Source organism: Hypomesus nipponensis, chromosome 16 (assembly GCF_054491055.1).
Source record: "Hypomesus nipponensis isolate SF chromosome 16, ASM5449105v1, whole genome shotgun sequence".
Taxonomy (NCBI): Eukaryota; Metazoa; Chordata; class Actinopteri; order Osmeriformes; family Osmeridae; genus Hypomesus; species Hypomesus nipponensis.
In genome coordinates, this window is record NC_140376.1 from 7665001 (window position 1) to 7775000 (window position 110000).

General features: G+C 49.8%; 8 protein-coding genes and 3 long non-coding RNA genes across 21 annotated transcripts in view; 4 read left to right on the forward strand and 7 right to left on the reverse strand.

Annotated features, from left to right (window-relative positions):
- LOC146254650 (disintegrin and metalloproteinase domain-containing protein 10) overlaps positions 1 to 8473 on the forward strand; it is a 27479-nt gene extending 19006 nt beyond the window's left edge. Inside the window, exons 9-15 of the mRNA XM_084675494.1 lie at positions 730 to 893; positions 3091 to 3262; positions 3440 to 3584; positions 3898 to 4081; positions 4770 to 4869; positions 5291 to 5511; positions 6441 to 8473. Of these exons, the coding sequence (XP_084531620.1) occupies positions 730 to 893; positions 3091 to 3262; positions 3440 to 3584; positions 3898 to 4081; positions 4770 to 4869; positions 5291 to 5511; positions 6441 to 6542 (1088 nt within the window). The 3' untranslated portion in view covers positions 6543 to 8473. The remainder of the gene's footprint in view (positions 1 to 729; positions 894 to 3090; positions 3263 to 3439; positions 3585 to 3897; positions 4082 to 4769; positions 4870 to 5290; positions 5512 to 6440) is intronic.
- Positions 8474 to 9747: 1274 nt separating this feature from the next.
- On the reverse strand, positions 9748 to 14563 carry lpl2a (lipoprotein lipase 2 a). The gene is made up of 10 exons (XM_084675495.1): positions 14325 to 14563; positions 13163 to 13359; positions 12595 to 12774; positions 12309 to 12420; positions 11769 to 12002; positions 11168 to 11410; positions 10805 to 10925; positions 10327 to 10542; positions 10055 to 10162; positions 9748 to 9952 (listed from the first exon to the last, which is right to left on the reverse strand). Exons 1-10 carry the CDS (start codon positions 14422 to 14424, stop codon positions 9931 to 9933), a joined length of 1533 nt encoding a protein of 510 aa, XP_084531621.1. The 5' UTR covers positions 14425 to 14563; the 3' UTR covers positions 9748 to 9930.
- A 3034-nt stretch (positions 14564 to 17597) lies between these two features.
- Positions 17598 to 25311, reverse strand: lpla (lipoprotein lipase a). Its single transcript, XM_084675506.1, has 10 exons — positions 25038 to 25311; positions 23756 to 23958; positions 23118 to 23297; positions 22375 to 22486; positions 21622 to 21855; positions 20952 to 21194; positions 19780 to 19900; positions 19377 to 19559; positions 19162 to 19269; positions 17598 to 19066 (listed from the first exon to the last, which is right to left on the reverse strand). The coding sequence occupies exons 1-10, from the start codon at positions 25129 to 25131 to the stop codon at positions 19015 to 19017; spliced, it is 1530 nt and encodes a 509-aa protein (XP_084531632.1). The 5' UTR covers positions 25132 to 25311; the 3' UTR covers positions 17598 to 19014.
- An 8017-nt stretch (positions 25312 to 33328) lies between these two features.
- safb (scaffold attachment factor B) lies at positions 33329 to 42820 on the reverse strand. 8 transcript variants are annotated; one of them, XM_084675922.1, is made up of 23 exons: positions 42535 to 42820; positions 42017 to 42107; positions 41812 to 41876; positions 41364 to 41615; positions 41159 to 41230; positions 40977 to 41022; positions 39665 to 40112; positions 39224 to 39270; positions 38992 to 39086; positions 38666 to 38815; positions 38411 to 38508; positions 38212 to 38264; positions 37999 to 38078; positions 37744 to 37889; positions 37140 to 37239; positions 36377 to 36573; positions 36142 to 36279; positions 35931 to 35973; positions 35103 to 35188; positions 34953 to 35011; positions 34788 to 34842; positions 34420 to 34568; positions 33329 to 34211 (listed from the first exon to the last, which is right to left on the reverse strand). In XM_084675922.1, exons 1-22 carry the CDS (start codon positions 42700 to 42702, stop codon positions 34451 to 34453), a joined length of 2607 nt encoding a protein of 868 aa, XP_084532048.1. In that variant the 5' UTR covers positions 42703 to 42820; the 3' UTR covers positions 33329 to 34211; positions 34420 to 34450. The 8 variants fall into 8 exon arrangements, 6 of the variants coding, with proteins under 6 accessions (XP_084532048.1, XP_084532045.1, XP_084532046.1 ...); XM_084675919.1 differs by having other exon boundaries at positions 34420 to 34619; positions 34788 to 34849; positions 34951 to 35011; XM_084675920.1 differs by having other exon boundaries at positions 34788 to 34849; positions 34951 to 35011; positions 36142 to 36297.
- Positions 42821 to 43012: 192 nt separating this feature from the next.
- Positions 43013 to 51231, reverse strand: malt2 (MALT paracaspase 2). Its single transcript, XM_084675923.1, has 16 exons — positions 51090 to 51231; positions 50620 to 50786; positions 49846 to 49976; positions 49475 to 49625; positions 48317 to 48510; positions 47950 to 48046; positions 47619 to 47669; positions 47492 to 47530; positions 47051 to 47254; positions 46694 to 46871; positions 46488 to 46562; positions 46161 to 46288; positions 45546 to 45695; positions 45134 to 45291; positions 44573 to 44710; positions 43013 to 43995 (listed from the first exon to the last, which is right to left on the reverse strand). The coding sequence occupies exons 1-16, from the start codon at positions 51224 to 51226 to the stop codon at positions 43540 to 43542; spliced, it is 2454 nt and encodes an 817-aa protein (XP_084532049.1). The 5' UTR covers positions 51227 to 51231; the 3' UTR covers positions 43013 to 43539.
- Positions 51232 to 52075: 844 nt separating this feature from the next.
- On the reverse strand, positions 52076 to 53852 carry mrpl54 (mitochondrial ribosomal protein L54). The gene is made up of 3 exons (XM_084676311.1): positions 53644 to 53852; positions 52790 to 52946; positions 52076 to 52488 (listed from the first exon to the last, which is right to left on the reverse strand). The coding sequence occupies exons 1-3, from the start codon at positions 53762 to 53764 to the stop codon at positions 52356 to 52358; spliced, it is 411 nt and encodes a 136-aa protein (XP_084532437.1). The 5' UTR covers positions 53765 to 53852; the 3' UTR covers positions 52076 to 52355.
- A 140-nt stretch (positions 53853 to 53992) lies between these two features.
- On the forward strand, positions 53993 to 55423 carry fam32a (family with sequence similarity 32 member A). Its single transcript, XM_084676312.1, has 4 exons — positions 53993 to 54147; positions 54467 to 54608; positions 54842 to 54895; positions 55096 to 55423. The coding sequence occupies exons 1-4, from the start codon at positions 54074 to 54076 to the stop codon at positions 55162 to 55164; spliced, it is 339 nt and encodes a 112-aa protein (XP_084532438.1). The 5' UTR covers positions 53993 to 54073; the 3' UTR covers positions 55165 to 55423.
- Positions 55424 to 56593: 1170 nt separating this feature from the next.
- On the reverse strand, positions 56594 to 58923 carry LOC146254657 (uncharacterized). The gene is made up of 3 exons (XR_014731479.1): positions 58433 to 58923; positions 56875 to 56932; positions 56594 to 56730 (listed from the first exon to the last, which is right to left on the reverse strand). It is a non-coding gene; the product is annotated as an uncharacterized LOC146254657 (long non-coding RNA).
- Positions 58053 to 75013, forward strand: LOC146254658 (AP-1 complex subunit mu-1). 2 transcript variants are annotated; one of them, XM_084675927.1, is made up of 12 exons: positions 58053 to 58260; positions 58896 to 59052; positions 59567 to 59634; positions 59942 to 60072; positions 60210 to 60357; positions 60687 to 60813; positions 61120 to 61262; positions 61381 to 61452; positions 61705 to 61863; positions 62748 to 62873; positions 69065 to 69140; positions 74856 to 75013. In XM_084675927.1, the coding sequence occupies exons 1-12, from the start codon at positions 58219 to 58221 to the stop codon at positions 74876 to 74878; spliced, it is 1272 nt and encodes a 423-aa protein (XP_084532053.1). In that variant the 5' UTR covers positions 58053 to 58218; the 3' UTR covers positions 74879 to 75013. The 2 variants fall into 2 exon arrangements, with proteins under 2 accessions (XP_084532053.1, XP_084532054.1); XM_084675928.1 differs by lacking the exon at positions 69065 to 69140 and having other exon boundaries at positions 74856 to 75006.
- Positions 75014 to 84751: 9738 nt separating this feature from the next.
- LOC146254659 (uncharacterized) lies at positions 84752 to 90097 on the forward strand. Of its 3 annotated transcripts, XR_014731477.1 has the most exons (4): positions 84752 to 84943; positions 85076 to 85217; positions 87986 to 88193; positions 89740 to 90097. It is a non-coding gene; the product is annotated as an uncharacterized LOC146254659 (long non-coding RNA). The 3 variants fall into 3 exon arrangements; XR_014731476.1 differs by having other exon boundaries at positions 84752 to 85217; positions 89740 to 90095; XR_014731478.1 differs by lacking the exon at positions 89740 to 90097 and adding an exon at positions 88320 to 89294 and having other exon boundaries at positions 84752 to 85217.
- Positions 90098 to 105446: 15349 nt separating this feature from the next.
- Positions 105447 to 106388, reverse strand: LOC146254660 (uncharacterized). The gene is made up of 2 exons (XR_014731520.1): positions 105983 to 106388; positions 105447 to 105648 (listed from the first exon to the last, which is right to left on the reverse strand). It is a non-coding gene; the product is annotated as an uncharacterized LOC146254660 (long non-coding RNA).
- Between the last annotated feature and the right edge of the window lie 3612 nt (positions 106389 to 110000).

Genomic DNA, 110000 nt, shown 5'->3' on the forward strand with positions numbered 1-110000 from the left:
CTAGTCTTCTAAACAGATTCTACCAAGACTGTGTGGGTAAGCCAGACTCATCACTGACTGACAGATCCACTGATAGGCCCCTATCATACATGACCCCTGACCCAACGTCAGCACTACCAATCTAGTTGTCTGGTAATCCACCATTCATCCTCACAGTGGGACCAATGGGATGGCCCCCTTCTGGTTCCGGCCTCTCCCAGCCAGGGCCGTATATCACTTGGGTTCTTCAAACGGGTCGACTGTGGGGGTGTAGGAGGTGGGAGGGGCTTACGTAACCCAGCAAGCTGCAGGAGGCCAGCTGAAGGCTTAATGGGGTGTACCAAAGACAGTCCTGTGGTGACTTGTCAGTCTGTCTGTCTGTCTGTCTATCTGTTTGTCTGTCTGGCCTATGCTTGTCTGTCTGTGTTCCTGCCTACCTGTCTGTCCCGCTGCATGTCATACCTGCATGCATGCCAGTGTGTAAACCTATTCTGTATGGGCCCAAGGGTGTCAATACAGACCCTTGAAAACAGTATGTGGCCTAAATGCGGGGAGGCGGGCAAAATCTGTTATGTAACCCAGAGTAAAAAGAGGTTAGCCAAATATTTACAAGGTGCTGTTGGACTTGGTCATTAGGTCTGATCTCTCTGCTCTGTAGAGGACTGTATTCAACGGCCTGGGTCCAGTGATGTGCACATGACAGTGATTAACCATGAAGAGTCTTACCTCCATCTGCTCCCCCTCCCTCAGGGAACTGGGGCGGGATTTGTTCCCAACACACCACCATGCGAGACGGACTGAACAGCAGCCTGAACACGGGGCTGATCACGTTGCAGAACTACGGCTACCACCTGCCCTCCGGGCACGTCCAGCTCACCTTGGCTCACGAGCTGGGTCACAGTATGGGAGCTCCGGTTAGTACAGTACCACCTCTCTACCCACTAACCCTACCCACAACCCTCTCTACCCACTAACCCTACCCACTACCCTCCCACCCACTAACCCTACCCACTACCCTCCTACCCACTAACCCTACCCACTATCCTCCTACCCCCTAACCCTACCCTCCTGTCCATTACCCTCCCACCTACTAACCCTACCTTACTACCCACAACCTTCCTTCCCACTCCTAGCCTCCTACTCACGAACCCCAGCCTCTTATCCATCCCTACCCCTTCGTACTTGTAACTTCGATGGTTCAAATGTATTGTCCAATAAATGTACTCGTTCACCCTAACACATTTCGACAGTTTTCATGGCAGAACTGTGAATCACGATTGACCTGGATACCTAGTCTACTGACAATGACTGAGCACCCTGACAGATCGGCTTTGGTATACATTCCTGGTTGCAGAACACACAAATGCACACATATGTTGCATTTATCCAGAACAAATTGTGAACGATTTCCTCAGCACGCCTCCCACAGGGCTGGTTCATATTGAGCATGGACTGCAGACAGAGCGTTTTGTTCCGATCTCACAGACTGTTTTGATGAGCTGCCATAAAAGGAGACTGATGTCTCCACACTACAGATGTTGTCTGTCCATCTTCTATAGGTTTATGCAACCAGCTTCCATCACGCACGCACACACACACACACACACACACACGGTCACACACACACATTGAAGTACACACGCACACACATAAACTTTCCCCTACAGAACCACCACCAGGACCACCTGTGACCTTTCTCCCACTGACTTAAATGCCAACAACCCCCCCACCACCCCCACATCCCCCCCCCACCCCGCCCGCCCATGCCTCACCCCTACCCCAAAGAGGCCTCACGAGCATGGGTATTAACACCTCCATGGGTTGAGGGGCGGGGGGGGGGCTCCCTCGGCGTTCCTGGCAACATGAGTTCTGCTGCTGGATGTCAGCCTGTGGCCCTCCACCGTAGACGCAACGGCACATTGGCAAGGGGCTGCGGCGGAGCTGCTCGGCCCCCTCTGAGCGGTCCGGGGAGGGGCAGGGCGTGATGGGGAGAGAGGAGGAGAGGGAAACGGGGCCATCCAGAGCAGCCGACGGCTCCACCTGTGATTTAAGAGTCCGGGGTGGGGGTGGGGGGTGGGTGGTGGTGATGTGGGGCGGGGGTGGTAGGGCTGTTAGGGATAGAGTTGCTCTGCCCTTTGGCCTACTTCTCATCGGATGCCGCGGACAGACTGAAGCCATGCCGTGCTCAGTGACTCTCCGTTCCTCACAGGGCGTGCTGAGGGAGAGAGAGACCGCAGAGAAAGATACAAGACGGGAGAGGGAGACGTCAGGCTTATCATCCCCCTCCCCGCCTCCCCTCCCTCGCTTCAAAGCGGTCCACCTCCTTCCCTCGGACCTTGTTCCTTTCAATTGATTCGACGGAATCGAAACAAACTCCCCGGTGTCTCTCTCCTGCAGATGAGTCCAATCGTCTTTAGTTTGTGATGAGCAGAGACGTGCTTCCGTGTGGGCCGGGAGATGGCTTTAAGGTTGGGCCTGTTATCTGCTCCATGGCCTTGCAGCCAGTTCCGTGTTGTGAGAACATGGTGGCTCTCCCTTCAGATCCTCCGGTGTAGGCGACTCAGTATTCATCCTTGGCCTGTCCCTGACCCTGATTAAGTGAACCAAACGCTATCTGAATCCAACAGAAAAGTAAACGCACTTGTGGTTACCAGGGGAAATAAACTCTTTGATACAGCAGAACTTACTACAAGTGGATGACCTATGGACTCAAATCCAGTGAATGCCAGTTCTTTGTATAAAGTGCATCAATTGATTGCTTTATTTGAGGCCGGTTATAGATTGTTTCATGGGCAATATTGATGTTGGCCACGACATTGGGCTAGTTGGGCAAATGTGATTTCTTACTGTGTCAGCAATACACTAAGGGGAGTCCCTTGCTGCCCCAGAAGCTGCAAAGCATTATGGTAGCTGAACATTTGTTGACTTTTGCCAACAACCTTGTGAAATAAGATGTCCTCTTTCAACAGATTTTTTTTTTTTTTTAAGAAACAAAGAAACAACGTTTGTTTGTGCGTCATTTTATCTCATATTCAGCATGTCAAAGTGTTCTTCTGTGCTGCGATGTCGTGTTGCGTATTCAGATGTTCTGTATCCGTGTCTGTTCCCCAGCACGACGAGGGTTCTAACTGTGGGAACCTGGGTTCAACAGGAGGGAAAGGCCGGTTCCTCATGTTCCCTCAAGCCACCAACGAGGTGTTGGAGAACAGTAACAAGTTATCTCCCTGCAGCATCAAACACATCAGCAAGATTCTCCAACTCAAGAAGGACAATTGCTTTGTGGGTTAGTCTGTCTGTCTGTCTGTTTCTGTCTGTCTGTCTGTCTGTCTGTCTGTCCATTAGATCTGTCTGTCTGTCTGTCCATTAGATCTGTCGGTCGGTCTGTCTGTCGAACTGTCCGTATCTCAAAAAGCAACCTAGAGGTGAAACCTGTGTGTGTGTGAATGTGTTCCTTCGACAGTCAGCGACAATGCCATCTGTGGGAACCATCTCGTGCAGGAGGGGGAGGAGTGCGATGTGGGCCACAATGACACAGAACCCTGCTGCTACAGCAACCTGGAGGCGGCCGGGGTGCAGTGTCGTCTCAAACCCAACAAAGTGTGCAGGTAACTGAACTGTCATATGCAGAGAACACATCATGGGTCCATGCAAGGACCTGAGGCCTCAAAGTGCTCCTCTTCATGCCTGGAAGAAGGTCTGATAGTAGGTAGAACCGTGGGGGTGATGGTAGGACCATGGAGGGCCTGTAGGGAGGACCATGGTAGTGGTGTTAGCAAGATCGCATTTCCACATCGAAATTCGAAAACATTTCTGTGGTTGGGATTGAGGAGCCAGTCACCCCCTGTATTGGTGTTCAATTCAAAACAACATTCCAGAGGCACATTCTAGAATTGTTATTTGAGTTTGTGTGTGTGTCAGTCCCAGCCAAGGCCCGTGCTGTGCTGCAGAGTGTGTGTTCAGGCCCCCTGGGCAGAGCTGCGAGGAGGAATCAGACTGCGAGGAGAGGAGCGTGTGTTCCGGTGTCTCTGCCATGTGCCCCAAGCCCAAGGCCAGGCCTGACATGGCCCTCTGCAGCCTGGGCACACGAGTCTGCTTGAACGGGGTGAGTGCTGAGGGTGGAGCTGGCGTTTGGGGCATGGAGGCTGGGGCTTTGGGGGCTGGGGTTGGGGTTGGGGTTGAGGTCTGAGACTTGAGAAGAGGCTGGGGGTGAGGGTCAGACTTCAACTTTCCTAAACCCCTGCTCTTTGAGCTCCAGTCAGAAGGACCTGTATCTTCTTTCAACTGCACCCATATCTTCCAAGACCATGACTGAATTTCTCCAGTTGTGTTTATGATGATGAATGACTCTCCGATAGGGAATTCAGTCCGACAAAAACAACTGGAACACATTTGCACTGTACAGCCTGAATCTATGTCTCTCCTGGGGGCATGCTAGGGGTCCTAGGGTTTGCCTGAAATGCAAGAACTGGGCCAAAAATCTGTGCTCCCACCATAGCCCCACAGAACATATGAAGGAACACAAAACAGTGTTTTCTAAGAACGAGTTAGGATCTGGCAGAAGTTAGTTGGATGTCTCAGTCCTGCTGTTTGACTTCATTTCACTTCACACCATGAATAACCGTGTTGCTACTTGTCCCGGCCTGATCTCTCTCTCTCCTCTCTCCTCTTCTCTTCACCCCTCTCTCATCCATCCCTCACACACGCTCTCCCTCTCTCACTCCGTCTCTGTGTGTCTCTTCCTCGCCAACTCTCCCAATGTTTCGACGCTCCCCTCTTCTTCTGCTCCCCAGACGTGCGCGGCGTCTCTGTGTCTGAAACATGGCCTGGAGCAGTGCGACTGTCCGGGAGACTCCATGAAAGAGAAATGCCACATGTGCTGCCAGCAACCCGGTAACAGTCCCCCCCCACACACACACACACACACACACACATCCCAACCCCTGTCACCCATTCCTCAATCCTTCCATCCCTTCCTCCATCCCTCTGTCCCACTGTGGAATGAGTTTATGATAGATGACAAGCAGTCTGTGTCAATTTGCGTTCAGGTTCACCTCGTGCTTTAAATAGTCTGTGCAAAAAAAAAACTAGACCGTTTCCCCAGTGACAAAGATCTGGCCTATAGTGTCGAAACTTCAGCGTCCCCCACACTCACAAACCCAGGTGCCGTTGTTGGAAGCGCCACGTTTTCAACATGAAAACATTGTCGCTCATTAAATCTGAAGGAGGATCGACAACATGTACACCTTTGTCAGATACATATGCATAAGATGGAAAAGTCTGAATACAAGAAGATATTCTTTTCCTTCCTCAGAAAAGCCAAACACCTGTGCCAGCACCACCTCCTCTGTCCTGTCTCGTCAGTTCCAGGGCAAGAGGGTGGCTCTGGTTGCCGGGGCGCCGTGCTCATCCAATCAGGGCTTCTGTGACATGTTCCAGCTGTGTCGCCTGCTGGATGCCGATGGTCCTATCGCCCGTCTGAAGAACTCCTTCCTCCACCTGAACGACTACGAGGACTTGGCGGACTGGATGAAGGTCAGTTTGGGGGGGGGGGGCCACATGATCGACAACCGATCTATCGGTCAAGAGATCAAAACAAATATACGGTCGAAGGGGTCTGAAAGGTCTGGAGGTCTAGAGATCAATGGTCTGACAATTTCAATTCCCATGACTCCAAAAGTTTGAGAGTGTAGTGTCTGGGGCTGAAACAAGTGCCTGGGATTTGATCTTTGGTCTCGGGAATGAGTCGAGGCTTTAGAGTTAGCATTCTAGATGTTGGCACGGAATAAGCCTTGAGGGCCTCATTCCATAAGGGTGTTGACTGCTTTCCCGCCACACATTAGCATAGCAACACGTGTCTCAGGGCTGCATGCACAGCGTCCTGCATGAGGGGCTCATCCCTCTGGTGCCCCCGATCACTTTGCTCTGAGGTGCGGTTCGGCAGGAGAGCGTGGAGAATCGGGAATTCCCACTGGGGTGAGGAGGTGCCCTGTGGGTCGTGCTCCAGCCAGAGTTACGTAGATCTCCGCCCCGATCAGATGTCTGTTTGTCCCTCGGACGCGACCTGACCTACACAGCTCCGTCAATCTTTCTACTTATGATTTATTGATGTACCTCTGCTTGCAAGCCAAATACTTGGTTAATAAGACGGAAATGTGTTCAAATGGGGCACCTATTAGGAGCATGTCCTTATACAAGGATTGTTGAGAGTCATTGCGGTAAAGGCTAGCCAAGGGGATGAGGTCAACAGGCTATGATATGTCAACAACGATCAGGGTAAGCCCTCTCAGTTTCAGGGACTACTGTAACACACTATTGACCTTCTGCCATATTGAATCGTTTGATTGAACTTCTTTTGGGAAAGGTCCGCCGTTTTCGTGTTTAAATATATGTATCGGGAGCACCGTAAGTCTGTGTTGTGTTTGGGTGATTGTGCTTGACCGAAGGCTTTGGTTGTGTTGCAGGCATACTGGTGGGCCATCCTCTTGGTCATCCTGGTGGTGTCAGGGGTGATGGGCATCATCATCTGTGTGTTTGGACGTGCCCTGGACATGGGTGACCCCTGACCCCTCACCCCTCACCCCTGACCTGACCTCCCTATTTGATGAGGTCATGGGAGCACTTGCAGGACAAGACTGATGGCTTCACAGCACCACCGATGGTTGGGATTCAACCAAAGAAAATTGTACAAGATGCCATCAGTTAGTGCGCTGTCACACTTCATATCTGGTCAACGTTGGTGTCCTGATAGACAACAATAGGATTCATTGTGCAGGAGAAGTTGGAAAGTGAACAACCCCATAATGTGAATATTGGCTGGATTGATTTTTAAGACTGTGCTGATCTGTAGTAGGTTCAGAAACTCCTGGGACATTCTCCTGACACCTGTCCGAAGACTGACACATCCAGGTGCCTCTGATAGGCTAAATGCATTTACGATAACACAAGCCTCTTACAGTCTCAATTGTCGGTCCATACATCAACACTCAGGAACCCTCTAAGCCCTGCTCCCCTTCCCTCTGAACCACACACGTAGACACACACACATATACACGTAGACACACACAGACACACACACACACAGAAACCCCATGCACGTGTTTTGCTAAATGCACTGGGGTTGCCACGTGCGTTTTTTTGACCCTCCTGTGGGTTGAGCCTGTTCTCATTTAGAGGCAGCTGTCCACTGAAAGCTTGTTGGGTTAGGGTTAGGGTTAGCCTAACCCTGCCTAACCCTAGGGTTAGCCTAACCCTAACCCTCTCCCCTCCATCTCTCCTGCATCCAGCCCACGGAGATCCGCTAAAGTGTCCTGCATAGGTATTTGAACTTGAGGGCTAATTTCAGTTTTGACTATGGTCCAGGTTTCCACTTCAGAGGGAAATGGTTGTCTGGAGACCCCGGAGGAGAAGCGTCCAGTCCAGACTCAGGCTCTTAGGCTCATTTTGGTTGATTCATGATTCTACAGTGTTCGGTGCACTGGAAGAACCGTATGAATGTGGGTTTTGGTGTAGCCCGACTAGCTTAGCGACATGTAGACTGTGGATATGGAGTAGAGGCTATGAGATGTGGGTATTCTCAGCCTGGCCTGAGACAGCTCAAGCAAGGCTGTTCATGTTACCGTTTTTTTCCAATTGCTTTGACACAACTTTTTTTTGTAAATAACCCACCGTTAAACCTGACCCTCAAGGAGCCAAACAGCAGCCCAGATCTGGACAACTATGAGCACGTTCTCAGCCTCACACCATTTGCAAAATACTACACACAGTGTTTTGCTAATCACAAAACACACTTTTCTGCATTAGACACAGAAATAAAAGACGATGTCACTTACAGTAAGCAATCGGAAAAACTGTGATGATTTGATGCAGATATGACCATGAGAACACCCACTTCCTGTCACATGACAAAGGGACCACTTCCTGTCACATGACAAAGGGACCAATCTAGGTTTGTTTGGATGTGCGGCACACTGAAGCCCTTTTTTTATAAACTTCGCAAGAGTTCTTCTTCTTGGTTAGGAAACATGACATGGTAGCCTTTTTACTGTGAATACATTTTAAAATATATAAAAATAGACTCATCGTTTTGGACAGAACCCCTCACGAAAAAAAAAATACAAAACGATCTTCAGCAAGTGGTTGAAACTATGTGAGTGGCCTGACTGAACTAGCTTTCTGCAACACAAACAATAGACGTGCCCACGTGTAGCACTCATCAAAACACAGTCAATCAACCTAAAAATATTTCTCATTTTTATTTTGGTATACTGAAATATATTTACATTTAAGTGTATATACAGAAATATGTACTTTTCATCATAAGGTAAAAACATACAATATTTTTCTGTTCTACCAATGAATGAATAGCCGGAGTGATATGTACACAATACGGACCTCCAGGTAAGCAACTGGTTAAGTAACCCTTTCCTCTGTTTTCAGTGCAAAAACATTACATTTCCACTTCATTAAAAGTCTGAATAAAATTCATACAAATGAATGAGTCACAATGATTGCAGTACCAATCTCTATATCATTTGTTCAGTATTAAACCCACCAAGTGCTTTCATCAATCGAATCTGCAATGAATAACAAAACAACTATCCATTCTACTGTCAGTGATAAACTGTCTGCCATAGTTCACAGTGCAGAGTCTGTTGATATTCGCTGTCATATTGTACTTCTTTCAATGGCATTAGGTGCCCTCCCACAAACCACAATAAAACCAAAACCTCCTTCTCGACACCAAATGAAACATATTTGGTTTACATACAGCAGTACCTATTGATAGGTAGAAAATATACTGTACCAGGAAAATACTTAGTATTAATAACAGCTTTGTAGTAACCCATAGTAGATCTTAGTTAACTGACTGATATCAGTTATTACCGCAAATGCCACAACTACATTTGTTACTATTTAAAAAAACAGTATAAAAACTCCTTGCATTGCTGCTCAAGTGCTTGAATATGTCACAGTTATTGGAATAATGTGCAACTCAGATCTTACTGATACCAATGGTGTCATGTTCCATGTCCGAAACATGTACTTAAACACTACAACGATCAACATCAAACAAACAAAATAACATAAAAAGCCACATTGGTTTAGACACAACATTCATTTGCAACAGCAAGCATGTGTTGTTGCATGGCGACCATCTTTAAGGCACACATAGTCTGATCCTACAGTCACGCACGGTACTGAGGACGACATGGTGAATGCTCAGTCTGGAGAGGGAAGACAACCGAGGGGCCTTTCAGGGCCCCATGGTGCCCCACTGCCCCCAAACACCACCGCTACCACCACTGCTTCTAGAGGTGTTCACCTCCAGGAGTAACGGACCAAGTGGTCTTCATCCGCTTTGGGGGAAAGTAGGGTTTGAACTGGTCAAGCCCTCAAACCCCCAAGGCTTGGCGGACCACGTACTGTGTCGAATCAACATTAACCTTCACCTGTGCATGTTTTCTTTCTACAATTTCTGTTTGGACACTAAGCTCAGCTAAAAAAAACACACCAAAAAAAAACAATCCCCTTGATGTGGAAGTGTTTCGAAACGTTCCGAACGGAATCACTGAAGAAAGAGATGCGAGGGTTGCATCTTCCCCCCACCTCTCCCAGGTGTTTGACAAGTCAGGGCTGGATGTTTGCAGAGGGGGGGGCTCAAGCAGGACGCTCTGCCTGGCTTCAGTAGGATCTGTGGGCTTCTGTCCACCGCCGGCTCCACGCCTCATACAGTTGCCACCACTCAGTTACAGTGACGTGACACAAATGCAGTGTTTATGAAAATAATATTATTCACATAGCATTCTTTTAAATAACAGACTTTTCCTGTACACTGTGTGCAATGGAGTACTGTCTTTGGATCGTCTAAAAGACCGAACAAATTTGAGCTTCTTTTTTCTTTTTTCTTTTTTGTAAGTGCAGTGAAGAAGGCGTTCTTTGGCGGCTCCAGCGTTAGGGCTTCTTCATGGTTATCCTGTCAAAATAAAACTCAAGGTCAGTTCTCTCCAAAGACTGCACCATCCAACTAGTAATGACACTTCTAGACAAGAAGGTCAGAGCTGACCAGGTGACTCACCGTCTGGAAGGGCTGTTGCCGGACGACCTCCACTCGTCCTTGCATTTTACAAAGGTCACTTCCTGTTCCAAGATGTGAGCCTGAGAGTCTTTCACACAGAACACCATCCTTGCCGAACAAAACACAGAAATGCATGGAAAGTTACCAAACCAAGTTTCACTACTACTGCTAACCAGTGCCTCAAATCTGTCTGTTCTCAAAACAACAAAGGATCAAACTGCATGAGCCACTGCCTGTCTAAGTGGTTAATGGACTGCTCAATCAAGACTCACTTTTTCTGCGTCTCCCCCACTCTGATGCGGATCTTGTGGACCCCCATGCTGGAGCCCGAGTCACCTGACCACCAAGAAGACACCAATTTGAGCACGGAGGAGGCCGACCAGCTGGCAGACTCCTCCCACTTAAATTTGAGCATCATGAGGTCCCCAACGTCCTTCTCTGTCACCAGCAGGAACGAGTGGGTCTTATTGGTTGCAATTTTCTCTTTTCTGTACCAATGACAGGGGAGCAAAATAAAGGGGTTGCCATTAAGACACAACAATGAGCAATATGCAATTACAAATCCCTCAGACATCAACTCAGGTTACAAATATAAACAATGTGGTGACTAATATCATGAAACAGATATTGTTCATTCAAAATAAAAGACCACCTTCCTGGAGGTGTGCATTTTGCCCTCAAAAATGACTAAGATCACCATGGGGTTCCACAGATATAGATATATCACAAAGGTGTCCAGCAGTTACTCACAGTGCGAGTTCCAGGTTCTCTGCCTCTCCATTGGTCCCGAAGAGAGAGACAGTGAGGGAGGGCTCCATTTCAGACCGGTTCACCTGGCTGGAGAAATGGATCTTCAATTGGTAGTGGTAGACTGCAAAGGGGCAGAACAGCGGACCTTAGCAACAACACTGACATGACAACAAGCAAAACACCCTGGTCCTGAAATACATGCAAGAATGAAATAGAGGATTTCACGACCCAGCTAATTGCTATGATACAAAGTCTAAAGGCTATATCCGTATTGATATCAGTATTGACTACATCCGTTTTTAATCTCCTTCGACTCCCACTCTCGACCTTCAACCCTCCTGACCTCTGACCCCCGCTACTGACCTCTGAAGGGCATGGAGGCGCGCGTCTTGGTGTACATCTGCACGTCGCGTGCCCGCCGCACCCTGCCGATGTCGTATCCCACCGTGTTGCAGTGGCCCCTCCTGCAGCTGAGGCACACGCCGCGGTCGAACATGTCGTTGCTGCCGCAGCGGTACGCCTGGGCCGCCTGGTGTTCGTGGAGCAGCGAGTCGATGAACAGGTGAATGGAGCGTTCGTGCTCGCACTTGACTGCGTCGCTGATGGCTGTGGAGAGAGAGGGAGGGGGGGTTTGTTACAAAGACTGCCCGCTAAAGACTCAATTGCCAAACAGACATAGCTCCAATACTATTAGCTTAATATTACAGCTAAAACAAGGTTTAAACAGAAATGTGATTCCAGGTGAGGAAATTGAGATGTTTTTACTGGCTGCCCTCTGTCTCGGCAAGGGCACTATGCTTTTCCAGTGTCACTGACCAATTATTCTCTGTTCACAACTATAAACCCTACATTCTTCATTCAGACACGCTGCACCTCTACAGCACTGTGGGATGTCTATGGGATTAACATTTGTGAAAAACACGTGAAGCAGAGGGTTTGAAAACGAGCCTGAACACATTCTCACCAAACAATCCCAAATTGGCGATCCTCTCCAGGGCCCCCCGCAGGTTGCAGCCCGGCTGGAAGCCCCCTCCGTTGGGGTAGATGTCCACGTGTCCCACGGGCTGCTGGATCCCAATGCTGAGCCCCAGGGAGCCCCGGGTGAAGGTGTGGAGCACGTCCACAAAGTGAGCGTCGTCTGGGGACAGACGTCTGTGGGCGTGCTCCCCCTCAAAGTCTGGCCCCGCGGGATCTAGGCCTGCACGGAAAGACAGAGGAGAGAGAGAGACAGAGAGAGACAGAGAGAGAGAGAGAGAGAGAGAGAGAGAGAGAGAGAGAGAGAGAGAGAGAGAGAGAGAGAGACAGAGAAAGAGAGAGAGACAGAGAAAGAGAGAGAGAGAGAGAGAGAGAGAGAGAGAGAGAGAGAGGGAGACAAACAGACAGAGAGGGAGAGAGGGAGAGAAAGAGGTCATTTACAAAAGTGGTTAAAAGAAAATATGCCAATAAAAAGACAGCTGTAATTAGTTAAAAACAGAGTCAGTGAAGGCCCCAACCAGCTGTTTACCTGTTATTCTTCCCACTTTATTGGAGGCGTGGCTTCCAGCAAACCCTGCCACATGAGCTCCAAGGCTGTAGCCAATCAGGTGCAGGTTCTCCAGAGGGATGTTGGTGGTCTCCTGAAAGTAGTCAAAAATGCAAGTTAAGTTCATGCTGTCACAAATACTGTAAGTAAAGGAATGGATGGATGGATAAATGGACAGATGGATGAAAGATAGATGAAGTTTGAGATGGAGCCATCAGATCATATGCCATTGGGTATTCTGATGAAGGCAATCATTAGATGGACCCACCTCCATCCAGTCGATGAAGCGAGCGATCTCCTGGCCCACCATCTTGGTGTTCTGGGCGGCCACCACATAGTGGTTCTGGGCAGTGGTGAGCCAGTCCACCACAATGACGTTAGCATCTCGTTCCCTCTCGTACAGGGCCGACACCAGCTTGGCCACCCAACTCTCAAACATGCCACTCACCTGACAAGGGGAAGGGAGGGAAGGAGAAAGAGAGAGAGATGTGGGTTGTCACCAACAGGGATATCCAAACACAAATATAAATGTACTTCTCTACTTCTCCAAGCCTATCCAGGCCTGTCCTGGTGCATACTTCTAAGACAAGCTTTTGTTAACCGTCAAAAGAGTCTTGAGGAATTTGGGAGGATATCCAGTAGAAATAAAGGGTTATCTATAACTGTGAGACTAAGGATTGAAGTGCTGGACCAGTGATTGAGCAACACACTGAAGCAGGTTAGGCATGCTTGGACCGGCTAGAAGAACCAAACGGGGTCAAATCCAAAGGTTAGCGGTTGCCAGGTTAGGTCACAGCTAACGAAACCTAATGAAGAATAAAGGGAGAAAAACGTACTGTCCAACCGTGAATGACCAGGAAGGTCTTGGTGGTGCTGTTGAAGGAGCAGGCAGCGAGGGTCTCTGGCTTCCCTGGGACAATGTAGCAGAGGTCGTCGTCGGGCTGCGAGGGTTTCCGAAGGGAGAACCTGGCGTTGGCTCCATGGCTCTCATCCGGATGGTCGAACAGGTCCTTCAGAGGGTCCAGGAGGTTACCTGAATGGGGAAAGAGGATGGATGAAGGTTTATGTGCAAATAGAGACCATGTAGTCTTACAGAGTCAGTATTCCGGGCTTCCAAAACAGAATTGAGTGGACTATAATGTATTTCCAACGGTAGAATGGAATATTCCATTTCTATTCCATTCATTATTTAACTAGGATATTACATTCTATTGGAAAATAAGTTCATCTTAAACTAAAGAAAAAAAAGTGTGGTTGCATTCTTTAGTTCCTTAGCGATCAGTATTGCGATCAAGGTAAATCCTTGCTGTTTCCCTAAGCTGAGGGCTGAAGGTCTGGAGGGCTGGCTGGTGACGCCTGACTGCCCAGCATCTGAAGGCCCCTTAGTGGCTGAGCCTGGGAGAGGATCAGGGAGGTTACTGGGGTTCAGGCTTCTAGACGGGCCCCTTAGAACAACAAGGTTTCCCAGCTTTGTTCCCTAGCTAGCTGGTTCAAAGAATAGCTCAGTAACAGGCATCAGCCACCCTGCAGTCCAGCTCAGCTGACTGGGTGGGTGGGGGGGGGGGATTACTGAAATGATCTGACTATAGTTGGTTGGACTTAAATGCGAAATTGATAAATTAACAGGATACAGTTCATTTTTTTCTTCAATTTGGGGATAATAAAATGTACAGCCATACGTTTGTATGTACTGTCTATTAACCTGAACACACAATATTTTCAAACTGTCTACACTACCTAAAATACTTTTAAATTTACTCATAAAAGTTGGTGGGCGTATAAAGTGTTCTATGGTCGCTATAAAGACGTTGGCAACGTCATCTCATAAAGACTCATGCACAAGGGGGCATGCAGTCGCTCTCTACAGAAATCGACACCTGTTTCTCACCGATCAAATCGGTTAGCGAACTTCAAAGAGCATGCTACATCTTTGACTGTCACTGGGCAAATGTCAAAATAATGTATTTCTGTAAACCAGAAAGTGAACTTGCAACTCACCAAATATAGAATCAGCAAGCTCTTCTTCCAAGGAGGTCACATGAAGAAAAGTTGCGTTTAACACAAGAAAGAAAAGACATTGGACTTGCCAGCCCTTCATCTCTTTGTCACCGGATGTTTTGGGGGACACGTTTTCAAGATGCCAAACTTGTCTTAATTATTAACTGTAGTCCTAAAGGTTGTTCTCCTGTGCTTAATAATTCCCGTGCGCTCACTCGCTCGTAGAGGGTTGATATCTGAGCCACCTTGAACAGCTCAGTTCTTAAATAGCACCTCACCCTCTTGCAAACTCATTGGTTGCTCTCTCCCGGGCGGGGATGCGCCGTGAGTAGAAAGTAAATAATTCGTGGATTTTATTGCATCTGATGTCCCTCGTCCATACTTTTTTAAAGGAAAATATCTCTATGCTGATTTTAATATGAGACATCTGGTCAAACGTATTATTTGTTTGGCTTTGGAAAAACTGAAATTGTCCAAATGTCATACGATGTAAAAAAGTCCGATCTATCCCTCGTTTTGACTTGTAGCGAGGTCATACTGCCATTTAAAGCAACATGGGGTATAAGCTAAAGTTTAATAGTGAGGGAGTCTGATTTAATGGTAACTCATTGTTTTTCCATCTTCTCCACTGAGATTTTTACGTGTAGCACTTCAGTGTTGCAGCTCATCCACTGCATGTTTTACACATCAGGCTACATTCTGTTTCCCCCAGGCTACATCGGGTAACAGAAAATCACCCTGGATCTCAAGCCCTGACATTTTTAGCCGTCTACCAGAGCAGTCTAACAAGCCCATTGAGCGCAGGAGGCCCAGTGATAAGGGGCCAGGGTTAAGGTCAGCTAGTTACTACATAGGCCCCCCAGCCTTCGCAAAGGTTGGCTTCAACCTTGGCCCCTGCCTTCAAACATGGCCCATGCCTGCCCACCCCGGTATACAGTGAGAAGTCCCTCCGTCCAAGCCTGGAGGCCAGCACTGCTGAGAAATTGAACTTTCCCACAAACACACTATTATAATGTAGGCGATAGGCATCTTCCTACAAATCTGATGTCACTTCTGATTCGCTGGTCATAAGGAACCCGATAGGTACTGATCATAGCACCTCATCTACGCTCCTAAAGGATGCAGGCTGCAGGTCTGTTTTGGTTATTGGGATTTGAATCCTGGTGACCCTTGCAGCTAATACGCTTCATAGGGTGATCTAACTTTGTACCACAGTGACCATTGTCACATCTTGCTGGATCACTATTGTTCTGTCATTCATTGTTACCAAACGACAGAGGAGTCAAGTGGGTGAATGGGGAGTGCTGGGGTGTAACTGGCACGAGGCTACTGCAGTGTAACCTGACGCGGGCGAGCTTTCCACGAGGCGCCTGAAGTGTTTACACACCATACACACACACACACACACACACGCTGAGTCACTCTGATAACATTATCACCCGCCAAGCCCACGTGTGTTGCGTTCCTTCAAGTATTTAACAATGCAAGTGTGCCCAGTCTCAGTCAAGTGGATTGTTACTCGAGCGTGACTCTCCACCGATGACAGACACACACAGGCCTATGCTGTCCCCGACTGAAAACATCGCAGACTTTGGCTCTGATGGCGGAATCTCTCACCATTGACAGGTGTTCGCACGCACACACCACACCACACACACCCACACACATACTACTGGCTTCGATCTCATCCCGGCAGAAGTGGTCGTTCCTCCTGATGCTCTCCAGTTGGCTCAGGCATGTTGGTCTTCTAGGAACGGGTCCACGAGTTTCCTTGTAAAGCGGGAACAGCAGCGTAACAAAAACAGACGCAGCCGCTTTTCCCCGAGCCGCCCGTCTATCGTGTCCGGGGGTGGGAGAGAAGGAGCTGGGGGCGCCTGGGACGCCGATGATGTCGTTTGTTTTGATGGGAGCGGATCGAGGTCCAGTTGAACAGCAGATTCAGTTCAGGGGTAGGAAAGGGCTGGTCGAGGAGAACAAAACAACATGTTTGGGGAGTTTGGGAGAAGTAAACAGAGCCCCCACGAGGCCCCCTGCTTGGGTTTGGTATTGCTTTATGAGGATTTACTTACAACTGTCCTATCATGGATTGTTCCACAAACAGGACGTCTTCCCACAGTCAAGGGGTGGGGTTGGAGCTCTTATGGTCAGAGTAAAGTGGAGGTGTTACTGTGAGTCATTTGTGTCACAAAAATGTTTGGTGATGCACACGCTAATGGGAGGCGTGTGTGACCTATGGAGGTAGACAAAAAGACGACGCTATCTACCTCTCCCCAAAGTCTGACACAAATCAAATACATCATTCAAATACTTTAAAGTCAGGTGAAAAGAACAGGGGCTTTCATCATTCCATTAGTGTGTGTGGTTCGGGGGGGGGGGGGGGATTCCTGAGTGTTGATATATGGACCGACAAGTGTCATTATAAAGCTTTTTTTGAATGATTGACATCTTTCAGAGTGCATTCGATCCAACATGGGCCTTAAATCTCCTCACGATCCACAATAGAGTTCTCACATTATAACACTATCCTATCTCATGGCAGAAACTAGGGTTGGATTTAGAACATTTCAATGGACTCCAAGGATTACCCAATGAAATGACGCAATTAGATGGAAAGCTTCCACGAAATTAATCCAAATTTAAGGGAATGGGGAGTACAGGGAATGCACAAGTTGCTTGTGTGATGGCGTGCTCCGTATTACACAACTTGTTTTGCATGAGGAGACAGAGTTTGGAGGTCACCAAGCGGGCTGGTGGTGGAGTCTTAGCCGCAGCTCGCGGTGCGCGGCAGGTCTCAGCTGAGCCACAATGACGGCTCTGTGTGGGAGCCATCGGAGTAATAACACGGTTATGAGTTATGTCAGGAATCCAGCGGAGAGAAGCGAAACAGGAGCTGGCTTTCATGACCCATCATAATGACGGGGTAGTCAGCTGTCTCCTGTGGTGCCTTACTGTTTTTCCAATGTGGTTTAGAATCTTCCTTGCCTTTGATGTGGTCACGCCAGGTATGTCGTTCGGCGCTTTTGTATCGGCTGAATGATTTCATTAAGTGATTTGTTTACAAAAATCCTGGCATACTACTGTATGTCACTACGTTCACTGGGCGTTTTCCAGTGATCTTTTTCTCTCTAAATACATACCTTTAAGCTTAACTGAAGCAAACTGTCGCTTCTCCACCCTATGCAGTATACTCAAGGACTGGAAATCCCCATTGTCAAGGACTTGCAGGGTCCGCATATACTAAATTATGGAATAATGACCGCCAGAATACCCGAGTGTGGATTGGATTCACTTTATTTAAGTATGGTGTTGTTGTTTATACAGTGCACTGCATTGCAGTTCATAAAGTAAACCGGCCATGGAGTCTGATTTGATCAGCTACACAGAAAGCCAAGCGTGCAAAAAACAAAATCACAATGCTTCTTCTAAAAAAACACAGATTGACAGCATTGGAAACATGGCCAAATATATTACAGCTTAATATACAAATATATACATGTACAGGTACATTCAATAAATAGAATGAGATATTCCCTGGATGTAATATGGTTATTATGTAGGGTTGTTCACAGATTACAATGCAGTGACTGCAAAAGGCTTTACATTTACACATTAGATTTATTTAGTTCCAGATAACAGATTGACCCATCAAAAACAGGGGCATTTTAGTGAACTTCACACATTACATCATTGACCCATTTAGGAGGACATATAGGTACTTTAGGGAATCAGAATTTAGCACATAACCTCAGATCTATGTGGGTAAAAAAATATTTCCAAAACAATGTTATTCTTGACCTTCAAGAATGTTCCACTGGGATTGCGGGGAACAGAGAGCCCTTAAAGTGACCCGTGCCAGACACAATAACCAGGCAAGAACAAGCATGCATTCACTCATCGATAAACACATTTTTTACCCATATTTATATAATACTGATTGAGAAAAGCTATTTACACAAAAAAGAGCTAAATATCTTTGGGCCGCATTGTGATATAGCAAATGTAGCGTTAGTGGTTGCGGCACAATAAACATAAGCGACGTTAGCCATGATTATTTTAGCATGAATGCCTGGTAAGCAATGCCTATCACTTTCCACCTGTTTAACAATCGATCAAGCTCACACGGGCAAATACTACCTAGATGTAGAGACATCCATAGTTCAAACAAGGCAGACATAAACAGCAAGAATGAAGGACTTAAAAAATGATATGTTGCCGAAGGGAAGTTAGTCATTGTTCTTAAAGACAAATATATTGGCATGTGGTCGAGGCAATTGTAACATTTGCCATGAATATTGGTCATAAACGGATGGATGGGTGGTTGGACTGTTGCGTGAAACGATGAATGAAAGACAAAAACCCAAAGCAGACTCCAAACGGGACAAGGTGGTTCAGGCTGTGCTTGGGAGCATGGAGAAGGCAGAGAAAAGGGAGGAGGAGGAGGAAGAGTAGAAGGTGGAGGACAAGAAGGAAGAGAATGAAGAGGGGGAGGAGGAGCGGAAGGAGGAGAAGGCGGGATGACATCGGACAGAAGGGAAGCAGAGGCGCGCGGCGAAGGGGATATGCAAAGTCTCGTATCCTCTCTGTAACTGTGCCGGAAAGTTCTCCCACTCGTCCTGCTCGGCTTTGGTTGGGGTGGACGGACATGGTGGGGGCGAGGGTGGTGGGGGGGTCGATCTAGTCAAGGGCTGCTTCAAGCATCGTTCTCTTCGAAAAGGCTTCCCTCGGTTTTCAGCCTGTGCATTCTGGATGGACAGAGAGAGAGAAAGGGGGTCAACAACTAAGAACAAACTAAAAGGACTTTCAGGACGCGGGTGTCCGCTGTTGATATGGGCCTTACCTCCTCTCCTTGCGACTCAGGGTTGCCTCCTTGGACTTGACGAAGACGGCGTCCTCGCCCCCACGGCTGAGGTACGCAAACTCTCCCTCCTTGGACCTGAAGATCACCCTGAACGTCCACAGACAAGGAAGTCAGGCACCGCGCGTCTCACGCTCAGAGAGCCCTCTTTAAAACGACAACAACGCGAAGGAGTTGAATCGAACCGAACGACTCACTTGGACTGAGTCTCGCCGGCCTTGACGCGAAGCTTCCGGATGTGGAACTTGTTGCTCCCCCACCAGTCCGACCAGCTGAGCAGCGCGTCTTTCTCCCAGCGCAGCTTGACGATCATCAGCTCGCCGATGTCCGTGTCGGTGGTCAGCAGGAAGGAGAAGGTGCTGTTACCGTTCAGGAAGGGCCTGGGGCGTCAGGGGTCGAGGAAAGGTCAGGGGGTCAGTACACTATACATAGAGAGCGGCCAGTGTTTTTTTTTGTGTGGGAGGGCGTTGGCTATTTTGCTCTCTTGAAACTATAAATAAACAAAGTTTGTCATGCAGGATTTGTTTGATGTGAGGGTGTGTGCGTGGGATGGTAGCCAGGTGTGGTGTGTGCGGGTGTGACTCTGGTGCCGGTACGTACATGGTGAGGGGGATGTCCTCCTTCTCTGCTTTGGTGCCGTACAGAGACACTCGCAGAGGCTGCTCGCTGAAGCTCATTTCGTTCTTGCTGAAGAAATGCACCTTCACCTGGTAATGGAAAACTGTTGGGGGGGGGGGAAGGGAGGGGGGAGGGGCAGATAGAGAGAGAGGGAGAGACGGAGAGAGAAAGAAGGAGGGGTGAGCGTTTCTGGCGCGCAGGCCCGTACGCTGACACGCACCTGTGGCCTGTGCAGTTCCGACACAACCCTCTCGCTGGGCTCGTCGTTCCGGTGACTCGTGGTCATTATCCCGTCCTGCCTGCCTAGTCTTCAGCCTGCTCTCCCACATAATCTCCCTCTGTACCTCTTACGTCACCTCCTCATCACCCTCCAGCCGGCTCAGATCAGGCCCATAGTTAGTCTCTGGGAGAGGGAAGGTCCTCTTACACCTCTCACCAAGCTGTGCCAGGCTTCCCGGCGAGTTTGTGAATCATTTACATACTGTGCGCCAAGTGAACATGGAGTGCCGGTGCCAAAATAGTGTAGGAAAGAGCCAGCTGTGCAGAGTATCCTGTAAATCAGTAACCTACCCTCACCCCGACACGGAAATACCCCCAGCGGGCCCCGGGGTCATGTGACAAGGCCGTGGCGAGCTAGCCTTCTCCTCGTGGTTCCACACTGACGTGCGGCATGTGCGGACGTGGGTGTGTGCGTGTGTGTGTGGCGATTGCGCGTTTGTGTGTAAATTTGTGTGTCTGTGTATGCGAGACATGCTGTGCTTATGTAACAAGCACAGGCTGTTTAAGACTCCAAAAGGCTCTAAAAGTTGGATTAGGCTTTCTCAGCTTTAGGCACAATAACTACATTCAGCAGCAGAATAACAAATCAAAATAACCTGAAGACAGCAGCTACTACCCGCAAATCAAATATTGTTTACTCGTTGTTATGAACACGTTTGAATTTGAGAATGAAAAACTCAAAAAGAAGCTGTCTAAATTTCCGTCCTGAAATCTCCCTCTCCCCATCTCTGTATCTCTCTGCATCTCTCCCTCCCCTACCAGCCCTCCTCCCACTCAGCTTTGAAATCCACGGTCGTTCCCCCCCCCCTCCTCTCCCACCCCCTCCTCCTGCCTCCCCCCATCCCCCCCACCCCGTCCCTCCTCCGCCAGCTCACCTTTGTAAGGCATGGCCTCGCGCGTCTTCAGGTACATCTTGGCGGTGCGCGGCGTGCGCACCTTGGTGACGCTGTAGCCCATCTTGTTGCAGCGGTTCTTGCGGCAGCTGAGGCACAGGCCCTGGTTGAAGGCCTCCTTGGTGCTGCAGCGGTAGGCCATGCTCTGGAGCTGCGCGTTCACCAGGGAGTCGATGAACAGGTGGATGGAGCGCTCGTGGGAACACTTGACAATCTGGTCCATGTCTGGGGATGGTAGGAGGGGCGGGGAAAACAGGCGTGAAACTAGGCCGGTGATAGGCACTGTCTGGGTCTGGACCCCTGTCCTGTCTCTTGACATGCCAAGTATAAGAGCGACAGGCCAGATGGCGGGATCTGTGTGTTTAGTCTATGATGTCACAGACTTGGACTGTAGACACTGACGCTTCTTATGAGGGTTAGAAAGCCTCTTGAGGCTGTCTGTAATGCAAAGCTACCCCCCTCTTGAAAATGTACAGCTGTGTAGTAAAGGTGTAAAAGCAACATTTTAGTTTCTTTGGTGTCGAGAAGAAACACTTGGTGACATCGGAAGTAAGAATACTGGTGCTAGAGTACAGTACAGTACATTGGAGTAGACTAGACAGTAGAGTAGAACAGAGTACAAGAGTATGGCAGAATCAAGTGAAGTGCGTACTCTGGAAGCCGGAGGAGGCGATCATCAGCATGGTGTTCTGGAGATCGCAGCCCGGCTGGAAGGTGCCTCCGTTGGGGTAGATGTCGATGTGGCCCACGGGCCTCTGGATGCCAATGCTGCGGTCGGGGGAGCCCCGGGTGTTGGTGTGGATCACATCCACAAACTCTGCGTCGTCTGGGGACAGCGTGCTCTGCGAGTCGGCGTACTCAAAGCTGGGTCCTGCCGGGTCCAAACCTGGGAGGGAGGGAGGGAGGGAGGGAGGGAGGGAGGGAGGGAGGGAGGGAGGGAGGGAGGGAGGGAGGGAGGGAGGGAGGGAGGGAGGGAGGGAGGGAGGGAGGGAGGGAGGGAGGGAGGGAGGGAGGGAGGGAGGGAGGGAGGGAGGGAGGGAGGGAGGGAGGGAGGGAGGGAGGGAGGGAAGGAAGGAGGGAAGGAGGGAAGGAGGGAAGGAGGGAAGGAGGGAAGGAGGGAAGGAGGGAAGAGGATAAAGATAAGAGATCAATCCTGATCCTGGGGCAACCCCAGAGTTACATGGAGAGGTGGAGGCTGTACGAGAGAGACAGGTATCTGGTGGTGACAGACAGGTCTAGGGGTGGTGTAGGAAGAGAGACAGGTATCTGGTGGTGACAGACAGGTCTAGGGGTGGTGTAGGAAGAGAGACAGGTATCTGGTGGTGACAGACAGGTCTAGGGGTGGTGTAGGAAGAGAGACAGAAAGAGGAGGTGAAAGGAGAGGCAGATTGTTTGGCGTGTGTACCTGTGATCCTGGAGACCTTGTTCTCGGTTAGGGCTCCAGCTATGCCTGCCACATGGGCCCCCAGGCTGTAACCCAACAGATGCAACTTCTCCCAGGGGTACTGGAGCTCCTTCTGCAGGGGGAGGGGGGTGGAGGAGATGAGAAGAGATGAACCAGATCCAGATGAACCAAACTCTGGTCAGACTCCAACATTCAAGATGGAGGATATGAAGGATTATAGTCGAGGATTACACTCAATCAAAGTCCAGGAAACCAGATCTGTATTGTATCTCGAGCAGCCGTTTCATCATCTCAGATCCATGGCCTATTCTAAGCTCCACATGCAGTTCTTGTTAGCAGTGAGCCTTGTAATGACTGGCTATTGCTGGGTGAACACGGCCGTTAAAAAACACGGTTAGGTTATGTATCACGTCATAACCAAGAGAGGAGATTGACCTCCTCCACTGCAGTTCAGAGATGACTTCATCAGCTACACATTCGACAACAACATGACTTCTGAGGAGGCTGAAATGTACCTCAGACACGATAACTAGACTACTGTTTCTCCGACACTCTCCCTACGTTTTCCAACTAAACCAGTCCCTCCTGGTTTTCCCAATCCAATAGGGAACATTTGTATCATGTTTGGGTTTTAGATATTACATGTGTTGATAGAAAATTCCAAATTCCACTTGTATTTTTTCACAAAATCTCCTTGTTTTTTAATATTTACAACTAGTATTTGTTCAGAAGGAGGCGCCTACCTGTATCCAATTGACAAACTTGGCCACGTCCCGGCCCACTAGCTTGGTGTAGGCGGCGGAGGTGGTGTAGTGTTGCTGGGCGCGGGTCAGCCAGTCCACCACGATGACGTTGGCACTGGGCTCCCGCTTGTACAGGGCAGACACCAGCTTGGGCACCCAGCTCTCAAAGAGCCCGGTGATCTGCAAACGCATATGCACAGACACACACACACAGACACACACACAGACAGACACACACACACACACACACAGACACAGACAACCAAGATCAGGTCATCCTCTGACCCGATATGCTCAAGTCCTTTCACCTCATTGTCTAGTCAGTGCTCTGATTGGATGCTGGCCAGGCTTCGGCAGGGTCACGGCTAGCATGATTGGTTATGATGACTTTATTGTTAGGCATTGGGCTTGCTACTCATTATGAGGCTGTTTAATTGCTGAACTTGTTTTGGGGTAAAGGGGAGAAGGGAGAGGTAATGATAGTATTACAGAGCCAGTTTTTCAGAGGATCTAGGTGGACTTTGCCCCAAACTTAGCATAAAATGAGCATTAATGGCTCCAGAAAAAAAGGATGTTTAAATAAGTACGCAAAGCATGGCTATATGTAATGTCGACAACTCTTAGCTAGCTCCACTTACCGTCCAGCCATGGATGATGACGAAGGTCTGTGTATCGGGGTTGAACTCGCACTCTGCGATGGTCTTCGGTTGGCCGGGGACGAGGTAGCATAAGTCGTCATCGGGGGTGTCAGCTGTGCGGAGAGAGAACTTGGACACGATGTCAGTGTAGTCCAAGAGCCAATCCGGAGTGGTGGAGAGCGTTTGGCTCTTCGTGGTGTTACCTGGACAACAGAGACACATTAGGTGCATAATGATGATGTCAGACTTTTGGGTTATTTCAAATTGGGTTATGTCATAGACTTTTGGGTTATGTTGATTATGCAAAAAAGTGAGTATTGAGATCTTGAGTAATGAGTATTAAGTACAAACGACAAATATTTAGCCTATTACAAGTATTTTCCATAAGTCTACCAAATAGATCTGGTCTTAATTCAGTAAACTTGGACATGTAGATCTAAAACATCCAGTCATCAAATATGTTATCATCATTTAAAATACATTTCCAGCATTTATGGGTTATATACAGGGGCCTGTTCCATAAAGCGAGTTTACCGAATATGGAACAGGCCCCTGGTGTAACATATTTTAAACTACAACAATATAGTTTTCCCAATTTTAGCAGATCATTGTGAAAATATGTTTTTATTGGATAAGTTCACAGATACATCTATTAAAGAAAGGTGACAATAAAACTAAATCCAGAATCCGTTTGTTATGTATTTCAACTTGATAGGCTATTTCTATTATGAGGTAGGATATCGCCCCCTTTTGTCTCACATGCATTAACCAGCTTGAATCTTAGTTACTTGAATCAAGTTTTCGCAATTAAATTGTAGTATAATAATAAATAAATATATATAATAGTATAAAGTGCTGAAATTTTACATCTGAATGTGTGTAAAAAACGAAATATTAAATAGATTTAAAGTGCAAATGGACCTACATTTCTTCCATTTGTAAATAAAATGGAATATAAACGTCTTTAAAATCGTACAAAGTCTGAAAAAACAGACCTTAAATAAATTAAAGTGATTATAAACTATTTCAAGAATGTTGCGCCCCGGCTGAGCAACTGGGAAAGTTTGGAGTCCCTCATCAAAGCCCGGATCGCTGCGTGGGTTACTCTCGGTCACTCGCAGCGGACTGAATTAATTATGCCCCTCCCGTAAACACTGGTGTTTATTTTATGACTGCAATTCAACATTGCAAGTCATTGTTTTTGCAGCTAGTCTTGTATTTTTGCAACCAAGCTTTTTAATGTTGATTGCAGGAACACTTTAGAATAACCAAAAATGCTTACCTAGAAAAGTTGGGTCATTGGTAAAAGAAAGGATTGCACAGATTTTTGACAAAGTTATCCAAAAGGTGAGCAAATAAACATTTTCCATTCCCATATTATTGTTGGACTTGGTTTGTTCCCCTGACAGGTCCCGAATAAAAAGTTCCTTGAATTTTGTTTTAACAGTGGTATATCCAATTACACGGGTCACTTTTAGACAGACTCCGGCCAAAGAGTGGGTTCTAAGTTGCGGTGAAGGCTAAAGGTTCTATGAAGTCTGCCACAATTGCGCTCTAACTTATCTTTATGAGGCGCTCATTTGAATAAACATTCACCATTGGTCTGGAATAAGTGGGCTGGGCTTGAACCCTTTCCAAACTTGCTATTAGCTCTGAAATCATTCACAACTCCCCCTGCGCCAGCACGAACGACCCCATGCTTGGGGGAGGAGGCCAAACATGTGTTAGTTGTAATTTGCATGGGTTATTATGCGATGATATTCTTGTTATGACAATGTGATAAATACCTTATATAGCATATATACATAATCTTGCACAACATGTGATTACATCTTAATTAAATAGTCAATAAAAAGTAGGTAGCCTAATAAAAGTTATATTCTTTTTTCAGCGTCATCCAATGATTTCCCATTTCAAAAACACTCGCATTTTGTGAGATCATGTTAAATAGGACAACATTTAAACTGGCTATGATTTGTCCGACACTAGCCAATATGGCAGAGAATAATAAACAAAAATAAATAGAAAATTGAATTAAAGAAATTGAATTAGACTTTAATTCCAGAACATTATCAGAAAATTGTTATGGATTTTTCTATACATTTTTATAGTAGATTTATATCAACAAAGATTGAAGAGTTTGGGTTTATGGAATGGCGAGTTTTGACATGCAAATTATTATTTGGAACCGATTGAGGGGCCACAGTGCTTTCGCGTCAAAGATCTGGCCAGGACTGAAGATGTCTTTACTTTCTTGTGCTCGGAGGGTCTGGGTGTGTTGAGAAGCCCGCTTGCTCATTGGTTGGTCTTGTAGAACGGTTACTTGCAAAGGGATTTGGAAACAATAGCAAAGCTCGGTGGACTAACAATGATGCCACGAGTCTAAGAAGTCCGAGAGTGTGCGCGACGAATGTCCTTTGTTCTGAGATGTAGACAGAACTACTTGGTAGGCTAAATGCGTTCCATTGCGACAGTGAAACACAGATGTTAAAAACACAATTTCCATTTCATGCTGGCAACAAAACAGTTTTAGAGTTTCGTTTACTTGCATGCACCTCTTTTGCACGTAAATGTGAAATTAAAAAATGATACTGATGAGAGACGCGTGGGTGTGAAAAAATTGGTGAGAGAAAGACCGGTTTTATGAACAATTGCAGTTTACGAGAAAGTTAAGCGTGACACACCTTAAATCTAGCCCAATTAGACATGCCGTTCTTATTTATGTCTGGAAAGTCTAGCGGAGGAAAAACTAAAAACAGGTTACCCCAAATTATTATTATATCACTTAATCTCTTTAGACAAAAACATCTCATGTTTGCTTGTTCAGGGTATAGTATCCACTGTTTTTCTACATGATCCATGAAACCCCTGCTGGACTTACGCCAGACACTATCCCCTCCTCTGATGCATGCCCCCCTCTTTGCTTATCTGTAGTCATATTGTTACATTCAATGTAAACATCTGCAAAAGCAAACCTTTCCATGTATGAAACCTGCATCGTGTCAGTGGTTACATGTGGAGGGTTTTAGTGTGGAAACCCCAGACCTCCAAATGACCCAGAGTAACCCCCAATCCATGGGCTGACCCGAAGCAAGGGTGGATCAAAAAAACTGGTGTCCTTGATGGACCCCAAACATCCCTGCAATGTACAAATACCATAATAAATACCATATGAAGATTCAAGGTATTCTCCTGTTTATCCACGTCTCCTTGTAAGATATCTTGTGGACTCCATTCCATTCTTTTGACACACATTTTCTACAAACCATCACATGGAGCCATCACATTCCCAGTGTTGGGATTAATCAGCTCCTCTTTACCATTACTGTAAACTAAACATAGACAGCTTATTCTTGTAATTTGGCCCAATGACAATGTTGGGTCTGACACACCACAAGGAAGTGATGTTTAGGCTTCCCGTTCCGGGCACAACCCAGTGGTTATAACAGCCAGAGCAACGCCTAGCCTCCTGATCTTCCTCTGAGCCCTGCTCCTCCCAGCCCTGCTGTGATAGGAGATAAGATAGAACACGCCAGTAGCTCAACGGAACCCAACCAAAGTAAAGATGAGGATGATAATCACGACGTGATTTTTACGCTTTAAAATTCATTTAAATTTAGCACATGATCTGAATCACACACACCCATACACGCACACACGCACACACACACACACGCACATACTCTCACTCTACACAGAAAGCCAGTCAGTCACTTAGCCAGTCAGTCATGTGGACAGACAGACAGACAGACAGACAGACAGACAGACAGACAGACAGACAGACAGACAGACAGACAGACAGAGGTGCTTTATCTGGTACACAGCATGTTTGCTGATTCAGTTTAGTCTCACGCAGTGCTGGGATCACCCTGATTACCATGGCGATGGCAACACTGGAAGTGAGGAAATGAAAGACTAACGGTGAGTTCCCTACAGCTGCAGGATGAAAAGGGATCAATTTCCTGTCGGGAAAGAATGCCCTTACCCCTCAACCCCTTGTTGAGTTTTGTCCCAAGACCCTGGGTCAGCCGCGACGCTTCAGGTTCAGAGAGTTTGTTTCAATTTGCTCCAATTCTTTTCTTGGCGTGATGGAGAACCAACCTGCTGGCTTTTTTCACAAACATCCCTCCCTAGACATGAGTTAGGCCTGCTTGACCTGGCAGACGCCCCCTGGGAGTCCGGGAAACAGCTGAACTGTCGAGGCAGCCTCTTGATGGGTCAACAAACAGTGTCATCATTAATTACAAACCTTTACGTGAGAGATAAATACAGCCCCATCTGGGTCACATGCCACCACAGGCATGCCTGACATGCACCCGGACGCATGTCTGCACACACACACACACACACCCAGACGGCCATGCATGCATGCAAGCACTCACATACACACCCGCAAACACAGAAAGACACATTCACACACAGCATAACACAGCTGGGACTGTGGGCCCCTATGTTTACAACACTCATGCTACTTCAAAGGACCCCATCCATCCTAGAAAGCAGAAAGGCACACAGACACTCTCCCTCTCTCTCTCTCTCTCTCTCTCTCTCTCTCTCTCTCACTCTCTCTCTCTCCCTCTCTGTCTCTCTCTCTCCCTCTCTGTCTCTCTCTCTCCCTCTCTCTCTCCCTCTCTCTCTCCCTCTCTCTCTCTCCCTCTCTCCCTCTCTGTCTCTCTCTCTCCCTCTCTCTGTCCTTCTCTCCCTCTCTCTCTCTCCCTCTCTCTCTCTCCCTCTCTCTCTCCCTCTCTCTCTCCCTCTCTCTCTCTCTCCCTCTCTGTCTCTCTCTCTCCCTCTCTCTCTCCCTCTCTCTGTCCCTCTCTCCCTCTCTGTCTCTCTGTCTCTCTCTCTCTCATCAAACTGTGAGTCTGGAGATGGATCCCTTTGCCAAACCCACATGTGTTTACTCACAAAGGGGGACCAGGCAAGGGAAGGGTCTGGTTTCACCACAGGATGGAGCAGGCCTCTTAAAGGAAACCAGCAGGGAGCTTGTGTGTACCACGCACAATGGCAAGCTCTCGCTGTGGAGAAGCCTGCACTCTCAAAGACTCTACGGAGCTGCTGTTGCGGGGGATACGTCCAGGCGAGGCTTCCCTAACAGTCTGCTCGACTCTGGAGGCCTGGGTCCTTCCAGTCCCTTCTGCTCACCTCCTTCACTCACCTTCCTTTCCTCCTCCTTCCTCCGCTCATTCTCCTCCTTTTCCCCTCTTCCTGCCCTCGTCCCTCTTATTTCTCCTCCCCATCTCCTACACTCGAACGTAAAAAACGATTTAAGTGTCACCGTCCGCCAACCCCCCCCCCCCGCCCCAGCCTATTTCTGTCAGGTCTTTTGAATGCCAAAGAAAGCTGGCTAATTAGCGAGCGCGCGCTACAGATGTTCTCCGTGATTGAAACCCCCCTATATAAGAGTCTATTACAAGAGGCCCGGGGGCAAGTGGGCGGGGCTGAGTGTGAGGTGGCTTTTACGACCTCCAAAGCGGTCGTGAAGAGCGGGAGTAGGACACGGAAAACGTCGCTCCTTTTTCATCCCTCCTTTGTGAGGTGACAGAGGGGGAAAGAGAGGAGCTCTCGGGCAGAGGGAAGTGGAGCGCGTGTTTCGGTGTGTGTGCCTGGGCGTGTGAGTTTCTGTGCTCATCGGTATTCATCCTTCAAGAGTTCTTGGCGTTCTCGGTGTACGCTTAACACGGGAAAATGCAGTTTTCCAGGGGGCCGGGGTATGTTCTGTATGTACGTGTGTGTGTGTGTGTGGGGGGGGGGGGGTTGGAACAGTGTGAGGAGGACTAATATAAACCAGACACTGCCGAGGTCCCCCCAACCCTCCAGTCCAGAGTGGAGGGCTACCCCCAGACCCCTCCAGCCGTAACTTGAGGGAGGACAGTGTCAGGTCCACTGGGGAAGGGTTATGACTGCCAAGTCTGTCTATTGCAGCTGCACCACACACGCACACACACACACGCTTCCACACTGCAGATTTGTGCTGTGTCAGTGGGCAGCTCTACATGCGTGTATGCACACACACACACACGTGCCCCGTTGAGCAAACCCAAGAATGCACACACACACACACACACATCCCGAGCACAGGCACACGCAACACATCTGTATTTAGGCGCGCGTACACACACACACACACACACAGCTCATGTGTGCACACACATGTACCCACACACTCTTTTGCAGACGGATCTGAAAAGGGAAATGTACGTGCTGGTGAATGCTACATGTGTTCTGGCTCATGTGCAGCCTGTGCGAAAAACATGCCGCCCTACTGGCGTTTAACAAAGAAAGACTTCATGTAGGAACAGGGCACACACACACACACACATTGGAGTGTCTTGTCTGTAGAAAGCAGCTCATTCCAGCTGATCTCAGGTCATGGTTATTTCAGAGCCTGAGCACTTGCAATCACTGTTGCACACTTCACACATAATGTGTCTGAGAAGCTTCTGGCACGCGTTTCAGGGCTGGAATGCTGATGTCTAAATACCACAGAATTTGGGAGTATGTGTGCAAGTTTTTTAGTGTGTTTGCTATTTGCAAGCACAGGTACACAGGAATTCTTGTTAAAGCTCTCAATAATCGCCTGCCAACTTCTCAATTCCGGTCTAAGTCCTTTGTTGTGGATTTAAATATTAATGACTAAATAAATATATCAGAATCCTATCAGGGCATTCCTGCACGTGTGTGTGTATGTTTAGGGCATGAGTTCTGTAGTGTAAAGAGCAGCTGAACCATATTTATAGGTACCTCCTTCACTACGCACGCCATGCAGACTGTATGTTAATATTCCACCCAGCGCTGTGTACTTACAGCACGGCCAAACACGTTTGTAATGCAAACAGTGTGTAATGTATTCTCAATATTTGTTAAGATGTGAAGCTGTATGAGTGTCTCCAATTTTTGTCTCTCTCCCTCTCCCTCTCCCTCTCTCTATCTCTCTCTATCTCTCTCTCTGAAGGTCAGAACTGAGTCTTCTCTGGGAATTTGAAAGCCACAATCATATTGAGATACAAACCTACCCTGGACCCACTCTACACACTGCCTCACCTCCTAAATGACACACACACACACACACATTGCCATGTAAGTCCAGTGTCACGTTCCATGACATGGCACTAGGCCTTGGCTAACAGCTAACAGGCAGCGCACCATTCATCACTGCCTGCTGAACGCGTGAGGTCCCCCTTGTGCTGCCTTCGGGTCACATGACCCAAAGGTTCATAACGAACCATCGAAGCATCGTTTTCCCAACGGGTAAAAGGAAATGCTTCACTTTGTTTTTGTATGCGGTGAAGTCGTCGCAATACGACGGTGGGTCACAATGACTGATGGGTCAGAATGACCCGAAGAGAACACAAGGGTTAATTTTCTCCTCTTGCTGGTGATCATTGATACGCTGTGATTCAAAGTGAAAATATGAATTCCTGGGGTGTGTTTGTGGTGTGCTTATTGTGAGGAAGGACTAGGTATTAGGTATTGGGGTTACAGCCTGTGTGAATTCCAATAGTGGATTTAAAAACGCCATCTCCTCTAGTGTTTTCATGTTGACCGTGAAAGGTCTTCATTAAACAAGCAGGGGCCAACCGGGGTTTAGGTGGTGGTGGTGGGTGAGGGACGGAGGAGGTGGTAGGAATGTGCTGAATAGAATCTGAATGGAATCTGAATAGAATCTGAACAGAATCTGAACAGAATCTGAACAGAATCTGAACAGAATCCCGATATCAAACAGCGGCGGAGGTCTAGATTCTTAAAATGTTCTGATTCTGGAATACGGACACCTGACGCTACTCCGACAGAAGCTCTTCTGGAGTCCTAGCACATAAAAGTCCAACCAAATGAAAAAGGGTTCCATCAGAGTAGACACGTGATGCCTGTATCGTTGCTCAACTGGCCCATATTCTCTGTTTCGGGATGTCTTGGACCCAGAACAGTGAAAAGTAAGAGGCCTATCTTATCACTGCCTCTAAGCAAACAGATATCATATCTCTCTCAATAGTGAATTCCCTTGAAAGTGGGAAGGTTGAAACCGTGTCGATGGCCGTGAGCCCCCAGACAACAGAGGCCGCTCGCTCCTCTTTGATGTGGATTCGTCTCTCCGTGGTCAGATCTCTATCTCACAGGTGCCTTCTCGAGCTCCTCATGTTCCAACCATGGAGACTCGGCTAAGAGTGCATTGAACTGTTGGCTCACGTCGCCCTCTGCAGGGCGTTCTGGGAACGCTGTAATCTATGAGGGCACCAAGACCAAATACAGGAGGCAACGTCAGTCGACAACACTCGTCCTTGGACATCTATCTGTGCAAACGGGGCGAAGTCCTAACAAAAGGGTCCATTCAAGGGCTTCTTTCACGCCTTATCAATCCTTCCTTCCTCCTTACAAAGTTTGTCTTTGGATGTTGTCAGAAGATACTGTACTTTGAGAGGTCGATGATGCCTGTCGCCGGAAGGGGATAACGCACCGGCAGGGTCTCTGGCCTCACAGCCAGGGTGGGTGCGCGAGGGCTGTGTTCCGTTTGACTCATTTTCGATGTGTAAATGGCTGAGCGTGCAGAAATGACACGAGGAGCTAATTCCTCGAGGTGTCCATGGCTGTCATGCTCATCGGGGTTGTACTTGAGTACAGACGAGCGTATGGCCCTCTCTCTCTAGGAGACATATTCCATCCTGAGGTACTAATGGTCACACTGATTCATCAATGGGCGGAGGGAAACTTCAGTTCCTGAAAAAGTCGGGGGAAGTAAAAAGGAGAAGAGGTACACATAATCATATCTGGCTAATTATGGGAGATAGAAAGTATGCAAGAGGAAGATAACTCTATTTTTATGAATTCATGACAAGGCAAATATTGAGTCAAGGCTTGAGCAACTGGACCCCCCCCCCTCCCCCACACACACACACCCCTCCTTCCTCCCCAGTTGGCTTCTCACCTTCTTTCCTCACGTCGGTCGAGTTCAGTAAACTGTACTCTGTGCAACACAGTCCAACCAAGCCTACTGGGAGATCTGTTCGGTTGGGTAAGAGTCTTTGTCTCATCTAAGACGGGCAACGTGATCCCAGGCAACCATCCTAGACTCCAACCAGATGTGGCAACAGAGCAGTATTCTCACAGGGCAGTCGTATTCAGCCCACCATAGACTGATGTTCTGACACGTTCAATTTTCCAGCCAATAGTTTCGCAACCAATAATGAATATATATTGGGTTTGATTTGATAACAGAATCTTCAGTATTTGCTGACATTTTATTACATCTGTCGACATGAAACTGCTGGGTGAGTTCGGGTGATGTGGGACACCTAGACTCTAGTGTTCATTTTTCTTGCTCCAACAAAAACTAAAATTAGTTAACAACACTTTTACTCTAGGTTTAGCATGGATGTCATGTAACTGAAATCACATGATTATTTCAGGAAGGCCTAATGAGAGGTGATGTTACATATTGGATATAGCCACAGAACACCAAATGCTGCCATGAACCTAGCAATTGTTACTGCAGCCATAGTAAAACATTGCTCTTTGCTTTCAGCCAGAACCTTCTGAAGAATGACACCAATGCCAGTTTTAGGCAGTGACACTGCAAAAAGAAAATCCCAAAACCTTTATTCAGACATTTCAACTCCCTCAGTTTATTGAGCCAACATATGACCTCTAGTGAGGGAACAAGGGAACAGCAACACAAGCTGGCCAGTTGCCTTGTTCGGGTACGTTTAGCGTTCCAAGTGACCACCTTACAGCATGTCCATACAAAGTCTGAAAAAGGGTTTTATTTACAAAAAACTACGATGAAAACACATGTGATGGTTACAGAAAACAGGAGTCGGAAATACAACTAGCCACGAAGGTTCCTTGGTCATTCGCCACAGGTTTCAGCGGAGGGGGTTCAAACAATAAAGGACCAAACCCATTCCTGAGCATTCCTTACCACGCGCACAAAATCACTTAAAAATAGAATGAAAAACTAACTTCATGGGAAAAGCACAATTGCTGCACATGGCGTTGAAACGAAACAATCGAGGGGCGATCGTAAAACAAACAAAAAAAAAAGCAATTTCTCTTTTCGTTTCTCTACGTTTAAAAAGGCATTCTTCTCTCACTACCGTCCTTCAGAGGATGAGAGGGGGTGGGGGGAGGGGGGGGTAGGTTTGAAAGGTGGTCTGTAGGAGGGTGACTGAAGCCATGGCTGGAGCAGTATGTACAAGCTGCAGGACACGGAGTCACTAGACGCAGGTGGATGTCAGACACGCAGGGAAGGCCCCGGGGAGGAGACGAGGCCCTCAGGCTTCCACACAGCGACCCAGTGTGTGGACCACACCTGGAGGTCTGCGCTGGAGCACACACACTGTCTGTGTGTGTGTGTGAGTGAGAGATGGGGAACCCTGCGGGACTCTACAGTGTCACGTGGCGAGGTGCAAACGCACCTGAAGGTCACAGACGGGGGTCAAATACGGGAACACAAACACTCCTGAAACGAAAAGAAAAAGGGATTCGTCCTCTCGATTCAGAGGAATTTCAGTGACATCAAACACACTTGAAATACGCCATTTTGCACAAAAAAAAAACAAAAAAACCAACAAAAAAAACGAAAAGAGAATATTTGGATAGAATTTCCGAGGTGAATTTGACCCGGGTCTCGACTGACTGAAGGACACGGAGATAAACACACGGTTAACCTCTTGATGCAGACAGACGGACAGCGTCGGGTCAATAGCGCCGTCCGAAGGCCGCGCCCTGCATGCTGCTCCCCTGCATCATCTGGTTCTGTCTGTTGAGCGCTCCGGACAGGGACTGGGACGTGCCCGTTGCCATGTAGCCTCCGCGACTGCAGGGGGCAGCAGAGGAGGTTAGTGGCACACCAGGACATCCTTTCGAACTATGGAGACAAGGGCAGCCGTTCCTGAACGACTGGTACCAAGAGACCGGGGAACAAATCGCTCTACAAAACGTTCCTGGGGAACGTCCCAACTCAGATTTTGAACAGTCGATCGTGGCTTTGCGTGTATAAATCCAACCCGTGCCCGGGTCAGGTGGCGGTGCTTACCTTGCCATCCCTCCCCGCGCCATGTGACTCTGCCCGGGGATGCCTCCGTCTCGACCTGGCACACCAACACACACACACACACACACACAGGTAAGACACAGACCCAATGAGCAGAGCCAGAGCGACTCTCACAGCACTGGAGTCTAAACAGGTAGCGCCTCTTACTCTGCCAGGGTCGGTCTGTGTCCAACTTGCGACCAGAGTCCCAGTCACGGCCCCCGTCCCTGTAAGGCCACACGCATGCTGTCAGACACTGGACTGGGAGGTGTGTGTGTGTGCGTGTGTGTGTGGAACGAAGAGAGTGGGGGCCCTGACCTGGGTGTGATGTTGCGCTTGTCATAGCCTCCAGACCAGGAGTCTCTGGAGTCCCTGCTGTGTCGGTCAGCACGGTCTGAGAAGTGCTGCTCAGGAGGAGGGGGTGGAAAGAGACAGAGAGAGAGACAGAGAGAGAGGGAGAGAGAGAAAGAGAGACAGAGAGAGAGAGAGAGAAAGAGAGACAGAGAGAGAGAGAGAGAGAAAGAGAGACAGAGAGAGAGAGAGAGAGAGAGACAGAGAGAGAGAGAGACAGAGAGAGAGACAGAGACAGAGAGAGAGACAGAGAGAGACAGAGAGACAGAGAGAGAGGGAGAGACAGAGAGAGAGGGAGAGAGAGGGAGAGAGAGACAGAGAGAGGGAGAGAGAGACAGAGAGACAGAGAGAGAGACAGAGAGAGAGGGAGACAGTGAGAGAGACAGAGAGAGAGACAGAGAGAGAGAGAGACAGAGAGAGAGACAGAGAGAGAGACAGAGAGAGAGACAGAGAGAGAGACAGAGAGAGAGACAGAGAGAGAGACAGAGACAGAGAGAGAGACAGAGAGAAAGGGAGAGAGAGAGAGAGAGAGAGAGAGGGAGAGAGAGACAGAGAGAGAGGGAGAGAGAGACAGAGAGAGAGGGAGAGAGAGAGGGAGACAGTGAGAGAGAGGGAGAGAGAGGGAGAGAGAGAGACAGAGAGAGAGACACAGAGGAGTAATCAGACTAAGACATGAAACCAAAGTGGTTGTGTGAAGAGTGGCGCTCCACTCCTCTCTCCCCCTGGTTGTCATGCGTGGACGTGGGTGCGGTGTGAAGGGCCCCGTCTCTGGGACCAGGAGGCCGGCTGCCATACCTGGCTGTCTCTGTCTCCCACCACGTTCCTGGAGGTGTCTCTCCTGAGAAAGAGAGAGAGAGAGAGAGCACACATCAGACACACCGACACCCAGCTCCCCAGGGCTCCAAACACACGGCGTTCCTCCCGGGTCACGCTTCAACATCAACAAAGCCCGACCACTCATCGTCCGACGGCGCTCCGTCGACGTTCCGACGGGCGCCTAACCCACCTGTCCATCATGCCGTCGTCCTGGTAGCGGCCGCGGTCCCGGTGGTCGACGTCCTGGTAGCGGTCCTGGCGGCTGAAGTCGGAGCGGCCGCCGTAGCGGTCGTCCAGGGCCAGCCTCTTGTCCTGCCAGTCGTCCTTCCTGTAGGAGAAGGACGACCTTGGGGGGCTCAGTGGTGGTAACGTGTCCTCGTGACGCTCTGACGGAGGCTGGGGGGAGGGGGGGGATCGAGGGTTACCTGCCGTCCATGTCGTAGGGCCTCTTGGTGGGCCGGCGGTCCTGCTCGAAACGCAGCTGCTCCTGCTGCCGCCGCAGCTCCTCGCGCTCGCGGTGGATGCGCTCCTGCTCGCGCCGGCGCTCGTACACCACGCGCAGCCGCTCGCGCTCCAGGAACTCGCACTCCATCCGGTCGGCGTCCAGGCCCTGCTTCTCCACCTGCGGGGAGGGAGGGAGGACGGCGGTCAGGGGGGGCTTTGGGGGAGCAGCACCAACACCACCAGCTGTAAAGATTTCGGGTTTGTTTCCCCCTAGCGCCCCCCCCCCCCCCGTGCCGGGGCCACATACATGTGCAGAAATGTGAAACGGCGGCGTCTATGGCGACCGCCCACCACGTGGACTATAGCCCCTTCCCCAACCCAAGTATGTTTAGGAATCAGGCAAACTAATGTCGGGGGCAGGTAGGAGAGAGAGCTCCAGTCGACAGTAGCCTACCGTCGGGCCCCTGAACAAGGCACCGAGCCCTGCACTGCTGGGGGGTGCTGCAGCGCGGCTGCCCCCGCGCTCCGCTGTGTATGTGTCTGGGGGGGCGGTTGGGGGGGGGGGGTGGTTTTAAGAGCAGAGCACAAACGGAAAAAAAAAGAGAGAACATGTTTCCACTGTAACTACGGCAGGCGGCGCTAAAACAGTCATCCAATCACCCCCAACGTCTCGTTATTTTATCCATCCGTCTCCCAATCTTTTGTCCTCCGCCCTCCCATTGGTCCGGGCCCGCCGTCACTCACCTCCAGCCAGTTCCGCTTCCTCATGAGGCGCTCGCGCTCCTCCTTCTCCCGGAAGAGGCGGATGCGCTCGCGCTCCGAGCGGCTGTCGCGGTCGCGCTCCCTGCGGGGGGGGGGGGAGGAGGGCGGGGACAGAGTGGAACACAGCCAATCACTTCTTTTGTTTTCGTGGACAAGCGGGGTGGTTCAATAGGAAGCGCCGACGAGAACGAGTTCTATTCAACGCTTCCCCCGTTCGGAGCAGACTAAACGTTCTATGGAAAGTGGCGATCTTGTACAATGTCGCGGCCATTTCAAATCGAAGGCGTATTCCATTATGTAATTACTATACGAGTGGCTTATCGCACGTTCATAAAGTAATAAAGCTGGTCGGCTACTACTTGAAAATGGCAAAGAATCCTCTCAATAACACATTTCGATTTTGGAGAAATTAAAAGCTAAAAACTGTTCACTGCATCAAAAGGGAGTTAATGGTGATTGTGTGTCTCAGTGAGCAGGCTATAACCAGTCTCCTCCTCTTCACCCTCCTCCTCCTCCACACCCTCCCCCTCCTCCTCTTCACCCTCGCCCTCCTCCCCCTCCTCCTCCTCCTCTTCACCCTCCTCACCCAGAGTGTCGGCGTCGCTCCACCTCCCTGATCTCCCTCTCCCGCTGCCTCTGCCTCTCGCGCTCCCTCTGCTCCTTGATCTGGTCGAACGACAGGATGTCCTTCTTCTCCTTGCTAGGCGACTTCCTGTCGCGGCTTTTTGTGCTCTGTGGGGGGGGTGAGGTGAGGGAACAGCGTGAGAGAGGGGAGGGTTGTCGACCAAACCCAGCCTGACTGGGGCCATCGGGAGGGAGGGACACGGGCGTGGTCACTCACTCGCTCCTTGCTCTTGGTTTTGACGCTGATGACGGGCTCCCCCTTCGACTTGTCCATCACCACCGTCCTCTCGTTGCGGCCTGGAGGGGGCGGGACGGGAGAAACCGTTAACGTGACCGCGTCGCGCCGACCCGGCGGGAGGTCTGGAACTTCCCCCCCGGGGCCCTTTCAAACTAGCCCACCCGCCGCAAGGACCCCGGCGGACGGACTCACCTTTCCCGTCCTTGGCCTCGCCGCCTTCAGACTTCTCGTCCTTGACGTCCGACCTGGAGGGAAGACGACACGCGTGAGGACGGGGAACCCTGAGGCTGAGGCAGGGACCTACGTGTTCTGACACCACGTTCAGGGCCTTCTTCCGGGTCTGTGGCGTGTTGGTGACAAGGGGGCGGGGGGCGTGGAGATAAGATCTTACTTCTCAGACTTGGAGTCTGACGAGTGTCTCCGCTCGGCGCCGGGCTTCTTGGGGTCGGCCTTCTCCGCCGGCTTCTTCCCCGCCGGCTCGTTCTTGGCCTGGAGGAGAACGGGGGACGCGTCGATTATTCACCTGGCCGACCGATGGCCTGTCCGGACGGTCCGAGCGAGCGAGCGTGCAATCCTATACAGTGTGTGTGCGTGTGACTGTGTGTGTGTGACTGTGTGTGTGTGTGTGGGGGGGTAGTGGGCGCACCCTCTCCACGGAGATCATGCGTCCGTGGAGCTCGGTGCGGTGGAGGTGGCTGATGCACTTGGTGGCCTCCTCGGTGGAGGACATGGTGACGAAGCCGTAGCATCGGGCGCCGGGGCTGCGGGCGTTGGTCACCACTTTGGCACCGACCACCTGGAGGAGGAGGAGGGAGGGAGAGGGGAAAAGGAGGGGCGTTCAGAGGCAAAACGCTCCTTCGTTGTTCCTTGCTGCGAAGGCGAGGAACCTGACTGAAAGCGGAGAAGGTCGAGAGGGCCCCCCCGTGGGTGACGGGGGGAAGCGAGGGGGAAGCGTCGGCGTGGGATACGGACCTTGCCGTACTTGCTGAACAGCGTCTTCAGGTCGGTAGCCCTGGTGGTGGACGACAGGCCGCTGACCCACAGGTTCTTGCTGATGCCCGGAGCGCCTGCTCCACACACACACACACACACACACACACACACACACACACACACACACAGTCAGCACCAGTCTTTGCGACACGTGTGCCAGGGGGCGCATTGGGCCCGGCGGGTTTGAAAGGGGCGATGGTGCGGCACGTACCCTTGTCGTCTTTAGAGTCGGGCTTGCCACCCTTCTCCTCGTCGGCGCTAGAGAAAAGAGAAGGCAGAGTCAGAGGGCACCAGGGAGACGGCGTGCCACCTCCTCGTCTGGCCGGCGAGACATACTTACCGCGACAGCGACCATTGACAGACATACCAAACCCTTTACGTGGCCGTGACGGGACAGTTATAGGATGTCATTAGGATGCCTAAGGTGGCCAAAGACACTCCTGATAGATACTTAATGGTTAAGAGTTGGGATGGGATAGAGGGGGGGAAGGGGGGGAATCATGGCAATAGTGAAAACTTGAGACAAAATGCGCAGACCATGTTTTTTTGTTTGTTTTTTTTTACCTCCAAAAGAGCATCCAAACTTGCTAACAAAAGGAGCCAATGCAACAGAGACAGCCATGTTTGTTCTAGTAGACAGAAAACAACAAACCTCTTTTTCTGATCGCCCTCAACAGAAGAGGACTCTTTCACTGCCGAGGCGGAATCAGCGGCTTGCTCTTCAGTCTTCGTCTCTTCGTCTTCCTCGCCCTCGGCCTTAAATACCATTTCGGTATCAACAGCGCATTCGCTCTCGCCCGCGTTATCGCTATCGGCCTTAACAGTATCGCCCTTGCCCTCAGTGTCAACTGTCACTTGTTCCGGAAGCTTACTGGCGTCCTCCGCGTCTTCCTGTTCGGCATCGCCGGTTAGCTTAGCGTCAACGTCCTTGTCCGCGTCGCTAGCCGACGCCGGTTCGCTCTTCACATTGGCGGACTCGCCGCTGTCGCACACATTATCTTCCCCGGGGCCGTCGGCGGCTTGCTCTTCTTCTGTGGTGTCCTCCAGGTGGTCTTCATTAAGTGGCTCAGACAAACAAGACCCGGCTACTTTTTCATTTTCTACGGATTTAACAGGAATAGAATGGCACAGAGTTTAATCACTTCTGAACACACAGCAAAGGTTAACGTGGAACTGGCGAGGCCTGGTTTAGGACGGGGCTCTCCCACCTCTCTGGCACTGAGACACGTATAACAGATGCACACCCTAGCGTAGCCTAGCCTAGCCTAGCGAGAGACTGGAAATCGCCAAGGGGCCTAAGACAGGAACCAAGCGACTCACTCAGGCTAAACCCTCAACGTGAAGCGGAACCACTCCAGTTCACCTGATCCCAAAGCAGAAAAGAGTGGAGTTAGCTGAAGAAAAGCCACAAGACCAGCTGAGGCTCCAGTAAAAGGTCCATGTTGTCACGCAGCCTCTGACTTGACGTGTGTCCATAACACGGAAAGTGATTTAGAAATTGGGGGGAGTGGGGGGAGAGGGTTTGTATACAAGTCCATTAGTCTCGTGTCCAATGAGTTTATCTTTCAGTCCTAAAAAGGCATTTTGGAATCTCCGGTCTTCTTCTTTATTTTTTTTATTATCTTCGTCTTCGTGTGGCAACCTAAAAACATCACCTGCAACAACTGAACGCTCGCTGACCTGCGAAATCATTGCTGGCCGGGAGCTGGAAGATGGTACCCTTTGAGGAAACGTGGTGGGGAGGGAGCGCCAAAGATGGCCGCCGCGTCCCTTTCTCTAATCACTCAGGGAAGCCTTCCAACTCTCAGCCAGCAAGCTACCTTTGGCTTTCCAGTCTCTCTGTGAGGACGCTTTAAACTGAACGATTTGCATTCCGAAGGTTTTAAAACACTGACGGGAAGAAAAGTGCGCTGGAAAGGAACATTTGATTTTTTTTTTTCTCATTTTTTTTTTCTCAACAGTACCTATTCCTTCTTTTGAGTCTTCTGCCTCCACTTCCTCCTTCTCTTCCTGTTGAAGGACAAAAGAAAATGGTTCCCATTCAGTGACGCAGCTATAATGAGTCATCACGAGTCACAACACAGGGTTCAGGTAACCTCGCAGAACTTATATCCTGCTCGTGAGCGAAATGCTAGAGAGCCTGTACCTCCGTGGGCGACGGACATATCACATCTTCATCTTTCTCCTCGGCGTCGCCAACTTCCTGGTCGACGCACGCCTGCGCGGACACAAACACAAAAGAGGAGAGTATTTGAGTGTTCTGGTGCATTCCGTTTCAACAAGGCGTCGAACGCTTGCTAGAAAACACCACACACACACAAACACACACCGAAGGCACGACCCGCCCTCACCTCTTCGGCCTCGTCCAACATCTCCACATCTCCGTTGCCCAGCTCCTCCCCCTGGTCCTCCTCCTCCCCCCCCTCGTTCGCCGCGGGGCTGAAGGGGTGACCCTTCTCCTCGGGGTCCTCGTTCAGGATCTCGTCGTCGTCGTACTCCTCCGCGGGGATCCCCTCGTCGTTCTCGGCGTCGTCCAGCACGCTCATGTCCATGATGTCCATCTCCTGGAGGTTGTCCATGCTGTTGTCGTCGTGGTGATCGTCCTGCAGTCAGGGGGACGGGCAGAAGGGGGGGGGGGGGGGTTCCGTTTCATTTGATACTCGTGCGGTACAGCGGTCTACGGGCCTATTTTATTGACTTGCATAAGTCCATTGACTGGTGTTTGCATCTTCTGCGCACACCGAATATCCATAGGCACTCAACAACATCCTTGGTGATCAGTGGTGTGGGACAGCTCACCTGACCGTCACCCGAATCTTCTTCAATAGTACAATCCCCCTGTTCGTCATTGTCCTGTTTTTTCCCTGCAGGTCAAAAAACACACGCATGCATATCATCAGCTGTGAGTCTCCCTCTCGTTAATTAACGTTAGTCCTTTGCACAATGCATCCGCTCAACCTGACTTTCAATTCAGTAACTCCCTAAGGTGGAAAACGTTGCATACCTTTAGAGATCCGTCTGACTGGGGTTTTCTTTCCGGCTGTATCCAAAGTAACAGCAATCTCATTCGGATTTCCGCCCTCTTCCTCGATGGCCTGTGACGACAAATAGTGAATACAATTAGAAAATAATTAAATTGATGAGATACAATGTATCGCTAACGTCGGTAGTCAAGAAGAAGAAAAAAAGACTCGCTCGTGTAAGCCTTGGTCTTCGCCAACATATGAAGAGCAGTGCGTAATTGGGTGGCAAATTTTAACCAACGTGAGCTAACTGGCCAAGTAAGCGTAAGGCCATGCCATGGTCGGGGCCTAATCTGGCAAACAAGCTAGCCTACCTAGATTACTTCGCTTACTTGCTTCACTCAATAAAATAAATGATGCTATGTTTATGCACCTGCAAATGTAATAGTGTAGCTCTCGTTGAGTGTTTCATCAGTTGGTATCTATTAGCTTTCAGTATTTCAGTAGACCTAAATAAACACAGCTAGTAGCGATAGCCAGCTAGCTAGCACTACAGTACCTTTTTCAGCCTCTCTGACAGCAGGCTCTTGTTGCCGGTGGCGTCCAAATTCCTTTTCTTCAATTCAGCTTTCAGGTCGATGACCCTCAATTCTGACAGTTTTCGAAACCCTACAGTCTCTTGTATCTCAACGGCCCCTGCCTCCACTGCCGAAGAGTTATCAGACATGATTCAACTTCTTTAAATTTACGTATTTGGTTTGCAAGCACTTGTGTGCAACCCTGGCTCGCTTGTCGTGCACGATTACAGGCGCTCGCTGACTGAAACAGAAACAAAATGGAGTCACCACTTACATATACGAGACTACTGCGCATCTGTAGCTCGATCTTCTTTTTTGAATTTGAGTGGCGGATTGTATCCAACATGAGTTTCATACACTGCCACCTACTGTTAGAGGAGTAGTTTCCTTTTTCCCAAATTACACAATATAATATACTTTACTGATACTAATTTGCATGTTTATATTATCCTGTATTGATAGTGCTCTTTTCCATTTCATCCAACCTCTCATTTCCCCTCACCCCTACATACCCTGGATCCCAAAGAATGTTTACGACTGAGAAAAGATCAAGGTTTAATTGGCAATCCCAAACCCCAAAATATTACATTCACAGTTGAAGCTAAGAACCATACGGTTGTAGTCTTTAGTTTGGACCACCTGCAGGGGCAGCCTGGAAATATAACATTCAGCCTTTTCCACCTGCTCCCCAGCCAGGGATAACCTAATGAACTCAACATTGTCAAAATAAATAAACATGCTTTTTTTGTTGTGTCTCATTCCATTTCCAGTGCTTTTACAAACACATTTATAAAGGCACAAATCAGTCTATACACAAACACTTGTTCAGCAAAGTTCACAGAATATGTTCGGTGTACGTTGCACAGTAAGTTAATGCCTTCAGGGTGAAAAAGTAAAGGTGTGTACCACTGAAAATGGAGAACATTAAGTTCACGACTTCAGTCACAGAAGCAAATAGAACTCATGGAAATGATGTATTTCACCAATCAACAGGAATGGAAGTTGCGCATGTCGCTGAACTGGTATGTATCGTCAACATGGCCATGAGGCAAGCTCTTGCTAGTGGTGAGAGACTGGGGGACATTACTGTCCAACATGTCAGGACTGTCTGTCTCTTCTGGTTGGTTAACTCTATTGGTGGATGGCGAGAGAAAATCTCCTGATTGGGGGAAGTACGACCAGGAAGTCGAGGCCGAACCAACGGACGAGGTCTCAGAGCCGGGGTAGCTGGGCCTAAAGCCTTCTGGGAAGGAGGAGGACTCGGGCAAGCTGCCGGACGAAAGCAGGTCTGAGGAGGCGGAGTGGAGCCGCTGGAGGCGCGGCTCGTAGAGGTTGAGCTTGGAGACGAGGGGCTTGCCCACGCCGATCTCCTGCCGCTCCTCCACCTCCTCGTCCAAGTTGGAGTACTGGTACTGGAGACACACCGTGAAGGTCAGCTCCATCTGCGGAGGGGGAAGAAGACCACCTGGCGTTTTCCACACAGATTCCACACTCAGGGTTCGAATTACAGGGGGGGGGGGGCTTGGTGGGGGTTTGACCTCCCTAATTAAGACTTGGACCCCCCCAAAATAAGTAAAAACAAGAGGTTGGGGGGGTTGGTACACGCCCTGGAGAAGAAGTTTACCCCCCCGATTGTCATAGTATAATTAGCACTCTGTCCACACTGTCCACGGAGATACATTTACATTTAGCTAAGACGCTCTTATCCAGAGCGACTTACAGGCACATTCTCCCCGAGGCTAGTAGGGGGAAGTGCCTTGCTCAAGGACACAACGTCATTTTGCACAGCCGGAAATCTAACCGGCAACCTTCTGATTAACATCCCGATTCCCTAACCTCTCAGCCAACTGACTCCCAGATATAACTGGGATCTAACTCTGAAGGTGTTATGTAGACATCCTAACATTTTCACTACTTTTTCCACCATGGTGCCCTTCCTGACATGATCAAAAACCTATTTGGTCCAGCGGGTGAGATGTTTGGGTTCCGAGGCAGAGGGTGAGTGTTGGGGAAGCTGACCTTCAGTCTCTGCAGGTCCTTGATGCGGGTGTAGAGGCTGGGCAGCTCTGGGCTCAGCAGGGGGTCCATGGTCAGCAGCAAGCTGCCTGCTTCCTGCAGGCTCACATGGTTACTCCTCTTCACGTCAATGTCCAAAACCTGACATAGGACACAATAAGACACTGTGAAACAACAACACAAAGCGACGCAGTAACACAGTTGAACCATGAATATAGCACTACCAATGTCTTTTGTGCATTCGAGCTACAGTTGTCCTTTTAGTTCAATTCTTGATTTTTATTTAGGCTTTACCTGTGAAACCTATGTTTGGTATCAACACGCCATTTCTTTTTTTTACCCCGTAAATACATATACAGTATAGATGATGGAATGCACTTTTTAGTTATTTAATTTTTTTGTAAGTCCATGTCGCAGAGTACAAATACTTTAGGACTTGGATGATTAATAAGTCACACAGAAAAAACAAGGAGCCCTATGGCTGAATCAATGATCTCACTGCATTAAAGGGAACCCCAGGTCTCCTTCATAACACAGCTGCATTTTGAGAAGCGACCAACAGACCTCTGGTAAGTCAGTGACGTGAGCAGAGCAGTAAGAGATGTCCTTAGGCCTCTCTAATATCCTGGTGTAGATGATCATGATGTTGGAGAACTCCGCAGCGAAGCCCAGCTGCACCTTCACGCCACAGTCAAACTGCAAGTTACGGCTCTCTGGAAGCACTGGACAGACAAACGAGATATGAACAACTGGCAAATATACAAGTACAAGTTGTAGTGTACTAAGTACTAATAAACCACCTGGAAAAGTCATTTCATAAAGAACAATCTGTGGAATGAGGATTAGATAACCTCAACGTTCAAGTATTTGACCTACAGGTCGACTGAAATGAGACAAGTCTAGCAATCCAGTTTGTAAAAGTGCCCGTCATTCACAAGAGCGACTACCGATGTGAGCATGTGCGGTGATGTCTGACCGTGTGCGATGGCCCAGTGCATGTTGCGAGCAGACGCGGCGGCAGGGCAGCTGGAGCCCTGGATGAGGTCCGTGAGGGCCCTCCTCTCTGATAGGTTGCTGCGGAGCTCCAGAGCCTGCCTCCCGCGCGTGATGGCGCAGCGCCCCATGTCTGGGGACGAACACGTTGACATTTAGTCAGTTAGCAGACGCTCTTATCCAGAGCGACTTACAGTAAGTTCATGACATTCCCCCCAAGGCAAGTAGGGTGAAGTGCCTTGCCCAAGGACACAACGTCATTTCGAATGCCGGGAATCGAACCGGCAACCTTCTGATTACTAGTCCGATTCCCTAACCGCTCAGCCCCATGTCTGGGGACGGACACAGTGTGTGTGACGGGGACGCGTGGGACTGATGGGATATGGCGACAGGCGAGGGTTTTGGCCAAGGGTTGGGTATGGTGGAAAGGATGATTGTGTAACTTGATGATGTGCTAATGAAGTTGTGGTTATAGTGGCACTAGTGACTTCTTAGTGAAGAATGATTGAGATTGTATGTTGGTGAGTGAGGGAGTGAATGAATGGAGAGGTGGATGGAAGGATGAATGAATGAAATAGGGAAGAGCTCGGACTCTTACCCTCGGCCACTCTGTCAAGCATCACAGTGACCTTCTCATCTTCACATAGACGCTGTTTGAGGTAGCTGATGAAGATGCCATTGGAAAGGTCATCTTTGTTCACTTCAAAGGCCTCAGCATCCACACACCTGTACTCAAACACAAACCTGGTCAAACACATGCAAAAGAGGGCCGCTTTTTGGCTTTGGAAACTAGACGGATACTGGGAGACTGCGTGCCTTCTGCCATTACATCTTGGCATATCTCAGCTATGGGGTATGCTTAGACGGGCAGTCATGGAAACAGGCGGAGAGGCAGGGAGACAGATGTTCCGGGAGGGCGACTCACGTGGCGTAACCAAACACTATGTTCGCCGTCACTTTCAGCGGGCCCGGTTGTTGAATGACGTCATCGTTCAGGTTCCTCAGGACAACACAGATAAGAGATGCTATGACACTTATGGAACACGTACGGAAAATTGCTATCCTTATTGTGCACACATGGACTTTGATCCCAGAAGTGGGCGAGGGCGAGGGTGGGGGGGGGGGGGTTACCTCTTGCGGCACATGTCCAGGAGAAAGACGTTGAGGCCGGTCTCTTTCTCCTGCATTTTCTGGAGGATGTCCTGGACCCACAGGCAGTGCTCCGATGTGTAGGAGGCCGGTGCGTCGATGGGCACCATGAAGCTGTTCCCGTAGTTCTCATAGCCGTGGCCTGCGAAGTACAGCAAGCCTGGGGTGCCAGGAGGGGTGGGGGGGGGGCAGTACAGAGGGTAAGACCTGTGCCCTGAAATCCTCTCACTTCAAAACCGGCTGGCCACCCCTCACAAACAGCCACAAACAAAAAAGCTAGCAGGCTAGCTGTGTTTACGCCGAGTTGAACCCCCCGTCCACTTGGTTACGCAAACTGACCGTAGACCCCTTTGTCCAGCAACAGGAGGAACTCCATGACGGCGCTGTGCATCTCCTGCCAGCTCAGGTCCAGCAGGGACACGACCTTGAAGTCCAGCTGGCGCAGCTGGTTGGTCAGCTGGTGCACGTCCGCCATGGGCGCCCGCAGTTGGCGGTGGTGCTGGTAGTTCATGTTGCCCATCAGAAGCGCCACCTTGTCGGTGGCTGGGGGGAGAAGAGGGGAGGGGGTGAGGAGAGAGTTATTAGCTTGGGGGGAGAGGGAGGGTCAGTTAATGAGGAGAGCGGAGAGGATAGGGCCAGTGGCTGGAGGTAGAGGAGAGAAGGAGAGGAGTGGGTCATTGTATTGTTATTTGACGGTATGGGCCTCTTAGTAGTGCAGTAGTGCCGGTTTGTCCCATTGTCAAAATGTCACTTCTCCCAAAAATACAATGATGCACTCACCATAAAAAGTGCTTCTCTGTCTGTCAGGGCCGGGAGTGGCTGCAGTGAGAAATACAGATTTTGATTGGCTCACAGAGAAAGCAGAGCAACAGGTACGGAGTAGAGGAATGGAATTATTCGGCCATACCTGAGCTGTGACCCACTTCTGCCCAGGAGGCCTCTGACGCAAAACTGGGGCCTGAAAACCACAAACCAGTTATTCTCTTCAGCTTCCTTCGACCAAAAACATGTTCCAGAACCTTCTCCAGCCTCAGCAAGTTGTTCCAGTTTTCGGATGGTTAAATATGAGACCATCAAAACGATTGTTTTGAAATTTGAATCCACTGGCTTTGAGGGTGAAAAGCTTAGTTGGGTAAATATAGTGTAGTCATAGTGATACCGTGGCTGCATGTTATTTATGAGAATAAGCGTTGACAAAGTAGGATTGGCTGATTGATTGATTGACAGACTCAACTGACCAATGTTGACGTGGACCTGGTCGCTCCACATCTCGTGGTAAAGGTTAAACACCTTGCAGCTGTACTGGCCTCGATCTGCAGTGGTCACACATGGGATCTGAAGGACACGCGCACACAGACACACACACATCAACTTCTATCAAATCCGCAGAGTCCAAATGAACAGAATAAAAGCTATTATCTGGATCTAGCAGTTGCTCTGGATAAGATGACTTCTAAAGGACTTCATGTATTATATTTCTAATATTTTACATCCATAACTAAACATTACAACAACAACAAAAAAACATCTCCAACACTAAATATACTGTGATGTCCAAACCCAACGACCACCGTCAAGGCCTAGGGTGATGCTGAGTGTACTGACCCTGAGTGAGCATGTCTGGGCCTGGGGCTGAGGCAGGGCCTTCTTGTTGTGGTACCACTGGTACTGGGCCGGAGGGTTGGCCTCGGCCAGGCACTCCAGACCCAGAGCCTCCCCCTCGGACAGCGCCTGGGCCCGGGGCTGCTGCACGATCTGCAGGCCGCTGGTCGCCGACAGGAAGAAACTGCTGTTGCCACCTGGGAAGACATAGTCCCCCCCGGGAAGGGAGAGTCACAGCAGTTAGGACACAGCTTGGCTCCTCACATATTTGAAAGAGATTCGTGTTGCTTTCAGGCATTTGTCGACCCAGAGAAAACACAACTAGCCGGTGGGTTCCTCAACTTTAAAAAGGTTACGAAAAGCTTAACCGTCCTGATGTGTGGGAAACTTTGTATTTGTATTTATTTCGTTTATTTTTACAGGGACAGTGCACATTAATCAACGTTTTAAGTTAAAGTGCCCGTTTTAGCCAGCCGGCTCATTTTGAACCGCAGTCCCTGGGCAAATTATTAAAACAGTTACAGTTAGCATACAGATAGAACAACATAGAACAATAGGCAACAAGACAAAATCCGTAAAGGCAACAAAGCGTTTCCACACCTTACAAGCCACAAACATGGAAAGCGACAATACACAGCTAGGGATTATGTTTACAAATCGGGTTGACCTTTAACCATGTCTTCGTGCTTTTGGTAAAAGTGTGATAGGTGGTGCAGTTATGTGTGTCTGATGGCAGGGCATTCTCTCATTTGAAGCTCTCACAGAGGAAGCGGATGAACACAGAGAAGCCATTTGTGACATTCTTGTCAGAAGGGCAGCACAAATAAAGTTTGATTTGAAAGAATTCTATTTGAATCGGATTACACGGCAACAGTAATGATCTGGGGTCAGGGCCCATGCCTATTCATTTACGAGCGATCTCTACGTGTAGTTTCCAAAACGGCCATGTCAGATCGTTTCATGTTTCAGATCGGCCCAGTCAGAAAGTAAAAGGAGACACGCAGACGCAACAGAGCTCTGTTAATCCCTCCTGTCTCGTCAAACAAAACATGATGACACAAGCCAAGGCCCTGCAGCCCTGGGAAAAAAGAGGTCAATGTCAGAGTCAATGGGCGATGACAGACGTGACACTGTTTTCCTAGATCATGTTGGGTGGCGTACCTGAGCTGGTGCCGGCGGGCCGGGCCAGGTGGACTCGGGCCCACTGAGAGAACACGCAGCTGTCTCCGTGGTTGACCCTGCAGATGTAGTAGCCCTGGTGGGCAGAAGTCAGAGGGCTCAGGACCAGCTCCGGACCCCACCCACCAATGATCTGGGAAAACAAGAACGAGAGGGTCTAATCATTTCCCAATAGTCGATATCGATATCATTCTCACTTTTAATTTCATTCCTTTGTTATTCTTTCCAATGTTATGAAAGATCCCGAAATGGGTTTTCTGATGAATGTGGGGGGGGGGAGCTCCAGATTCTATTGTCGTCCGACTTCCTCTTTTAGTAGGGCTGAGTTAGGAATGTGCTGTCTGCTCTCTGACCTCATCCTTCCCTCTGAACCAGCGGTAGGCTAGTCCCGCAGGGCCGCTGGCCCGGCACGCCAGCACCACCCTGGCTCCCTCGGCGGCGTGCTGGGACTGAGGCTGCAGCGTCACTCGGATCTGCTCCGTCACTACAGAACATACACACACGCGCCCACAAATAAACACACACACACACACATGTAGGAAGTCAGGTGGCTGAATGGTTAGGGAATCGGGCATGTCATCAGAAGGTTGTTGGCTCGATTCCCCGCCGTGACCAAAAAATAATGTTGTGTCCTTGGGCAAGGCATTTCCCCCTACTTGCCTCGGGGAGAATGCCCCTTAACTTACTGTAAATCGCTCCGTATAAGGGCGTCTGCTAAATGACTAAATGTTAATGTAAACGCAGACAAGTAAATTCACTTTCTCTTCTGTCTTCCTCTCCAATTAATTACAGTGACTGAAACTGAATATAAGTAATGCTTTTAAGCATACAACTGTTCTTAGACGACGGACCTTTGAAAGTTACACTTTTTCTATGGTATAGTCCTCCACTAAAAGTATTTCCTTTGATCATGATGAACTCGGCAAACTCAAAATTGGTCCATCCGAAACCTCAGTTTCACATGTCCTGCTCAGTTCCCTATCAATTCATATTGGGAAGTTTATCACATTATAAACTTCTAATACTACTAATAATGTGACACGTTTGTCACATTATTAGTGTTTCTGTCCCACATTACAGTCACGGCTGTGGGCCAGGGCCCCAAGAAAAACATCTCATCGGTGTACCTGTGGTAGTGAGGTACTGGACAGCGTCCTGGTGGTCCATCTTCTTCAGGCAGTGCAACAGGAAGCCCAGGGGGCAGGAGCGGTCCACCAGCATGGCCAGGAGGAAGCGTCCGGGGCTGCCTGTGGGGCTCAGCACCTGGAGCGAGCAGCTCGTCATCTCCTTCTCACTGCACAGAACCAGTTCAGACAAACTCCCTTTCATCCTGGCCAACTCAGACACTGGCTTTGTCAGGGTTCGTTTCATGACGTTAGCAGCATTCATGATGCAGCATACAGACTGGAGTGTATGGAATACTTGTATATTGAGTATACTCAGTGTTTCCCCCCATGGACACCAGTAGCTATAGCATACCCTTCTTAACCATCACTTTTGTAAATTGGTTACAATTAAGCAAATTTGCTGTCGGAGTATATGCCCTGCTTTAGTAGCCATTTCACTAACTATTGAGTAAAGAGACAATCTTTCTCACCTGCAGCGATACCGAGGCTGCTCAGTGACCATACTGGCCAGCTGTCTCCATCCACAGTCTGAGTTGTCTAGCAGATGTGCTAATCTGCTGAGAGCTTCTTCACTCATGGTCCCAATGTTTATATTCCAGTCACCCATCTCTCTGTCCGCTTCAAACACGAAACATACTATAAAGCGATACACTCATAGGTTTATGTAGGTTTATGTATTTCAACCAAATGCTCAAAAACACGGACGTCAAGTTGGCTGGTCTATTGTAGTCAATGAATAATTGTCTAGATGCAGTATTGCTTTGGTACTAGTCACGCCCTATAGGCTAAATTGATCACAGAAGATTCATTGTTGCAACCATCACTGACTGTGTAGGCAACAATTGAGCATGACGAATAGGTTATGTAAAAAATTATAGAATTCTAAAGTAAACGAAAACTTTCGGAGGCAGTTCTGAAGAAATAAACTGAACGAGGAAAAGGAATGACCGCTTGAATCGCAATCCATGCATTTTACAGTTGACTAAATTGAGTGAATGTGAGATTACCTGTATTCAACTGCTTCCGGAATGTAAACCGAAACGTGAATTAATTTTCTCGACTTCAAAACGTTAGAGGCAACTTCTATTGCAGGACCAGTTTCCGTTCAGACGAAGTTTCCGATGAATGATACAGAAAAGGTTAGATGCAAAAGGAAGAGGTTGGAACAGCACATGTAAAATAACCACAATAACCTCTAAAAAATGTTATAAAAATTGTCTCCAGTTTGTGCCAGTCTACAGCGACTCGAAGTATAATCTGCATTCAGCTTGCATCATTTTTGTTCCTCTTCTCTGTATTTGCATGAACTACTGTTTCCCCTGTTGCCCAACTTTACTTTCACCTTCCACTGCGCCAATGGGAGTATAGTATAGCAAAGCGACACAAACGCACCGAAACCTTAAGTTATCTGACACTGTTTTCGTCTTTTTTATGGAAAACAAGCATGAGGTCAAACTCATTAAAAAATTCATTTATTTCTGTTGGTTTAACATCACACTTAATGACGGCTTTCAACCGGTCTTATTTTACCACATGAAAATGTGTGTAGACTATAGTCGTTATATTATCTCAGCTGAGAAGAAATGGCACACTTTGTCAACATCAACATCTTCGAGCAAGACACTCAAACCGAACATTAACTGTACAAAAACATTCATTTTTACCAGTTGACAATTTGAAACCAGGCAAAATAAATTGTGAATATGAGAATCATGTCCGTCCGTTCCTGGCAAGCCCTACAGCCTCTTGCCCTTGTTCAGTCTATTGAAACGCCACATGTGCTCCTTGCGAAGAACCTTGATGTACTCCCAGCTGTCTGGCTCCAAGTCCACCAGCTTTTTAGGGGGACCCAGATCCAACTGGAACAGCCTGGGGAAAGGGCAGTGGAAAATCACAGTCAGGACACAAAATGATTTGAAGTTACACACTGGACATCACTCATCCATCTTCCCCCACATTCTTCCATGGATTTCCGTCCAAGTCTGGCGTAGTAGATTTAAATTCAAATGCTTTAAGTAAATCAAAATGATTATACTTCGTCCATACAGAGGGATGGGGATATCAACATATTCCGTACTGAGCTCAAACTTGAATGAGGCACACAAGCAGCTTGTTTCCAGTTGCCTAAAACGTGTGTACAATGTAGTAGGTTTGAATTTGTATGCCGTACCACTCCGGGTAATCTTGTGGAGGTCGAAGTTGAGGGTCGTCTCCAGTCTTGAAGATGTTGACCCCCATAGCATGGGAGGTGAGCTTCACAGGGTCCTTGCACACCTCCGGACCCTTCACAGCCTCCTTCAACTGGCCTTTCCCCTTTCCTTTGCCCGCTGGGATAGAGATGGCGACAATGGATCAATGGAACACTGAACATGGATGATGCTATGATTGAAACCACATGATTCCACCTCATTGTATCATTGCGTAATCCTGGAAATCTGACGCTGGGATGTCTAATCACATAAATAGGAAGAGAGAAATAGGGCCAAGACAGGCGTGACTTGAGCATGCCCTTTAAATCTTTTGAATGCAAGAAAAAAATACCTGTCAAAAAACAAAGATTTGGGTTATGACTACAACAACATTGCTGCGGTAGAATGAGAGATCTAATTGAACTTCAACGCATCACAGAGGATGTTTAAAGGGGAACCAAGTCACTGAAATTGATATTTTGCATGCACGCAGAGAAAGGGGGGCTTCTCCTGGTTGCTTTATTTGATTCAATTCATCAAGGACAGCAAATAGTGTTGGCTATTATGAACACACTGATACAGCGTAAAATAATAGTCGAGTATAAAACAGACCTATGGTTTTCAATCTGTGGTGAAATTGTTCCCTAGATGACTGAAATGTGCGCTTGATTTGCTCATTGTGTGTGTGTGTTCTAAATTGTGGATGTCTGATTTGAGTCGAGGGCGGAAACCTGACTTGAATCTACGTTCATATTGTTATAGTAAAACATCCTTAATTGAAGGTCAATAATCATTGTAGTGACACTATAATATTGACCCGAAGATTGGAGCTTACCAACTTTCTTGGCGTATCCACAAGTCGGAATTCTATACAAAAGGTTGTTTATACAAAGCTGTGAGTTTCTTGTCAAACATTTTAGTCGCGTTGCAGAGCAGATTAGATGAAGCCCTGACATCTTTGGGTTGAAGTCAGCTAACAAAACACACAGCCATGCGTGTTTGGTTTGACATTCGTTGTCTTCCTTTCCGGGTAGTTTCTTCTATCCACTAAAATGCAACGCCTATGGTAAACGAAGCACGTTACTGCCCCCATCAGGAAATACATAGTATCCTAAAACATTGGTTGTCTGTAGCTTGAAATTACAAAGTTGTAATGCCTCCCCACAAAGAAGGGTGGCAGCAGTTCTGTGTCGTGTGGCAATGACTATAATCAGGCAGTCGATAGACAATAACAACGAGAAGAAGATATTCCACATCGTAACAAGATGTCGGAGTACGCGACGGTCCAGAAAGGCGCTTTGAATTTGAAAGGACTGGGCTCCCTTTCAGCGGGGAAAAAGTAGGTGTTTCGCTATTTAATTTAATTAAAATTATTTTGTTGATCAAGGTCCCTGTTGGATCAGACGAATGTGGGTGTTCAGGACTTCTCAAATGTTTAGCCTAGTATGACGGCTGTAGGCTGTCTTGCTAGCTAGCTAGCTAGCTGATCTCGACATTTTTAAAGCTGATGTGTAAAAATTGATTATCTCTCATCTAGAGTTGTTTGTTACACACAAATAGAGAAACAGACATTAACGGCAAGAGACACAGTATGTATGTCTGTTGTCTTTCTGCTGAAAATTGCGTCATCTAACTATGTATCTCATTTGCTTCCAAAGGAAGAAGAAGAAGGATAAGGAGAGGAAGGAGCGTTTGGAGCAGGCCATTGCTAACCAGAATGAAGAGGAAGAAGCCAAGAAGGGATATGTTGACAAGCGAACACCAGCCCAAATGGCCTTTGATAAGATGGGTGAAAAAAGGGTGAGTTGTGTGAATCGCCCTAAGACATGTTGCTTCTATTTGTGATTGGTAAGTCTTGATATGGCATATAGATAATGTACCCAGATATTTTCTCCCAATTAGTTAGGTTTACATAATTGACAGGCAGTTATTTAGGCCTAGTTAGTTCTATTATTGTGTGTTTTAGTAGGCATACTTGCAGCTATTGAAATATACATGTTTTATGTTCTAATTGTAACCTCTTTGTCTTTTAGCAAATGGAAAGGATTTTGAACAAGGCATCCAAAACACACAAACGCAGAGTTGAGGTAAGATTTGTATGGTAATGGTTGGAACGTTTTTAAATGTGTTTCTTCTCGCTGACCAAAGGACAATGCTTGACTTGGCATGTGGTCTGAAGTTGGGGTACTTTGACTGGGAGAAAAAAACCTCTGTCCCTGTTTTTTAATGCTCAGACTTTTAGTCCTCCATTTAGTTTGAACATCGGTTTGTGTTTCCCTTTCCCCAGGATTTTAACAGACACCTGGACAAACTGACAGAACATTACGACATCCCAAAGGTCAGCTGGACCAAGTGAGAAGCAGCGCTGGACTTTTCCCGATGTCTCCAATTTACTTTCAATTTTTATGGTTTTGCCTTTGGAGACTATCATAAGTAATACATTGTACATTTATAGAATTGAGCGTTAGTGTTCTTGTAATTTGACAAGCAATTTGTGCAAATAGTACACTGACAAATTGTCTTTCAGTTTGAGATTTACAATTGGATATGGATAGCCAATATACCTTATATCCCCATTTTGATGACGTATGTAATAAAACTTTCATTTTAAGGTTGCTGGTGGTGCATCAGTCTCACTATTTACTGGTCACAGGCACACATATGTAAACTAACACGCTAGTTACACCCACAGGCCATTAAGGGATAATGCTCGATGAGGTGTACAATATGCTAGATTAATATCTCCTAGGAATTTCCAGAAGATGCTTCTCTCACGTCTGCTATGGTGAAGATAAATATGCCAAAAGTCAGTCAAACATATTATGCTCGTCATATTTGATGTGTTCTGTATCTAAGTACAGAATCTTCACCAAAGTTAAGTCATTTCCCCTAATGTGCATTCTTTTAAATTCTTTAACAATTAATTTTTCTTCCCCCAAACACATAAAAACGTCAAGTAAAATGTTATTTTTATTTGAACCCTTTTTACAAGCAATGTCACAGAGGGCTTAACAGATGCCCATCACCTTTTGAATTTCAAAGAGACTGAGTCTCAGAAATATTTTCCAGAAACACAAAATATGAATCCACAGCAAACTGGCTGTGGACAGTAAACATTGTTCGCAAACCTTTTTGTCAGGGTTTTAAGTATCCCTAACGGAAAACTCCCCGGGAGCTTTCTTTTTTGACATGTTCATATCATTATAAGCAACTAGGGGAATTAACAATGTTTTTACTTCAGTGATTAAGGTTACATTATGACTAATAAACCATAAAGTCATGTTATGCTGGTGGTTATACCTTTTCAGTATTCATTCAATATATGTATTATCCATTGCACAAAATAATTTTCTCACCGCACAGCACTAATGGAGCTGTTGATGGAGACCAGTTGCAGTATTCTGTCTGATAGAGCATCAGTGATGTCATTGTGACTCAGGCTAAAATCCAGAGAGAGAGAGGGGGGGTGATGATATGATATTTAAAAACCAACAGTCTTTTCTCAATATGCGACGTGCAGAACAAGGGGTGAAAATTCTGTGCGGCAAAGGGGGATGGGTGGTCACCTACAACAACATCACCTCTGCGTCATATTAAATTGTTTGTTAAAACTATTAGAGGCAGAACAATGCATATGAGTACAATACATTGTATTATCTACCTTGATGTTTCCATCAAGGCATTTGAGAGGTAGGCTACATAGGTTTACACGTGGCACACACTTAAGATAAAATAAGACAAGACAATTTTAGGAATTAATAAACCCAACATTTTATAAACACTGTTTATGACGATTTGGCCAGCAAGGCTACATTTTTCAGACTGAGCAGAACATATCAGGTTAACAGATAACTAAAGGATGCATCCATCAGGTTGAGGTGTTAGGTGCTGAGACTCAAGCCATCAAACTTGATTTCTTTTCCTAGGGGGGAACATTAAAAAGAAACAATGAAACCGGGGTTTGATTTGCACTTCAGGGCCATCGTAGAAACCTCTAACCATGACATCTATCCAGATAACCATTTATCTGAGATATGTTATTAATGTCTTAGAGAGGGAATCGTACACTTGCTCAGCACCCCATTCAACACCTGCTGGAGCTCCGTGGCAGAGATAGCCTGGTCCTGAAGACAGAAAACATCGGAATAATGTTTGTATCATATCACCACTAGGTGGCGCCCAACCCCTTTGATGTACAGGATTTGTCTGAAATTTGTCCTGCTGAAAAGTCCTCCATGATCCCTTCCACTGCATACTTCTATTATATATTATTTTTAAGAATTATTCATAAGTATGCAGTGGAATAGCGAAATCTCTGACGTTGATAACAAACCAAACCGTTTCAAAAATCGGTTGAAAATTGAGCAAGTTATGGTCATTTAAAAAGTAGGCCTATTGCATGCCGCACTATCTGAATAACCTGAGTTCTCTCTACAGTCAGAGCTCGCGCAAAACGGTGGTGAGGGAGAGACCCGTTCCGAAAATTGTAAGGGCGTAATAATTTGTGAAAGACTCAGAGAAACACAAATATCTGACGAGGCAAAATGCCGTACAATTTTGGAATCCCTGCCGGACGCATGTTTTAGGTCTCTAAACGTCTGGTCACCCTATGTATATAATTTCCTGACTTTGGCGCACGGTTAATTACGGTTAAGGTCACTACCTATAGATTAGGCCTATTAGATCTCATAGTGAGGTGGGTGCTGCAAGTGATCTCAAAGGAGGTGATGACAGTAGGCATATGCTTAGAAGGTATAACGAATTTGTCGAAAGTGAAATTGAAAGGCTCAAGATTGCTTGCTCAAAAATGGGCTAGTCGAGTCACATCATAATAGGTGCGTTCGACTTCATGCAGCGCCGGTGTCGCCTGCAGCCGCCTGCAGCCCGGCTGACTTGAAGCAGCCAATGGCATTCTCAGCTTCAAGGCAGCCGACTGCAGCCGACTGTCGGCGCCGTCCCAATTGGTTCCCAATTTAACTGGTTCCCCAGCTGTGCGTGCACCTATCAGTCTGCCTCTATCACCAGATTCGTCACAAATTCACAAACATATTACTGGCGATTTTCAAGTCGGATCTCATATTTGCTGCGGCAAATATGAAAGTAGGCCTATAGGCTACGTGCGCACTACATTAGGCTACCATTCACGACAAAATAAATGGAGACAAAATAAAACATTTGCATACAGACCGGAAATATTTATGAGGAGCGTTGAGGAAGTTGACTGAAACCGGAAAACACGCGTGTTTTTCCGTTTTGTGACGTGTACACAAACCCGGTTCGATGGCAGTGAGGAACATCTAGTTAGGTAGCATCTGTGGATGCTACGTTACGGCTTTAACTGTACCTAGCAAGATATTATTATCAGTTATATATAATTTAAAAAAATTACTGTCACATACGTAAGCCGAAGATGTCAGCAAGTGCGGTTTATGTGTTGGACCTCAAAGGCAAGGTAGGAGAGAGCAGACCCAGACTCATATCATCCTGTTAGCATTATAATTATGTATAGTGTAATGCTAGCGTGCTATGATAAGTATGATCAATCAACTTCATTTATATAGCACATTTAAAAAACCACAGGGGAATAGCCAAAGTATGATAACATGATAGTACTTGTTACGCACCGTGGATGATTGTCTTTCATTCAGAGAGTTCATTAAACGTCAATGTTAGACAGCTGTTGCACCTTCCAGCTGTTGTTGGTTCGGTGCTGTTGTTGAAAAGGTTTTTAAGCCCTTTCTGTGTGTGGTTGCTTGGATCACTGAAACTGAATGAATGAATCTGCATCAGTCGTATTCAGCTGTCGATTCACATGTTCCAGCCAGGGCAATTCGTCTTGTCTGACATGACGATGACGACGTTCGATTAAGTAGCCTACCTCAAGATATTTCTTCCCTGTGCCGCAGACTATTAAGAATGCTGTCGAAAGTTTCGAGTTGATAATGACCCCTGGGTTTTAAGATAAAAGATCAAGATAATAGGAGATGAAAGAGGGAGAAATGGATCAAAACAGAAAGTTGCACCCCATAAGACAGGTTTCATGGAACAGACCAGAAGATCCTATTCCTCTTGTCTGATGTCCTGCAGGTGCTGATCTGCCGTAACTACCGCGGGGACGTGGACATGTCCGAGATCGAGCACTTCATGCCCATCCTCATGGACAAGGAGGAGGAGGGCAACCTGTCACCCATCCTGGCTCACGGAGGGGTGCGCTTCCTGTGGATCAAACACAACAACCTCTACCGTATCCCTCCGCCTATCTGGGACTAGTTGATGCCCCTCTGTGCAGCACAAGCTGTAGTTGCATAGTCATGGATGTTGTCCTTCTGCTTGTAGAAGGAAACACTGACGGGTGTGTCAGTCGTTATGATGTAAGACTTTGCTTTGCAAAGGCCAGGCTGACAATCGAAAGGGTCTAACGACATTCTGGCAGGTACTGTGCGCGCCTCAACGGTCGAGGACGTTGTACGTCTGCTGGTAGAAGAAAATAATGTCACTTACTATTTGTCAAAGATTCCGTTGCGTGTACTCGGTGTCAGTAGCTATGTTGTAAGACTTTGCTTTGCAAAGAAATAGGCCAGGTTACGACATTCTCGCAAGTGCTGCAAGTGCCTCTACTACAGGGCAAGGGAGGGGAGTTATACCAACCCCTGAGGCCTAACTGCGCCCGCAGGCCAATTTTAGCATCTCTTCTGAGGTCGACTGACGCCTGCCCAGTTGTCCGTGCGTTCCAGCCGCCTTAACTCCGATTCCGTCAGTCGTAGCGACGTCGAAGAAGAACGCCTGCGTCTCCCTGGTCTTCTCCTTCCTCTACAAGATCATCCAGGTGGGCTCTCGTCCCTTTTCTTTCCTTCCTCTCGTGCTTTTCTCTCTCTCTCTCTCTCTGTCTCTCTGTCTCTCTCTGTCTCTCTCTTGCTCTGTCTCTCTCTTTCTCTGTCTCTCTCTTTCTCTCTCTCTCTCTGCCTCTCTCTCTCTGCCTCTCTCTCTCTGCCTCTCTCTCTCTCTCTCTCTCTCTTTCTCTCTCTCTCTCGGGCCTTTTGACCGCACATTCCAAGTCGTTGCATTCCTTTTTAAAGTGGCAACAGCTTGAGATCACGCGGGCCGAAAACGGGAGACGTGTCTTGTCTCCGCAGGTGTTCTCCGAGTACTTTAAGGAGCTGGAGGAGGAGAGCATCCGAGATAACTTTGTTATCATCTACGAGCTGATGGACGAGCTGATGGACTTTGGCTACCCCCAGACCACCGACAGCAAGATCCTACAAGAGTAAACACTCCTCCTCAATCCGTTAGCCTAGCTTGGTGCCATACTTATTTTAAGATGTCACACAATTGAAGTTGTAAGTGAATCCGGGCGGCTTTTTGCGAGCCCCTGAGGTGAACTGTGACGTGTGGGTTGCTCAGGTACATCACCCAGGAGGGACACAAGCTGGACACGGGCGCCCCACGCCCGCCCGCCACCGTCACCAACGCCGTGTCCTGGAGGTCTGAGGGGATCAAGTACAGGAAGAACGAGGTGTTCCTCGACGTCATCGAGTCTGTCAACCTGCTGGTGAGGCAGCGCCCCGTGCATCGTTTTCAACCTTTCTCTTTCCGTCCGTCCGTCTGTCCTTCCTTCCTTTTTTCCTTCCTTCCTTTTTTCATTCCTTCCTTCCTTGTTTTTCTTTGCTTCTTTTTTTCATCCATCCATCCTTCAACTTGTCCGCCTTTTATTCTAATCTGATCTGATGTGGTGCCCTAGCATGGGTTTGAAAACAAATCTGGGCTGTCTGAAAGGGAGGAAGACATGGAGAGATAGCCCCTGTGTCAGCACTGCCTGGTGGGCCAACAAACGTTCAGTTCCTCCTCTCCCCCATTCCTCCCCTCCCTCCCCCCCCCCAGGTCAGTGCCAACGGGAACGTGCTGTGCAGTGAGATCGTGGGTTCCATCAAGATGCGAGTGTTCCTCTCCGGCATGCCCGAGCTGCGCCTGGGCCTCAACGACAAGGTTCTGTTTGACAACACAGGAAGTGAGTTTCCGTCCGCTCGCTCCGTCCGCTCTGTCCTCTGTCCTCTCTCGCCCCCCTCTCAGGCGTTTATGTGGAAGTGTCGACGCAAACCTTTTTTCTCTTTCGTCTCTGGGAAGACGCAAAGGCATCGTAAAGAGAGAGATACAGAGGGGGGAAATTAATCTCTCTCTCTCTCTCTCTCTCTCTCTCTCTCTCTCTCTCTCTCTCTGTCTCTGTCTCTGTCTCTGTCTCTGTCTCTCTCTCTCTCTCTCTCTTTCGTCACGCTCCCTCTCCTCTCCCTGCTCCCCCCCCCCCCCCCGCTTCCAGGAGGGAAGAGCAAGTCCGTGGAGCTGGAGGACGTGAAGTTCCACCAGTGCGTGCGTCTGTCCCGCTTCGAGAACGACCGCACCATCTCCTTCATCCCCCCCGACGGGGAGTTTGAGCTCATGTCCTACCGCCTCAACACGCACGTACGGGGACACGCCGCTTGGCCGCTTTTGCGCCCTCTCCCTCCGGCACCGTAGACACGTGTTGAACTCCCTGCATGTCTCCCTCTCTCCCTCTCCCTCTCTCCTTCTCTCGCTCCAGGTGAAGCCTCTAATCTGGATAGAGTCGGTGATAGAGAAGCACTCTCACAGCCGGATCGAGTACATGATCAAGGTGAACTGCTGCCGATGCCACTGCTGTTGATGCTAATACTGTCGATTGGACTATTTGACAGCTGCACCTGCTAGTGTCATTACTGTTAGCACTGCTGCTGCTCATGATAATGCGGCCTGTACTACTTCTTGCATAAGGTCGATTTCGATTGGTCCTCGTTGCCTGTCTTCCTGTTATCTCTTTTTCTTTCCATGTTGGTCTCTCCTGTTCACGTCTCAATGTCCCTCCCTCTCCCCCCCCCCCCCCCTCCAGGCTAAGAGTCAGTTCAAGAGGAGGTCGACGGCAAACAACGTGGAGATCCACATTCCAGTCCCCACGGACGCCGACTCCCCCAAGTTCAAGACCACCGTGGGCAGTGTCAAGTGGATCCCGGAGAACAGCGAGGTTGTCTGGTCCATCAAGTCATTCCCGGTGAGCTCACACACACTCCCACACACACACACACACACACACACACGTAGAAACACATACTGTAGTAAGTATCCTAAAGTCTGAGACCACGTTGAACATTGAATGTGGGTCGTAAGGTTTGCACACACTTGTGGAGTCCATGCATGCTGTCAGTAAAGCAATAAAGGAGGCACGTGCCAAATATAAAGACATTCAAAAATCTATGTACCGTATTTCTTCGAATAAACACCGCCCTCGAATAAACGCTGCACCCCAAAAAATCTGAAAATGGTTATTTAATTGGTTAAATTCAACCCCAGTATTTATTACACATGTACATAACTTTCTGCACCATAAACAGTTTGAAAGCTAACGTGTATGAACGTTTAGGCATGCTGCTTCCGATTTCTTCACAATGTAGAACACTTGTATTTGAGACAGCTGTACTACCAACGCACACCTAATTGATAGCCAATGAGAACGGGAGTTGCCGCACTCATGGACAAACAAAGAATAGACAAGGAAGTCAGTGGTGGTAAATGAAACCTGTGTTTTTAGCTGCATGATTCATTTGTCACAAAGCCAGCAACGAAGTTGTCTACGCCGCACCAAAAATGAACGTTATTTAATAAACGCTGCAGCGTTTATTAGAAGAAATACAGTATATATTTTATATATATATATATATATATATTGAAGATTCAACTCTTCACTCAAATAGTTCAGCTGACACTTCAATTTGCTTTCAATTATACTAAAAAAAAAAAAAACAAGTTCAACAACAAATTCAACAAATTCAAAATATAAGTATTTGACTCTCTTTGGGAATTTACTATATATATACAACCAGTTGAAAAAACCCACCCGTGGCATCCTAACCCTTCCTGTTTCGGGGTGTCTCCCAGGGCGGTAAGGAGTACCTGATGCGAGCCCACTTCGGCCTGCCCAGCGTGGAGGCGGAGGACAAGGAGGGCAAGCCGCCCATCAGCGTCAAGTTCGAGATCCCCTACTTCACCACCTCGGGCATCCAGGTGAGCCTCCCGCGCCCTCAGTACCTCCTCCGGCCTGCAGGGGTCCCCGCAGGGCCGCCGTCGCTCACTCGGAGCGGCTCGTGCCGCCACAGGGCGGCGCTGTTGCAGCGCAGATGGGGTGGAGGGGGGACGGGGACAGAGTCAGAGCGGCCTCGAGCTCTCCCTGGTCCCTGGTTGGACGGCGGGCCTCGGAGGCCAAGTGGATCGGGAAAAAAACCAGTATCCAAAGTATTTCCGAAAGAGCTGCGTCCTCTCTGACAGTACGAACACAGTGGGAGCTGTTTGCAGGGACTTTTGATGGATATATATATATATATATATGATATATATGTATGAATTATACATAAGGGACTTACTTCTATTAAAGGTATATATGTACCTTTTATTCCTCCGGACTAGTCAGGTATGGAAAAATGTGCTCTGAACAGATTTAATGTGAAGTATGTCCTGGTAGTAGGAAGGACATGCTGCCTCTCCAGATTACAGGATCAGCTGGAGAGGACTTCTCGAAGCAGGAGAGCATATACTTCTTATCAGATTGCGTTGTGGTCGTGGGGGCCGAGTCCACCTCCCTGCTTCCTCCAGCGCCCCAGGAAACCCCTCCGACCCCCCGGGGCCGTCCAATCGTCTCGCAGGCCCGCCTCCAGGGGGAAACGACATCATCGGCCAGAGAATCAGAGGAAAGCCTTCTTATTGGCTGGAGGAGGAGGGGGGCAGAGTGGAGGGGGGGGGGGGGAGTCACTCACTTCACCTCTTTGTTTCCCAATTTCCTGGTGAGGGAGAAAGGGGCAGTCGAACCTCTCTCCCAGGCTCCCTCCGGCGAAACCACCGCGGGGAACCCATCCATCACAATTTCCCCCCACCGAATATAAACAGACGAAGTGCGCTTGATTTATGTCACCAGAACGTCCACCCGCGGGAGCCGTCCCGCTGTTTCACGCTGGGGGTGGACGGGGTGGACTAAATCAAGCTCACGTCCGCTCCTCCGGCAGTGCGCCGTCGAGGCGCCTTCTGCTCCAGGTGCGCGAGAGGATTCGGGCGCCGCGAGACGCAACGTTACACCGCCGGGCCGCGAGCAGGACGTGCTGAGCTCAGCAGTCCAGAGCGTGAGGAGTGCTGAGGGAGTCTTCTGGCTGAGGGGTTAGGGTTAGCCTGGGGTACACATTCACTGGAGGCTGTGTAGGGACCGCCGGGGCTTGAGGAAGTCAATAAAACAGGAGAGAGAGAGAGGGCGAGAGAGCGGGCGAGAGAGCGGGCGAGAGAGCGGGCGAGAGAGAGGGCGAGAGAGAGGGCGAGAGAGCGGGTGAGAGAGCGGGTGAGAGAGCGGGCGAGAGAGCGGGCGAGAGAGAGGGTGAGAGAGAGGGGGCGAGAGAGAGAGAGAGGGTGAGAGAGAGGGTGAGAGAGGGTGAGAAGGTGAGAGAGAGAGGGTGAGAGAGAGAGGGGGCGAGAGAGAGGGCGAGAGAGAGGGCGAGAGAGAGGGCGAGAGAGAGGGCGAGAGAGAGGGCGAGAGAGGACAAGACTTCATCTGCGTTGTGTCGGGCTCCGCCTGCTGAAGATAGGACAGTACGGTGGGGCTCGACTGTGGCGATATCCGTTCACGTCTTTGTGTGTGCGTGTGTGTGTGTGAGCAAGCGGGCCTGCATTCGCCGCGGCCGTATCCGCGTGGCCCGTCACCGCCCCGAGGTCTTGCCTGGTTCTGAACGTCCGCCGAGGGCAACAGCCACCAAGAACCCCAGCGTTACACACGGGCTGCGAGCGACTGTCGCACAACCCCCCTCACCCGCTCTCCCCCTCGCCCCTTTCATCATCGCTACACTTTCATTCGACCTTAATTCGACCAGGCAGGAACCATTTGAGGTTCAACCCCCCATACCCGCCTAACCCCGGGCCCCCAGCCCCCCCTCTCCTGCCACGCTCCCCGCCCTCAGCCCTCAGCCCCCCCGCCCCGCCCTGGCACCTGAAAGAGCGTGTCGCGAAGCCACAGCTCCCCCAGAATAGCTTCCCCCGGGGGGAGATCAATGCAGGCCCCATCAGAGGGATGCTACTATTAGCCCGTGGAAGCTACTATTTAGGGGGGTCCAGATGAGGAGCGGCGCTGCGGGCCAGGCCTAACCCCAAGGACGCTTTGCTGGTGTTCTGCCCCTCTGGAACAGAGCAGAGGAGACCACATGGGAGCCCCCCCCCCCCAGTACCACACACACACACATACGTACGTGCACGTACACACACCACACGCCACAACACCACAGAGGAGCTCTGGTAGCACTGAGGGAACATTTAGCCATCCTGGAGTTATTACAGGGAGCGCGCCATTTAGCTTCGGCTAAGTGTGTGTGTGTGTGTGTGTGTGTGTGTGTGTGGGTCTCTGCCTGTCTTTGAGTGAACGTGTGCCAGCGTGTCAGGCTCAGTGTGGGGACTCTTCCTTCCTTCTTTCTGTCTCTCTCTCTCTCTCTCTCTCTCTCTCTCTCTCTCTCTCTCTCTCTCTCTCTCTCTCTCTCTCTCTCTCTCTCTCTCTCTCTCTCTCTCTGTCTCTCTCTCCGTCTCTCTCTCTGGTCTGTGTCTCTTCCCCGTGACAGGGCAGCACATACGGGAAGACGTCCTTAACCACATCATCAGCTTGTAAATGACACAGTGTGGTGTATGAGAGGCCTCCACGGAGCCACCACCACCAACCCCCCCCCCCTCCCTCCTCCCCCCCAGTGCCAGCTCACCCAGGCACACATGCCTTAACCCCCCTGGACCCCCCCCCCCCCCCCACACACACACACACACACATCCTAGGCAGAAAGGGAAGTTTACCATCAGGTCGTTTTCAGGCCGTGTTTGTGTGCGTGTGTTCTGCCTGGGTTTTTATAGCCTGCTGATGGTAGAGGGAGAAGCCACATCAGGACTCATCCCCCCCCCCACCCCACCCCCCCACCAGGGGATAATTACACCCAGGTCGCCCCCCCCCCCCTTCCCAGACCATCTCAGACAGAGTGGCGTGTCCCATTGCAGGGGTCTAGATGTGCTGAGCACTGGCAACCACCGGCAGAGACGAACCCTCGGCCAACTGACACGAGCCATAACTCCACTGCGCTCTGACAGTGGCTAGGCAGGCTCCAGGCAGGCACCGACCGTGTCAGTTCCGTCAATCAGTTTCCCGTCGCATAGGGTAAAACCAATTAAGAACGAGTCCTTCTAAGCCTTGTGTTATCTTCGAGTCATTGTGACCCCCCCCCCCCCCCCCCCGCACACACATGTTGCAACAACTTTACCTCATAAATAACGTGAAGCGTTTTTTTTTTCAAAGTTTTTGAAAGTTTTTGGTATTGGGTAAAGTCGTAGCAGCACAACGATGGGTCGTTGTGAACCTTCGCGTCATTGTGACCCGAGGGAAGCACAAGGGTCAACAACATTAGAATGATGGTAAGTCTCACCCTAGAATGTTCTGTGTTCTCACTCCAGAACATTCTACGGTTCTACTGGCTCTCATTTGGATTTATCTCGTATGATTGGGAGCTTATCGTAGAAGTTTCGTGGTTATTTTGTTCATCTGTTTGATCCAAAGGCTCTGTAAAGGACAACTTGTCTAAGATTGAGAGATAACGAAAATACATGGATGCACTTTGGTCCTTGATTCTGACAAATGGCCTTTACTTATCCATTTTCAAAGCGGCAGATCATTTTAATCGGCCTTGGCAAATATCTTGTTGTCTCTGGGGTATTGAAAGAGCTTTGACTTGGCGGTTGGTGACATGTAGATTATGGCAGGTCAGCTACCTCCCTAACCTGGGTTACAAAGAGAATGACGAAATACCTCGATCCAAATCAACTGGACGGGATTCATGTGTGTCTGGCCGGCTGCGTTCTGTCCCAGTTCTCAGGATCTGTCAGCTGGCCTGTGGGCTCTCCGAGGTTCTCCGCGCACGCGCCAGAGAGATTTATCGATCGGAAAACGAGCGAGAGGGGAAGAAGAAAAGAGAATCGCAGATGAGACATGTCGCGTTTGGCCGAGCCGATAAGGTCACACACATTCGGTTGCTTGAAGTCGGAACCAAATTTGAGGACTTCTCCCTTCCCACGACCCCCCCCCCCCACTCCCTTCTCTGCCCCCCCCCCCCCCTCCGCTGTCTAGACTCCCCATTCCGAGGTCGGAAACACCCCCCCGCGCAAGCAACTCAGCCCACGTAAATATACTGCGCGCATCGAGAAAACGAAGGACGGCATCTCGCCTCCCATCGATCGCGCCGACCTGATGAACCCTAAATCACAGCTCCCCCCGACCCCCCCCCCCCCCCCGCCCGTGCACTCCTCCCCCTGTGCTGGCTGAGGTAACTGCCCCTGCGTGTCCGGTCCCGAGCACAGCACCGCACCGACGCCCGGCGACCCACCTGACAGACGATCCGACCCCCCCCCCCCCCCCCCGGAGAAGGGATGAACCTCGCTCATCCCTCCGGTTGGCCTGCTTTTCCTTTTGCTGGCGCCAGCCCCCTTTTGGATTGGTGGAGATTTCCCCCCTCCCCCGAGGCCTGGCCCCCCCCCGGTTAGCGATATCGTCGCGTGAACCGACGCCTGGCCGTCTGCGCTCGGCGGCTGTGGGTTTCTCGACGGACGTCTGATCTAGCCGACACCGGGGCTAACACCTGACGAGGTCGGAAGTCTTCGTCAGCGGGGGACGGACGGAAGCGGCGTTGCGCTTCGGTCGTTTTTTTTTTGGGGGGGGGGGGTGAATATTTGAGTCGTATCACCGGGTTCTTTTGAACACGCTTTTGCGCGGCTCCGGACGCAGTCCATCGCGGCCTATTTTCGCGGCCCGGGTTCCGTCGCGTCCGGTCCGATCGCAGCCCATGTTTCTTCATTCTAAACTGGAGGAGATGGATGTCTCCCTGATGCGCCCCCCAGCCCTCCTCCCCCGGACCTGGAGACCACCTTCCCCATGTGGCTCTGATCAGGACTCCATATTTCTGTGCTGATATCTGGGGGCTGTGAGCTCACGGGCCCGGTCACACCACGTCAGGCGTCCAAGCCCTCTGGAACCTTCTCCCTTGCTTATTACAAAACGGTCTTATCTCGATCTAAGATTTAGGGCATGTCTCTCTCTCTCTCTCTGCTTTGCACTCATCTTCTCTGTCTCTTTCTCTCATTGTCTTTCTCTCTTCCCCCCCCCCCCCGGCTTCATCTCCCTCCCTCCCTCCCCCCAACCTCAAGGTGTTTCTCATTTAAAGTCAGCAAGTCAGTCCAATAACCGCTGCCTGTCAGTTTGCTTTATGAGAAGGAATATGAAGCTGAAATCTCCGGATAAGATCTGCAAAGAAACACACACACACACACGTTTTTCCAGAGTGATTGACTGTCTTTGGTTGTAATTGACGACGTTTTAATGATGTTTGGAATCGGAGCGGGGGAGGTCAGTGTGGTTAACTTTATTTGTTTTCTGCTTTCTCTCTCTCTCTCTCTCTCTCTCTCTCTCTCTCTCTCTCTCTCTCTCTCTCTCTCTCTCTCTCTCTCTCTCTCTCTCTCTCTCTCTCTCTCTCTCTCTCTCTCTCTCTCTCTCTCTCTCTCTCTCTCTCTCTCTCTCTCTCTCTCTCTCTCTCTCTCTCTCTCTCTCTCTCTCTCTCTCTCTCTCTCTCTCTCTCTCTCTCTCTCTCTCTCTCTCTCTCTCTCTCTCTCTCTCTCTCTCTCTCTCTCTCTCTCTCTCTCTCTCTCTCTCTCTCTCTCTCTCTCTCTCTCTCTCTCTCTCTCTCTCTCTCTCTCTCTCTCTCTCTCTCTCTCTCTCTCTCTCTCTCTCTCTCTCTCTCTTGCGTCAAACGCGAGAGAAATGATGCAACGTGCGTCCAGGCCCGTGGGCCACACCCGTGCCCTCGGCGGAGTGAGACGGAGTGTCGCTCGCCGTCATGTCCCAACTGCCCCGCGCGGGCACAGTTCCTCTATCAGGAGTATTCACACCAGTAGCCCCGGAGAAGAAAAACAAACGACTTCTACCGTCTCCCTGTCCCGAGCGTGGGAAACGTGATGGCCGCGTTGCGCAAGGACACTGTCGTCCTCGCCATGCCGTTTGTCTCGGTGGCCTAGCCGTCCGCAGAGGGAGACCCGGTGCGGGAGTGTTGCCCAATCCCTTGTTTTCGCGAGCTGTGCCGCGAGGGTGGGATTCGCGGTGTTTGTTTCGCACGACCACGACAAGTAAACGACGCTCTTCTCTTCCTCCCCAGGTGCGTTACCTGAAGATCATCGAGAAGAGTGGCTACCAAGCCCTGCCCTGGGTCAGGTATATCACACAGAACGGAGGTAAGGGGACCCGCGCGCCCCCACGCACGGTCACACGCACACACAGTCCCACGCAGACACACGCACGCACAGAAAGGGAGGTTCTGGAAGTCTTTGTCCGCCCTTTTTCTGCAGTCTCTCTCTCTCTTTCACTCTCTGTCTGTCTATCCCTCTCTCTCTTTATTTTCCTTTCTCTTGCTCAGTTATTGCTTGATCTCCCTAGCCTGTTCCCCTCACGTTTTGCCCAGCCATCGTCAGATCTGTGACTTTTAACAGGGAGGGAGGTTGCCAGGTTCTCCTGGTCCTCTTGAACAGAGGAAGAGAGGGTTGCCAAGTTCTGCAGGTCCTCAACAGAGGAAGAGAGGGTTGCCAGGTTCTCCTGGTCCTCTTGAACAAAGGAAGACAGGGCTGCCAGGTTCTGCAGGTCCTCTTGAACAGAGGAAGAGAGGGTTGCCAGGTTCTCCAGGTCCTCATGAACACGCTATCTCCACAGCTGGCCCAGACAGGCCCCTCCTCCATCTGATTGGCAGGAAGGAAGCTGTCAATTGCGCTGTTCTTGGCCGCCGCCAACGGCTAGCCATCGCGCACTCACATGAGTTCAGAGACGTACATGTGCGCACACACACACACACACACACCCTGTCCTGTGTTTGCAGAGTCAGAACCTGCTAACATATTAATGGTTGTCCGTATCAGCAGGAGGAAACCCTCCATTTCCCCTGCTTGCCTCGTGACGCGCTTTTTGGTACGGTGATGCGTAGAGGAAGGGGGCTGGGGCTGCAGTACAGTGCGTGCGTGTGTCTTGGCCAAGTCTGGAAGACCCAGGCGCCTTTGTTTCTGTGACGGGCTCGATGCTGCAGACGGCAGCATCAAGACACGACTCAACAGAAGCCCTTAGGATCACCGCCGTCATGATGAAGCCCCTATCCGGGGCTTTCGTTCGTCACATGCGGAGCTGACTACAGCACTGCCGGCCCCTGGTCCCAATGTCAGGGCTCTATTTTGAGCGGAAAGTAACGTTTTTCGTGACAGCCGGAATCCCCAGTGTTGGACGTCTTCATCTTGGCTGTAGCGTGGACGTGTGTGCGCGCGTGTGTGTGTCTGTGTGCGAGCGTGCGAGCGCCCGCGAGGTTCCACAGAGCAGGTCCACCCGGCGGGGCCGCCGGAGGCTCCGCGTGACGCAGGCCGGATGAGTTAGGACCCCCCCCCCCCCTGCAGCCCCGACACCCCCCACTGGCTCCAACACCAGACCTCCCCCCCCCCCCCAGAACACATCTGAGGAACCAGAACCAAACAACAGAGAAGGGAAGAGAGGGGAGAGGAGGGAAGAGAGGGGAGAGGAGGGAAGAGAGGGGAGAGGAGGGAAGAGAGGGAGAGGAGGGAAGAGAGGGGAGAGGAGGGAAGAGAGGGAGAGGAGGGAAGAGAGGGAGAGAGGGGAGAGGAGGGAAGAGAGGGGAGAGGAGGGAAGAGAGGGAGAGGAGGGAAGAGAGGGGAGAGGAGGGAAGAGAGGGAGAGGAGGGGAGAGAGGGGAGAGAGGGAGAGGAGGGAGAGGGGAGAGGAGGGAAGAGAGGAGAAGAGAGGGAGGGAGGGAAGAGAGGAGGGAAGAGAGGGCCCGTCGCTCTCAGGGGACGGAGGGAGGGAGGGGAGAGAACATGAGAGGAGGGGAGGGGAAGGCTGCCGAGGGAGGGAGGGAGGGACTAGAGAGAGGAGAGGGGGAGGGGAGAGAGAGGGAGGGGGAGAGAGAGGGGGAGAGAGAGAGGGGGAGAGAGGAGGAGAGAGATGAGAAGACAAGGGAGGGAGGAGGATAGAGATGAGATAAGAGAGGGGGAAAGAAAGAGAGGGGAGAAGAGAAGGCGAGAGATGAGGAGAGAGAGGAGGAGAGGGAGGCGTTTGCTTCTTGCCAGAGAGCGTGACCCCTCCTGTATGAGGGGTCGGGGGGGATGACGAATGTAAGCGGCCCGCTGGGATCCCACGTGCGCGGCCCGTGCACGCGCCTGCTCTTAAATGTTTATGTTACCTTGTGCCTCTGGGGCGGCTGCCAGAGAGCTCGGCCCAGGAATGATTTAGGAATGTGGAGTAGGGGAATTCTGGGCCTGTCGAAAAAACACAAACGCGCACCTCTTCCTTTTTTTTTCTTTCTCCCGGCAGTCTCTCTTTCCCTCCGTTCATCTCCCTCCCTCTCTCTCTTTTACGACTTGATCTCTCTATTCTTTTTCGAGAACTGTCACTCGACTCTCCTTTTCCCTCCCTCCCTCTCTTCCCCCCCCTCCTCTTGTTTGCTCTCTACCTCTCTCTCCCCCCCCCCCCCCCTCTCTCTCTCTCTCTCTCTACCTCTCTCTCTCCCCCTCTCTCTCTCTCTAAACTGTGCTGATAAGATGTAATGAAACAAACATGAGCTTGTCTGCTGGACAATTTATGTTCAGTGCATTTCATATGGAACACACCAGGCTTGTAACAGCAGGTTTATCTCTGTGTACATTACAACAGTCATATCCATCACTCGATGCATCGCAGCAGATACGTATCCTATATATATGACGACCACGTTAAAGATGATTATGGCTCAGTTCATCATCTGCCGACATTCACCTTTGCATCTCGCCTACGCAAATCTGTTCACCCTGCCGTCCTGTTCGATCCCATAACTCAGAAGCTGCTTGTTTTCGGAGTTGCGCTTGTTTGTGCCCTGCGAACCCGCGCGGCGTCTGCGTGCGCGCAGCATCGCCAGTGTCGAGGAAGGCAGCGTCCGAGCCCCAGAATGCCCCGTCTTCCCGTCGAGCCGAGGGGTCAGCTGGAGCAGGGTGGGACGTGTTAGCCTCGGCCGTCACTCGGCGCCCGCCGTCAGACGGAAGGTTGCGGAAACACCGGCAGCCTTCCAGCGTTGAAAGTACCGGCCTGCTGGAACGAGCTGTAAAGTGATGACTCCCCCCCCCCCCCCACAGACTGGTGCTGCTCCTCTCCTCACGTGTGGTTCAGTTGCTTCTCTCTCTCCCGCCCCCCCCCCCCCCCCCCCCCCAACTGTTTGAAGGTGTGAAGACGTACCTCCGTTTGCTTTCGTGAGACATATCTCGGTTTCGAACATCCCTGACCAGGAGAAGCGACGTGTCCCCTCTCTCTCTCTCTGCGTGGGTCAAACTGATCCCGGTTCAGCTCTCCCGCGTCCCGGACGTCATCGAAACATCGAAAGACGGAGCCGTGAGAATCGACACGTTTCATATCGCCCTGAGAGAGGTGCAGTGTTTTTATCCATTGAGGAAGTAGGTCATAGTTGAGAGAAGGACTGTGGGTATGAAAGGCCCAAACAGGCCCGTGGTTGGCCAGAGCTGAACCGTTCATGAACATATGAAGGGAATGTTGTGTGTGTGTGTGTGTGCTTGTCATGGTGACCCCACCCCTAATGACTACATCCTTAAACTGACAGGACTTTGTTGTTGACCAGAGAGATGGTGCAGGAATGGTGGCGTGTGTGTTGGTGTGTGTGTTGGCGTGTGTGTTGGCGTGTGTGTGTTGGTGTGTGTGTTTGGTGTGTGTGTTGGTGTGTGTGTTGGCGTGTGTGTTGGCGTGTGTGTGTTGGTGTGTGGGTTGGCGTGTGTGTTGGTGTGTGGGTTGGCGTGTGTGTGTTGGCGTGTGTGTTGGCGTGTGTGTTGGGTGTGTGTGTGGGTTGGTGTGTGTGTTGGTGTGTGTGTTGGCGTGTGTGTTGGTGAGGTCTAAAAGTATTGAGTCAGCAAAGCCACTCGCGACTAGTTCTGTCGTTATTCTGTGTTTGGTACCGGTGTGATTTGTGTGTGTCTGCATTAAAGTGGGGGGGGGGGGGGGGGGGGGGGGGGGGGGGGGGTGCACAAGGCCTAATTAGAGACCTGCCATACGGGAACAGCAAAGGCTATCAATTACCCCACCCCTCATCCCCCACCCCTCATCCCCCAGCCCTCATCTCCCACCCCTCATCCCCCAGCCCTCATCTCCCACCCCTAACCCCCCCACCCCGCCTCACCCGAGTCTTGTCCCGGTGACTCGAGCTGCCTCGTCCTACCCCCACCCCTCCCCCACCCCCCCTTTAATGTTCCCCTGCTCCAAAGCCAGAAAGGAAACCAGGCGGTGTTTGATGGTGGAGAGGGCCGTCATTTGGAGGGGGGAGGGGAGGGGGGAGAGGCAGGGGGGGGGGGGGGGGGGGGATTGAGAGACCCATTGTCTCGATTGTGGCGTGTGCACGATTGAAGTCACTCACATGGGTCACAGTCTGTGTGATGAGCGGATGACAGGAGGCCCAGAGAAGCCCCTGGAGTTTGTGGAAATTGTTTTTTGGTCGAACTATATAACTTGGTGTTACGTCGACATTATTTTATTAGGATGTGCTGTAAAACTGTTTTGACATTGTTTTAAAAGGGCTCTAAATGTTCAGGTTTATTCTCAACCCCCGCAAAAGGTTTCAGACAATTTCCTGCTTTTTAGAAACCCGAGCCACAGAAGACATAAACATGTTTGGCGTATGTGTGCGCGCCTGTGCAATCTGTGCGTGTGTGTGTGGCGCGCATTCCCGTGTGTACGTCCGTGCGGTAAGACCTTGTGGCGTCTGTGTTGAACGCTTCATAACTCCCGAATTTGGCAAATCATTTCCCTCTCCACCACAGTCGAATGTTAAACGAAATACAAAATATGTCGTACGATTCAACCCACTGAACAACACCCGCCGGCCCCCGCTCGCTGTTGTTTCCAAGTGCAACCCCCCCCCCCCACGATCCCCTAGCAACTGCACACACAAAAAATGAAACACTGCCCAGCCGAAAGGCCTTGCACTTCATTCCTCTTGAAGCAGATACGATTCGAGACAAATGGGATCCGGATCGTTGGTGGGCTCGGGAGGCTAATTCTCCCCGGGCCTGGTCATGCACGCCGGCCCTCCGTCTCCATAGCGCGGCCCGTGCTGTGGCTGTGTTATCGCTAGAGGAACGCCGGGTTCTCCGGGACGGGAGACGTCCTCCTGGAAAGGGGGGGGGAGCGGGGGGGTGTCCGGAACACGGGCCCGCGCACGACACGCGCTCACCACGCGCGCCGGGGCTTCCTCGCGCACGGTGCGCGTGTTTGCGTGTGCGTCTGGATCGTGCGTGCGCGCGCGTTACGCTACGGAGGGGAGAGAGAGAGAGAGAGAGAGAGAGTGCGGATGTCGTGCTCACCTCTAGTCCAAAACCGCGGAGATTCCAGGGCAGATAAGCGGACAGGAGTTGGCCCGGACCGGGAAACCAGAGCCGGTCCAGCTGGGGGCTTCCTGTGCTCGCAGCTCATGGGCGTCCGTGGTTTATTTACCAGCGGCCACGCCAAGCATAGCAGCAGAGGAACTCAGCTCCTCCGCTGAACACAAACACCTCGTCTGGGGCTTGAGGGAGGCTGAGGGCTGAAAACACAGACCTCAGTTACGGTGTTTTTGTGGCCCTTTAAAAAAAAAATGCTGGTCTAGTTGTCCTTCTGCTGGTAGCTTCGTACTGATCCAAGACCAGGGAAGCACCTCACCTTCTCGGGGTTTGGCTCCTGTGCGTGAGTGTGCGGGATGACATGGATGCGTATTGCGCCGGGTGTAAAGGCGAGGCGAAGGCGGAATCGACCGGAACGGTGTTCTCTCCCTACCACGTGTCCGCCAGCATACAGCCACTCTGCAATGATGGGAGAACACGGCATCCATAGCCTGACAGTCTGTTGTGCATGCACTAAACACTGGCCTCTCTCTCCCTCTCTCCCTCTCAGACTACCAGTTGAGGACTCAGTAGCGACTGGTCTTCAGTTGCAGTTGGATGGACCAGTCTGCCATGGATGGACAGACGGACACGGAAGGAAGGAAGGAAGGAAGGAAGGAAGGAAGGAAGGAAGGAAGGAAGGAAGGAAGGAAGGAAGGAAGGAAGGAAGGAAGGAAGGAAGGAAGGAAGGGTGGATGGGTGGATGGGTGGGTGGGTGGGTGGGTGGGTGGGTGGGTCTGGTCCTAGATGTACCGCTGAAAAACAAACTGCTATAACTCCTGTGTCATGTGAGCATCAATCCATTTCTTTGAAACCTCTTGGGTCCGGTGCCATATTGTGGTCTTGTTTGGTCGCCGTCCAATGCAGTGACTCACCGTATGGTATGCTGAAGAATAGTCCGAAAGTAGGTCAATTGCAAACTATTCATTCCAGTATATAGATAATGAACTCCCGCTTAACCGCTTTTGACCTGTTTTAGCGGCAGCCTCTTACAAACAGGTCAGTCTTAGTGCTGAGACGTAGACGTGCGTGGCCAGACGAAAGAAGGCCGCGTGAATTTCGATGTGGCGTAGCTCATTGGAACTGCCGTTCTGTTTTGCCCCCGGCGACAACCTGGTCGTCAGTCGGTTTCGCGGGCCCAACACACGGCACTGTGATTGGCCGGTGAAAAGCCACATGGGTCATTTGTTCGGTCTGTCGTCGCAAAGACACAACGTGTGGAGTGTCGTGGAACGTACGCATTTCATGACGGTTGTGTCGCAATGTTGCATTTTCGACGTCTGTATTTGATTTCATGCCTGTGTCTCTTTGTGCCAGACTTGTGTCAAATCTTCTCCGATTGTTTGCTTTAGTCTGACGTGGCCAAATTGGCACCATTTGAACATGGGCCCATTTGGAAACTGCTTTACGAGTTACACTGTGCCAAGCGAGTTCAATCAAGCCTGCCTGATGCATTTGATTGTTTTTTAATTAGCATTTGACCCTGGGCCGTCCCCTCTCCTCCCATTGGTCTGAGGGAAACCATGTGACCTCGTGCTGAACCATTTAATGTAACCGTTAACAACTAATACACAGGTGGACATTTGTAACCGATATTGTACTCAAACTCAGTGTTTACCGTAAAACTGGAACTTAGGTCCACAACCAGGACTCAGTCATAGTCACTCTCTAGCCCACACACAGATGGACGCACTGAAGAAACTGTATTGTCCAGCTTTCCAACACATAGGTATCAAACAAAGAGGGGATTGTCCCTGTCACAGTTCCTTGTCAGTGTCGCAGCGTGGGGCACAGGTATGTCTGTGGCCCAGTGTCATTCTGAGCCTGTTGTACGCGAACCACATCTACTGTATGAAATCAAACACCAATTAAAGTTGTTTTATGAGAACAAGCCGTTTTCTCGTTTCGTTGATTTGACCGGCTCCTGAAGCTGAAGTTCTTCTAGAAGTTTCGTTTGCAAACAACTTGTCCTTGTGCGTCTGCCAGTGTATAGAATGTGTACTGTACTGGAGGTGCCGGTCCCTTCCTGTGTGTGTGTGCCAGAGATGAAGCTCAGAATAGATCTACAAACAAGAGGTCTGATTGGTGTTCCCTGGAACCAGGAAGTGCCAAGCTATTTCCCCCTTCAGAGAGCACGTCAACACACGTCAACACACACACACACACACACACTCTCTTTCTCTACCGACGGCACGCACATCTTTTATGTCTTTCTCCGCCGTGGGTCACAGACACGCACGCTGACTCTGCCAAAGGTCGCAGACACAGAAAACAATCTCAGACCCTCTAATCCTGTCTGTGAGCAAGGGGGGGGGGAGCGCGGGGGGCTGAATCGAGGGCGACTTTCCTGGACAGGGGTCAGCCGGTCTACTCTTCAAGGTTATTTTAACACCAGGGGGGTTCTGTGTGAACACAGTAGGACCATCACATCCTGAGCCACACACACACTCACACACACACACACACCATGAGCAGCGTTTGGGAAAGCCAGCTCTGGAATGCAGTGACCAGGAAGTGACTCAAAGAAAGGAAGGGGACCCACGCTGGTCACCATAAGGAGCGACTGACTCACATAGGTCTCCCCTCACACACACACACACACACACACACACACAGATGGGACAGGCCTATTCCAGGGCTGGCATTGTATTCAGGCATTCCTGTATTAGACCATGTCTCTGCCTTGATCGCCGTCATTGTATGCTTCTGCGGTTCACTGTGGGATCCGAACCCGCCTCAAGGTCTCTTGTTCTGGGGTCGGGACCACACTCCACCTGCTGCTGGGGAGCGTAAACAAACACTGTTTCCACCCAGAGACAGGCTGCACCGGGGTAACGGTGTATTGTTCTACTGGATTCAATTGATTTAATGCCACTGCCATGACATTGAGAATACGACGTGAGAGCGCAGCGGATGATATGCGAGAGGGCAACGGCTCGACATACCACAGAAAAGGGGAGGGACCGAAAAGAGAGCGGGAAGGAGGGGAGAGAGAGAGAGACGGGGAGGAGGTCCAGAAAAAGGAAGAGATAGGCGCCTCACGGGGGAAAGGAGAACGACACCGACGGATCTTGTCGGGACAAAAGGAAAGCAGTTCAAAGAGACGGATGCATCCTCGTATTGACACGAGGACCAACAGATAAGACGGATGCCTCGTCTAAGAAGAACCGACGGGTGTTTAGAAGGGCCGAAGACAACTTTGCTCTTAACTGAGGGGAATGAGCACGCCAATCAAACAGGCTGCACCATGGACCACAGACATGAACTGTGGTCTCTGTAGTCCGACACTTTGTGTTCAGGAGAAGTTCTGAGGGGGAAGTGACGATCGCACGGCCATGTGTATTGACCGCTCTGAAATCGGCGAGGCCACACAGATGTTGAACGACCCACTCCGATGGTGTAAACCAACCCCACAATGCAGCATAAAACTATTTTAGCGGCCCTTTTGGGAGTCTGCCATTAAAAAGAAAGAGCAGCAGGAGGAGGAGGAGTGTTTTTTTTTCTCGCCTTTCCCCACCCATATGCCAAACATCTGACTCATACAGTGTAATAGATCATTTATTAAATGCCATGCAACGTATTTATGGATTCGCCCTTATCTTTATGTCCCCAAATAGCTAGCGGCGGTTATCAAGCTAGCAACTGCTGCTGCCGATTGTTTGGGTCCTGTTGAAGAAACTGCGTCAGCCGTCTTAATGTTTCACTATGTTATCAGGCCGCCGAAGGTCTCCCTGGTAGCGCGCTTCTTTGTTTTCGGAGGGCCCTTCCCTTTTCCTGGCCTCGAGCTTTCTTTTCGGAGTGGATGGCAAACAAGTCACTTTGATCCGGTGTGTGTTTGTGTGTGTCCGTCTACTGTGTGCCTGCACGCGTGTGCCACTGCTTGCCTTTGCGTCCATCTATGCTCGTGTTCGCGCTCGTGTGCGTGTGTTTGTGTGTGCTTACTTGTGTGTATAGACTGTAGGTGTGCACGTGTGCATGCATAACTGCGTGGGAGTGGCCTTTGTGGCGTCAGCCCCCCTCCCTTCTAGTGGTCTCCAGTGAACTACAGTGAACCGCCATGAACTACAGTGGAACTAGCGTAGTAAAAGCGCCAATGAAACGGGGTTAATGGTTGACCCTACGTTACGGTGCCGTGTTGTTGACTTTCGATCGGGCGTTTCGTAACCCAACGAGGGCCCATATCCTGTCGGCAGCAGGCGACAGTGTGGCTGACCTCGCAGTGGGCAGGTGGTGGTGTGGGGGGGGGGGGGTTGGGTTCCACCTGCTCATCGCATCTCAAAGATCCACACACCGCGCAAGGATCGGGGGGTGGCGACCCTTTCGTCCTGGTTCGAGACACGTCCTCAGTGTGCATGCAGTGTCACCGTGACCGGACTGGGAGTCTGGGAGCAGGTCACAGAGCAAACGGGCCAGACATGCGTCACGGCCCGCGCTCTGCTATCGCACGTCGTTCAGGACCTTATCTGAGTGAGGCCCATGCCTGCCACACCTGCACCCACACGCCCGGGCCAAGGTAGGAGGAGCTAGGCTGCTCAGGGGGGAGGAGCTAAGTTGCCACGCGACGGCGTCTGCGCGCGCATGCGTACTACCCACACACACACATGCACGCACGCACTCTCGCATTTGCATGCGTGCACTCACTGAGAGCAGGAAGTGGATGCGAGCGGTGACGTGATGTCACGTCAAGTCTCAAAGTACTGAATGACACGGGAGTCATGATTCCGATGACAGCGGACCATTTCACCGTCACGTGCGGTTTGTCTATCGCATGGTGATCGAGGTTCCGTTCTGTGATAAAAAAGTAAACGTTTTTATGACTGCGTGTCATGCTGAATCTTTCAGAACGGCGGCGAGTGATTTTGAGTGACTAAGCTGTTTTGAATTGATCGGATCTGAGTCGTAGGTTCGATTTTTTTTCTCCCACTTCTAGTCACCAGGGAACATTGAACCCTGTCAGGTAGTACCTGCTGATGTAGCTGTCTGAGTAGGAGTCAGATGGCTGAGCGGTGAGGGAGTAGGGCTAGCAATCACAAGGTTGCTGGATCGATTCCCCGCCGTGTCAAATGACGTTGTGTCCTTGTCCTACTTGCCTCGGGGGGAATGTCCCCGTACTTACTGTAAGTCGCCCTGGATAAGAGCATGTTCCCCCCGTGCTCCATTAGCCCTATTTACTTTCCATGTGAAGCAGTATCAGTTATTGACGATAGGGGGTGCTGTAACCTACTACCTCAACCTGAGAACACAGCTGAACTCTAGCACAAAAGGGACATTTAAATCATATCTTAGAAATGCCTTTTCAAATGCGTTCTGAAGTGTATAATGGGGATTGATTCGGGGAAACTTTCCACCACGTTAAGAGTCTTTGTTGTGAAAACACACTGTTCTCCTCGCAGGTCAAACTGAGTGTTTGCGGTTTGGTTGTAAGATTGAGAGGGACCACTTGAGAGGGCGAGGGATTCTCAGAGGAAAGCATGCTGTCAGATTGGTAGTTGATAAAAAGGTCAATAGCGGGTCGGAACCCTGCTCTACTTCCACGTCAGCCTAAAAAACTCCTGGCCTGTTTTGCTGAAAACCACACATAACCTCCCTTGACTCGACAGAGGTCTACAACGTACGCGCCGATGATTCCTACGAGAATTCTTTTGTCTTTTGTAAATACGTCGTTCACGGCCGACGCTCTGTGTACGTGTTTGATGAAAGTTGTACAGGGCTCACACCATCAGACTCGCAGGTCCTGGCCCGGTGGAATGTTTATCAGTTCTATTAACATCTCGTCACACTCGCGCTGCCACGGTGGTATCAACTGACAATGGCTCTCTCCTCGCTTGTCCTGTCATTAAACCCGCATCGCTCCAGACCTGAGCTGGCAGCCTCTCTCTCAGGTCCACATCAATCAACGCAGAGCAAACCTTGGAGCCAGCCTCCAGTCGTGGCTGGCAGGATAATGAGGGAAACAACACGGCCGTGGTCCAATCACGGCGTAAGCCCCGCCGGATTATGGGATGTCGGGTAAACTCGCTGATGTCATAACAAACAGGAGAGCGTGTGGGAAGAAGTGGCCCGTTCAGCTAATGGAGATGGATGAGAAGGGAGGATGGCAGTATTGATTTTGTAACTCGGAGGTCTCGGTGGCGCAAGAATACGGACGCGCGCCGCGTGCAAACGCACGCACGCACACACCAATGAACACACACACACACACACACACACAGGGTGATTCACTGTCAGAAAACTCCAAACAGTCCAGAGACATTCGGGGAGCAGGTGGCTTATATCATGACATTCCTCTGAATCCTGTTGAGCTCTGGGGCCTGTGTAACCTGAAATCCTCCCCCCCCACCACCCCCCCCCCCCTTCCCAACAACCTCCACAAACGTTTCCTAATGTTTTCGAGAAGTGTACTGTAACACATTATCTTTGAAACGTTTCGGCTTTTCCCCGATCTGAACTCGGCAGAAGAAAATGAAACCGTAGCGTAAGTTGTTTAAATCTCCTGTCAGGTCTCCGGTGGCGTTGACCTTCCCTATGACAACCCTTTCCAACAGTTTCACATTATAAAAGAAAAACGACTCGATAATAGTAGGGTCGGAGGAAACGGCATGGCATTAAGCTCAATGGAATTCCAGGGTGCTTCTCTTTGATTGAGTTCCTCCAGGCTTCAGACGTAGATAAGCCAAGTGTCGTGTTGCGTGGGATTGAACCTGCTGTCCGTCCGGTTACAGGTGCGTCGCACGGAAGTCCCGTGTTTGTTATGGTCTGGTTCCCCCGTCGCCTGGCAACCGGCGCTCCCAGGCACGCAGGGAAGCCCTTTCTTGTGTGTAAGCATGACCTATAAGCAGTCAGCAGACAGTCTTTCCCCACACACCGGGCAGGGGGGAGGGGGGCGGGGAGCAAGGTCTACCTGCCCCCGTCGAGGCTGATTGTCTGACTGAGGGAATCTCTGATCGTTATCGGCCGTTCACCCACGCAGGTATGTGGATTGCCAGTGTGACACACAGACACACACACACACGCAGTGAACAGGAGTGGAGTTACCTCTGCCTTACTGAGGGGGGTGGGTGCGGGGCTTGTTCAGTACCAGGTACAGACAGGTACAGTGTATTTGTGCCTAACTGGACCATACTCATTGACGAGGCACCCCTGTCACATGACCCCATATCCCCATCTCTTTCTTGTTTCTACGATTTAGAAATATGACAGTTTGTGTTTAAAAAAGCAACAGATTTCCAAGTGTCGAAGTTTGATAAATGACATATGTCAGGTTTGTCACCAGGCCCCTACTACAGCATACACAGTCATGCCTCACATACATGACCTTTATTTATTTGGCAGACGCTTTTATCCAAAGCAACATGCATATAGAGTCAAACGTTACAGTTCACTTCAGGACTAGAAGTGCACGGTTCTAACAATATTATAGTGGTTATTGCCAAGGAACAGTCTGTCTCTCTTTCGCATTTCTTCTCTCCCTCTCTCTCTCTATTTCTCTCCCCCTCTCTCTCTCTCTCTCTCTCTCTCTCTCTCTTTCTCTCTCTCTTTCTCTCGCTCTCCCTCTCTCCCTCTCTCTCTCTCTCTCTCTCTCTCTCTCTCTCTCTTTCTCTTTCTCTCCCTCCCACTCTCTCCCTCCCACTCTCTCTCTCTCTCTGTCTCACTCTCTCTCTTTCTCTCCCTCCCTCTATTTCCCTTCCTCCCTCTCTCTCTCTTTCCCTCCCTCCCTCCCTCCCTCCCTCCCTCCCTCCCTCCCTCCCTCCCTCCCTCCCTCCCTCCCTCCCTCCCTCCCTCCCTCTCTCTCTCTCGCTCTCCCTCTCTCCCGCTCTCCCTCTCTCTCTCGCTCTCTCTCGCTCTCCCTCTCTCTCTCTCCCTCTCAGTCTCTCTCTCCTGTTATCATTTCAGCATGTGTCTGACAGTGTTGGTCTTGATTGATCTAATCCACCCTGGAGAGATTTACGGAGCTCTGGCCACGTTCCAGAGGGCCCCGATGGAGCTCTGTCAGCTCAGGTATTCTCCCCGGGCTTCCCCGTTAATGCAGAGCAGATACGAGGCTCGCCACGTCTGCCCGCCTTGTTCCCGGTGTTCCCTGGTCGCGTCGGCAAGCGCCGGGGGGGGGGGGGGGGTGCCGTAAGCCGATGCTTTGACATGTCGACACGCTCTGTTTGGCTCTTCGCTCGCACTATTTTGGAAATTCTGACGCTTCAGTGACATGCCTCTCGCACGCGCACGCATACGCATCCGCGCCCACTTCAGCTCACTCAGGTGATTAAACGCCGCAGAAAAAGAGAGAAGAAGAAGAAAAAAGCACACACACAGCCACACTGGTTTGTCCGCTACCAGGGTAACCGGGAATAATAGAAAGTGAGTCAGAGTGCTGTTCTTCACAAGGTACAGTACAGTACGTTTCGGGATACCAGCTGGAGGCGCCACATTGTTGGCCGGCGTCCACGTTGAGACGACGCCAGTGCGTGTGGTGTCATAACTTGCGCTGGTATGCTGGCACCACATCTTGGGGTGAACCTGACGTGAGAGCCACACGCAGCCCGCCTCCGCCAGTGTCATTACCAACCGGCTTTTTTTTCCTCCTCACAGTTTTGACGGGTGTCCAAAAACGGCCTGTGGCGAAATCAGGCCCACAGCACGCTCGCACGTGGCGCCGTGCTGCGTATACGTCAACATTTACAATGCCACGTTCTAGAATTAAGATGAAAGACTCGAGGATTACGGTAAAGTCCTCTTCGGTGTTGGCTTTTATGTTTCGGAACTTGAAGAATTCTTGTAAACAGAAGAGGCTCATTAAGTACTGTCGGCAGACGATTGTTGTCTCTGACAGTGAAACCTTTATTGCAGCCTAAGAGACTTTTGGTCGGTTACTATCGTTTATATATTTTGTGTATATTTATTTAGTAAGGGACAGCAGGGAGATGGAAACAGAGAGAGTGGTAAAACAGACAGTAAACCAGTGAGCCAGCTAAGACAGCCAGACAGTCAGTTAGTCAGTCTAACTGTCATCTACACGCCTGCCTATTCTAGTTAATGACAGACAAGACATTTACAGATCCTACATTTCTATTCAATGGGCTTCGAACCCAGATGGCTGGAACTGATCCAATCAGAAAAAAAAAGCCATTTCCTGGACAGATGCAAATCATTGGTGCGCGCCATTACTGTACATGAAGTCTCGCAAACAAAACACATTTATGGTGCCGCAACACTTCTGGTTCCAGAAGAATCCTCCTCCTGAAAGACACATTCACCAGCTCCTAAGTCTGGTGTTACTGTCAGTCTGCTCCCGAGTCTGTGTTAATCACTGTTTACTAACTGAACAGCCTCCTTCCTCAGGCCTGCGAGCTCTTCCTCCCAGCGTGTGACACGGCCTGATGTCAGCGGAACAGGGGAATTAGAGGAAGTCTAGCGTGAGGTGAAACGGACGAAGAGGGAAACGATGCGTGAGCAATCTTAAACACGGGACACTTTCTCGCACACCTGTAATCACCGATTTTGTGCTGACGCGCGCGCGCGCTCGCGCACCGCCGCAAGAGTGCCTCTGGGAACCCAAACCCTGCTATTCAGCGTTTCAGGTGCATCCATCAGTCCCTGTCAGGTTCAGGTACCCACCCAGCTATGTGTGTGAGTGTATTGGTTGTGTGTTTGCGTGTGTGTGCGTTTGTGAGCAAGGGTATGTCTATGTGTCGGAAAGTATGTCTGTGTGTCTGAAAGTGTGTCCTTCCTCAAATGCCCCCCCCCCCTTCTCCCCATCTGCTTCTCTAGAGCTCCACTAGGGGCTCACGTGTGGCTGGCCTAACCGCTGGTGTAACGTGCAGTTGTGCACTGCCTCCGTAATTGAGTCCCCTTCATAGAGAGACCACTTCTCCATAACAGACGCGGGGCGGTTTCCCTGGGCTCCGGCGCAGCACAAAATAACCCCCCCCGAGAGTCACATGTGCTTCTCATTAGCCTCCGGAGGGTCGGCGTGTGTGTGTGTGTGTGTGTGTGTGTGTTGTGTGTGTGTGTGGGGAGGGTCACTGAAACTGACCTATTTATTGTGAGTTGTTATGATTAGGAACAAACCAGCGTGCAATTTACCGATTAGTCCTTTTCAAATAAGAGGCTTGTGCAAGAGATGATAGTTTACAGGAACGGGGGAGATGAGAGAAGGAGAAGAATGGTCGAGTGGATGGGAGGTGGGGGGGGGTTTTGGTGGTGAGAGTATAGAAACTGAGGAAAAAATAGACAGCTTGTACCACATAATGGCATCTACAAATATAGCAGTCCCACACGCGCACACACGCAAATATAGCTCTTTCTCCTCTAAGTAACCCATAAAAGACTTTGGTGTGTGTGTGTGGGGGGGGGGGGGGGAGGTCCTTCAGATGTGGGAGCAAAGATGAACATCCATAGACAGGGTCCCTTCAACTGTTGCTGAACTGCAAAAAAAAAAACGACTCAAATCATTCCAACCCAGGCAGAGCTTTGGCACTGCGAGGCAATCCAACACCAGGCCATCTCCATTGGTCCATTCTGCAATAGACATGGATCATTGCTCTTTCATCCTCATGTCCCAACCCTCCATATGGAGGCTGATCAACAGCAGAGGGCGTGTTGAAGGTGAGTCGCAGATACTGCCGTGCCCACTTGAACACAGAGAAAAGGTGAAAGCACGTTGTTATGTGTGTGTGTGTGTGTGTAATTGAAGACTATCACTGTACACTCATTCATTGGTTTAGAGCTTCTCTCCAGTTAGCCTCAAGGTTCAACGTGCAGTATGTCTTGCTGGTGCCATCCTGGCTGCCCTGGAGGAGGGAGAGACATGGGGACTTTACAACTGGGATCTGAACCTCAGGGCCCTGCCAAGTGCTATCTCGGTCCACGCTGGCCAGGGGTGAGTCAGTTCCCAGGTTGGAGACCGGCCCTAGACTGCGAGGGTCCCAGAATTAGATTAGTGGGGGCCCCTAGGGACGACCAATGGGATCCTCCCAGGAAATGATTAGCCTTGTCTTTGGTTCATTTATAGAATAGTTCTTTTTTTCCAATGAAATATTTCCACATTTAAAATGTCCTGAATTGAGTGGGCATCGTCATCTTGGTTGATGCTCAGTGTTTCCCCTAGTGTTTAGGAAGACCCTCTCTTTGGTAGCGTGGGTACAGTCTTTACCAAACCTTTCATTGTGAGTGACCAACAACTGTCTGTTTGGTGTGATAGTGGGGTGATTCAAGCCTCATCATTGTGGCCTTAGGTCACAACCTCTGTTTGATGGACTCGGTTGCCATGACACAGAGTGAAGCCCTCTTGACCTCTGGTGACTCAATCTCATTGTTCATTTCCTGATTGGGTCATCATGACACTGGAGCCCTTGTTTGTTTGTATCAGTCGGTCGATGAGTCCCTTTCGGTCTTTGTATTCATCGCTAGTTCATCGATCCATACTGACTTATATGCATGCAAACATATGTACTCCATACATACATACATACCCTATCCATACATACTGTACGTACAAACATACTACATACGTGCATGCATAGTTACAGACATACATTCATTCATGGGCGAGGGCTGCACAAACAAACTCGGGCCCCTGCTACTGACAGTGAAGTATATGAAGTCAAGTACACACCCTCCTCACATACACTCGCACACACACACACTCTCTGAACACACGCACACATACCCACACACAAAACTATGAGCACGGACCCTTGGGCACACACAGGAAGATAAACAAGCTGGATGTGTTTTAAACAGCTTCTCAGCTACGTTATCAAGTACCAGAGAGGAGCGCTGAGCAGAGGGCCGGCTGACTGTTTCTTTATGACCAGTGATTGATAATAGCAGCTTTAACAACCAAAGTCACTCTTTAAACAGTATCTCTAGCTGTTAAATCGATACCAGCTAGTGGCTAAGTGGCACTGTTGACACACCTGCGATGTAGAATCGAATGAAAGACATGCGTTTTCAGAATTTCGATGCACTTTTCTATACAAGTCCATGTGATCATCTCAGTCACCTCCGGATGAAAGTGGATATTTGAATGGGAAACAAGATGACAAAATGTTGAATCCAAGCGATGGCTTCAGTGCAGTAACACATTATCTAGAAGGTCTGTATTTTCTTGTGTCAACTATATTGTAGTGTCTCACAAAAGGAGTGTCTGGTTAATCTGTCACTTACAACTGTAGCGCATGAAGGACACCATTGTGGTACTGCTACTCCCAATACTGGGAAATAAGCCCGACACTAAATAAAGATTTGTACAGTGAGATGTGCCATCCGTACAAATCCATTTGAACAGGAACCGATAACTCATGTTTTAAGTTACCAGGTGACAGGTTGTTGTTTATTTTTTCTTTCGTCACCTTCACTTATTTCATGGATTGTTTACACCATACTCTACTGGAAGAACGTTGTGTACCTGACAATGACACAACGCTTCTTGGAAGGACTCGCAAATTCTTGAGTCTTGCTCGCACAATTTAATAGTTACATCGAAAATGAAACGTGGATAATTAGTATGTCTGAGCCTAGCTGGGTAAACAGATGATCTAAGGCCTTGAATGCATTGTGCGATAACCCTGTGGGATGTGACCTGACTTGACACCACATCCCTAATAATTGGGAGAAGGGAGGAGAGGAGAGGGGAGGGACGATGAAAGGAGAAGGGTAAGGAAAAAGATGAAGCGTGTGGGTCATGTTTATGTGTTCTCCCTCACCTTGTTCAGGATCATTCAGTGCCCCGGAACGCCCTTAGGGACTTGATGTACCTTATCCCGGCGTAATCCCAAGAACTTGTTTTTCAAAGTAGGTTTGAGGTTTGGCATGAGTCCTCATAGATTCCTTCAATAATTGCCGCGCCGCCGACGCGACCAACCTGTTGCGGGGTTCTGAAGCAGGACAAAGTTCTGCCTGCGGCTTTATATATTTCGGTGAAATATCTGAGAACAATCTGAGGAGGGCTTGATTTTCTTCTTTAATCTCACTGGTTTCATCGTGCTGTGTGTAAGCACTGCTTTGCTGACCTGGTAGTCAGATGGCTGAGCGCTTAAGGACTTGGGGCTATTAATCAGAAGGTTACCGGTTCGATTCCCGGCCGTGCAAAATAAGGTTGTGTCTTTGGGCAAGGCACTTCACCCTAGTTGCCTCGGTGGAATGTCCCTTTACTTATTGTAAGTCGCTCTGGAGAAGAGTGTCTGCTAAATGACTAAATGTAACCAGTGGGAGCATTAGCGTTAGCCTGGATGCTAACGTCAAACTATCGTGCTAGGCTAACTGCTATTCGCCAGATGCTAGGCTAACGACAGCCAAACCAGACTCTCTTTTAACTTTGCCCTTGCGGTAAGCATGTACAGCCTCTACTACAGCTCCCTGTGTAAAACACTCTTAATGCACTGTGGAGCACCATACATAAAAAGCTATATAAAGATGTCTGCTTCTATATGAGAAGCTAATATTATTATCTGTAAAAGAAAGCCCAAAGACTCTCATTGCTTGATGTTCCATAATAAAGCATGTGCAGCTGCATTATATAAAATTGCAGGTTGTCTTCGACAGTTTTTGTGCTTTGTGTTTGTCTTTCTCTCTCACCTTCTCCCCCCCCCCCCTCTCTCTCTCTCTCTCTCTCTCTCTCTGTTCCCCTCTCTGTAATTCCACAAGTCCTGTATAGATGGTCCTATGGAAATGTACCACATGTTGACCATGGTCACAGCGGGCCGGTGGTTTGAATGACAGCTGGAAAGCATCGCTGCACCACAGGCCCGGGGGCAATAGCAGAGAGAGCCCGAATAACCTCCATGAGGTCATGTCCCTCCAGTGGAACTCATGGGAGCAGGCCTGTGTCTCTCGGATGCATGTGTCTCTAATGGTAAGTGATATGACGTCAACCTAGGTGGCTGCTAGCTCTCTCTTTCTCTCTCTCAGTCTGTATGAAGCGCTCCGTGCTGTTCTCCTGACTGTACCTCTCTCCATCACTTTATTCTCCCACACTCAGAGGAACTGATGTCTGTGCCAAGCCCTGCAGGGTGTATTTCGTAACATGAGAGCTCTGTGCCAGTCGGTTTTACAGTATGCAGCAGGCATGCCCTTCGGGCGAGTACATCGTCTTCTCTCCCCCGGGGCCCAGCGAGCAAGGAGCACAATGTACTCCCCCTGACATGCCTGTCTGTGTCGGTCTGTCATGACACATGTCTGTCTTTCCAGACCGCCTGTCTGTCTGTCTGGCGGTCTATCTGTCTGTCTTTCCAGACTGCCTGTCTGTCTGTCTGGTGGTCTATCTGTCTGTCTTTCTAGACTGCCTGTCTGTCTGTCTGTCTGGTGGTCTATGTGTCTGTCTATCCAGACTGCCTGTCTGTCTGGCCGTCTATCTGCCTGTCTTTCCAGACTGCCTGTCTGTCTGTCTGGGGGTCTATGTGTCTGTCTTTCCAGACTGCCTGTCTGTCCGCCTGTCTGTCTGTCTGTTTATCTGTCTGTCTGTCTTTTCTAGGCTCCAGCATCAGTGTGTAAGAATGTGCGAGGGTGGTATTGTATGGGCATAAACACTGCCCACTGTGTGTGGAGCGGATTACTGTGTCATTAAAGGCTGAAGAGGCCTGGTGTGTGTACTGTCTGTCTGTCTGTCTGTATTAGTAAGCCCACACTGGTTGTCTGGGCTGAGTATGACTCATCCAACTCTCTCACACACACATGAAAACACACACAAAAACATAAGATTGTCCTGGGATACACACTCACACACACACACACACACACACTCACATTCAAATACATCATGTCCTTGTTTGGGCTCATCACGACCATAGGAAGTTCTAAAATGAGAAGAGCAACAGTTTTAGCCCATGTGTATTTTCCCATGGGTCCGCATCCATCCACACTCCCCCGACTTCCATCAAATGATGGTTTTAGCAAGGCCTCTGTTTCCCTCACTGGTGCACAAATGTCCCCTTCCGTTCCTATGATCATCTTCTTGGAGGTGGAGAAAGAGAGAGTTGGGGAGGGGGGAGGGAGATCAAGTGAGACAAAGAGCGTGGGGAGCAGACGAGAAAGAGCGGTGGAGGGAGACCGAATGAAAGAGAGGAAGGAGAGGAGAGTGAGCTTGAGTCGGGATGGCTCACCGTGGATGGGTTCACACGGGGTGACTGGTTTCATTCTTTGTTTCCTGATGTCCTGATAAGGCTGCATACAGACAGATGCATGTTGCAATCACTGACACACACACACGCGCACACACACACACACACACACACACACACTGGTAGAGTACACACACATACGCCATGTCAAATATGCTTTGAGGCGTTTGCTTGCGTGTTGGTGACTCACCTGGTAAGACTGAACGGAATCCTATTTTGGTGCAGAGCCTTGTCAACCTCAGCCATCACAGATGAGATTGATTCGAAGCTGCTTATTTTTAGGCTTTTCCACACCTTCACTGGCCTGTTTAACAGCAACTCTGATCCCCGGGCTGAAAGAGAAGGCTCGCTAGAATGAAGTCAACACAAGTATCAGAAAGAATACATCTCCTGGAATGGACTCAAATTGGCAGTTGGTCGTGCAATGCCTGGAGCTAGGCCTTCTGAGTAATTCATAATCAAATCATAACATACTGTATGTCAGGGGCGATTCTAGGATCAGACCTTTTGGGTTGCTCAGCCCCCAATGAGAATGTGACATGAATACAGTGCCTTGCAAAAGTGCTAAACCCTTCTTGCTATAAATCCCTCATTTCACTGGATGACAATGAATATATTTATGTACTATTATGTAAAATATAAATGAATGAAAAAACTAAGGATGTCCCTTTCTTCATGAACTACCTGCATCAAATGATAATAAACAATAATATATATATATATATATATATATATATATATTAAATTATTATTTTTTTTAGGGGTGCTGAGGGTCATTTAAAAAGGGCCTAAAATCGCCAATGCTGTATGTGCATCTTAGGTGGAATCTGAATCGCTGACTCAACCTGTGGGAAGTGGACTTATACACAGTAACATCTACCATTAGACCAAAGAGATATTATGGAGAAGTAAAAAAAAAAAAATTCTCAGCTATTTAGGGATTCAAGACAGAATAATTGTACTGCAAATGGGAACATCTAGGGGTGGAATTCCATCCCATGCTACGAGAGGTGATGAGATTGATCCGCCAAACCAGCCCGATGTACTAACATGGGATGATGTAGAACTGTACATGAAGGGAACAGTGGATGGAATGGAGTGGCAAGGGAGTGAGTTCTGTCCCACGTTGGCTTGCTTCCCTTATACCCACTGGTGAGCGATGGGAGGTGCACCGAAAACAACCCCCAGAGGTGTGTTTGTTTTCGCTGAGGTGACCGCCGGCCTGCGAGGTGGGGCTGTGAACGTGGAGCTCCACACACTGGCTCTTTTGTGGAGAACATCAAAAGCCGGCTGCCCCAACAGCCCTCAGCGAGACACATTCCTCACATGTTTAATTTCCCCGCAAATAATCAGGCAGGTTCAAGAGGTACCTTCCCAGGGAGAGCTTGAACATGGATGCCTCCTGTCATGTCCAGGGGTACGGTTACACGCACACGCACACACACACACACATCTACACACACAAACACACAAATCAAGCAAACGCTGCTCTCTCGCACACACGTTCACAAACGAGTCACACACACACGCACTTGCTTGGAGGCCGCTACCTCACCTGGAGTAGGTCACATGAAATCAGATCCACCTCCCCCATCTCTCTCCCTTCTTCTCTCCCCCCTTCATGTTTTTGAAGCAGACTAAGCCAATATTGTTCATCCAACACTCTGAACACTCGACTAATACGTCCACAAAAGAAAATATTGAATATGTTTCTACCAGAGCTGCTGTTCTCTCTGGTTTCGTGGAACAGTTAGCTGGCAAATCTCCCGAAACGAGAGGTGGAAGTATACTTGAAATGGACAAATTTCGATCATTTCTACTTTACCCCCTTTCGGACAGGGGTGGGGGGTTTTGGGAGGGGGGCGGGGCCTGTTGGTGCGGGGAGCCTGTCACACAGTGACATTCCTGCCACAGTCGTTTCCCACGAGGTGAGGCATTCTTCTCTTTTGTTGTTGTGGGTTGCCTCGCCAGACAAGCGACTTAAACTGTCGTCCTCCAAGAGGGGAGAAGAATGCTCTGTGAAGAACACGGTGGCTTCATTCTCTGGCCCGCGCGTCTGGCATAATTGCGGTTCAGCCTTAACGCACTGTGCCAGCGCGCAGTCATTAACTCTTTTGTCCCGCTCCGTGTCACAACAGGGATCTGCCCGCTCCCACGATGTCACAGCCCTAGTGTAAACAGCGGAGCCCAGCCGGCCCCCTGATACCTGGTTCACCTGCTCGGCCGGATGGAGCAGTGTGGTACTACTCCCTGTATGGCTTGCTCTTGGATCGGAAGCACGCTCGGCATCCGGATGTCTTGGTCGTGTTGGCGCGGTGTTCGTTAGACTGTCCTTACACGATGAATGTCGGGAACATGCGGGGGGGGGGGGGGGAGATGGCAAGGAAGAGATCTCAGGTGAGAGAGAGAGAGAGAGAGAGACAGAGAGAGACAGAGAGAGACAGAGAGAGAGGCAAAGAGAGGCAGAGAGAGAGAGTGGAGAGAGAGAGAGAGGCAGAGAGAGAGATAGGCAGAGAGAGAGAGAGAGAGAGGAGAGAGAGAGAGAGCCAGGGAAAGAGAAAGCAAAAACAGAGAGAGACAGTGCGGGGGTGAGCGAGAGGTCTGGGAAGGCCCCGGAGAGAAGGCCAGCAGACAGGGGGATCAGGACGGCTCTGTCTAGACTGAGGTACGGGGCGCGCATTCCTCCAGGACACACTCACACCAGCCAACCGAGGGAGTCGCTTCGCCCACGCGTCCGAAACGCAGCCCTCCCTCCCTCTCTCTCTCTCTCTCTCTGCCGTCTCCATGTTCCCTTCTTCCCTCGCGTCCCTCTCTTTAAATCGCTCGCCCTGCCCCGACTCTGTCTGTCTCCTTTTCTGTCTCGCCCATCTCTCCCCCCTCCCCCACACACCTCCAGGTGCCCTGTGATATTTGGTCTGCGACAACGAGGGTTCGCAGATGAGGACCCATCCAGCTTCTGAAAACCCGACTTCCTTCTTCCTCCTCTTCCTGCCCCCATGCCCCCTCCGCTTTCCAAGCCTCCCCCTGAACTTTAACCCCATACCCTCACAGTACTTTGAAGCCTTGCATTACACAAGACCCCCAATTATGGAATTATACAATCCACACAAAACATGTCATTTCAGGTTGGCAACTAACCGTAGAGTTACTGACTGACTGTGTAATTTAGTCAATTTACACACACGCGAGCACACTTTTGCGTAAATGCAGGAACACACACGTACTGTATGCTCACTGTCTCTCTCCCTGTCCAATGTACATTCACACACACACACACACAAACACATGCAGTCTTTGGGATTTCATCCCCCAAGGAGATTCTCATTAGAAGGATTTGTTATTGCAAACAAAAAGTAAGAGGGTAGACTTCCAAAGCTGAAAGGAAAATGACACTTCCCAAGATGCTATTCATCATGGTGACTTCTGAAGTCCCTGAACAAAACCTGTTGCTGAGTGAGGGAAGATTGATGGTGAATGCAGGGGTGCTAAATGGAGGGCTTTCAGACAGAACTCAGAACAGCTTGTTCCCTATGCTTATTGCGAGAGCCTATCCAGTTGTTTTGCAAGGGAGGGGTGCAAAAGAGAGGAACTGAGGGAGAAAGACAGAGAGACAGTGTCCGATGTGAGAGAGAGACATAGAGACAGAGAGAGAAAGAAAGAAAGAAAGAAAGAATGAAAGAAAGAGAGAGAGACGATAAGTTCCACATCATGATAGAGGTCACCCGTATGTCCTCTTGTCTCCCCTTGTCCAGCTTCAGTCAGAAGTGCATCCAGTCATGACATGGTCAGGCCATTAAAGTCCCCTGAGGTCTTCCCCTTCTCTGTCATTAGTAGGAGTGAGAGCCACATGTCGAGTTCATATTGTCAAAAACGTCTCTCAATCTCTCAATAACATTTAGCTTACCTGCCAAAAGATAAAACATAGTCAGTGTGTTATATTTTCTCGTAACTACTTTCAAGAATTTGTTTGAGTTCCCTGCATGCAAAACAATGGAACAACAAAAGTTACAGAATTCTAAATCCGTTACAGAAATGTGACACAAAATGCGTTCATCTGCTGACACATTCTTATGAATGCTGAGAGCTGCAAGGAATCGGAGCTGTCACCGTAATCGGATACAAGTGTTGGAGGAATTTGCTCCATCTTTTCCTCATTCCCTCCTTTCTCCTTCTGCCCCCCATAAATCAGTCCTTTTGTAGCAAAATAAAGCCACATGATTTGAAGAGATAGAGATCATTTAATAATATCACAACAAATCTTCATCTTTAACATGTTAATAACCATAAATAACGGCTTAGTGCCCCAGTGATGAGCACCGACTGTGGGATAAATCACAAAAGCCTTGATCGCGATTGAACACAAATCTATAGTTACAGCAAAAATTATAGTCAAATAACAGGTTGACACCCTTAGACCAGCCTTGGTCTGATTCATGGCGTCCTTTGGAAACGGACTTCTCCGAGTCATGAGAAATTGAGTTCCAGTGTATTTCTCGGACATCACTCGACAGTTTCTTACACGTTTGTTTTCCTTCTCCCGACTGTGTGTTTCCCAACCTCTCGGACGCTCCCCACAGAGCAACCCTGCTCTGCGGACGGAGAACACGCACCCCTTCCCGACGACAGTCCATGTTCTCCAAGGGGGAAGTTAGTCTACGTCGACGCTGCCCCACCGAGGGTCTCACCGAGGTTCCGAGGGCGTCTATCCGACCCCCCAAGCCCCCCCCCCCCCCGGCCCACCTGTCACTCCGTCCCTCCGTCATTGTCATTCAGCCTGGCCATGTACGCTAGCACGCTTTGATTCAGCCCCCCTGATAAACATTCCCGGCCAGACAAAGGCTGTTTGTTTAGCCTTCAACCAACACCTGAGACAGGTACTCTACAGGGGCTCCCCAGACTGCTGGCTCCCGTCTGTCACTGGCTCATTAGGGGGAACAGGGACCACTGCTCCTGAAAGACACCCAGGCTGGACCTCCCCAAGACCCCCACAACACCACACAATAGGCCGCCTAATGAGGGTTTGGTGAGAAGGCACGGGAAAATGTGGTGTGGTGTGTGTGTGTGTGTGTGTGGGGGGGGAGGGGGACTGTTTGTAGTTGTAGTGGTGGGGGTGGGAGGTTGTCTGTGTGTGTGTGTGTGTGTGTGTGTGTGTGTGTTGTTGTGCTCCAGGTGAGCTGTGAGAGGACATGGTCTTAAGCTCTGTCCTGCTGTGAACACAGCCAGTGGCATTTTAATGCTAATTCCCCCAACAATTACAACACACACACAGAAACTCACAGACACACACTGTCTCACACACACACTCACAGACACACACACTGTCTCACACACACACACACACACACACAGACACACACACTGTCTCTCTCACAAACACACAGACACACACACTGTCTCACACACACACCCTGGAGACAATGTGGTTAGGCGAGGCGCCTGTGTGAAAATCGGAGCTAAAATAGAAAAAGGACCAAGGGGTCATTAGTCATATTGCACAAACCCTGTGTCAGACCACACACACACACACACACACAGCTTCCCAGTCAGTGAGTTGACAAATACCTCCTGTTGGAGACGACACACGTTTCATCATCCCACAAAGATGGCTGCCCGGTGGTGAGTGTCTGCTCCGGGCCTGTCGACAGCCAGCGGTGCTGTTGGCCTTTCAAACCTCGTTGGAAACGGTCGCCAACTGTCCACGCCACTCTTATCATCTGTCAAGCATGAGGGTCCTCAAACACATCAGGTATAATCGACGAAAAGGATTTCGAAAACTCAAACCACCAGAATAGGCTGTGCGTGCGTGTGTCAGAATACCCAAATGACTAACTGTCAATAATAGCTCAATGATACAGTCGCGCGTACACACCAAACAGTACACTGATAAGCCAACCGATGTCTGAATACGTAACAGAAGAGGTGTGGGCTCTGGGTAAGAGTGTCTATGACTACATGACTAAATTTGTGTTTCAAGCAACACTCACATCCGATTCTCTGGAAGGAATAATGCCTAAGCTAGCTGCATTTGTAGTCGTAAAGAGTGTGGTTTCTGTAGGTCTAACCCTATGAAGAACTACAAGACCTATGTTAATGAGGGATTTATCAGGTTTTAGTATGTTGTAAGCTGATTATGATAATTTGTCACCTAATTATAATCCCTCCTATTCTCTCAACAATTGCTTTCCAGGTTTACAACGCTGTGATCTTGATCACCATCTTGTCAAACACGTCTCCCTCCAGATTAGGATTCCGAGGACAATATTGTGAGACTGACATTTGAACAACTTCTCCTGTTAACAATCACTGCTCTATCATTATAAGCATCCTCTGACCTCAGCTCTGTGTACAGCCATGGCCAAACGTTTTGGTAGCGACATACATTTCGTGTTTGCAAAGCTTGCTGGGCCTTGGCATAAAATGACTGCTGACATCATTTCAGTAAGTCATATCATCAGCACAGGGAAAAGTGTGAACTAGTTTGAGCCAGGTGAAATCACTATCATTCTGATTGGATTTTTAAGAGCAGATTGACTGCTGTAAAAGAGGGGACTATATAGGGGGCATATATTGAACGTTTTCGCCCCCAAAAAACAAAAGATTAAATGTGCCTTATTGTATTCCAGTATTCTATAGAAACACGAGAAAACATTTTCCTCAAATACTGAACCAGCAAACTTTGCAAAACACAACATTTGTCATTACCAAAACTTATGGCCTTGACTGTAATGTGAACTAGTGTATGTGTGTGTGTTTGTGTACGTGTGTGTACGTGTGTGTGGGTGTACGTGTGTGTGTACGTGTGTGTGTGTGTGTACGTGTGTGTGTGTGTGTACGTAAGACGTGCAGTTCTGACTTGCCTGCAGGGCTTTAAATTGCGCCACTGCAAATAGTTGAGTTGTTTACTGTAGGGATATCACCACATTTGACTGTACAGAGCATCTTGAGATCCATGCTGGGACAACTTTTATGATGAAATATCAGGAGAACCTGGCAGGCCCCTTTACGAGGCAATGAATGTGCATATTTTACTGAGTAAAACCACAGATGTGCAAACTCTACAAAAAATGAATGACAATGAGCATGAGAATGAAGTATTTTGATCCTTGGTGCTCACGCACACACACTTCACCACACACACACACACACACACACACACAGACACACACACATACACACAGAGATGACACAAAAGCTCTTTCTGCTACCCACACCACTACACGTGCATGCACACGCATATTGTTTCGGTGACAGAAACACACGCAGACAAGCATGCATACACCACACACACACGCACACACACTTGGCCTTCTCTGGCTCTTGGCTGGAAGCCGCACGGCCCAAACATACTTCGAAGCCAGAGCAGAGTAAGGTGTGGCCAGTCCTCAGAGCAGTGAGGAAAACTCAGCTGGGAAATATTCATCCAACGGTCATGCCTATTCCCGGTGCCACGGTTCCTTTTCTGAGAACCTCCACTTCCAACACTGGTTTAGACACGACAGCGTGGCGTGCCGACCGGAGTCAACCTTTGCCCACAGGACGTATCGCACCTTGAGGGGTGTTTGAAGTTCATCCAGCCTGTGTGTACAGTACGGTACAGTCCTGGCAGTGTGCCCCAATGCGGTGAGGCCCCGAGGGCTGTTCGTCACCGTACTTCTGGGTAACGGCTCTGATGATTGGTGGAGAAGCGCACACTGTGTGCCCGCCAGCGAATCCAGACCCCAAGCAGGAACGCGCTCGATGTTGCGCTGCCGCTTTTGCCATCGAGGAACCCAGCAGGAACCCCACACACCCCACACATACAAACCTACATATGGATAAACATGTGCATTTTGCCCGCCTTGCATTGTCATAAACCAGTGTGTACGCGTTACCAAGGGTGACAACTGTGAAGTTGCATTTTTGTCGTGAGGTGTCACTCGAAATGACGGCCTGGTTCTAGAAAGACGATCATTCAAACACAGTGAGACAAGCGGAAGAACGGTAAAACGGAGGGAGGCAGAGATCGAGGAGACCAATAGGATTGCGGGGAGGGAGTGAGAAGGGGGCGGAGGTGTCTAGAGGTTTTTCTCCGAAACCGTCGACCTCTCCTCATCGTGTCTCCTCCCCCATTCTTCCTAGAAGTCATCCAGGGTGAAAGAGATAATAGCCATGCTCATTCTTCCTGTAGTGGCGTGGTAGGTTGCCTTTAGGCAAAGTGAGCCTGAGGAGACCAAAATATGGAGTTACCGCACCTCAAACAAACTGTCAACAACCACAACACTCACACCTAGCAACACAGTGTGTTGGTGAACTAGTGGACTAGCGTAGCGGATGTCCTCTCAGCTCTGGGCCCTCTCCGTCCCTCTCACCTGGTTGGTTCACCCTGCACTGGTGAACTTCCCGTTCTGTGCGCCGCGGAGGTCGGCCGAAGAGGCCGGCCGAAGAGGCCTGACAGGGTCAGGTAGCTGGGGTGAAAGTTTCGGGGATCTTGGATGCCAAACGAGGGCCCCTGTGGAGGTCGACCTCACGCACTGACAACAGCAGGCCATTTTTTCCGCATTTTCTCGCTGTCCCCCTCTTTCTCCCTCCCACACTCTTTCCTCTCTCTCTCTCTCTCTATCTCTCTCTCTCTCACACTCCATCTCTCTTTCTCTCTCTCCGACATGTGATAAGCAAAGTAAAATATTTGAAAACCACAGGTTTGCAGGGGAACAGATCTCAGGAGAGCACAGTCCGATGTTGAGCAATGCAGCACAGGGCCTGTTAAGGAGCTCGGCAACCTGTGAGAACAAGAAGACTCATTCTTCCCCATCAACGTCAACGTGTCTCATGTTGGGCCTCAAACCTCTCCAAATAGACTTCCTTTTCTTTCACCCTGGGCTCAGAAGTATGCTTGATCGTTTCTTTGAAATAAGGCAAAGGTAACCTGCGTTCTCTGAGTCAAATGAATGAGGGAGCTGGTAAATAGGGCCAGGGCCATATAGTCTACTACAAGTGTCTGTTATTCTAAACTGCTAATTATCTGCTGGCATCTTGCTACCTCTGCAGCTCTCACCACTGTCAGTCCCGACCACAGCACCAAAAAGACAGACAGGCTGGCCATCAGGAGGATAGGCAGGCAGGCAGACAGACAGAAAGGCATCCAATTGACTGTTAGCATGTTGCTGCTGACACAGCCCTTACACAGCACTACAGAGAGAAAGACAGACAGTTCAGCAAACAGGTTGACAAGCAGGTAGACCGGCAACTAACTACCCACAAGCACCTATTAGGTGTGGCAGACAGACAGGCAGCCAAGAAGGGAGACAGGCAAGCTGCAGGCCGACAAGCAAGTAGAGACACAAAAGTATGAGTGAGGGATTCAGGAAAATTCCATGTTTTTTTTTTAAGTTTCCCAAACTCCTTCAAGTCTGACCAGGATGTGAACATGAGACAAACTGGAACAGGTGAAACCAATGTCCAAATAACGATCATTAAATCCCATCCCCTGCGTACACAAGCGCAGATCCTCGCTTTGGCTGAACGAAAAAAAAATGATCACTTAGCCAGTCCACCGTTTGATTAATAGTTTAGTGCAACAGAGGGCCTGACTTCAGAGTCGGAGTAATCAGCTGAATTAAAACAACGGCCTCTAGCTCCAGCACCGGTCATGATTGTGTTATCCCACTGCTTGCTGCCATCAAGCTGATTATTTCGAAGTTAGTCATCGTGTTGAAGACCCATCCCCACCCTTCCTTCCTAATGAAACAGAGCTCCCATGATGCACCTCTCTTTGCCAAGTCTCTCTGTTTCTCATTAGTCTGTCAAACAGCCAATCGGGGGAAAGGAAACCAGACACCAGTTACCAGTGCTCAGCATCTGCTGTAATTGTTTATGAAAATATGCCTATTACTTCTATGTGTGTGTGTGTGTGTGTGTGTGTGTGTGTGTGTGTCTACTGTTCCTCTGAGTCTAGAACTGAAGAACAATACATTCCTGATGGAGACTTAACTCTACTCCTTGATTCTTTTAGCAGAGCCGGGCTCATTGTACTGTTGGAAGAATGCCTATTGGCACACACACGCACACACACGCACACACACGGACCGACACACACACTCGCACACCTCAAGGCCCTAACAGCAGAATAATACACTGTTTCATAATAAATATCATGGCCAACAACTCTCTGGACGCAGACCCAAGGCGCTGGGAATGTGGAGGTCAAAAGAACACCTGGAGTTGTGTGTTCATGTGTGTGTTGGTGTCTGTGTGTGTGTGTGTGTGAGAGAGAGAAGGAGAGAAAGAGGAAGACAGAGGGAGTAGGAGAGGATGAAGCAGTTGTATGGTTTAAACAGTCATCCTGGTCCAGGTCCAAATGTAGAAGGTCCGAAGAAGCTCCCTCCTGAAAGAACGGATGATCAGCTAGTCATGAGGAAATACAATGAAACAGTTGTTCATGATCAAAGATCACCAGCTATGATTGGTTGGAGCCTGAGAGCTATTCCATCTGTGGCTCTGCCCTCTCCTTTCCACTCCTCACCTCTTCTTTCCTCTCCTCTCCCGTTCTCTCTCCACCTCTCCACCGTACTCGTCTCCTCGCCCCTCCACTGTACGCCAGTCCAAGACAGACGTGACTGGGAGATGGAGGATGGAGAGTGAAAAGAAAGGTAATGGGGGAGCGAGCGCGAGAAGAAAAGCGAGAGAGAGAGAGACAGCCAAACGGAGGAAGAGAGAGAAAGGGGACTGAGAGGAAGGAATAGAGAGAGAGAGAGAGAGAGAGAGAGCGAGGGATCGAGAGAGCGAGAGAAAAGGAAAGTGAGAGAGAGGGAGTGATGAGAGAGAATGTCACAAGGCTCCCAAAGCCAGAGAGAACAGCCAGACACACGTGTTACTGATCACAGTGTTGCACTGGCTGGGGGAACCCCCACTGGACTGTATCAATGTCACACACACCACCTCAGGGACACGCATGGGTGTGCGTGCGTGCGTGGCTGCCTGCGTATGTGTGTGTGTACGCGTCAGCGGAGGAGGGAAACCTCCACAGGCAGCTTGAGCCGCTCTCCAATAACAACACCAAAAATGTGGATGTTGTCAACGGGACCTCGGTCCCTCAGGAGTCTTCAAGTGCACCCAGACGCGCGCACGCGCTACGCGCCTTCAAAACAAGAGGGAGTTCCCCCGCGTCAGCCGAGCCTGCCGAGTGTTTGGTTCCCCGTGTCTGACACGGTCGTGGCTGGCAGAGCCCGAGTCGATCTTAACTCATCCTGACAGCCCCCTGCTCTCGCGCCAACGCTTGGCGACCAGAGTGACGTCGCCCCCCCCCCCCCCCTCCCTGCAGGAATCCCTCCCTCTTCTTTGCCCCCCCCCCGTCTCTCTCTCCCTCTTCCCCCCATCCCCCCCCCCCCGCTCGCCCTCGCTCTCTGTTTTCCCCTCTCTCGCCCCTTTTTGTCTCCTCAGTTTCTTTTCTCTCTTGCTCTCTCTCTCTCTCTCTCTCTCTCTCTCTCTCTCTCTCTCTCTCGCTCTTGCTCCCTCTCTCTCTTTTTCCGTCTCTCTCGGTCTCTCTTCTACTCTCTCTCTCTCTCTCTCTCTCCATGTTTCCTCTCACTCTCTCTTGGCTTTCTTACGTCCTCTCCTCCTCATCCTCATCTCTCCCTCTCCCCCCTCCCCTCTCTTCCCCACTTAGTCTTCTATTAGCATGTCTGTTAGCTGTGGTTTGGCAGGGAGGCGCGGTGACATCCATTCCTGTCAGAGCATCTGCATCACCAGAGACTCGGAGTGGATTTACAGCCAGGGCTGTCTGTAGGCCAGCCAAGGTAACAGAACACTCCGGAAAATACCCTGGTGCTGGAGCTCTTCTGGAAACAGGGTCTCTGGCCACGCCCGGGGCTCCCCCCTTAGGGATCTGGGCCCCCCCTCCCCCCCCGGCGGTGGTGATTAAGGGGCCCGGAGACCCCGCTTGTTGAGAGGGGCGAAGTAAGCGCCGGAGAAACGAACCGTGCGCCCGATCTCCGTGTTGCCTCTGTTGTGGTCGGGCTCTCCCTGGCAACGGCGACAACACGCGTTCTTGTGAAGCGTGCTGGGGGCCCTGGGAGAGCGGGGCCGAGGGGCGGCCCAGCCGTGTTTTGGGAGATGAAGGGGCGACAGGGCGATGCGCAGAACCACAGGCGGGCGGTCCGCGAGGGTTTTCATTTCACATCCGTCCATTCACATTCCCCCCCCCCCCCCCCCCGCTCCCTTTCCCTTGCTTCGCGTTCTTCTTAAGGATGAGGCATGATGTAACAGGACACGGTCGGTAGTGTCTCTCATGGCCTCGGCGCCACGCCAGCAAAGACGCGGGCGGAACTGAAGTGGAAAGCCTGTCCTTGTTACCGCGAGGCTTGAGCTCGTCCAGACAGCACAGGTGGGGAACGTCCTTGATTTCATCCCGAGACTGGGATCGTGTCCTTTTGGCCTTTGGGCCGCGAGCCATGCAGATGACCCTGGTTCGATGCCCGATCTGTGACTTCGGTACTGGGTCGTGGCTCGAGGTTTTTTGGGCGATTCTGCTTGAAGGAGAGAACACAGGGGTTGGTGTTCTGTGGTGCTGTGTCCTGTTGCGCAGTGTTCTACTCTGTTCTGTTTTGTTCTGTGCTGCTTTGATTGCTCTTTAAAGTTCTGTTCTGGAAAGTTCTGCCTTCTATTTAGGATCTGTTTGGATTTACTCTGTTCTGTACTCGGTTCTGTGAGGTTCAGTAACATGGTGTTCTGGTCCAGTCTGTTGCGTTTCATTCTGTTCTGCTCTGTTCTAGTTTGTTCCGTCCTCTACTCCTCTATCCTGTAGCGTAATGTTCTGTTCTATTCAGTTCTCAAGCTCCAACCTCCTCTTTCACTTTCCCTCACGAGTCCCTGTCCTCCCATCTCAGATATCCTGTGTTAACACAAACACTCTCAGGCTTTCCTGGGCTGGACTGTTTATGTTGGGATAATGTGTGTGTGTGTGTGCATGCACGTGCACACATCAAGCGTGTACGTGTGCGTGAGTGTGTGTTGTGTGTGTGTTTGAGAGTGTGTGTTTGTGTGAGTGTGTGTTGTGTGAGTGTGTGTGTGTGTGTTTCCTCCATCAGAGGAGGTCAGGACAGGAGGATGAGGGAGAGGTGGCATCAGTGAAGGGGAAATGGTTGATCAGCCAGTGTCACGTATGGAGCTGAGCAAGGGGTCAGGGGTCAGAGGTCAGAGGGAAGGTAGAGACACAGGACAGCCCAGCTGTGCACTCCGCTTAAGACAACTGTTGCAGAGAGATTGAAACCCTTCATTAGCACACACGAAAACACCTGCGGCACCATTTTGTACCGCACCACTTATGATGAAAAGCAAATATAGCTTTGCCAACAGTTGATACCAACTGGTTTCATGCTGAGTGACGGGCTTAGAATTTGCAGTGTGTGAAAGCAACATGAAATGACTTACTGTTTTGCAACACAGCTGTGCTTGTTAGGTTATGATGGAGATCAAAAGGAATCCAGTTTCATCCAGTATTTTAATATATCCTTTCATCAGTAGGTCTCCACACATATTTTATCCGAATATGTTGTTTTATCTGGAGTGGGCCAATTCCCCCCCCTCTCTCTCTCTCTCTCTCTCTGTCTCTCTCTCTCTCTCTCTCTCTCTCTCTCTCTCTCTCTCTCTCTCTCTCTTTCTCTGTCTCTCTCTCTCTGTTTCTCTTTGTCTCTCTCCCCTTCTTTCTTTCCTTTTGTCTCCATCTCACCATTTATCTTCCTCTCTCTCTCCCCCACGTCTTCAATAATCTCTCTCTCTCTCTCTCTCTCTCTCTCTCTCTCTCTCTCTCTCTCTCTCTCTCTCTCTCTCTCTCTCTCTCTCTCTCTCTCTCTCTTTCTCTCTCTCTCTGTGTCTCAGTAAGTTACGGAGGCCACACGGCTGAGCCGGTCTCTCTCCCGCTGGTCTCTGTTCTCCTGCCGTCTGACGGAGAGGAGAGCGGCCCTGGCCGTAACTCCCCCCCTGATGTGTGTATACTGGAACGTCGGCAGACAGACGGAATGATCTAGAGTGGCGCAGAGGAGCCAGGAACGAGAACAGCGGCCAGCAGGGATGCTGTCTGCCTGACGGCCTGGTGCTTAGTCAGGCTGTTGTGATGGAGATGTATGGAGCAGGGGAGAGGAGGACTCCCACAACACGGGTCTGTGTGTGTGTGGCCTGGTTGATGCCCAGGTTGAACAGGGTGTGGATGGAAGATTCTAGACTGAAATAGGTTAGGTATGCCTTTGCCTCTCTCTCTCTTCTCTCTCTCTCTCTCTCTCTCTCTCTCTCTCTCTCTCTCTCTCTCTCTCTCTGTCTCTCTTTCCCTCCCTACTCTCTCTCTTCTCACTCTCTTTCTCTCCTTACTCTCTCTATCTCTTTCTATCTCTCTCTCTTTCTCTCTGTCTCTCTCTCGGTCTAGTTGACACCAGTCAGGGTTGAGGTGTTCTCAACATGAGAAACAGCAGCTTGTCCTGCTTCCCCTTCCCCCAGGTTTACTGTTCCCGCTCACCTGTCTCCCTCCAGACCCGTCTCTCTTCTGACTTGTGTCTCCTCTGAGGTGTTCAGGGGGGTCAGGTGCTTGGCAGGTCCATCTGTGCACCGGTCTGCCAGGTCATCTTTGTACTGCCGAGGTCGCGGGCTCTTAAACGCCCGTCCTCCGCCAATTTGCCCCATAAAAGCCGTCCCTGTGTTCTTCTCAGGGCCTTTCAGCGGGCTGCCGTCTCCAGACTGTCTGAGAGCTTCCAGGAGCAGACAGCTCTTAGTGGGCCTAATCTCCCACAGTTACCACTGGGCAGCACGGATCGGGGGTCCTGATTGGTGGATTCCTGGCTGTGTGGAGATGCTATCAGATGGCCTGGGAGGATGGGGGGGGGGGGGGGGGGTGAGCGTGTGTGTGGACCCACAGTAGCACTGTGGATAATGACAGAGGTCACTCCTTCTCGGACTCCTGGCCACTAATCAACGTGCCGACTTTGTTGACTTTAAAGAGCTCCTATTGGTTGAGGCCGGACTTAACTTCCTTATTACTCAACGTTCTGAGCGGGCATGTCCTCAGCCACAGACACACACCCAGAGGACCTCAAAACGAGGTGAACTTTTCATTGCATTCGAATCCCCCCTCGCTGTCTCTCGTGTGATTCAGTGTTGCTGGTCTTCCAGACAGCTTGCGGTGAGTGGAGGGACACTGAGGAAATCCATGCTGTGGTTTCGCAGGGGTGGAATTCTCCGGATTCCAGGCTGCAATAGGAGAGCGTTGTCAGGTCAGATTCCCGCTGGCGTGGTCTAAATGTCGGCTGTGGGTTCTGAACCCATCAGCACCGGTCGGAGGGCGACCGCTGGTGCCGCTGGGCCGGTGAGCTCCCACAAGAGCGGACCCGAGTAAAACCCACCAATCAATGACTTTCAAGTACTTAAAAGTACTTTGAAGTGCTTTTAAGTACTTTGAAGTGCTTTTAAGTACTTGTAAGTCATTTGAGATATTTCGGAGGGTGATTTGTTGCTCGCTGTATTGGTTTTGGTTTCGATGATGTTTGGTTCTGTCGTGAAAGTCGAGGTAAACGTCGGGTAGTGTCATCCTCCCTCCAACCTGGAGTCTGTGTTGTCTTTTGACGAAACATTCAGCGGGTCATGCTCATTTGGCTGACGGATCAAGTTGGAGGTTGTTGTAGGAACTGAACCAGCGGCTTTCTCGTCTGATTTACTGGGAGAAGGTCAAGGTGTTTGTGTCCAAGGGTTGCTTATTCGCAGCCTGCTTCACACATACTTACAGTCCAAATCCAACTGAGTCCAGCCAAACCCTTTTCAGAGAGCCGGGACATGACTGTGCTCCAGGCAAGGCAGGGAGGACCTCTCTCTGGCTCCCGCTCCGTTCGCTAAGTGTTCTCTAAGAACTGGAGGCCAGAACCCCAGCCACTAGAAACACACAGAGCCTCACGCTACACACAGGCCCCGGCATGTCTCTCAAACGCCCCCGCCCCTGTCTGCCGCCCCACAAATCCAAACCCAGCAAACACTTCGATCCACCATTCCATTCTCTTTTATTACACAAGGTATGGTGTTGCAGTGTGGTTGGACATCTGCGGCTTGGGTTGGTGGTTTCCTGGGGAAGACGGCTGCCTGACTAACCAGTGAAGCCGTTGGTTGATTGGTTGGTCTGTCTTGGGGGGCGGAACCGACACGCCGATTGACGGGCCGCCGCCACGGCCACTCTTGCAACTGGAGAAAAACGACAATGCAAGTTATACTGACACTGAGAAACGACTGAGTATTGATCCCAGTTTCTCCCTCCTTCTCGCCCTCCACCTTCCCTTTCTCCTGTCCCCCTCTCTCCTCTTTCCCTCTATCCTTCCCCATGCCCTCCCTCCTTCTTCCCCTCCTCCTCCTCCTCCTCCTCCTCTTCCCTCCCTCCCTCCCTCCCTCCCTCCCTCCCTCCTTCCTTCATTTATTCCTTCTTCCCCTCCTCCCCCTCCCTCCCCTCTTCCCTCCCTCCTCCCCTCCCTCTTTCCTCCCTCCTCCTCCTCCCTCCCTCCCTCCCTGCTCCCGGGCCGACCTGCGTGCGGTGGTGGACCCAAGGCTGCAGTCCTGCAGTCCTGCCATCCAGACTTCCAAACCAAATATTTTCCCCTCTGCAGGTTTCCAGTGGGAGTCTGTGGGAACCAGGCTGGACGCGCGAGGCAGGAATGCACTGTCTGCTCTCCGTTCTCCTCTCATTTATTGTCTTAACCTGAGCAACACACACACACACACAACACCCTCTCCTTCTTCTTACAGTAACACACACAATCCGTTTCTCGCTCTGTCCTTTCTCATCAGTCTCTCTCTTTCTCTTTCCCAGGTAGCTCTCTCTTTGTGTAAATCTCTCCTTTTTCATTTACCCTTTCTCCTGCTCTTTCTTTCTCTCTCTCCCTTCCTCTATCTCTCCATTTCCCTGACTCTGTTGTATACAGATACCGATCTCTTCTCTCCTTTCCATCATTTGAGAGCCAGGATCAACACAACCAACAGGGAGGGCAGAGTGGGGCAGAGAGAGAGAGACAGAGAGAGACAGAGAGAGACGGAGAGACAAAGAGAGAGAGACAGAGACAGAGAGACAAAGAAAGTGAACAGAGCACTAAGGGACAGAGAGGGTGGGGGGGGTGGGGGGGTGGGGGGCTCCACCAATCAGCCGGACCTTACTATCCTGGGAGTGTAAAGAGCAGGTGGTCCTCACAGGACAGCCCTAGGGTCAAGGGTCACCGCACACGCACACCAGGTGACCCCCAAAGGTCACTTGACCACACAGAGCCATGATCGACTGCCCACATTTCTTTCCAGTTCGGAAACAGACGCCACATTAAGGGAAAAAGCTCCTCACTATGGGCACTGGTCTCGTCCACCACCAAGCCAAGCTCATCACCCTGACCCAGCACCTGACCCCGACCTTGGGTCAGACCTTGAATCTGACCTCTCGCTGTCTGTCCGTGCTGGAGGGGACAGGAGGTCACTCTCCACCCACATGGGGCGTGCCAACGCTCCTGGACTCCGAGGGTTTGTCGAGGCTCAGCGGTAGAGCGCTTGACTGCAAATCAAGAGGTCACCAGGTCAAATCCATTCCCGTGCGTTGCTTTGGATAAGGGATCTGCTCAACGGATAGAGCCCAAGAACCACATGCAACAACAAAACCAGCTCAACTCTGACCTGCATCTCTATTGAGTTCAAACGGCAGTGTACTAACGGTAACATTCCTAGTATGTGCGCCGAGCAAAACTAAAGTCGAGAGGCCGTGGATCCTATCAAGGGGCGTGAATACTTGTGTTCAAATGAACAACTTCCCACGCCATTGCTGCAACGCTGATCTCTCCCTTTTGGCCGCGGTACATATGTTATGTGATACCCTCACATTAGCAGATCGCACTCTGTATTAAAAGCTTATTCACTATTACACCACTTTAAAATAGATTAAATTGCTTTGGGCTACAAGGATAACCAATGTTCTCTTCACTCTCTGTAATTCTCCGAACGGTTGGCACTTTGTAATGGGTTACCTGCACCGAGCACGTTTATAAACATTTCCACTTATCATGTACCCAGCTAAGATTGATGTCCCTCACTATCCTAATTAGACAGATTATGCGTGTTGAGGCTTCTCCCTCGCTCATTAGGTGTGAGAAACAACCCAAGGTAGAACATTGATGACATATCTCCTGAGGTGAGCTCTCTCGCGCGCGCACGCTTACTCTCCATTAAATGTCTCTCGCCCTCTCTCTCTCTCTCCCTCTCTCTCTCTCTCTCTCTCTCTCTCTCTCTCTCTCTTCCCTAACTGTCAAGGTCATCTTCGTACATTATCACTCCTGTAATCTCCACATGGTAATTGATCTGATAGTGATTGGCTTAATGCCCAACTTCCCCGCTTGGCACTCTAACTTGTTCAGCTACACTCGGGACAAAATAATTGACCTGTTGTGGCAGAATTGGGGCAGCTTGTTCTCTAACCACGTGTTTTGCCCTGTGGGCTAAACAACAGGTTTGTGTTCATTTGAAATGTTTGGTTCAGAATCCAAATCATTTGAGCCTGACTGACTGTGAACATATGTAAGGTAGGTTATGAATACACCATTTCTACTGACAACAGAAGTTCAGCAATTCATCCAGTCTATATATAGTCCATGTAATGCATGACCAATGAATTAGATAGACCTATTACCTACTTCAATCAAAAACAAATGTATCGAAATGTCAACAGCATTAACATAAGCTGATAAGCTTCATAAATCAGCCCCGGCAGGTTTGGCTTGTCTGGAAGGTTAGGAGAATGTTTCTCCCTAGATAACATCTCAGGAGACCGTCAAGGTCCAGTGACCACGTCAAACCTCCACACTCCCACCTTCTCACAGTGTCAGCCCGTTTCCCTGACTTGATGTGTGTTACATAACAGCTGCAATGTCTCCATTATCAGTCATGCTCGTTTCCTTGTGACATCAACTTTAGATACGAGTTAGAGGACTTTCATTCTCTACAAACCTTGCCAACTGACTATCCTATGCTGAGTTTTTGGTTTGGTTTTTACGTGTTTGAAGTTGTCCGGACAAGGTTTGATAAGGCACCAGGCGAGGTGTGTGCGAGTGGATCCCTGTTTCTACGTATTGTCCTTCCCTTCCCTTGAAATGGAAATCTCCAGTTCATGCTCGTGAACCTGGAGGGCTTGTGGGTCGAACGGGCCAACCGTCCCGTGGCACACCTGCTGTTGGCGTGGTTACAGGAATGTAAACAGCCTGTCGTGGGATCCGGGATTCCTCAGAGAGGAGGGTGTCTTGGCTACAGGCTGCACAGCTAGCCATTGTCATTTATGATGACACGCTGATGTGATGCAATGTACAAGCTAGAGAGGAAAAAAGAAACTGAGAGAGAGAGAGATAGGGAATGAGAAAAGAGAGAGAGAGAGAGACAAAGACAAAGAGAGGTGCACTGAGGGAGGGAGGAATAAGAAACATAGATTAGACAGAGAGGTTGATGTGTACTATTCAGTACGTGTACCATATAAACATATCAACACAATCCCCTTATCCTGAATTGTTCTGTATGAAACTAAGTCCTTTGTCATGTCTCAATCAAATGATATGATCTCTGTTTATCCTGAAGGACCAGCAGTCTAAAATAGTTTCTGCTGTTGCCCCAAACGGCCTCAGGGCAGTAAGGTAAATAGGCGGCCATTTTGATGCAGACCTTTGTGATGCTTCCTCCAGGCGTTATTTGATGACCTCGTTATAGTGGTGACCTTATTATGGTTGTGACCTGGGTTGTTTACTGTAGGTCAGGGAGGGCAGTACTTCATTATCAGGAGAGCTTTTGAAATGGCACACTTGTATCCAGAATTGTGTGCTAAAATTTAACCAAAAATAAACAATGTGTATTTGAGGTAATCCACAGGGTTTTAATCAACGATCAGTCATTGTCATTCATTAATCTTTTATGGACATAGTATAGAAAAGTTACCATCCAGTTTTCAATAGTTTAGCCTCAATTTTATGACTGATCAAAATGAACATTTAGAAAAATTATGCACATTTTTGGAAGCTGCATCTACCTGTGACAGGAAGGTGTTGGGGTTCAGTATGTTTGTCCATTCTAACCTCCAGAGTATTTGCTTTATTTCCACCATTTAACCCTGGTCCACTGTCCTGGGCTTGTGTGGTCCAGGACCACCCTCCTCTCTCCAGCCCCCCACCCCTACCAGCTGGCCTCCCTGCCCAGCCGAGGCTGCTTGTGTCTGGGCTGCCAGCTAAGCCCTGAGGCCCCTGACTCCCAGACCCCAGCCTGGGGAGAGGAGGGAGACTATAGACTCTGGGCTCAGCAGACAAAAGCTCTGGGACGAAACAACAGCCAGAGCAAAGCTGCCGTCAGATCTGGGAAAATACCAACAAATCCAGAGGCTCTTGGAGCCAGAACCCTCCCCTCCTCCCTCCTTCCCCTCCTCCCTCCCCTCCTCCCTCCACTCCCCTCCTCCCTCCCCTCCTCCCTCCCCTCCTCCTTCCCCTCCTCCCTCTCCTCCTCCCTCCCCGCCTCCCTCCCTCCCTCCTCCCTCCCCTCCT

Coding starts and splice junctions, on each gene's coding strand:
- malt2 (XM_084675923.1), bottom strand. CDS start 51,226: ATGGGTGACTGGAATATAAACATTGGGACCATGAGTGAAGAAGCTCTC. Junction 46,289..46,487: donor ATAGTGTTTGGTTACGCCAC/GTGAGTCGCCCT, acceptor GTTTGAGTACAG/GTGTGTGGATGCTGAGGCCT. Junction 45,696..46,160: donor GCTTGACAGAGTGGCCGAGG/GTAAGAGTCCGA, acceptor GTTCGTCCCCAG/ACATGGGGCGCTGCGCCATC.
- lpla (XM_084675506.1), bottom strand. CDS start 25,131: ATGGGAATGGAAAATGTTTATTTGCTCACCTTTTGGATAACTTTGTCA. Junction 22,487..23,117: donor AGTTTGTCAATTGGATACAG/GTAGGCGCCTCC, acceptor CTCCCCCTGCAG/AAGGAGCTCCAGTACCCCTG. Junction 19,270..19,376: donor GCCGGCGAGACTCAGTCCAA/GTGAGTCGTTCG, acceptor GTGGACGTTCAG/GGTGATCTTCAGGTCCAAGG.
- fam32a (XM_084676312.1), top strand. CDS start 54,074: ATGTCGGAGTACGCGACGGTCCAGAAAGGCGCTTTGAATTTGAAAGGA. Junction 54,609..54,841: donor ATAAGATGGGTGAAAAAAGG/GTGAGTTGTGTG, acceptor TTTGTCTTTTAG/CAAATGGAAAGGATTTTGAA. Junction 54,896..55,095: donor CACACAAACGCAGAGTTGAG/GTAAGATTTGTA, acceptor CCCTTTCCCCAG/GATTTTAACAGACACCTGGA.
- lpl2a (XM_084675495.1), bottom strand. CDS start 14,424: ATGAAGGGCTGGCAAGTCCAATGTCTTTTCTTTCTTGTGTTAAACGCA. Junction 12,003..12,308: donor TAAAGTGGGAAGAATAACAG/GTAAACAGCTGG, acceptor CTTTCCGTGCAG/GCCTAGATCCCGCGGGGCCA. Junction 11,411..11,768: donor CGCCAATTTGGGATTGTTTG/GTGAGAATGTGT, acceptor CTCTCTCCACAG/CCATCAGCGACGCAGTCAAG.
- safb (XM_084675917.1), bottom strand. CDS start 42,702: ATGTCTGATAACTCTTCGGCAGTGGAGGCAGGGGCCGTTGAGATACAA. Junction 38,509..38,665: donor GCATGATCTCCGTGGAGAGG/GTGCGCCCACTA, acceptor GTTCTCCTCCAG/GCCAAGAACGAGCCGGCGGG. Junction 38,079..38,211: donor CGAGGCCAAGGACGGGAAAG/GTGAGTCCGTCC, acceptor CGCCCCCTCCAG/GCCGCAACGAGAGGACGGTG.
- LOC146254658 (XM_084675927.1), top strand. CDS start 58,219: ATGTCAGCAAGTGCGGTTTATGTGTTGGACCTCAAAGGCAAG. Junction 61,453..61,704: donor GGATCGAGTACATGATCAAG/GTGAACTGCTGC, acceptor CCCCCCCTCCAG/GCTAAGAGTCAGTTCAAGAG. Junction 62,874..69,064: donor TCACCACCTCGGGCATCCAG/GTGAGCCTCCCG, acceptor CTTCCTCCCCAG/GTGCGTTACCTGAAGATCAT.
- mrpl54 (XM_084676311.1), bottom strand. CDS start 53,764: ATGTCAGGGCTTCATCTAATCTGCTCTGCAACGCGACTAAAATGTTTG. Junction 52,947..53,643: donor TGGATACGCCAAGAAAGTTG/GTAAGCTCCAAT, acceptor TCTCTATCCCAG/CGGGCAAAGGAAAGGGGAAA. Junction 52,489..52,789: donor CCACAAGATTACCCGGAGTG/GTACGGCATACA, acceptor CCCTTTCCCCAG/GCTGTTCCAGTTGGATCTGG.